Raw genomic sequence first — 144,179 nt, forward strand, 5'->3', positions numbered from 1 at the left:
GGGACCCCCCCATCACCCATGACCATACCCGCAGGCAGCCCACACCACAAGGGATCTCCCCATCACCCGTGACCATACCCCGCAGGCAGCCCACCCGTGTCCATACTCCGCAGGCAGCCCACACCACAAGGGACTCCCATCACCCGTGACCATCCCCGCAGGCAGCCCACACCACAAGGGATCCCCCATCACCCGTGACCATACCCCACAGGCAGACCACCAGTGACCATACCCACAGACAGCCCACACCACAAGATTCCCCCCCTCACCCATGCCCATACCCCGCAGGCAGCCCACACCACAAGGGCCCCCCTCATCTGTGACCATACCCGCAGGCAGCCCACACCACAAGGGATGCCCCCATCACCCGTGACCATACCTGCAGGCAGCCCACACCAGAAGGGACCCCCAACACCCGTGACCATACCCCATAAGTAGCCCATACAACAAGGGACCCCCCCATCACCGGTGACCATCCCCGCAGGCAGCCCACACCACAAGGTCCCCCCTCACCCGTGACCATACCTGCAGGCAGCCCACACCACAAGGGACCCCCCTCACCTGTGACATACCTGCAGGCAGCCCACACCACAAGGGCCCCCCTCACCCGCAGCCATACCACGCAGGAAGCCCACACCACAAGGGCCCCCCATGATTATACCTGCAGGCAGCCCACACCACAAGGGACCCCCCTCACCCATGACCATACCAGCAGGCAGCCATCACCATAAGGGATCCCCATCACCTGTGACCATACCTGCAGGCAGCCCACACCACAAGGGACCCCCCAACACCCGTGACCATACCCCGCAGGCAGACCACACCACAAGGGAACCCCCCCTCGACCCTGACCATACCCTGCAGGCAGCGCACACCACAAGGGACACCCCCATCACCTGTGACCATACCTGCAGGCAGCCCACACTGCAAGGGACCCCCACAACACCTGTGACCATACCACGCAGGCAGCCACACCACAAGAGAACCCCCCCTCGCCCGTGACCATACCCCGCAGGCAGCGCACACCACAAGGGCCCCCCATCACCGGTGACCATACCCTGCAGGCAGCCCACACCACAAGGGTCCCCCCATCACTCGTGACCATACCCCGCAAGGAGCCCACACCACAAGGGCTACCCCATTACTCATGACCATACCCCGCAAACAGCCCACACCACAAGTGTCACCCCATCACCCCTGACCATACCGCGCAGGCAGCCCACCCATGACCATACCCCACAGGCAGCCCACACCACAAGGGTCCCTCCATCACTCGTGACCATACCCCGCAGGCAGCCCACACCACAAGGGATCCCCCCTCACCTGTGACCATCCCCACAGGCAGCCCACACCACAAGGGTTCCCACATCACCTGTGACCATACCCCGCAGGCAACCCACAGCACAAGGTATCCCCCTATCACCCGTGACCATCCTCGCAGCCAGCCCACACCACAAGGGTTCCCCCCATCACCCATGACTACAGGCAGCCCACCTGTGACGATACCCCGCAGTCAGCCCACACAACAAGGGTCCCCCCAACACCCGTGACCATACCCCACAGGCAGCCCACACCACATGGAACCCCTCAACACTTGTGACCATACCCCAATGGCAGCCCTCTCTACAAGGGTCCCCCTCAACCATGACCATACCCACAGACAGCCCACACCACAAGGGACCACCCTATCACCCGTGACCATACCCTGCAGGCAGGCCCCGAGTCATGTCCCCCCAGTCCCTCCAGTGACGGCAACCTGCAGGCAGGCCCCCGACTCATGTCTCCCCACACCCACCAGTGACGGCAACCTGCAGGCAGGTCCGACTCATGTCCCCCCGCCCCCCACATTTGTACACCATGCAAATATGTAGCATATGTCAACCAAAATCCCCCCACAGGCTGCACCCGCATGGTGCACCTCAACAGTCATCCATTGTCCCTGCTCACCATCACACGGGCCATGGCATGGGAATCACAAACTGACACATGCATGCATGTTTGCACACACATGCACAACATTGGGCAACACCAGGGATATGTAATACAGACAAGGAACAACGGAAACAAATGTGAAAAAAAACATTGCTCCATGTTGAAAAAAATAATATGATGAAAAACAACAAGGTCCAAACTATGTACAAAGTTCACGGGTCCATGATCCCCAAAAAGTAGCACAACATCCTAAAACTACTATAATAACTAACTATATACAAGATGCAGAGCAAAGTCCAGGAACTCCAAATAATAAAAAAATCTAATAAAACCTACTCCTAAATAACTATTTACAAAGGCAGCGGGTTAGTCCTACGACTCACCATTTTCCCCCAGAGTTCGGCTAGGGCATCATTGAACTCTGCATCTATTTCCCTGAGGCGGGCCTCTGCTCTCCCCTCGAGGGCCTGCAGGGACTCCAACGTGCTCCTCTCAAACTCCCTGGTAGCCTCCTTGAGGAACTCTGCCTGCCTCTACGCCGACACAGAGTGTTCTCCGCCCAGGCGATGGCATGTCGTGCCCCCTGTGCCCACTGCCGCTCTGCCCCGATTTGCTGGTCCTTTCGCTGCAAAACGGAACACATCCTCGCGTTGACGTCCACGTTTACCTCCTGCCCGAAAGCCTATACCTGCCCCTATGATGTTGAGGGCCCTGAGTCCTGTCGCCTCCCACGACAAGCCTGCTGCCACCGAATAGCCCGGTGCCTGCACTTCCGGGACAGCCTCCGGGATGATGACACCCCCCCCCGGGCTATCGTGCACGTGCCCTGCTGCTTGGTCCCTGCAGTTCCACCATTGCCATTGATCCAGTTGCTGCGGTGACCACCTCTGATGATCCTCCTTCGACTCCCGACTGTGGCAGGGATGTGGTCTCCACCAGACTGGCCGCTGTTCTTGGGAAAGGTCCACAGGGGGCCCTGGTGGTATCTGGGCCGGAAGACGGCAGGGAGGACGACTGGCGCACAGTGGTGGAAGAGGAGGGGGTCACAGCAGTGGCCAGCACATGTAGCACATTCGTGACCATGAACTGTGCTAGCCAGTTCATGAGGCAACAGACCTCATCGTGATGATGTGCAAGCCCCCGATTGGAAGCCTGCACATCATCACGGATACTGCCTGTATGCCTCGCAATACAGCTAGCACAGGTTCAACCCTGTCATGAATGGACTCATTCACAGGTAGTGGAAGATTCATATCCGTGGATACATCCGCCACCTGCAGACGGTCCGGCCTGAGGCATGCCCGCAGGTGCACCCTGGTGCAGTCTCAGTTCCAACGACAGGAGCAGTCACAGGCCCCTCCATTGTGACCTGCACTGCCTCTGGCCCCTGACCCTGGACTCTACCAGGAATACCTACCTTATCATCCCCACCGGTCCCCATGTGCTTGGCTGATGTGGCCTCCTCCTCCTCCTCCAGCACCACCAACCTGGATGACTCCCCACTGTCTTCCACATCGGATTGCCCCTGTGTGGTATCACCTGTCCCTCCTGCTGCTGAGGAGCCCACAAACAACTGCACCCTTTTGGGCATCCCATCAGCAGCTGTGGCCATTGTTGCGAACGTGGCACCAGCCTCCTCACTCCCAGACAGAAGATGATTGTCTGTGGGAGGATGACTGGGCCCTGCGTCTACGCCTGGTGGAGGCATCCCTGCTGCGCTGCTCCACAGTGCCTTCTCCGCACTCTTGTCCCATTGTCGCTGTGGATAGGGAAACATAGAACACAAACATCAGGCCACTGAACATATGTGTGTTGTCACAATACAAATGTACATCAGTGGCACTGTCAAAGGTCACAACCATCATCACCCTCCACTACACACAGGGAAGTGGCATTCACACACATTCAAGAACATGTCTGTCATACACAACACACATTCACATCCTTGGAAAAGGCACTGACACAAGATCACAATATTGTATTCAGCTCACACACATCATGGGACATACACATGTCATTCAGACACATCACCTGACAGTCATGAGGCAGGCCATGGAGACAACATGTCACAGTGCAGTCGAGGACAAATTGGCAGTGTCAGGCATTCACGAATCAATCCCTCAAGTAACAACCCAGAGTCTTGTGCAGTCGCACACTCACTACTCAGACACATGCACATGAACACCATGCATGTCCATGATGGTGACATAATCACCCATGTGTCACACCTCTTGCATGGCCCAGTCCAGACACAGGTATGCATACATGTGCACCTTGTTACATGCCGGTGCGCATCATGCATTGCAACACAGACCTTAGAGATGTGGAACACGCTTGAATGGACTCACATGCAGCACTGTCAGGGACATGCACACACACATCTGTACAGGAGGCATGTCAAACATAAGGCCAAGGTGCACACTCCAGACACACGTCAACATGCACATGCACTATAGTGGACAAGAACACATGAACACTTACCAGTCGACTCCAGACGGAGCACCAAATCCAAGACCTGGGCGTACAGCGCTGGGTCGATGCTCTCCAGTACCCGCATCCCATTGGTGCTCAACCAGCCCCGGCGCCTCGCTCGATCATCAATGGCCTTGAGGAGGCGCCGGGCCTAGGTGAGGGTCCTGGACCTGACGTCTTCCCAGCGCTTCTGGACATGTTGGTAGTCGCAGGGTGCCACCCCCTCCGCGTTGATGGCACCCACGATGTCCGCCCAGATCTTCCTCCATCCTTCGTTGTCGATTTGCGATGGTCATAATGCCCCAGGACTCGCTCCACCAGGATGCCAACTTCTCCTGCAGAGAAGCTGACAGCCATCTGCCTCTCTGCCGGGGGATTGCCACTTGCCTCAGATGGTGATGGGTCCGACATGGCAGGCAGGTGTGGGTGGGCAGGTGGTCCTGGGCTGTGGAGCGATGGAATGGTAGTCAGGAGTCTTCAGGATCAGCAGAAGTGGTCACAGCAATATGATCACTAGCAATGGCTTCAGAGCAGGCACCAAAATGCAGGGCACGTGGGCAGCAGGCACCCAGAGTGGGCTGGCAGCAGCAAATGGCTCTAGGAGGGAGCTCGGGGCAGTTGGAGGCAGGTAAAGGTCCTTGTAGGCAGGAGCGTGGGTCTTTTGTGTGCTTTAGCATGGCCAGCCAGAAACAGAGAGACCCCGCACGTGCAGAAACTGCACAATTGCGTGTAATCTGTTGGGTGTCCTGACCCACGTTTGAGCTATCATGCTGCAACATTTGGTGCTGTGGGCTTAGAAAATCCAAGATGGCCAAAAAGCCCACATGTGCGCCAGAATCCAGGAGGACCACGCAGTTTGTGCGCACACCAAAATGGTTACCTAACTTGCCACCCACCAGTGTAAAGAAAGATCTTTGTTAAAAAAAAATCCACTGTTACTGATGTCAAAAAGTTGCTGAAATCGTGGCTCATCGGACCACTTTAAAGATTTAACCCTTTTGTGGGGTTCCACATAACCATTTTACTGTAAGGAGCCCCATCAAAACAATGTTAAGCAAGGATTATTTACTACCATGCAAGAACCATTCCTGTTTGGAATGCATTAATCCAAGAAAGATCCCAAAAATGGATGCAGTACCAACAAAATCCCCAAGGCGGCGCTAGCGGTCTAAATTCTGACAGGAGAACTAAGTGCAATTGCTGACAAAGGAATTTGACTCAGCTGACTTCAAAGGCTGCATTTTAATCAAAAATTAGCCACCTGCTGTTCCCAGAGGCCAGAAGCCTGGGAAACCCTCTCACCTCAAGAGATTCACACCACAGCCCAGGATATCACATGGTCATAATAACCAAATGCAAAGTGACCCCCTGGTCTGCTGACCTAAGCCTCCCAGAGACCACACAATAGGCTCTTGCACTTGAATAGAATATGTTGATTTTGACTGTTTCCTGTCAACAAAGGCCTGCCTGCCATCAGAGGCATGGTTTCTGACCCACCCAAGTCTTGGAGGCGGACTCCAACATTCTGAGAACTGAATTGAAAGCAAAAAAAATACGGTTTATAAAAATACTGATAACTCTTTGTAATCAAATGACAGGAATGTATAACTTTGAGGGCCTTAATTTAAAAAATGTACCTTCAATTCAAGCCCAAACTCCAATTTGTGTGATGTTCTGGGGCAAAACCCCGCTATTTATTGACACCACATACTCTGTGTTTAAGCTAGAGATCTGGGGATTTACTGGAGTAGGTATGGACAGCCTGCGTATATGTGTATAACTTTTAATGAAGAACAAAGGTTGCATAACCCACTAAAATCGAAAATAAGTTGCCATTTTTGAATGCAAGCCCTCAAGAAGAGCAGATTTGGGACAGAGACTACCTCATGTGATAGGTAATATGTACATGCAATGACAAACCACTATGTATTTGAGAAATGTGTATTTTGATCAAATATAGATTTGTGTGCAATTTGACAGGGGAGTGTCCTTTCTGCAGGCCATATAATGACATCGCTCTGACACTCCACTTCTTTCCCCCAATCAAGAGGGAAAGGAAAGCTTGACCAATGATAATTTGAGAGAGGGGCTGGCTTAGTGATGCTGCGCACACACCCATTTTCAAAACATATAAAAAGAGACTGCTGGGACAGGTAGAGACATTCAATTCCATTTGCTGCGGAGCATGCTGACCGACGACTTCACATCCATCCAAGCTAAACAGAGACTACAGAACTTTGAACCAAGAAGGCCCACTGCAAGCAAAAGTATTTGTCAGCAGGCCAAAAAATCATTTGCAGACTATTCACAGCCGGGCCCAGCTGTTGATTCTGGGCTGAAACCCTGCGCCAGAAAGATCCAGAAGCAGTGCTGTACCCAGAGAAAGCAGAGCAGTATCCAGAACCAGAGGCCAGAGATCCAGAGTGACCCAGACCGCTGTGAGCAGAACCAGAGAGCTGACCCAGACCACTGTGAAGTGCCGAGACCAGAACCGGAGTCCAGTCCAAAACCTGACCAGATCCGTGGCGAGGCCTATTTCAAAAATATATTGTGAGTACCTAGCAGAACTGTGCAGAACCAATCTCTTAGATAAAATAATCTAATCCAAACTATTTTAATCTAACCAGAACTGCCTCTTAACTGTCACCTGTCATTTGTAAAGCTGCACCACTGTCATTTGTCAATTCTGCACCTGCAAAGCTGTCACCTGTCATTTTGAGTTTACTTTAAATCCGAAAAACTACCTTTATTTAATCGTCCGTATCTCTGGAACCGTTTGGGCTAGGTTTAACTTTCCTCTGAAAGCTTAGAATCTCAGCTTTTCAACAAGCTTAGAACCGACTTGCTACTCCTTATACTTTTGCCGTAATCACGATTCACGCATTCGTGAATTTTGCCGCGATTTGCGATTTGGCCCGATTTCTTTACTTGTAAAAAGATAGCTGCTTTTGCCTGAACTGCTAAAATTTGTTTGCATCTTAAGAACCATCCCTGAATCATTGCTAAAGTGAGCCTGAACTCATCCCAAGTAGCTACCACTCCTCCTGAACCTCCTAAAGGGAATTAAAACCATTTTCAGCATATTTCTCACTTCATTGCCATCACCTTTTAAAAGCATTTTGGGCCTGTGTTTCAAACTTCTATCTGTGGTCTAAGCTTGCTGGGGTGAACTGAATTATATTTGATTGCATTCCTAAGAACTGTGTGTGTTACTTCCATTTCCTTCCATTTCTTACATTGCATAGGGGACGGGGGTGAATTGTCCAAGAAAGTGATTACATTGTCTTTTGCTGAAATCCTATCAAGTTATTTTCTGTACTGCATTTTCATTCCACATTGCATCTATTTGAAACCATAAAAGTATTGTTGCTATCTTATCCATCCTATACCCACTCATCATTGATTATAAAGAAGTGTGCTAGTGCCAGACTATCCATTATTGATTACTGCTCAGATTAAGTGTGATATTCAATTATTAATTCATTATAAAAGTGTGATATATATATATATACTGTTTAATTCTTTTTTTTCAAATAAACCTTTTAAACTTGCAAAACAGAACTACTTCTTGGCTCAGTGGGGTCAGGGGGATTCTAAGAGAGGGGTGTTATACAGGGGTAGTCATCCAGAACTCATGAACTGGACAGAAAGATATATTAATAAGGGTTTACATTCAGTATCCCAGACTAGGCATTGACTTAGCTGTAGTGTTGAATTGAATCCTCTTACAAATCAGAGGAAAGGCCCTAAGCACGTAAGTTACGTGACGCGTGCGGGACGTTGGTCAGTGCCATTCAGTATGGGTTAAATGTCCGCATAGGACAACAGTGCACTGTACATGCTTTTCGTGGGGACCGACGCGTGAGATTCTTCTTTTTGTGGGATCACACATGATTTGTTCACTACTGTGGCAGTGTGTACTTCTTGTTTTGGCGGGGGAGTCATCTACACGTGTATGTTTTTCTTCATTTTTCCAGGCAGTCGGTGAGTCGCACACACATTTTTCCCACTGTGGTTGCCCCTGTGTGTCACGTACCCCATTTTCGAGGTCATAGTACCCTACTTGTTCCACACAAATGCATTTTTCATGTTTCTGGGTGCCACAGTGTACTGCGGGACGTTAATTCCTCACACGTGGACTACCGAGGGGTTGCGTACATGCATTTCTTTTGGGGTGCCTGAGTGTTGCTTGACCCGTTATTTTTCCCCAGGGGTCGCATACAGCCTTACAGGAACACACCGTCCCCATCTGGTCGAATTTTCATCAGAGTGCTTTTGAAAACCGAATAGCCGGAGTGAAGGAAACCAGCTCATGGACTTTAAGGCACTCACACCTTACAACGACGTATTGCTAAGCTTATGGCCTCATCCCTGGGCAATGCAGGAACCTCCCGATGTCCTCCTTCTTGTCCCCATGACTGAACCTCAGGAACAGCAAGATCTGCTCGAACTACCAGGAACAACTGCCTCAGCTACAGCTCTTCTTCAACACAAAGGTATTGTGCAAACGCGGTCTGAAATTTTTTTCGCCCATTACGACAGTTCGTGGAAACTTTCTCAACTTCGAAGGTTTGTCCTCCTCTAAACATTTGTCAAACATTTTGCCTAGCCAAATTCTTCTAAACTCTGTGGCAAAGACTTAACCGTTTACTACCAGAACTGTGCTATCCAATACAAAGACTCTGAACCATTGACTTTGGCCCAGGCCTATGAGATGAATTGCTGGTTGTAGTTTACTGAAACCCTTTGCCCTGCCTATGCAAGTATTTGTGCTGTCTTTTCTTAAAACCTTGTCTTTTTACTCCTTTTGAAAGTATCTGAAGTGGCATTTTGCTCCCACTTCAGGGCAGCCAAACGTGTTCATTTACTTACCGGTTGTGTCTTTGTGGTTTATTAGTGTGTGATTTTGAGCTGCTCTAGCTAGTGTAATGTTTTCAAACTGACTGTGCAAATAAATGTATATTCTTTTACCAAGAAACCTTGAGTAAGTGTTTGTTTGAATCACTGTAATTGTTGGTCCTTTGTGTAACTTGTTCTACTGCTCATTTTACTTTTGAGATAAGTCTGGCTACTCATCCATCACTACCACTTTACTGTGTAGTACAAGCTTGTACCAAAGGTTAAATTGTAATTACACTTCTAGTCTTAATTGTGTGTAGTGTTCCCAAAGGGTACTGCACATGATTCTGCCTAACACCATACCCCTCAGGTAGCCCACACCACAAGGGCCCCCCATCACCCGTGACCATACCCCGCAGGCAGCCCACACCACAAGGGAAACCCCCTCGCCCATGACCATACGCCACAGGCAGCGCACACCACAAAAGACACCCCATCACGCGTGACCATACCCGCAGGCAACCCACACCACAAGGGACCCCCCCAACACCCTTGACCATACCCCGCACGCAGCCCACACCACAAGGGCCCCCCATCACCCGTGACCATACCCCGCAGGCAGCCCACAACACAAGGGCACCCCATCACCCGAGACCATACCCCGCAGGGAGCCCATACCACCAGGGCCACCCCATTACTTGTGATCATACCCCGTAACTAGCCCACACCACAAGGGACACCCCATCACCCCTGACCATACCCCGCAGGCAGCCCACCCATGACCATACACCACAGGCAGCCCACACCACAAGGGTCCCCATCACTCGTGACCATACCCCGCAGGGAGCCCACCCGTGGCCATACCCCGCAGGCAGCCCACACCACAAGGGTCCCCCATCACCCGTGACCATACCCCACAGGCAGCCCACACAACAAGGGATCCCCCCTCACCCGTGACCATCTGCACAGACAGCCCACAACACAAGGGTCCACACATCGCCTGTGACCATACCCCGCAGACAGCCCACACCACAAGGTATCCCCCATCACCCGTGACCATCCTCGCAGACAGCCCACACCACAAGGGTTCCCCCCATCACCCATGACTATATTCCACAGGCAGCCTACCTGTGACCATACCCCGCAGCCAGCCCACACAACAAGGGTCCCCCCAACACCCGTGACCATACCCCGCAGGCAGCCCACACCACATGGAACCCCCCAACACCTGTGACCATACCCCGCAGGCAGCCCTCTCTACAAGGGTCCCCCTCAACCGTGACCATACCCACAGGCAGCCCACACCAAAAGGGACCCTCCTATCACCCATGACCATACCCCGCAGGCAGGCCCAGACTCATGTCCCCCCAGCCCTACCAGTGACGGCAACCAGCAGGCAGGCCCCGATGCATGTCCCCCCACCCCCATCAGTGACGGCAACCTGCAGACAGGCCCCGAGTCATGTCCCCCCAGTCCCACCAGTGACGGCAACCTGCAGGCAGGCCCCCGACTCATGTCTCCGCAAACCCACCAGTGACGGCAACCTGCAGTCAGGTCCGACTCATGTCCCCCACCCCCCACATTTGTACACCATGCAAATATGTAGCATATGTCAACCAAAATCCCACCACAGGCTGCACCCGCATGGTGCCCCTCAACAGTCATCCATTGTCCCTGCTCACCATCACACGGGCCATGGCATGGGAATCACAAACTGACACATGCATGCATGTTTGCACACACATGCACAACATTGGGCAACACCAGGGACATGTAATACAGACAAGGAACAACGGAAACAAATGTGAAAAAAATATTGCCCCATGGTGAAAAAAATAATATGATGAAAAACAACAAGGTCCAAACTATGTACAAAGTTCACAGGTCCATGATCCCCAAAAAGTAGCACAACATCCTAAAACTACTATAATAACTAACTATATACAAGATGCAGAGCAAAGTCCAGGAACTCCAAGTAATAAAAAAACTAATAAAACCTACTCCTAAATAACTATTTACAAAGGCAGCGGGCTAGTCCTACGACTCACCATTTTCCCCCAGACATCGGCCAGGGCATCATTGAACTCTGCGTATATTTCCTTGAGGCGGGCCTCTGCTCTCCCCTCTAGGGCCTGCAGGGACTCCAACGTCCTCCTCTCAAACTCCCTGGGAGCCTCCTTGAGGAACTCTGCCTGCCTCTACGCCCGACACAGAGTGTTCTCCGCCCTGGCGACGGTGAGTCCTGCCCCCTGTGCCCACTGCCACACTGCCCAGATTTTCTGGTCCTTTCACGGCAACACTGAACACATCCTCGCGTTGAGGTCCAAGTTTACCTCCTGCCCGATAGCCAATACCTGCCCCTATGATGTTGAGGGCCCGAGTCCTTTTGCCTCCTACGACGAGCCTGCTGCCGCCGAATAGCCCGGGCCCTGCGCTTCCGGGACAGCCTCTGGGATGATGACTACCCCCAGGGCTGTCGTGCACATGCCCTGCTGCTTAGTGCCTGCACTTCCACCATTGCCATTCATCCAGTTGCTGCGTGGACCACCTCTGATGATCCTCCTTCGACTCCCGACTGTGGCAGGGATGTGGTCTCCACCAGACTGGTCACTGTGGTTGGGAAAGGTCCACAGGGGGCCCTGGTGGTATCTGGGCCGGAAGACGGCAGGGAGGATGACTGGCGCACAGTGGTGGAAGATGAGGGGGTCACAGCAGTGGCCAGCACATGTAGCACATTCGTGACCATGAACTGTGCTAGCGAGTTGATGAGGCGACAGACCTCATTGTGATGATGTGCAAGCCCCCGATTGGAAGCCTGCACATCATCACGGATACTGCCTGTACGCCTCGCAATACCAGCGAGCACAGGTTCAACCCTGTCACGAATGGCCTCATCCACAGGTAGTGGAAGATCCATATCCGTGGATACATCCGCCACCTGCAGACGGGTCCGGCCTGAGGCATGCCCGCAGGTGCACTCTGCTGCAGTCTCAGTTCCAGGGACAGGAGCAGTCACAGGCTCCTCCACGGCGACCTGCACTGGCCCCAGCCCCCCTGAACTGCACCGGGAACACCTACCTCATCATCCCCACCAGTCCCCATGTGCTGGGCTGATGTGTCCTCCTCCTCCAGCACCACCAACCTGGATGACTCCCCACTGTCCTCCACACCGGATTGCCCCTGTCCCTCCCACTGCCGAGGAGCCCACAACCAACTTCACCCTTTTCTTCCTCCCCTCAGCAGCTGCGGCCGTTGTAGCGGACACGGCACCATTCTCCTCACTCCCAGAAGATGATGGTCTGTGGGAGGATGACTGGGCCCTGCGTCTACACCTGGTGGAGGCATCCCTGCTGCGCTGCTCCACAGCACCTTATCCACCCTCTTGTCCCATCGTCGCTGTGGATAGGGAAACATAGAACACAAACATCAGGCCACTGAACACATGGGTGTTGTCAAAATGTACATGTACATCAGTGGCACTGTCAAAGGTCACAACCATCATCACCCTCCACTACACACAGGGAAGTGGCATTCACACACATTCAAGAACATGTCTGTCATACACAACACACATTCACACCCTTGGACAAGGCACTGACACAAGATCACAATAGTGTATTCAGCTCACACACATCATGGGACATACACATCTCATTCAGACACATCACCTGACAGTCATGAGGCAGGCCATGGAGACAACATGTCACAGTGCAGTCAAGGACAAATTGTCAGAGTCAGGCATTCACAAATCAAGACCTCAAGTAACATACATCCCAGAGTCTTGGGCAGTCACACACTCACTACTCAGACACACGCACATGTACACCATGCATGTCCATGATGATGACATAAGCACCCATGTGTCAAACCTCTTGCATGGCTCAGTCCAGACACAGGTATGCATACATGCTGGTGCGTATCATACATTGTAACACAGACCCTATTGATGTGGGACACGCTTGAATGGACTCACGTGCAGCTCTGTCAGGGACATGCACACACACATCTGTACAGGAGGCATGCCAAACATAAGGCCAAGGTGCACACTCCAGCCACACGTCCACATGCATATGCACTATAGAGGACAAGAACACATGAACACTTACCAGTTGACTCCAGACGGAGCACCAAATCCAAGACCTGGGTGTACAACCCTGGGTCGATGCGCTCCAGTACCCGCATCCCATTGGTGCTCAACCAGCCCCGGCGCCTTGATCGATCATCAACGGCCTTGAGGAAGCGCCAGGCCTTATTGAGTGACCTGGACCTGACGTCTTCCCAGCGCTTCTGGACATGTTGGTAGTCGCAGGGTGCCACCCCTTCTGCGTTGATGGCATCCATGATGTCCGCCTAGATCTACCTCCGTCCTTCCTTGTCGATTCGCAATGGTCTGGAGAAGAGGGCAGCATAATGCCCCAGGACTTACTCCACCAGTATGCCAACTTCTCCTGCAGAGAAGCTGACAGCCATCTGCCTCTCTGCCGGGGGGTTGCCACTTGCCTCAGATGGTGATGGGTCCGACATGGCAATCCCCGAGGCAGGTGTGGGTGGGCAGGTGGTCCTGGGGCTGGGCTGTGGAGCGATGGAATGGCAGTCAGGAGTCTTCAGGATCAGCAGAGGTGGTCACAGCAATATGATCACTACCAATGGCTTCAGAGCAGGCACCAAAATGCAGGGCACATGGGCAGCAGGCACCCAGAGTGGGCTGGCAGCAGCAGATGGCTCTAGGAGGCAGCTCGGGGCAGTTGGAGGCAGGTAAATGGCCTTGTGGGCAGGAGCGTGGGTCTTCCGTGTGCTTTAGCATGGCCAGCCGGGAACAGAGTGACTCCGCACGTTCGGAAAATGCGCGTTTGCGTGTAATCAGAGGAAAGGCCCTAAGCACGTAAATTACCTGAAGCGTGCGGGACATTAGCCGTTCAGTATGGGTTAAAGGTCGCGTAGGACAACAGTGCACTGTACATGCTTTTCTTGGGGACCGACGCGTGAGATTCTTCTTTTTGTGGGATCACACGCGATTTGTTCACTACTGTGGCAGTGCGTACTTCTTGTTTTGGCGGGGGAGTCGTCTACACGTATATGTTTTTCTTCATTTTTCCAGGCAGTCGGTGATTCGCACATGCATTTTTCCCACTGTGGTTGTCCCTGTGTGTCGCATACCCCATTTTCGAGGTCATAGTAGCCTTCGTGTTCCACCCATATGCATTTTTTGTGTTTCTGGGTGCCACAGCGTACTGTGAGATGTTAATTCCTTGCACGTGGACTACCGAGGGGTCGCGTACATGTATTTGCCTGAGTGTTGCGTGACCTGTTATTTACATACAGCCTTGCATGAACACAGGGGTACGTTTTTCATCACGTATAAGGCTGGACATGACACTGCTTCATTTTGGGGAATGCTGAACAAAACCAATAGAGTGGGCAGACTGGGATCCTGTGCAGGGGTAGCACTAATGTACCCTGGATTCATGTGCCCGCTAATGTGCATATGCCTTGTTGGTGTGACAAAGACGCTGGGTGTCTCAGGGGTTTTGCTGGCATGTTCACCCTCTGGTTTGCTCAGTGGCATCAGCATGCTAGTGGATTACCATCCTGAATAGGATATGTTTTTGTGGGCCACTTGAGCAGTCCGATGAGGAATGGCTGTGCCCGAGGATACATGTTCATGCAATGGCATGGTTGGACCTTGGCATGGATAAATGATATCTTGGGCTGCCATTTGTGCTGTGCTCTTTAGCAGTTGCATTGCCATTGTGCCACTTACCAGGGGTTTAGGCGTTTCTGCCTCCAGTGTTTTCAAATTGGGATTCATGGTGCAGGAAGCATATGGGATACACATGGCCACTGTAAGGTGATAAAGGTCTGTGCAAGTGGGAGCAGCCACTACTGCTCCCTACCGAACTGCCAGATCTTGCCTGTACATCTACCTAGCCTGTCTGCCAAAAATGCTCTGTCTCCTCACAACATTTAGTCGTTCACCCCCACACCCCTCTGTGGTTAGTCATACCTGGTGTGTTTGTGCTAAGAATCGCTCTGTTCCCCCAAGTAACTACTGTTCTTGATTTGTTTCTTCTCCCCCCAGGCTCCTACTCTATTGTTGGTTTACTGTGCTGCTCTGTCTGCTCTTTCTGTTTCTTCCCTCTAGGTTCCCTTTAGTTTCCCTTTAGGTTTCCTCTAGGTTGCCTCTACATTGAGTTTACTGTTGGTACTGCTGTATTACATGGTCTGTTACTGTTGTGTGCTCTGTGCCCCCCCCCACCCTTGTGTCATTCTCGGTTGCCCCGCTGTTGTCTTGTTAGCCTTCATGGTGTGCCACCTGCTAGCTTGCTTCTTGTTGTGTTCCCTTGTGTGACTCCCCCCTCAAACTCCTCTGGGTGCCTGTTCCTGCATTCCTCCCCCTCTCTCTTGTTTGTACTTTCCTCCTCACACCCTCTATGGTGCTCTCAATCTCTCCCATCTACTCCAACTGCTACTATATCTCCTATCCTATCCCTCTCACTAAATCTGAAAGGAAAATGTTTAAGAGGCATATCCTGGTCTCCCACCCAGGCCTCCCTATCGCTGACACCTACACCAGCGTTTCCTCCAGACAGACTCTCACCAACATCCTCTTTGTCGTTCCCTCTCCCAACCTATGGACCCCACATATGTTCTCGGCTCTCTCTCCTATCTCTTCCTCGCCCATTAATGGTGGCACTCAGTGGGAGGTCCTCTTGGCCTCATTCCACTCCTCTGATACCATCATTAATGTCTATCTGAATGGCACCGTTTTGGTCCAGGGCCTTCAGCCCAGTCTCCTCCTTTTCTATAGGCGTCTCCTGCACCTTATCAACTTCCTTTCTTATCCTGCTACGCCTACTAACACCTCTCTGGCTTCTCTGCCCCTCTCCCTTCCGCTGCCTCTCTGGCACCCTCCTCCTCCTCTTTGGCTACTATGCCACCTTCCTCTACTGCTGCTGCCCACTCTCGGGCCCATCTGTCATGATCTCTGCTTCCAAAAGGTCAGGGTTTTCCCAACTCCCTTGGAAGCAGATCCATAACCCAGGTTCCGAGTGCCAACCAGTCCCAATTGGGACCTTTTGGACCCAGTCCTGGCGCCAGTGGCACCAGGCTCATAAATATGCCCAGTCCCAGCGCTGGAAGCGCCGGGCTCATAATGCTTGGGTGGACTTACCTGCAGCAGACCATGCTGCTTACTTGCCTGCCAGTTGAGCCTCTGATCCTCTTCTGTTTGGAACTACTTTTCCTGTTGGGTGGGGCAGGAGCCACTCCCTAGATTCAGAACACTGGAACTCTTCTGGAAAGCAGGAACTCTTTTCTTACCTAGGCGTGGCTGTGGAAGGAGACACCTAAGCACTACAGGAGGCTATTTAAACCACACCCGATGGATGAATCTTGCTTTGCGTTATTCTGCATCCTCTGCAGCAGAACGTTCATCGTGTCTTCTGCATCTGATCCTGGGCCTAAGGAAAAAGGCTTACCATCCTGAATCCAGTCTTCAGCAACACCTATAAAGACAAGAAAGAACAGGTTAGCATTACGGTCTTCAGTGACAGCTCTTCACTTACCTGGTCCATCGGCTGTCACCAACGCCTCGCGCTGCATTCCGGCATCTGAAAGACAAAGGCTTACCTACTCTTCGTGCGCTCCGTAGGTCTTCACACTGCATTCCGGCATCTGAAAGACAAAAGCTTACCAACTCTTCGCACGCTCCGGAGGCCTTCGGCGCTGCATCCCGCATCTGAAAGACAAAACAAGGTGCGTTTAAAGACATTGGGGAACTTTAATACTCACGTGCCATTACTCCTTTCCACATCTAACCCAGTGGGTATTCCGGCACCCTGCAGCCGCTCCGAACTTGTACCTGCAAAATAAAAAGACAGTTTGAGCGCATCGTGAAGCAGGCAACAATCGCTTACTTACGTGCTTCCAGGCGGTTCTATTCATCACACGGGCTCCATCTTCAACTCACTTCAGCCCGTCATCGGCCATCACCGGAACCCTGCAAAACAAGAAACATCATTACTAAAGACTTTAAAGACATTAGAATTACTCGAAACTTACCGTTCGTGCAGTAAACGACGGACAGCAGTCCTCTGAAGTCAAGAGGCCTGCTCCCCTTATCCAGTGAAGAAACTGGTTACAGCACCCTGCCCCGAGGCAGATGGAGAGCACGGCGTTCACTTACCTAAGGTGAGAGCGTTAACCTTTGGTGTTCTACAGGAGAAGAGAAAGGGAAGAAGAGAGAGACATTCAATAACCCAGTTCCTTAATCCCATATTTTCTATCTGCAGACATCTTACCCTTCGAGTCAGTCATACAGTGCCCAGAGGTCCAGCCCAAAGAAGCCAGCCGTGTGTTACACATCACCTTTGAAGATACGGTATACGCCCAGTCAAGACCGGCGCCTCTACGGGAATCAGGTGAGCGTTACAGAACGCAAAGCCTACCACAAAACTCCCGTCCAGGCGCTATGGAAACCTCGGATACCGACCAGCTAGCCCAGTTACTTGGGGAACTAAGGGCAGAAGTGCATGCAGCCCGTCAGGAAACGAACGCTCTAAGAAGGGAACTGATTATTTCCAAGGAGCGAACAGATGATCTCGCTAGACAATTGCTACAGTCACAAGCCGGACAGACCCCGTTACCCGCATCTGGGGGAAATCTTCCTTCTACATCCTCTATGAATCCAGTGCAGATCAACCTACCTGGGAATGTACCTCTGGCTCCGCCCGAACGATTTTCTGGTGACCCAAAGAGGTTTGCAGTATTTATCAATCAGTGCCGGTTGCATTTCTTATGCCGGCCAGCAGCCTTTCCAACTGATCAAGCTAAAGTAGCTTTCGTGCTTTCGTACCTTAGTGGCAATGCGGCAGACTGGTCGATCCCTCTAGTAAATCAAGATGATCCGGTCCTCCATGATTTTCAAGCTTTTCAGCTCAGTATGAAAAAACTGTTCGCAAGACATTCACAGGGGCAGGCCTTGGACAATGAGCTTCTTTCGTTGCGACAAGGTAATCAAGATCTTTTGGCTTATATTGCGTCTTTCAACAGACTGATAGTGGAAACTCAATGGCCTGAGGACAAAAGGATTACGCTGTTTTATAGAGGTCTACGTGGAGAGCTCAAAGATGTGTTAGCCCAAGTAGTGAATCCCCCACAAGATTGTTCGGACTATATAGACTTAGTCGTTCAAATAGATCACAGACTGCAGAACAGGAAGGCCGATCGTTCCAAGTTTGATGCTCGAGTATTTTCCAAACCGCCAACTCCTTCCAAAGGAGTAGACTCCGGGGAACCCATGCAAATAGGGGGTCTGAAAGGTCCTCTAACACAAAAGGAGCGGGAAAGGAGAAAACAGTTGCAATTATGCCTCTATTGCGGAAACTCAGGGCACTTTCTGCGAGACTGTCCGGTGAAACCTGCCAAGAAGGCAGTAGGAGCTGCAGTTACCAAAGTTACAAACTCTGAGCAGGGAAACGACCTCGCCCGACAAGAATAGAGGTCCTCTTGCCGAGCGTGAAAACCAGTTCCGTGACCTCGCATTTCGTGATACCTATGGTCCTCATTAGCCCTGATAATCCGGATCGATTACATGCAATTGAAGCTTACGTCGACAGCGGTGCCATCGGCAATTATGTGGATCATGAAATGGTTTTGAGGATGAATCTAACTCTTTGTCCCAAGGCTGTAAAGGACGTCATTACTACGGTGGATGGTACGGAGATAGCCTCCGGCCCAGTAACGCATACCACTCAAGAGGTGACGCTAGTAAGTCAAGATGGACACCATGAGAAGATCGTGTTCGATGTGATCAAGGCCCCTCAGTTTCAGATTATTCTAGGAATACCTTGGTTAGAGAAACACAATCCTCTGATCGATTGGCGAGCAAGAACGGTCCAGTTTCCAAAATGTGTCTCTACTTGTCACCCTCCACCTGGTGTTGCACTGGCAGCAATTTCTTCAGAGACTCCCCAGTTACCTCCCGAATACCTAGAATACCAAGATGTTTTCCGGAAGGATCAGGCTAACTCTCTACCTCCTCATAGGTCTTATGACTGCCAGATAGACCTGATACCTGGATCTACTCCTCCTTGTAGTAGAATTTATGCCCTCACCGAGCCTGAGAACCTTCACCTTCGACATTACCTGGATCAATACCTGGCAAATGGGTTTATTCGTCCTTCCAAGTCCCCTGCTTCTTCAGCTTTGTTCTTCGTTCCAAAAAAGGAAGGAGACCTTAGAACTTGTATAGATTATCGCTCCCTGAACCAGATCACCGTTAAGAATAGATATCCGTTACCTTTGATCCCTGAACTCCTGGACCAAGTCAGAAAAGCATGCATATATACAAAGCTGGATCTTAGAGGAGCTTACCACTTGGTACGAGTAAAAGAGGGCGATGAATGGAAGACGGCCTTCCGCACCAAGTATGGGCTATTTGAATATCAGGTCATGCCCTTCGGACTTTGCAATGCCCCGGCCGCCTTTCAATATTTTATGAACGATGTCCTCAGAGAGCTCATAGATGTGTGTGTTGTTGTTTACACTGACAACATCCTCGTTTATTCTTCATCGGAATCTGAACATCGGAAACACGTGAAAATGGTCCTCGAAAGATTGCGTCAACACAAACTTTTCGCTAAGTTGGAAAAATGTGTTTTCAACGTGACTGAAGTTGAATTCTTGGGATTCATATTATCACCTGGCGGAGTGCGTATGGATTCAAAGAAGGTCGATGCAGTTCTCAAATGGCCATCACCATCCTCCGTAAAAGGTGTGCAAAGCATGTTAGGCTTCGCTAACTTTTACCGCAGGTTTATCCCCGAATTCTCTCGAATAGTCCAGCCCATCACTGCCTTGTTAAAGAAAAACAAACGTTTTGAATGGTCTACCGAGGCGGAACAAGCTTTCCAGGATTTGAAAACTAAATTTATCTCTGCACCAATCTTAAAACACCCTCGCCCCGAACTCCCCTACATCGTGGAAACTGATGCTTCAAGCCTTGCCATGGGGGCAGTTCTATCACAAAAGGACCCGGTAACCAATCAGTTGCATCCCGTGGCATTTTGGTCCCGCAAATTCTCGCCTCCTGAAATCAATTACACGATTACTGACAAGGAACTTCTGGCTATCAAGTCTGCCTTTAAGGCTTGGCGGCATTATCTGCTGGGGGCCCGACACACCGTTACTGTGATTACGGATCACCGAAACCTGCAATATTTGAAAACCGCAAAAGCCCAATCCTCTAGACAACTCCGTTGGGCATTATTCTTTGCCGAGTTTGACTTCATAATTACCTATCGACCTGGTACAAAGAACGGTAAAGCTGATGCCCTTTCTCGGAGTGGAAGAACACTTGATCAACCCTAAACCTGTACCAATCATTCCCGAACAAAGAATTCTGGGTGTAATCGCCACAGAATCCATAGAGGAAGTTAAGGATAAAGCCAGGCAACTTGTAACTCCAGCAGACATACAGAATTGGCATCTGCAGGGAAAGGACTTTGCAGTAAAGGACAACTTATTGTATTTCCAAGAACGATTATACCTACCCAGCACAGATTTACAGAAAAAAGTAATCTCTTGTTATCACGATTCTTTAATGGAAGGACATCCCGGTATGGCCAAGACCTCAGAAAAGATCAAGCGCTACTTCTGGTGGCCGTCTTGGAAAAAAGATATCAGAGACTTTATAATGTCCTGTGGAGTATGCGCCCAAAACAAGAGTCAAAAGGAAAGACCAGCAGGCCTCTTACGCCCTATTGACATCCCACCTCGCCCTTGGCATACGCTTTCTATGGACTTCATCACCGATCTACCTCCATGCTCCGGATACAATACGATTCTAGTAATCGTGGACTTATTCTCCAAGATGGCGCATTTCATTCCGCTCAAAGGCTTGCCAACAGCAGCAACTCTGGCCCGAGAATTTCTCGAAAACATCGTCCGACTGCACGGTTTTCCTTCGGTTCTAATTTCGGATCGAGGTAGTCAATTTATTTCTCATTTTTGGCGAAGTTGCTGTCGGTCGGCTCAAATTGATGTGAGACTATCGACCAGTCACCACCCTCAGACCGACGGACAAACCGAGAGGACCAATCAAACTCTGGAACAGTATTTACGCTGCATGCTGCAACAAACTGAAAAAACTTGGAAAGACATCCTTTGGATAGCCGAATATGCCTACAATAACTCTGTCCATTCGGGAACTGGGAAAACCCCGTTTTTTCTTTTGTACGGCAGTCACCCTCGAACCTCGGAGTTGGATCCCCTCCAAGATCTTGAAACACCAGCAGTAGACTACCTGCATTCTACAATCACCCAAGCCTTTAAGGAAGCTGTTTCTCACCTTCAAAGGGCTAAAGAACAATACAAGAAAGGAGCAGATCAACATCGGAAGGAAGCCCCTCAATATCAAGTAGGGGATCAAGTCTGGTTATCCACCAAATATCTACCTCTAAAAGGGCCACGCACATTCAACCCAAGATACCTTGGTCCCTATTCCATCACTACCATAGTAAACCCAGTAGCGGTCAAGTTGGACTTGCCCCCGCACATGAAGATACATCCGGTCTTCCACGTCTCTCTATTAAAACCCGTGCAACCTCAAACCCGACTAACTAAATCTCCAAAACCTATCCTAGTTGATGGAGAACTCGAGTTTGAAGTCAAAAGCATTCTGGACTCCAAGATCTCCAAATCTAAACTATTTTACCTAATTGACTGGAAAGGCTACGGCCCCCAAGAGAGATCCTGGGAACCTGCTGAATATGTCCACGCTCCTCGCCTAATCAAAAGATTTCACCGAACATTTCCTGACAAGCCAAAACCCCCGGAGAAGCCCGGTTTGGGAGGGGACTTGGGGGGGGGTACTGTCATGATCTCTGCTTCCAAAAGGTCAGGGTTTTCCCAACTCCCTTGGAAGCAGATCCATAACCCAGGTTCCGAGTGCCAACCAGTCCCAATTGGGACCTTTTGGACCCAGTCCTGGCGCCAGTGGCACCAGGCTCATAAATATGCCCAGTCCCAGCGCTGGAAGCGCCGGGCTCATAATGCTTGGGTGGACTTACCTGCAGCAGACCATGCTGCTTACTTGCCTGCCAGTTGAGCCTCTGATCCTCTTCTGTTTGGAACTACTTTTCCTGTTGGGTGTGGCAGGAGCCACTCCCTAGATTCAGAACACTGGAAATCTTCTGGAAAGCAGGAACTCTTTTCTTACCTAGGCGTGGCTGTGGAAGGAGACAACTAAGCACTACAGGAGGCTATTTAAACCACACCCGATGGATGAATCTTGCTTTGCGTTATTCTGCATCCTCTGCAGCAGAACGCTCATCGTGTCTTCTGCATCTGATCCTGGGCCTAAGGAAAAAGGCTTACCATCCTGAATCCAGTCGTCAGCAACACCTATAAAGACAAGAAAGAACAGGTTAGCATTACGGTCTTCAGTGACAGCTCTTCACTTACCTGGTCCATCGGCTGTCACCGACGCCTCGCGCTGCATTCCGGCATCTGAAAGACAAAGGCTTACCTACTCTTCGTGCGCTCCGGAGGTCTTCACACTGCATTCCGGCATCTGAAAGACAAAAGCTTACCAACTCTTCGCACGCTCCGGAGGCCTTCGGCGCTGCATCCCGCATCTGAAAGACAAAACAAGGTGCGTTTAAAGACATTGGGGAACTTTAATACTCACGTGCCATTACTCCTTTCCACATCTAACCCAGTGGGTATTCCGGCACCCTGCAGCCGCTCCGAACTTGTACCTGCAAAATAAAAAGACAGTTAGAGCGCATCGTGAAGCAGGCAACAAGCGCTTACTTACGTGCTTCCAGGCGCTTCTATTCATCACACGGGCTCCATCTTCAACTCACTTCAGCCCGTCATCCGCCATCGCCGGAACCCTGCAAAACAAGAAACATCATTACTAAAGACTTTAAAGACATTAGAATTACTCGAAACTTACCGTTCGTGCAGTAAACGACGGACAGCAGTCCTCTGAAGTCAAGAGGCCTGCTCCCCTTATCCAGTGAAGAAACTGGTTACAGCACCCTGCCCCGAGGCAGATGGAGAGCACGGCGTTCACTTACCTAAGGTGAGAGCGTTAACCTTTGGGGTTCTACAGGAGAAGAGAAAGGGAAGAAGAGAGAGACATTCAATAACCCAGTTCCTTAATCCCATATTTTCTATCTGCAGACATCTTACCCTTCGAGTCAGTCATACAGTGCCCAGAGGTCCAGCCCAAAGAAGCCAGCCGTGTGTTACACATCACCTTTGAATATACGGTATACGCCCAGTCAAGACCGGCGCCTCTACGGGAATCAGGTGAGCGTTACACCATCCACCACCTCCGCTGGCTTTATATCATGCTTGTACCCCACCCCAGAAGTCTTTTAAATGTGGCAATCTGCTCCATGTCGCTACTCTAACTCTTGCTCTGCTGTCAAACACTCCTCTGACATCTGCCACCTCCTCAAAGAACTTGACCTGGATGTCCTCGCTCTCACTGAGACATGGTTCATGGCCAGCTCTGTCACACGTTTTGACATTTTCCTCCCTGACGGCGACAAGAACCTCTCTGGGCCCAGAACCAACTGACCCAGAGGTAGAGTAGCTTTGATCTTTCCGGAGTCGGTCCCTGCTTCTATCATTCCTACTCAGGCCTACTCCTCCTTTGAATGCCTGGTCTGCAGGCTTTCTATCTCCTCTGGCCTCTCTCTGACTGTGACCACCATCTACAGGCCTCCTTGTCAGGTTGCCCTCTTTCTCTCATAATGGGCAGATCTCTTCCCTTCTCTCTTTACCTCTACCTCTCAACTTCTCCTCCTCAAAGACCTCAACATCCACCTGGATGCTTCTAATCCCTCCTCTGTGCTCTTCCACAACCTTTGCAACACTATCTCTCCATTATTCCCTCTGGTCCGACACATTCTACCGGACACACCTTGGATGTTATCATCTCCTCAGACATCTCTCTCTCTATAACCCTCTCTTCACTCCTCTCTTGAACTGACCACCTTCTGCTTGCCTCTCAGATGTAACTCTCTGTCCGTCAGGCAAAGCCCACCCAGCACTGCCACCTACCTTCTCGGTCATTTGGCCCATGAAGCATGTGTCAGTGGTTGCCTTTCCCTCTACTTTCTCTGCTCCTCCTACTCCTACGGCAGACTCTCAATCTGACACCACCCTCGCTAACCTGCATTTCTCTTTCTCCAACATTCTGGACAACCTTGCCCCATCATGAGAATATGTCTGAAGTCTGCCTCCAAGTGCAACTCTTGGTATGACTCTGACCTCGCCACCTTGAAACGCAAGTGCAGGGTGACAGAGAAAGTGGAGGGCTTCAGGCACATTCTCTGACAAACTGTCCTGCTGCCTGCTCCAAAGACAATACAGACTCTCTGTTCTGTCCAAGGTGAGAGTCCACATCCAAGCCTACATCTCTCATCCCTGCAGCCTCTAACAACACAGCCAAAGTCTTTAAAATCTGCAAAGAGCTGGCCAATCCTTCTGCAGTCTCCACCTATCCTTAATGTGCCTAAGCACTCTGTACGGCTCTGGCTTCTCACTTTACCACTAAAACTCAGTACATCCTGTCCTTGCTCTCCTCTTCCTCTCTCTCCACCTCGCTCGGCCCCCCTCTGGCCACCGCCTCCTCCTTTCTCCTCTTTCTCTGTGACAACATCTGATAGTGTTTCTAGACTAGTCCGATCTATGAAAGTGTCACCCAAACAGGCGCTTCCCTGCTTCTCCAGAACCATTAAGGACCACATTGACACCCTCGCTCCAGCTGTGGACGATTTCTGCAATCACTCTTTCACCACTGGATCTTTCCCATATCCCCACAAGCACTCCCTTGTGCTCCCCCTTCTTAGAAAGCCTTCTGCCAATCCTACCTTTCCGGCAGAATATCACCCGATCTCTATCACTCCTTTCCTGGGCAAACTTCTGGAAAAGCTGGCCACCGCCCAGCTTGCTCTGCACACTGAATCTGTTGGTTGTTTCCATGACCATCACTCTGGCTTCAGAACAGCCAGAGGCACGGAAACTGCTCTCCTGAACACCTGTGAAGATCTGTTCTCTAATCCTGACTCCAGTCTTCCTTGTTTCCTCATCCTCTTTGATCTTTTCTCTGCTTTTGACATGGTCAATCATGCCATCCTGATCAATCGACACTGTGAGAACCTTTGCATCATCAGGCCCTGGAGTTGTTGACCTCCTTCCTCCTGGACCGACCCTCCAAAGTCCAACTTGGGCTCTTTCTCTTCACTGCCTCTCTCCACATGTGGTGTTCCTCAGGGCTCTATCCTCTCACCCTGGTTTTCCCATGTCTACTTGGCTCCTTTGGCCGACCTGATCTCCACCTTCTCCTCTAACTTTCAGTGTTATGTAGATGTCACTCAGCTTTCGTCCAGGCTCATTCCTGACTGCCTATCCATGATTCAGGGTTGGTGCACCTCCAACGATCTCTGCCTTAATGCCAGTAAGACGGAGATCCTTCTCATTGGGACACCTGCTCCTGCTTTCCCTATTTCACTCGGTCCGCCCTCCTTGCACCGTCTTCCCTCGCCTTCCTGCGAGGCAAAAACCTTGGTGTCGTCTTCGACTCCACTCTCTCCTTCCCGCCTCATATCACAGACATTACCAACAAGGGCCACTACCAATTGCACCTCCTCAGAGGTATTCTTCCTTTTCTCACTTTCCCCCCAGAAGCTCACTGTCTCCAGAGCCCTGGTTCTCTCTAGGCTAGACTACTGCAACAGCCTCTTTCTCAGTCTGTCTTCCTCTGCTCTCCGCCCTCTGCAACTAATCCAGAACATGACTGTGAGAGTTATTCTTGACCTCAAGCCCTAAAATCTCTCCACTGGCTCTGGGTGGCTGCAAGGATCAAGTTTAAGACCCTCTGCATCGTCCACAAGTCTTTCTGGGGGTTGGGCCCATACTACATCCAACTCACTCCTACAAAATACCTTCCTTCTCAACCCCTTCGCTCAGCTATCTAAAGTCTCTGAGGGTCAGACGCTTCTCCAGGCAGAGAGTGGGGGATAGATCTCTCTCCTCTGCAGGTGCCTCCCTCTGGAATGGTGTCCCTGGCCCTCTCAAACCTGAGCCAGACCACCTGAAGTTCCGGAAGCATCTCAAGACCTTCTATTTCTCCTCTGCTTTCTCTCTCTCCCTCCCCTGCTGACTTACTGGTCTGCTGCCCCGACTGGTTGCATAGAACCCTCAGAGTCTAACTGGGTACCAGGCTCCTCCATAATCAGTCTCCCCTGCACTGCCTCCGGGCCTACCGTGCACTTAGGGGCTGTATCTGTAACCTCTACAGCCCCCTGCCTCCTTGCACTTATCCAGAGCCGCGCTGCCCTAGCTGCACTTACTCAAAGTAATGATGCCCTGATTGCACTTCCTCCTCCCTCTCCCTTCCCCCTGCACTTTGTGCTGACGCACTTGCATGATCTGTATGACACAAGGCCTATTAAGATTGTTAGTCTTGTCCTCCCTCTGTCTCCCTCCCTTGTCTTGTCGCCCCAAGAAACACTTGTGCAGAGGTGCGTTATAAATGACTAGCATATCATATTATCAGATTCATTTAGATGTGGGCCTCCTGCCTGGGTGTCAGATACATTTTTACCCCAGCAATACTCCCATGAAATTCTCACTGTGGTCTCTGCTTGGGCATTGTTGCTATCTGACTCTACGGTCTGGCACAATGCCCTTGGCTAGAGAGGCAGGTTGTGCAATCACATTACAGAGATGACATTCCCCTCATGTTATATGCACCAGGCTCAGGTGGGCTGACTGCTCTGACCTCTGCTACTCCAGTATCCTCCAGGACTGTCACACAGAGGATACTGCCTACTGTATCCTCCAAGGGGTTCCATGTAATAATGTTGCTACAAAAATCTCGCCATGCAAAAATATCGCCGAAAAATGGCCATTTTTTGTGGCGACATTATTGCATGGAACATGCAGGGGACACCCCCGCAACCCCCAAACTTTTTTTTTTCTTTTTTCTTTTTCTTTTTAATTTTTTTCCCCTGTCCCCATATATATGGTCACCCAAATAATATCGCCACAACATTTTCCCGGCGATATTATTTACGGCGACCCTATATATGGTGATATTATTACCTGATACCCTCCAAGGGAATGAGAATGAGTGCCTCAACTGTCGCACTTCTCCCATAGAAGCCGTCTCCCGCCAGTGGTCGGGCTGAAAACTCTGCACCCTGACCTTCAGGTCATTCAACCTCTCACGGCAGTCTTAATTGTCCAGAGGGACATTGCTCACAACTGGTATTAGGTCAAAAGACCTTTTTTTAAAAATCAGGAAAGATCGGTCTTTCTAAATCAAACATGTGCACGTGCAGGGGCTGACCAGCTCTGTGAGCCCCAGCGGAGTCATTGCAGGAGTGAGAAGTGAGTTTTGGTATGTATGTGTGTGTGTGTGCATGTATGTGTCTGTGAGAATCAGCGGGAGAGGGTGGGGGTAGGAAAAGAGGGGGCAGTATGTCATATTTCCGTTTTTCAAAGCCAACTCAAAAACAGCCAGAATAAATCAATCTTTTTTGACCAATCAGTAAACAAAAGGTTTAATAAGCAGGCATGTACCTTGATTACCTATCAATTGCACTGAAAACCCCAGAACCACTTTGTAAATTCTTCTGCGGGTGGCCTAATATCCTGGAGGAAGGGCAAGGGCGGGTGGGACTTCAGGCGGGGGGGCTGCAAAGAGAGAATGGGCTGCGCAGTGCCCCCACCGATATATGCCTCCCGGAACCCTGCCGGATATGGCTGGGCCCGGGGACGCCCCTTCCACCCAACGATGAGGCAGGGTGGGAGTGGCCCAGAGGGGGTGGCCAGAAGGGCGGTCCACTATGCAGGCTGTCCCTCTAACACCCCCTGCAGGGGCTGGACATCCCCTTAGTGGGGCCATCCCCCATTGGCCACCCCCTTTCTGGGGGCATTAGACATCATGCAATAGATACACATACCAAAGAATAATAAGGACAACTGGTGTATATTACATGTGTTAGAGTCATTCAGCATTACGGGGGGCAGTCCCAGCCCAAAGTAAATTCACATCCTTAGACTTCTAAGGTGGCCCCTTAGGCGGGCAATGTCATTGTCATAAGTTCCCGGGGACACTTGCCACTTCCGGTTTGCAGGGTAGCGGACATACGCCTCTGATTGTGTTTGGGCTTTAAAAAGCGGAAATATGACCTAGAACCCTCACCACTATCACCTTTGTCCTGAACATCTGTCCAGATGGTGTTCTTCCTCTGCCCTTTTTTCTCTAGGCTGTGCTCCAAGCGGCTCTTCAGCCTGGCTGGCCCCCTCATCAGTAAGCACCTGGAGTTCTCCACTGCTGAATTTATGTTTGCTAATCCGCATTTCAGGCAGCTTCCCTTTAACTTTTGCCGCTGCATTGGTAGGCAGTGCTTGTGGGCTCAGGACAATAGGAAATGGGTGATATTGGATGGATTGCGTTTTCAAAGGTGGTCATTGCTGGGCTTCCCGTTTATGTAATGATGCTATTTCCATGTGGTACTAATTCGACCAGTTTTCTTTGGAATTACCGATTAGTAATGCTAATTCTGCTATTAAAGAGGAGGAATTACAGATCGGTAATAGTTTTTTGCCGCTACCACTGAAGATTGAATCAAACATCCATGAACTCACAATATGGTGCTAATTCCGCCAGACGGTATAGCGGAAACGGTAATTCCGTCCATTGAAATTAGCGTCATTTTTATCGCAAACCACGTAGTGACGCCCTCTGTGTGCTATAGGAAAGTAACCACACCAGGCTGAATGTTTCATAGTAGTGTAACTGCACAGCTTTGATGTGCCATAGAGATTTCACCCCATGTGGAGGGGGGGGCTGTTGGAATTACACGTCTGCCTGCTTTCTGCCTCACTCTAAATAAGGGCCTTCATTTTATGATGTTACTATATTCAATAACTTTGATTTATGCTTCGACATAAAATAAAAAGCTTTCCATGAACAATTAAAATAACCTGAACACAGCACACTTCTCATAATGCAGTTAAGCGATTCAAATGAGAACTCCTCCTGGGTCTCCAGATGACAAATTAGTTAGCATACATATCTGAATCTAAATTAGATGAAATTGTCCTTTAGTAAACCACGCCAACTGCAGTGGTATAAAACATAGGCCAACACACACTCTTCTAATGGCTACCCACCTCTAATTGAAAAAGAAGAAATGTATCTATTACTAACTTAATCGGGAGAAAGAACAAACATGTTCTGATTAACGTTTTTTTTCTAATTTAAACTAACCTACTCGAAAAACAATATTTGGGTTTTTGCATATATTGTAATGTTGTACATTTATATACCCTCCTATTACACTTAGCAATAAAAACGTCCTCGGTATTTTAGTGCTATATTAGAGGAAGTGTATTGAAATTGCTTGCTACATTTTTTTTACATGTTGTCTGCTATGATGGCCACAAGATGGTGGTGTCGTCTCAGGAATAACACACCTCTTCCCGGGATGTTTTCCTTTCGGGGATTTCGTGTGCTGTGACGTTAGTGTAGGTACATTCTGCAAGGACCAAACATATAACGGTTGCATATTTTAGAAAATTCAAACAAAACATGGGGTTGAAGCGCATGAGGAATTTCCTCGCGGGCGTGTATCTAATCCGAAATTAGCATATTGTCTTATTTTATTTGTTGTAAACCTGTGTTGCTATTAGCCATAGAACAAATAACCTTATGGTAAAACCCCCCCACCAAGAACAATTATCAGCAAAACTTAGCATTATTTTAAATACGATGTCAGTCACCTAGAGACCCACTTTAAAAGGCTTTACACATAAAGCAACATGGAGGAAGCAGGGCCATATTCACCGCTTTAAGTGGGGTAAGACATTGGGGGTGGGGGGCTCTTTGGGGGCGTGGCTTCCATCATGGCCATGGGCTGGAAATTACCATAGTAAAAAGAAAGAAATATATAAATGTATGCAAGCATTTATATATTTGTATGCATACCTTACTATGGTTTGTGTACTTTTCAAGCCATCTTTTATAAACACAGAAGTAAACATATGTCTATGTTTATAAAAGATGGCCTGAAAAGTACACAATTCAAGCCATCTTTTATAAAGCTTTGCAGACGGACAAAGCCTGAGGCATCTTTTCCGACAAAGTTTTATAAAAGATGGCTTGAATTGTGTACTTTTCAGGCCATCTTTATAAACATAGAAATATGTAACGATGGCTTTAAAAGTACATGAGCCCCTAGGTTCGCCGAGGGTCAAAGACCCCTAGTTGATCTGGGGAGGGGGTGGGAAAACAAAGGCACCATAACTTCCTCTTGTGACCCAGAGGGGTCATGAGAGGAAATTGCAGTGACTGAGGTGCCAGCCAGCCACAGAGTTTCTGAATTTGAGCTACGTTCTGGCTGGCACATCTGTCAGGTTGTATGACTGGAAAAGGGCGGGCACATCTCCCGTCGTGGGTTCAGCCGTGGTAGGATAATGTGTCCCACCTTGGCATGGCAGGCCCCTGGCTCAGCCCCACTTGTTGGAGCCTGGATACTGCCGAGGCCCTGGGCCACTTAAAGCAATTCCACGTTTAGCAGTCATCCAGAAGACGGAGCAAGAACAGCTGAGAAGGCAGAACCTGGCCAGCAGAATGTAGATGCAATATGCCATGAAAGTGACTGTACTGGTGAAAAGTGACTTTGCATTGCCAACCAACACCCTTTATTACAGAACAGTGCAAAGTGTATGTTTGCAGTGCACTGCAAAAATATACTTTTCACTGTTCTGTAAATCAATTTGCACTGAAAAAGTACTCTTTGCACCTGCACCGCGCTAAATGGGCCCAATTCATGGTGCAAAGAATACTTTTGCAGTGCAAAGTGTTCTGTAAATCAGGGTGTTGGTTGGCAGTGCAAAGTCACTTGGCTCCAGTACAAGGTTACTTTTGCACCGCACTAAAAATTCTGTAAATTAGGCCCCACGCAGTTGACATCATAATGGCAGGCATTAAAAAGCACCAGGAACCAAACCTGAAGACCAGGACTGTCTGCCATACCTCCTCTGCTGAGCTTGCTTTTCAGCACTTCCGTGAAACCAAATAATTATTCAGTCAGTCACATTGGCCCATGGCTTCACAGAACCAACATTTCCACACATATTCACAGAGGTTAAGAAAGTCATTCTGGGGCGTGTGGATGAACACAGCATCGTCAACGCTGTCTGTGCAGCGAAATCCAAATGATACTGTAGCAACATGGCTTAGCAGAGACTAGGAGGCGGCACTGGGGAGACCCTCAGAGGCGGAGACAGGGTGGGGCCTGAGCGGGCAAGGCCCACCCAAAATCTGTAAATGCGCAATCAGGAGCGCTGTGTGGGCATTTCCAGATGATAATGTCACTGCAGTGGGTCCAATTACATTAGCTTCAGGCCCCACTTGTTAGGCAATCCCAGCTACGCATCTGGTGACACCGAGGGCTGGGGCGCCCCACCCGCTCAGTGATGGCAGCCCTGGAGAAGATATACGTTAGGGGGTGGGGTGGTCCTGCAAGTGCTCCACCCTACCTACCCCTGACCTCTTGTGTAAGACTGAGTCTGACCATTGGGAATGGAACTCTCCTTGGCTACTTGAGAAGCATCAGCATAGAGAGTCATGCCTGGACCCGCCGCTGGGGGGTTCTGTGAGCGGCATAGCATAGTTAGGGAAACATGGTTTGCAGAAATAAGGAAGTCTGTCAACGCTGCTCAGAATTTTGAAAGCTCGGACCCCGCTCCTGGACGTCCACTAGCTTCACTGTAACACTAACAAAGAGACGTATAAAAACGAACCGTAGAAGAGCGGTCAGCTGCCTACCTGAAAAGTTGCAGGAGCGGTAGCCTCGGGCCAAGTTAGTCAAAGGTGGCAGACATATATTTTGTAACCTGGGCCTGCAGGGCCGTGGCGCGGTCCCCTAGCTAACACAGAAAAGGGATCTTTAGTGTGCATGCAATGCCAAATTACAGATTACGATGAAACCACTCCGACAGCTGCGCACACACAGACACTTGCATTACCCGGCCCCACGCCCACTATGCTATAAAAGCCGAGGGAAGAAGGGGCTGCATATGGGCATTAGGTGTAGTGCATATTAAAGCATGTCGGGCAATGAGGAAGGGAAGGTATGGAGCAAGAGGGGCGAGAAGGTGGGGGAGAGGCAGTCGGCAGAGTAGAGCGAGCAGAGTGGAGGAGGAAGAGAGTGAGCAGAGAAGAGGAGCAGTAGAGGAGCTGAACATGGGAAGGGGTGGGGGAGAAGAGAAGGAGAAGAGAGGTAGAGGAGTGGAAGACAGAGTAAAAGGGAGAAGATGGAGAAAGCAATGGCACACCTAGACATTTTTCCCTGGGATGGCCACACTGGTAATCGTTGGATTGTGCACCAAAACAAACACAAATAACTGAATGGGCCGGTGGGGGAGGGGGAGGAGCGTGTTTATGAGGGTGACCGGGTCCCCCTTGGCTATCCCTTGGTGCCGCCCTGGGAGAGAGAGGGAAAAGTTGAGAAAAAGAACAGAGAAGGGTGGAGAGGAATGAGAAAGAAGAGGAGAAATAGCAAAGGGTACCAGGTGGGGGTACTTGGTAGTACAGCCCACGTGGACCAATGCTGTATCCTGACATGCTCAGCAAGAGCGAAGCAAGATCCAGTGGAAGGCAAGAAGGAAGCATGTTACATTACAAATCCAAGAGACTGTGAGTGACTGTTTCCCCTCCAAGGAGGTGGAACTGTTCCCATTGAGAGAGCAAAGGACTGGGGTCCATGGACTTAACAAAAAAAAGCCTTCCTGATTTGTGAGACCCCAACACCTATCCCTGGGTTCCAGTCAAAACTTAATCATGTTTTGTTGGTACCAAAAGTAAACTGACACCTGATGGTGATGTATGGGGTCAGGAGTGGGATGTCAGACTCTGGCTAATGGAAGTCTAACACAAGCCTCCACTCTTTGCATATAGAAACATATGCACAGTGTGGATCAAAACACCTCTTGATCATGTTTCTCGCCCCAGTGGGAAAGAAGGGTGCAGTTCAAACAATACAAGTTCCCATCTCGGAGCCTATTCGAATCAGAACAGATTATGTAACACCTCCCTGACCAATGGTCATACTGGCCACCGGGAAGGAATGTTTTTTCCTCTCTCAGTTAATAACTATGAAGAGTTTTCCCCCGGAAGACCAAGAAATCATCTGCCAAGGAAGGTCAGAAATCCACATTCTCTTTGTGATGGCAGGCACCTTAGGGTAATCAAGCCCAAATTCTCAGAAAAGTGAACTGTCGATCTTTTTGCCAAGCCAATGGAAACAACATCTCGACATTTACGAGGTACAACCTTTTGAAAACCCAACCCCACCCTACACCAGCCACCATATTCCTGGGCATGCCCAAAGTGGGCCAAGCCTCCTAAATTACCACTCAGAGGCTTGCTGGAGATGCAAGCATGGAAAAGGGACATTTGAGCATATGATCCGGGAGTGTTATGCGCTACTGCACTTTTGGAGGAAGGTTTCGATGAAAATGAATGAGGTTCTCATGCTTGATGTGGAATATGACTATCTAGGTATGATTAGTGGCTGATATCACATACCCTCAAAGATGCTGGTTCTTCAGAGCAGCTAACGCAACAAAGAAAGTTATTCTAAGGCAATGGAAAGATGTGGAGAGGCCCAAATTCATTGAATGGATTTCAGTGCTAAGACTGGTGGCCAGAATGGAGAGAATTATCCTTTTCAGAGATAAGAAAATTAACTTATTTGGTCAAATCTGTGGAAGATTCCTGAAATTGACAATATGTGAGTTTCTGTGTAACTTTGATATCTGCTGTGCCCCTACGTGATGAATCCTATGGTGTTTTGATGTTAGTTTACTCATATTTGACTGTTAATTATTTTTTGTTTGGTTTTTACTTTTTATTATGTTTAAAATATAATAAAAATGTGAATACAAAAAAAAGATACCAAGATTTCTCTTGAAAACTTACCAAAAGGGCTGGTGGACCATACGTTTAAAAGTCATCAAGAAATAACGATGGCCATAGAGCAAACCCACAGGCACCCCACCCTCTGCCAGCAGGCCTGCAGAAGAACCAGTAAGGGGAACATCCAGATGTCCTTTTCACCTACTTTGAGCATGTCAACAAATAACTGCAGTACGGAAGAAAGAACATTGGGGTTGCTTCATTGCTCCTCTTCTGATTGGTGATCTGCAAATGGCCTACTACGTCTTAACCATTGGGAAACCTGCTTTCAGTCAGCGACCTTAAAATTGAGATCCTTGCAAGGCTAAGCCATAAGCCTGAATATCATTGACTATTGGACCTGTGCCTACACCCATGGAAACTCCACCGTATTTATCCTACAGGATACAGAGCGCCGTCAATAAGTGGGCTGAGGGCATCACATTTGAGGATCTCAAGGATGCCCTCACCCTAACAACTTGCCTCCAACTCGCATTACAGTAGCTGCATCAATCTATTTTGTAACAGGGACACCTGCAAAAATAAAAGTCATGCCTTTGACACTCTCCCTAAGGGGACCAACATGGGGCACAGGAAGGAGAGCAGGACATCCCTGCACAGACCATAACTCAGTGTAGCGGGTAGTTCCTGCAGTTCGCGTTTAATCCTTCGCATGTAGCCAGAAAGAGAGTTCCATGGTCTAAACTATGCTAACACTGATGCTGCCATATTACACAAGCACACGTATAGCTCGTAGTTCCCACGGTTGCATTTAATCTCTCATGTGGAGCCAGAGGGTGAATCCCATGAACCAAAACCTGCTGATGCTGTTCAAGCTATATTATATTCGGGGTTGACGGGCAAGTGTGAGCACAGCTGCAGTGCTGCATTACTTTTGTCCTGGGAGGATAGCTCAGCGGCAGCGTGCGCGTCTTGGAAGCAAGACGACACGAAGCAACAACAGGTTCGATCCCCGGGTCCGCGCTTAGAAACCTCTGGGTGTTTAAGCGCGTTATAAATACGTAACTAAGACAAAAAAAATACACAACTAAGAAAAACAAACAATTCCCGTAACAGCGCCTCGATGCCTTCGGGCTGTGTGAGCGCTTTATAAATGTAAAATAAAATAATAAAAAAAAAAAAGTGCAGCTGGCAGGTCCTCTGAGCGCCATGTCTCCGAGCCCTGCACCCCTGTTGCACGGCACTTCTATTGTGTTTTCTGCATCTAAGAGAGAGGAGGTGGGCATTACCATTCCTGGGGTATAGGAATGATTAGGACAGGCTTGGACTAAGGAGCAAGTGCCCAGGGAACGCAGGAGCGCTGACATTTGCATCATCCATACTATTGTGCTAACTACATGTGGATGTCTAGTTTTGGACTGTATTAAAGAATTTGTCTGATTTACTGATCCATATGATTTTAAAAACTGGGCTGACAGTAGGAGCTATAGACAATACCCTTTAGAGCATAGGCAACAATTTAAAAACAATAATGCTTACATTTGGGCAACTACTCTGTACCTGATGTTAAAATTCGTTTTTAGTTGTAAAAGTAATCATGCCCAAACAACTCCACTTGATTATGAAGTTGGCGAATTTTCTGAATGTATACTAGTGTCAAATGGGGGAGAGGAACCATGGTGGCCCCTTGAGCAGTCGAGCATCTCTTGACCAAAGTATAGGAAGTTCGGAAGGTGTTTTCATTTTTTACTGTTTTAAATTGTTCTCAGGAACTGCAGCTTGCTATATTCAGATTATTTATTGCATATTGACTGGTTACTTGCACTCCATTTATGTTACTTTTTTCATTTAACTTAATCAAGCATGAGTAAACAAAAAGGCAGCAAATGCATTGAATGTTTCTAAAGGATCTAAGGAGCCAAAAGTAATTTCTAGCAAAAAAAAGACTCTGTTACTCAGTAGAAAAGTATCCCAAGGAGGTGTCAGGTGATTTAGAAGAATGAATTTCGCGAGCAGAACAGGCCATTCAATGAACGTTGTACTGTACGCATGATTCAGGGATGCCTAAGGGAACAAAAGAAAAAAGACAGAGGGTCTCATTACGAGAGTCCGCTTTGCTGGAATGCAGTGATTCCGTGTCGACGGTGACTCTGCTTCCGCGACCGCAAGGTTGCGGAAAGAAGGGCAGATTACGGCACGTCGGTCGCGTGCAACACACCGAGGCGGAAACGGAGTCACCACTGTCACGTAAACACCTACGCGCATGGACTTAGCGCCACAGAAAACGGCGCTAGACCCGTGTCCGCCCCCACCGACACGGAAACACCAGAAGCGGAAATACCATGACTGCGGGGAAAAAAACGGAAACAGAGAGGCGGCCATTATATAAAGCACAATCCACTGCCATCCTCAGACACCACAGGTCAGATCACCTCCCTGAGACTGACAACTCATCCAACAGCATCATGGCATCCAGAATACCAGCACGCAGACAGAGTAAGCAGCGCTTCAGTGAGGCTGAGCTCACAGTACTGGTGGAGCACATTATTGAGCATGCTGAAATGCTCTTTAGCGCAGATCAGCGGTGCGCTACTCAGCATCGCCGCAAGGAGGTGTGGGCGGAGGCAGCACGCAAGTGCACAGCGGTTGGTGTGACCACACGCTCTGTGAAGGAGTGCCACAAGAGGTTGGATGATCTCAGACTCCGGGTGCGCAACCTCATCACAGCACACCGCCAGCACAGCACTGGCACTGGTGGAGGCCCTGCATCCGCTCTGAAGCTGCACTCATGGGAGGAGCGCTGCAGCAGTGTCATGCACCTCGAAGGCATCCACGGCATAGGAGAGGCAGAGGTAGGAGTGAGCCCACCTGCAGATGCTGGTAAGTGCACAGAGTACAAAGCCATAAGTGTGAATGGGAGTGACCCAATGGACCCACTCCCAATGCCCCCCCCAACTGGGTAGGAGTGACCCAATGGACCCACTCCCAATGCCCCCCCCCCAACAGGGCAGGAGTGACCCAATGGACCCACTCCCAATACCCCCGCCACCCAACAGGGCAGAAGTGACCCAATGGACCCACCCCAATGCCCCCCCAACAGGGCAGGAGTGACCCAATGGACCCACTGACTGGCCAGACGATGACTATCACATCCCCAAAGCACGATCCCTCGAAATTCACACAGTGCGTGCCTGACTTGAAGCAGAGACACACTCCTGTGTGCATCAATAGTGTTGAATTGCAAGTGGACATGGATTGTGATGTTTGATGCATGTAATGGACACATCACTTAACACCACACAACTAACCCCACACAACTAACCGCATGCCCTCTGTATCCCCACAGTCGTGACAAGAGACAGCGACGGCGCACAAGAGGCTACGCAGCGGCCACCTGCAGGCGCACAACGCAGCACTCATGTCCAGGAGGATGATGCAAGCTGCTCTGGCACACAGGCACTGGCAGCACCAGGCACACCGGCAACATCAGGCACACTGACTGCAGCAGGCACACCGGCAACATCAGGCACACCGGCTGCAGCAGGCACACCGGCAACATCAGGCACACCGGCTGCAGCAGGCACACCAGCAGACACCACCATCCCTGTGAAGGCACCCACCCTGGCCCCGGATGATGATTCGCAGCCCATCTGCACAGCATGGCACACACAAGCACAATTGTACCCGTCTTCACTGGGTTGTAGAGCAGTGATCCTCCAGATCTGCTCAAGCAGCGGAACCTGGCCTTCAGTAGGCCAAAAGTCCTCTCAATCATGCCACGTGTGCGGACGTGTATCCTGTTGTACGCCTCCTCATGCCTGTTCCTTGGCCTCCGTATAGGTGTCATCAGCCATGGCATGAGTGCATATCCAGCATCACCTACATGGGATGGAAATGTGTGGGACATGTCAGTGTTTGTGGTTCATCTCTTGATCTGATGCAATGCAATATTGTGTCATCATACATTCATCCATATGGGCCTAGCGGTGGTCGTAAGGGTGGGTGATTGCCATCCATGGGTAATTGTTGTAGATGGTGGCATTTGGACATTGCACTATTACTTGCTGTGCATATGAAGTGGACCTTATACACGATAGTGGTTGGTAAGTAAGGCACTGTGCAATGACAAGCACACATGGGGGAGTCAATCCATGTCCTGTGATGATTTGGCTGTTGCAGGATGTCTCATGTGTAGCCGTCATGTGCATTGGGTGGGAAGTGGTCCTAAGTGTGGGTGGCTGGATTGAGTGGATCAACTTGTATGGCCTGTTGGTAGCATTGGTCGTATGTCTCCTTAGGCAGGGTGTGTACTGTGGCAACCTGTCATGTGTAGATATGTGATGTGTGGGGGGTTATGCTGACCGTCCATTACATGGGCCAGGGGGTGATGCATGTGCAGTTGTAGCAGCCCACTTACACAGGTCATTGGCCTGGGCACTCAACACAGGGCCTATGCATTGGCAGTTGTACTCACCCAATAGCCATGTGCTTTGTCCAGCGTAGCGTTCCATGTAGCGTGGCAATGTGGAATTCCACCGGACCATTGAGTCGATGTGTTGACCCCGAAAAACGTGCGCAGCAATGTGTAATCAGCAGTCCGGCATCACATACCAACTGTACATTCAGTGAGTGGTACTGTTTCCTATTGCGGTACACCATCTCCATTGCACGTGGTACTGTCAGCTCTATGTGGGTGCAGTCTAATGCACCTATGCAATTTGGCATGGCTGCAATGGCATGGAATACCAACTTGGTTGCAATGACCTCTGCAGGTGTACAGGGTAGGGCGATGTGTTCCGACACATGGCGCAGCAGAGCGTCCAGTACCTGTCCCAATATTTTTGAAAAGCAGGGTTGTGAGAGCCCGTGCAGCTCACCAACTGTGTGCTGATATGTTCTGGTGCCTAGGAAAGGCAGTATTGACACCACTTTCCGGAGGGGGGGATTGCGGTCGAGATGGCAATGTGGCTGCTGATGTCGTCCTTAATCATGGCGGTGATGTACATGATTGTTGAACGGTCCAGCCGGTATAATGTGTGGGTCTGTTCTGGGGTCAGGTTCCAGGGTAGGCCCTGATGCGGGGTATTGCAGGCTGCCTGCGGGGTCGGGCCGGCTGCACAATTGGGTTTGGCATGGGTGCAGGGCTTGCTAACTGACGCCTGCGCCTCCTCCACCTCCGCCTCATCCTCCTCTGCACCATTGCTGCCACCATGTGCACTGCTGCCTGTAGGTTCAATAGTCCCAGTCCCAATGCTGCTGCTGATGCCTGCATTGTTGTGTTTGGAGTTGGCCTGGGTGTGGCCCTTTTGTAGCCTCCCAGTGACCTGCTGGGTCCGGCTGGCCTCATTTGGGGCACCTGTGGCCTGATTCGCCACACCTGGTACTGTTTAATGTCATGTTCGTGGTGGCGCCGATACCGCCTCCGTGCCCACGGATTTTCTGCCATTTTTGTGGCAGTGTTTCCATGTCCGTGGACTCGTGATGCCCATCGTGTTTCGTGTTGGCGGTAACTGGGTGGTTTCACAGCTGTCGCATTCTACCGGTCCCTTAACTCCACGGCGGCGGTTTGTGGTGGTGGTTTTTCCGGGTCCTTGGGTCGTGATTGCACTGTCACGGAAACAACGCTGGTATGGTTTTACCGGTGGCATTAAGTCTGGGTTGTAATGAGGCCTAGAATGTGTTCTGGCAGTCTGCTTCAGAAGATAATCAACTTGTGATAGGCACAGGGATCTGTAGGGGGACTGCAATTGACCCTGTAACAGATGAGGCCCCTCATTTGACAACTACTGAGTTGAAGGGTCTATGGATCCTAGGCCTCAGGAAAGAGAGTAAGATGCCCTTGTGAAACATCTGTGATCAACATTGTGCCTGTCACTTTACCTTTAAAAAGTGAAGCTTATACCCAGTCTGTAGATGGTGATTGTAAATTTGCAAACAGAATGTCAGGAATGTTGGGGGATGTTCAACGATATTGGCAGCTAGGCCATGGAATCGGGGGGCTGGTGGTAGGCCCCTCAATCACCTTAACCCAAGTGCGCCCACCACCTGAGGAATGAGTGCACGTTATGTTTGTAAAGCAAGTTTGTTGTACAATTATCCGGGAAGCAGTTAGATGGTGCTGTAGAACCAAACAAACTCAAGTCTCAAAAATCCATATCAGTTGACATCATATATACATTTTTGCAACAGTTACAACACTCCCAGATACTTTATCACAATCCACCCCCCACCTGTGATTGGCCAAAAACCTCTTTAAAGAAATCCCATCTTTCTCCAATCCCTATACTACCATTGGTAGCATTTAACCTAACTACACTCTTTAGCTCATGTGTAGAACACACCTCCTTCTAGGATTTGTCCATGGTAGGTCATGACCTCTTCATTCAGTTAAACATTTGTATGCAAACATAATTCATTACTAGTCAAAACTGGCCTAAACCCATTTAAGTATAACCTTTAATTGCCCCTGGTTCACATAAATATTTCAAGAAATATGAAGAAGACTGGGAAAATAAGTTCTCCTTGAAAGAGTGATCATTATCTCATTTCTCAAGTCACTGGTTCCATTGAAACATGCTAGTTTAAATAACTGGCATTTCCCTCATGCACAGCACATCTGAAAATACAATTGAAATGCCTGGGTTCCAATTACTTTAGCCTTGGGCGTTGATTCGCCCCATGTTTTACTTCTGGCCACAAAAAATAGTGAAATCCTCTTGTCAAGCTCCCATGCATTCAGGAGATTACATGTGCCATCTGCAATACTTATCAGACCACAAACCCCATGGCCGTCTCCTACAGTTGAGCTGGCTGCGAAGGTTGAAGTTACCTATTTACCCATCCTCAGCCTATGAAATCCCACAGAATCAGTTTCTCAAAAGTAAAAGTTCACTTTGCAAAACAGCCTTGACTGCATGTTTTTAAACCATTTGGTAAAAGCCCACTACATTTAGATTCACAAATTCCCTATGTGGTAGTATCAGTGTGCTTCCATGTTTAATGACTGTCATATTTTCTTCACAGCGGGTTCTTTATGACCAGCCCTCTTCATTGCATGCAGAATGAAATCCTTTCCCGTCTCTCAGTTTCCATGTACTTCAGAGCACCCTGTGCTTCAATTGTGTTAGTTTAATTTGGTGGTTTTAACATTTTATCTTCCTTCATGGGTGTAAGCTAATATGTATCAGGTCTAAACAAAAAAGTAACACTACAGTAACATATCCCATCCATAATTAACTACACTGGATACATGTGAGGTTGCAACATCGCGCTTACTTCACTGCACCCCCAGTTATAAATATGGCGTGTGCAACATGAACCCCCCCTTGCTGGTGAGGGCCTTGCCTAACCACCACAATATTCCACCCTTTAGTTAATACTTTAACTAGCATTCCATACTCCTCTTCTTGGAACCACCCTACAACCATACCTTATACTGGTCCTAATATGCGCATACTCCTCTGCCAAGCAATCCCAACTCGTCCCCCCACCATGTCTGGAATCTACCTGCTGCTCCACACAATCATGCCAATTTGGTGGAGGACACAAGACAACTTCAGTTTGTGTACCCATATGGGATGAAGTGGTAGTGGCCTTAGCCTTGGACAGGGTCACAGTGATCACAGCAGCAGCTGTCGGTACCTGGGCAGGGCAACATCATAAGAGCAATTTACAGGAGCAGAAAAGAATAAGGAATAAGACATAAATAGGCAACAGGATCTTCACAGCAAGGTTCAACCAAGAAGATACCCAAGAAAATGAAGAGTCGAGCCATGAATCATTGGTGATTCCCGGCTCATTCTCCATGATCGCTTTTAGTTTATGCAAGACTGCAATGGATTTTGTCAGGGTTCTGTTCTCTGTGTCATTGTGAGGCATAAATGTGCAGCAGGTACTCCCAATTTTCCGACATACTCCGCCCTCCATTGTTGTCAGGAGGTTGAGCATGTACCGGTTCTGCAAAGTCATTAGCCTCAGTGCTCGGAAATCTTCACTAATGGCACTAAATGCTGACTCGGATGTGTTGATGAATAGCGAAAGTTCGTACCTCGTCACCTGGACCCATTTGTCATTTGCTGCTGCTTAGATGGCAGGTACCAAAAGGGATGCAATGAAACTCTCGGTGTGGCTGAACAGTCAAAATTGATCGGGAATGTCCATTAAAGCTCTGGATGATGCTGCTGAGAAGTAATTAGATTGTCTACGATGTTGCAATTGTTCCTGATTTTCATTGAACAAAGTCATTGGTTTGTCCATATAATATGATGAAAGGGATGCAATGGGCAGAGGGAAAAAAGGGGGCACGGCTATAACTTCGGGCATTGGATGGGCCAAAACTAGATGTTCCTCAGGGATGACGAGAACTGGCACGTCAAAGGTAGAGAACTGCACACACCTTGCCAGTATGGAAGCAACTGCCTGTCTGCATGTGGTCCACAGGTCCAGAATTATCTAGAAGGGCAGCCATACCTCCAGCAAGATCAGCAAAGGGAAGCGCGTAGCTGCAGTTCCCATTTGTATCAACGGGCACCATGCCATCACCTTTGAAACACTGAGAAAAATGGGAAGGTTTCTGTATCTTAACAGGTTTTTCTAGCTCTTTGGGCCATGTCAGATGTTGCAAGTAACTTCTCCATACATTCCAGCATTCTTGGTTTATTCATGCCTTCCAGCTCTGCAGCTCTTCACCCCTGTTCATCAATTTTTAGAAAAAAATAGCCCCTTACGGAGTCAATTGGGCTCTTTGGACACATCATATGTTTTTCTGTTCTTTAGGATCGGCAACTGAACATTCATCATCGATTGGTATGATTGATGCCGTAATTGACTACCCTTTAAACTTCCCTCGGACCCTGCACAAGGCGAGGTGCACTAGACATAGAGCATCTGCTACCTCTACCTCACTTGGGATAAGCTTCCTAGGGATGCCAGAAGCATGGGGGATGAGAGAGCAGATGTAGCAATATCTTACAGATCTTTCTCTTCCCACCTTCCTCATGTGGCTATACCATATGTTGTCTGCTGCAAAACCACAAGCATTTGTTGTAGGATCTAGTGCATTATCCCAAAAATCACTAGTAACATTTATTTTTTCTTTTGACATTATCTCTTCAAATTCCACAAAACTAGACAAATGTAAACTTTCTGTATTTACACTGGTTGCCATCTTCAGACATGATGACACAAGGACCATAAAAACCATACAAACATTCATTTTCACACAATGTATAAATGTAGTCATTTCTTTCCGAAACAAAAAGATTAAAATGTAGGGCCTTTGTTCACCCCTCCCTCACCTTTGCACTGGAATGAACTGTGAGTCCTTAGGGCATACCTAACTTTATGCCTGCTCCTATGATGGTGGAGGTTTGCTGGTATTTCTCCGGGTATCACTGATATGAATCCAATTCTTGTTGCCCTCCACCTTCACAGCAGTCGGAGTTCAGTAAAAAACTCAGCGAGGCCCATGGAAACGCTATTCATTCCAGCGACGCACAAAGGTGCAGGCGAAGATTCGATCTCGCAGGAGTAGCTGTCTCTTGCATTGGTTGGCGGTAGCCTTGCCATTTTCTCCTGTTATCTGTTGTTGAGATGACACAACCTGTGAAGATATTATTTTAACACTTTTTGTTAAAGTGCTAAGATACTCCCTAAACTTCTGTCCTAGGACCACTTTGATCTTGTGTGTGTCTGATGCTGTGCATGCAGGTAAGAGAGGTATGTGTAACCTACACCCCTTCACGATTTCCTGAGGACTTACGTGTTGGTTTTTTCCTGGCTGGTTTCTCAACAAAACAAGACAATTGTTGGTGCCAGGATTTTTTCAATTCATTGCATAATTTGGCTAAACGGGTGTGAAGGACCCCATTGAGCATCTCCACGATGCCGTTGGCCTGAGGGTGTTAAACCCAGCACCATCTGTGCTTGATCCCTAAAACCAAAGTCATTTCTGTGTACAAGGCATTAAAGAAGTGAGTTCCATTGTCAGATTTTAGGACCTCACAAGTTCCCCACAGCAGAAACACCTCTCACCAGAAATCCTGCTGCGAATTTAGCATCAGGATGTATGCAGGGACCAACCTCAAGCCACCAGGGGAATGGACAAGCCACCACAATTAAATATCTGAAGTTACTGCACCTCGTAATCATGTCCACAAAGTCAATGTGGAGCTTGTTGAATGGGCCAGATGGCCTACGCAAGACCCCGCTTACCAACCTCATGGTATTTTCAGGATTTAATTGTTTGCACACTACACAATTCCCTACGAATCTACTTATCTGTTGTTCTAGTTTAGGGATGAACCATTCCTCCTGGACCTCTGCTCCGATTTGTCAAAAAGAAATTCATGATGAGTAGTGTAGTTGCTCTAGAGTCTAAAGAAGCTGCTATGTGGGCATTGCTACATTCCCTATCACCTTCTGCCTCCAAAGCAAATTCGAGGGTGAGAGGAGACATCCTCTCTTTTTCCGAGCTCCGTTCTTCTCCAGGGGCTCTCTCTTGCATTTCTATGATTTGAAGCACAAGGGCTGCAGTGTATGGGGCTGGCAACTGTACCTGTTGGGACACGATTTAAATTTTTTGGAAATCTGTAAAGGGTAAATAGGCTGCTTCCTTTGCCGCATTGTATGTGGCATTGATATTGATATTTTATTTCTATCGCGCTCGTACACAAGTGTTTCAGAGCATGACAAGGCAAGGGAGGGGAACAGGGGAGAACAAAACAACAATCTTACTAGGCCCAGTGACACTGAGAATGTGCAAGTGCATGGAATTATTCCCAAGAGCTATTGAATTAGTATGGTTGGTATGTGCAGTGCATTTAAGCAAGCATATCTCTGAGGACAAAGTTAATTCTTCAATTAGTAGGACCCGTCATAACTTGTAAACCCTCTTCTCTACCATCTTGATAACAAAGAATGTACAGTGGAGGTGACATACGTGGAGTCAGAATAAATAGTGGCTGCCTTCCCCTTACTCATTTCTACCAGCAGTTTAGATACTTCCCTTATATAGTCTTGTCTATTCATTAGAACCAATTTTCCTTTCTTTATCAGCCATTTATGTGATAACTTCCTCGTTTTTAGAGAGCTCTTTAATTGCATTCCATTCTTTTTTTGTTAAATTGAAATTGGTTCTTTTGTGCCGATTCTCTAAGTAGTTCTTCCTTAAATCCATTTTCACAGCTTTTTGAAACAGGTCAATCACATTTTCTGAGTTGAAATTTGGTGTAAATTTTGACGTTGGTTTTAATCGTGTTTCTTCTGATAGAAAGATGTCTATTTCTTGTTCCTCTATGTATTTTTGTAGTGTATACTCTTCATCTCCGGCTAGATCTAGTAAATCTACTGTCTGCTCTATGAGTTCTTCTGAGAGTACTGATGGTGTAGTTGTCATTTCTAATTGTGTTCTTTGTTTTGGATGCTCCTCAAAATATTTCTTCAGTTTCAACTTCCTACAAAATCTATACAGGTCTAATTGCATCTGAAAATAGTCTATTTTGTTGGACGGGCTAAAGGAAAGGCCCTTGTTCAACGCTGAGTTTAAATCAACATCTATCTTGTAGTTTGAAAGGTTAAAAACTAAGTCTATCTTTGATTCCCTCTCAGCTTCAATCTTGTTTGCATTCCTAGTTGATTTCTTTGTACATTTTTGTCCTCCTCTTTTTCTTCTCTTCCGCTTGATACTATTGTCAAAGTATTACGCTGGGACCTTAAATTGGTGTTTGTATTCATGACATTTTTTCCTTTGACTTTTTTTGTGTAGACAAAGCTCTTCCAAAAAAGGACACTCTTGGTCAATATCTATATTTTCATTCTCTGTTTCATTTCTAGACTCTGCTCTATGTTCAATATCACTGGCCGAGTCTAAGTCTGATGATAACGACGAACTGTGTGGGCTCACATTTTTTGTATCTTCCTGTTTTTGTCCTATTTTTGTTTTTGGTATTGATTTTTGATCATATTTCCTCTGGAAGGTGTAGATTTCTTTTTGCAAATAATCATTTTCATCTCGTATAAATTTCTTTTATTTTTTCAATTTTAACTCTTCCTCAAATTTTTGAAGATACTCGTCCATTATTTGATAGTTCTTGTCGGTAACTTCCGGCAAATTTAATTTCTCTATTTTCTGTTTTATTTCTTCTATGTCTTTCGTAATTTTCTCATGAGTACGTGCTGCTTGATTTATTATCCGAAGCATCATTTCCCTTGAGGTATTTTTAAGGAGATTTTCCCAGTCATTTAATGCTTGTTTATCGTCTTCCTCAAAGGAGGGGAAGATACATATTCATAGACCTCTGGGTATTCTACCCACTTCCATATACATGTTTAACGTTTTTATTTCCCACCATTTAGATAGTTCAGTTTTACTTGCTCTCTCTAACTGTTCAAATAAATATCTTAAGGAGGTATTTGGAGGAGGACCTGTGTCCTGTGATTGTCTATGACGAAGGAATAATTCCTCAGCTACTGCTTCCCGTTTCTCATATGCTACATTCATTTTCCTTCTTGCTTTGATTATGTATATTTCAAATGCTTCTTGAATTCAGCCAGAGATGTCCTTGGAAAACACTTTAAACACACTTTTGGCAACCTTTACAGGACTTGATTCCCGGCAAATTACTGCTTGTTTGCTTATTTTTAGTATTGGGATCTATCAGCTGTGGTATTGCATCTTAACCGAGGCTGTGGGACCCGTCATACCTTGTAAACCCTCTTCTCTGTCATCTTGATAACCAAGAATGTACAGTAGAGGTGACATACGTGGAGTCAGAATAAATAGTGGCTGCCTTCCCCTTACTCATTTCTACCACCTGTATATGTGCCACTAGTTCTGCCACTTGTGTGGAGTAATGAGAAGGCAACCATCTCTTTATTTTACCAATTATTTCCCATCCACAAGGCCCATGACAGCTGCCCCCATATGCCTCTCACCTATCTCCTGGGTGATGTTTGAAGACTCATAAAAAAAGTACCTCACCCACTCCAGCACATCCTCTTTCATATTCATCCTCTCTTCCTCTTCTCCCTCATACGTGGCACAATCATGAACAGTATGCTCAGACTGCACTGACTCGGCTACAAATGTCACAGGATTGACTAGGTGACATATTGAAAGATGTATTGATGCATTTGATAAAATGAGCTCATACCCTGAAACTCTTTGGATTGTCAAAGTCGATTTGGGCTTTTCCAAAATCGTGAAAACTACATGCTCTACATGCAATGTCACCGGGCAACCCATAGTAATGGTGGAACACTTTTGAATCGCAAAAGCTACGACCACTAAAGCTTGCTCGGAAGGGAACTGTGACTGCATCACTATGTCTAGGAGCCCGCTGTAGTACGCTAAATGTTAGTGGCCTAACAATGTCTTGCTGAGTCAGGATTGCTGTCATCACCTGCCCATTTCAATGTGAGAACAAATAAAATGGCTTCTTGTAATTCAGGGTCTCCAAGACCGGAGCATTGATGATCGCAGACTTAAGTTCGTGAAAGCAAGTGCCTATTTACTGAGATCACTCTTTCGGACCTTTCACCATCTGCACTTCTTTGAGCCCGTGCAGTAAGGGCCTTACATAACTAAAGTAATCAAAAATCCATGCTCTACAATGTTTACAGAGCCCCAAAAACTCCTGCATCTGTTTCACTGTGACTGGCTGAGGCATACTCTGAACTGCAGTGGCTCTCTCTGGCATTACCTTCCTCCCTGCAGGTGATATTACTTGCCCCAAATATACTACCTCTATCTGGCAGTACTGCAATTTTTCTTTGTCCACTTTGTATCACTTCTCCGTGAGCAGGATGAGGAGCATATTAGAGTCTCCTCTGCACTGCTCCTCTGTAGTGCTCCAAACCAACAGATCATCCACGTATCGAATTGCTATACTGCACACATATAAATTCCCCAAATCCATTTAGACCATCCTGTTAAAGACACTGAGAGATTCACAGTACCCCTGGCACAACCTTGTGTTCTCGAATCTCTGACCACGATACGTAAACACTGTGAGGCACTGAGAATCAGGGTGTAAGGAAACAGAGAAAAATGCATTTTTTAAATCAATCACCGTGAAGTGGGTTGACCCAGTAGGGATGTTACAGAAAATGGTGGCAGGATTCGGTACCACTGGAAATTCCACCTCAACAATATTATTGAGGGGGTGCAAATCCTGGACAATCCTAAACTCGAACCCTTACCTTTCTTCACAGGGTAGATTGCCGTATTGCATGTGGACACAGGTGGTTGTATTATGCACTGCTTCAACAATGCCATAATGGTCGCATAATTCCCTTCGTCCTCCTCCCTAGACAAGGGGTGCTTCTTTTTTTTAACTCTTTATTTAACATTTTCGAAAAGCAATAACAAATAAGCAAGCAATACATAAGTAATGTATGTACAGAAAAATAAAACCATCATTCTAAGCAATTAACAATGAAATCAGAAACAATAGTACATATGAGATGAACAATGAATCTAAATCACTATTAACTAATGATGGTTAAATAATAAACAGTACAATAAACTAGTGAAACACAAAACATAAGACATGACAAGACTCACACTGACAATACAAAACTCCACCCCATCAGACAACATCAAACAAAGTCACAAACACTCTGTCTAAATAGTAATCATAAAATTAATTAAACGGTCCCCACTGTTCATAATAAACCTCCTCCAAATGTTGCTTGCCAAACTTAACCTTCTCAAAATTTGAGAGAACTTGCACATTAACAAGCCAATCTGCCACACATGACTTTTTCCTGCTTTTCCAGACTCTTACAGGGTAATTCATAGAATTTCGCAGAAAAGTGTCGCAAGCGGCTGGCGCAGAGTGTCCGCGTGCGATTGACTGCGCCAGGCACGTGCGCTAAAACCGATTTCCGCGCACAGCGTATTCATGGATTTTAGGCTCCCAAACCAGCCGTGGCGCAGAGTATCGCAGCGACCCTGCAGCAGCGCCAGTAACGCCCCCAAGAACGCCCTCGCGCAAGGAAAAGCCATCAAAATCGCTAAATCATCGCAAAGGGCTGCGCTAACCCTGGACCAGTTTACAGGGCTGCCAAACAAGGAACGCAAAGCGGGTAACGTGCATATCAGGGGTACGCGTGAAGTTATACACGCGATTAGCCAGGGTACGTGTATTACAGGGGTACGCGGGAAGTTTAACACGCGATTGGCCAGGGTACGTGTATTACAGGGGTATGCGGGAAGTTTAACATGCGATTAGCCAGGGTACGTGTATTACAGGGGTACGCGGGAAGTTTAACACGCGATTAGCCAGGGTACGTGTATTACAGGGGTACGCGGGAAGTTTAACACGCGATTGGCCAGGGTACGTGTATTATAGGGGTATGCGGGAAGTTTAACATGCGATTAGCCAGGGTACGTGTATTACAGGGGTACGCGGGAAGTTTAACACGCGATTAGCCAGGGTACGTGTATTACAGGGGTACGCGGGAAGTTTAACACGCGATTGGCCAGGGTACGTGTATTACAGGGGTATGCGGGAAGTTTTACATGCGATTAGCCAGGGTACGTGTATTACAGGGGTACGCGGGAAGTTGAACACGAGATTGCCCAGGGTACGTGTATTACAGGGGTAGGCGGGAAGTTTCACACGCGATTAGCCAGGGCACGTGTATCACAGGGGTACGCGGGAATTATCACATGCGATTTGGCTGTGTACGTGTATTACAGGGGTACACGGGAAGTTTTACACGCGATTCGGCTGGGTACGTGTATTACAGGGATGCGATTTGGCCAGGTACGTGTATTACAGGGGTGCGCAGGAATTATCACACGCGATTTGGCTGGGTACGTGTATTACAGGGGTGCGTGGGAATCATCACACGCGATTTGGCTGGGTACGTGTATTACAGGGGTGCGTGGGAAGTCACACGCGATTAGGCTGGGTGGGTCCTCACAGGTGTTCCCTGTACACCCTCCACGGCCCCTGCGGGCAGCCTACAAAACAGGGGACTACCCTGCACACCTGCTCATGTCCCCCTGCACCCCCACCCCCCAGCAGTGCAGGGGCAGCCTCCACCAGGCCCCCACCCATGCCTCCCACCACCCCCAACCCCCAGCAGTGCAGGGGCAGCCTCCACCAGGCCCCCACCCATGTCTCCCACCACCCCCACCCCCCCGCCACCAGGGGCACCCTCCACCAGGCCCCCACCCATGTCTCCCACCACCCCCACCCCCCCCCGCCACCAGGGGCAGCCTCCACCAGGCCCCCACTCATGTCTCCCACCACCCCCAGCCCCCACCATCCAGGGGCACCCTCCACCAGGCCCCCACTCATGTCTCCCACCACCTCCACCCTCCCGCCACCAGGGGCAGCCTCCACCAGGCCCCCACCCATGCCTCCCACCACCCCCACCCCCCCGCCACCAGGGGCAGCCTCCACCAGGCCCCCACTCATGTCTCCCACCACCCCCACCCTCCCGCCACCAGGGGCAGCCTCCACCAGGCCCCCACCCATGTCTCCCACCACCCCCACACCCCCGCCACCAGGGGCAGCCTCCACCAGGCCCCCACCCATGCCTCCCACCACCCCCAACCCCCAGCAGTGCAGGGGCAGACTCCACCAGGCCCCCACCCATGCCTCCCACCACCCCCCAGCAGTGCAGGGGCAGCCTCCACCAGGCCCCCACCCATGCCTCCCACCACCCCCACCCCCCAGCAGTGCAGGGGCAGCCTCCACCAGGCCCCCACCCATGTCTCCCACCACCCCCACCCTCCCGCCACCAGGGGCAGCCTCCACCAGGCCCCCACTCATGTCTCCCACCACCCCCACCCTCCCGCCACCAGGGGCAGCCTCCACCAGGCCCCCACCCATGTCTCCCACCACCCCCACCCCCCCGCCACCAGGGGCAGCCTCCACCAGGCCCCCACCCATGCCTCCCACCACCCCCAACCCCCAGCAGTGCAGGGGCAGCCTCCACCAGGCCCCCACCCATGTCTCCCACCACCCCCACCCTCCCGCCACCAGGGGCAGCCTCCACCAGGCCCCCACCCATGCCTCCCACCACCCCCAACCCCCAGCAGTGCAGGGGCAGCCTCCACCAGGCCCCCACCCATGCCTCCCACCACCCCCAACCCCCAGCAGTGCAGGGGCAGCCTCCACCAGGCCCCCACCCATGTCTCCCACCACCCCCACCCTCCCGCCACCAGGGGCAGCCTCCACCAGGCCCCCACCCATGCCTCCCACCACCCCCAACCCCCAGCAGTGCAGGGGCAGCCTCCACCAGGCCCCCACCCATGTCTCCCACCACCCCCACCCCCCCGCCACCAGGGGCACCCTCCACCAGGCCCCCACCCATGTCTCCCACCACCCCCCCCGCCACCAGGGGCAGCCTCCAACAGGCCCCCACCCATGTCTCCCACCACCCCCACCAGTGCAGGGGCACCCTCCACCAGGCCCCCACCCATGTCTCCCAACACCCCCACCCACCAGCACTGTGGGGCACGTGGCCAGCAGGCAGTCAGGCAGCAGCAGGTGGGAGCGTGCTCAGGGCTCTGGGGGGCAGTAATTTGGCCTCCTGGCCAGGAGCGTGGTCTCTCGTGTGTGAACGCGTGGACAGCCTGATAGGGAGTGAAATCCCACACGTCAGCAAAGGCCCTTAGCGCGTAAACCCGTCAACAGCATATGCGCGCCTATAGTCACCTGCACGTGCAGGAAATTGTTGCGTGACACGTCCCAGTGTCAAAGCGTGTGATTGGTGAAAATGGATCTACACGCAGAAGTGACAAAGCGTGTGATTGGTGAAAATGGATCTACACGCAGAAGTGACAAAGCGTGTGATTGGTGAAAATGGATCTACACGCAGAAGTGACAAAGCATGTGATTGGTGAAAATGGATCTACACGCAGGAGTGACAAAGCGTGTGATTGGTGAACGTACACGCCGCGTAAGTGACGCTGTACGTGTGGGCCAGTATATAAGGTACATGTAGAACACCATTTCCTTGTACGTGCTTTTCGTGGAGAGCGAGTGGGTGAATTCTGTACTTCTTGTCGTTTCACACGCGATTTACTTCACGGCGTTTCCAGTTCGTATTCCCTGTTACCTCTGACAGCTTTTTCTCTTTTTTCTCTTTTACTGGTTTACCTGGGCCTGTTCCCTCAAATAGTGTCCCCTTCTACTGTTGTCCTGTCTTCTCAGACAGCGTACACATCTTCTTTTGGCGGGGGTTTAGCCAGCCAAACGCGCTCATTTTTCACGCTCTTTTACCTGGCAGACGGTGAGTCACGCACGTATCCAACTTCTGTGCTTGCCCCGTGTGTAGCCTACCCCTTCAGAGGTCATTCTAGGCTGCGTGTGACACGCATACGTTCATTCTTGTGTTACTGGGTGCCACAGCGTAGTGCAGGTTTTTCTTTCTGCACACGTGGTCTAGGAGGGGTTGCGTGCACGTCATCTCCCTTTTTTGGGCCTCCTGTGCGTTGCGTGACCCGTCATCTTTCCCCATGGGTTACAATCAGCCGTGCTAGAGCACTAGGGTACAATTACCATCTGGTACCCAACCCCTTTGACCCCCAATTGCCCAGGACAATTGTCTACAGCCACTCCCATACGCACATTAATATCAGTGCCATGGCTGGGAGGCGAGGATTCCGTAAGGGTGGCAAAGGTGGAAGAGCCACAAGTGGTGGCCGTGGTGGATCCGGTAGGGGACGTGGTCGTAACTTGCAGGGTGAGCCTGTCCCCCCATGTGTGGAGGACCAGTCAAGGGCACCCATCATCACCCCCCTTCCCCCCCTGCCCCCCTCCCGTTGAGGCTGAAGTGGCTGACACCATCCATGCTCAGCCCTTGTTGGACCAGCCCATTGTGGCACCAGACCTGGCTGACTCCATGGCTGACTTCCAGGTCAGCAGGGCTACGACACGTGCGCTGGTGCACGTTGATGCCATCATGCCACGTGGATCTGGGGCAGCAAGGTCATCTGCTGCACCAAGGAGGCAGGGCGGAGAGGCTGCAGGGGCAGCTGCGGCTCCATCCACCCCAGCCCTCACACACCCAGCCAGGACAGTGTCGGTCCTAGTCCATGCTGCTGACATTCCCCCTGACACCATCACACTAGAGCCAATGCCTGCACCAACTCCCATGCTGAGTGTGCAATCCCACACTCCTGATACAGAGTCCACCAGGGCTCCTGCCCCTAGTGTCCAGAGCGGCGCAGGACACTCAGGATCACCACCACCTTGCAAGCGGAAGAGGAAGAGTGCTCGTCCGGCACAAGCTGATGCCCCAGACACGGCTACACAGTCCGGCCCGTCCAGGAAGCCCAGCTTCACGGATGACGAACTGAATGCACTTGTCGAGTATGTGTCCGGACATGACAACGAGATGGTCATTGTTGCAGGATCCAAGACCACACCTGCACATCGCCAGGCACACTGGCAGACCGTTGCGGACATCGTAAGTGCCCTTGGAATCGTGAGGCGCACAGCCAATGATTGCTATAAGCGCTGGAATGACCTAAAGCGCAGGGCAAAGAGTAAGCTGGCCTCAAGTCATGCCGCAACTCTAGTGACTGGAGGTGGGTCTCCAGTAGTAGACATGGAACTCACTCCACATGAGTCAGTCGCTGGGACCTACGTCACGGAGGAACAGATCCAAGGCGTGGGAGATCTGGCTGATTACGAGGCATTGTCCGGTGAGTGCACATGCATGTGTGTGTCATCCATGTGCATGGTGTGTGTGTGAGGGCTTCTGTTCGGGTGCCAGGTGAGAGTGTGTGCGCCTGAGTCGTATGGGTCAGCCATGTGCTTCATGCAATCCTTCCTGCGCAGCTGCATTTGGCCATAGCAGTATCCCTTCTGCCAACAGTAGACATCTAGCACAACTGCACGCCAGTTGCCCTTGAAGTGTCACCTTGACACAACATATTAGCTTCTTTTTCACTGTTCATTCAGTCAGTTTGTTTGCATTCCACCACTTTCACTAGGCATGTCGCTGTCCACTAGTCACATGTCTGACATGGGTATGGTAAAGTGGAGTGACTTTGTTACCTGGATATCATTTGTACACACATGTCCCTGTGCAATTTGACCATTTCAGACTGGCAGCTCCAGGTGAAAAATCTGACCTGTTAGAATTAGAAAAGCTATTACATGCGGGAACTGGACTGAATGAATAGGTGCTGCCCTCCTCTCCATCTTCACTCAATAGCAATGGTACATGCCATCTGTGTGATGGCATGTGTGTTTCACCTGCCAATCACAGGCCAATGTGTGATGCCACTGCCAGGCAGCATGCAGAAAATGTGTTCATCTTCCATCTTGGTGTCATCAGTGTGTGCCATTTGCCTGCACTTCATACGCAGTGAGGGTGCATGCATGGGAGGGTTTTAGTCATGTGGGACATGTGTCAATCAAGTACTGGTTCTCTTGCTTCTCAGCCCTCAATGTGTGCCATGGTGCTAATGCCTGTTTCCATTTCTTTGTTTACATGTCTTTGCAGGGGAAGACGCACCTGATACTGCTGGGGTTGTGGAGATGGCGCAGACCCAGGAGGTGTCCCAGGGCCGACCAACCACCAGTGAGGGACGTGGTGTGGTGGTGGGGGAGAACCCACAAGTGCTGCAGGTCGTGCTCTCAAGGGGTGTCTCTGGCTGCACCTCCCCCGAGCTGTACTCAGGTGTTGATTCGGATGAGACCTACGTGCCGTCGCAGGTGAGTGTTCCAGGGAGGGATTCTGTTCTGTCTCACCCACCTGCACCAGGGCAGTACCCTCCATGGGGATGTCAGTGTTGGCAGCTACGCCTTTGGTGGTTACGGATGCAGGGTCACACTCCGCGACATCTGATCCTGTTCCTGGGCCAGCAGATCAGAGGGGGAATTCAGTCCTGCAGCCTCAGGCAGTGCCGGCACAGCAAGGCGCAGTTCGCCTTGCCCCAGACAGGTGTGGTGCCCGCCGACGTGGTGGCCGTACGCCACCCGGCAATACCGCATGGGAGCAATCCATTTACGGTATGGCTACCCAACAGGCTGCATCATCCGAGATGATGGCTCAGGCCATGGATAGGGTGGCCACTTCCATTGTCCCCCCAGAAAGGCTGATGGAGCGACTAGAGCAGGCAACCGACTCCATCTGCCAGTCACACAGGGAGGACATGTTGGGGTCCAACAGGGACAGGCGGGCGGCACTGGCGACTCTGCAGGAGGCCATCTCCATTGAGTCCCAGGGCCACAGGGAAGCCCTGAGGCAGGAGCTCCTACACCTCAGGACGACTCTTGTTGAGCTTGAGGCTTCAACACACCAAAGGACAGAACAGCAGCTGGAGCGTCTCACCCGTACGCTCTCAGCTGAGATGCAGGCAACGAGGGCGGAGGTCCGGGCATCCCGTGAGTTGTTGCATGGGGACCTCCGCACACTCATCCTCCAGAACCAGACCTACCACACCCGCATGCTTGCAGCCATGGAGGAGCAGACTAGGGCCTTGCGTGGGCTGCCTCCCATAGTGCAACCACCTCCGGATGCAGCTGCACAGGGTGATAATAGCGACAGCAGTGATACTCCCACAATAGGGTAGCCGTGTGGGCCATGAGCCCATGGAGGTGTTTTATCTTCCCAGGATCCACGCAGGTGGGTTCTGGTGTGCATCCTGTCCTCGGACCTCCTGGGTGGCCTCCCCAACCCCCCTGGGCCCATCAATGGCCATTTTTGATTGTTTCTTATTTTTATTTTTATTTTGATTTCTTTTATTCCCAATTTTTTTGGGACGATCTGTTGGCTTCGATCTGTTGGCTTCGATCTGTTGGCTTCGATCTGTTGGCTTCCGTGGTTCCTGTGGGCATACGCTGCATTGTGGCTGGGCACATGCAGGCTTGTAATGTATTTGGTTCAGATGCTTGGGTTTGAGTCACACACACCCCTCCTGCTTCCCGTTTCCATGGGCTTGCAAAGGGTGTGCCCAAGTGACAGTGAATTACACAGTGACGTTGGACTCCCATGAGCTGTGTGGCCAGTCTGTAGTCAATACTGTGTATACATTCATAGTGCATATTGCTGTTGTGTTGTACACTGCATGTTGCATTGATGTGTAACTCTTCTTCTGTGTCTACCTCCCAATTTGCAGGTCCCTTCCTCAAGTCCACACAAGGACCTCTAGTCTGGAGATGGGGACCATGTTGGCAGCAGTGCACCTACAACTCTACATGGCGCCAACACTGCACAGTTGGTAGTGGTGGGAGTGCAGGCATTTCCAGGTGGTGAGACTACTAATATGTAACATTTGTGATGTCATGTTCATGGTACTACATGCTCAAGTATGTTGTTGGTCCGGCATTGCTGTGAGCATTTCAGGTGTTGCAGGTTTCTAATAGTGCCACTGTACACAGTGAGAGTGATGTCATGTTGTGGGGATTACTTTGTTTACCTGCAATTAGCATGACATGGCACGGTGTGTCGTGTGGCAGTGCTGGGGTTGGGTTGGCTGACATGGCACTGTCCTCTTGTTGCATTTTGCAAGTGGGTATTCATTTTAGCTGCTTCAATGTGTAACTTCACAAAACTGCATTGGTGGTGTCTGTGTGGGTAGGGATGCACACATTGTGACACTTCCAGGTGAACAATCTCAGGCTGACATGGTATTCCCGGTTCATTCTCCAGACATTCAGGATCAGTGTCAGGTTGAGTCATCATTGATTGTCAGATGGAATGTGCCAGGGCAGTGTGCACTCCACAGGGGTGTGATTTCTATGTGAAGTAATTAGCCACTAGCTGTGTACGGGCTGCCTCCCCCCGTGCCCTTTCCCCTCCCATGCGCAGCGGCTGTGCATGTGGTTGGGGATGTGGGGCCACCACCATGTCCACGGCCAGGCCCCGGCGTGTTGCAACGTTGTGCAGGACACATGCTGCCACTATGATCCTGCACACTACTGGGGGAGCGTATAACAGCTGCCCGCCAGAACGGTCAAGGGAGCGAAAGCGTGACTTTAGCACTCCGAATGTGCGCTCCACTATGCCCCTGGTTGTAATGTGGGCTGTGTTATATCTTACCTGGGGTGGCGTGGTGGGGTTCCGAATTGGCGTCATCATGTGGGGGCTGAGAGGGTAGGCACTGTCCCCTGTGGAGGTGGGGATTGGTATCATTGGTGAGGTTGTGACCTTGCTCAGTATCCAACATGCATGCATGTGCAGTGGCATACATACTCACCAAGCAGCCATGTATCGCCATGCCGCCCAGCTTCTAGGTCCCGGCTTAGGGTGGACATTCGGTAAATGAAGCTGTCGTGGGTGGAGCCGGGATAGTTGGCATATACTGAGGTGATGATTCCCTTGGCATTACATGCTACCTGCACGTTGATGGAATGCCAGTGCTTGTGGTTCCTATAGATGTGCTCAGATGCCCTGGGGGGACGTAGAGCCACATGGGTGCAGTCGATGGCACCTAGCACTTTGGGGAATCGTGCCACTGCGTAAAAATCCAGGGCGGCAGCATGCCTTTCTGCAGGTGTTCTGGGCAGGTATATGTGCCTGCGGACTGATGGGCGTGCAGTCATGATGTTCAAGACCTGGTGTAGGCAGCGTGACTGGGTGGCCTGTGACACCCCACCCACTATGGCACTTGTCCGCTGAAATGATCCAGTGGCTAAGAAGTGCAGTACATTGAGGACCTTCTCCAGGGGGCTGAGTGCTTGGGAGCACAGGGTGGGTGATGTGAGGTCATCCTCCCACTCAGTCACCAGGTCCAGTATGATGTGTGGTGGAAACCTGTACCTCCCATACACCTGGTCATCAGGCATCCCGAAAAGGCTGGTTCTGGGTGTGAATATTCTGGCCCTGACTATCCTCCTCCTCCTCCTTTGGTAGCCCACTGCCACTGCTGCTAGGAACGGTATGTTCATCCTGGCGTCTGAGCTTGTTATTGTTAAAGTCCGCAATTTTATGCTTTGCGTGTGTTCTAGGCGAGCGTGTGACCCGCGCACCCCTGGAATCCAGTTCCCAGTCCAATAGCGTGTGGAAATTCACACGCACCACGGGATACAGCGTGTGACCCGCGCACCCCTGGAATCCAGTTCCCAGTCCAATAGCGTGTGGAAATTCACACCACCACGGGATACAGCGTGTGACCCGCGCACCCCTGGAATCCAGTTCCCAGTCCAATAGCGTGTGGAAATTCACACGCACCACGGGATACAGCGTGTGACCCGCGCACCCCTGGAATCCAGTTCCCAGTCCAATAGCGTGTGGAAATTCACACGCACCACGGGATACAGCGTGTGACCCGCGCACCCCTGGAATCCAGTTCCCAGTCCAATAGCGTGTGGTAATTCACACGCACCACGGGATACAGCGTGTGACCCGCGCACCCCTGGAATCCAGTTCCCAGTCCAATAGCGTGTGGAAATTCACACGCACCACGGAATACAGGTTCGCTGACGTACTTGCGTGTGTAAGTGGCCGTGCACCCATTAAATACACGTACATAGGCCAATCGCGTGTACGCGCACTTTTGTCTAATTACACGCGATGACACTCTGACGTGCAGTATCTCCACGTGTGCCCCGTCATCACGTGCTGAGTGGGGAACACCCGTGCGGGTCACGTCACAGACGCGCTTACGCGCTGAGGGACTCTGGTCCAATAGAATCGCGTATGCGTGCTGACGCGCTTACGCGCTAAGGGCCTTTCCTCGGATTTCACGCTGACGTGCAGGATATTCACGTGCCAAATCACTCCGTATCAAGCTGGCCACGCGAAAACACACGGAAGCCCACGCTCCTGCCCAGAAGGCCGAGTTACTGCCCCCCAGTGCCCCGAGCAGCCTCCCACGTGCCATCTGCTGCTGCCTGCCTGCCTGCCTGCCTGCTGCCACCGTGCCCTGCCATTTGGTGCCTGCACATCAGCCATCTGCAGGGGTCCAGTTGCTGTGTCCACCCCTGCTGGAACTGAAGACTCCCGACTGGGATTACATCGCTCCACAGCCCAGCCCCAGGACCCAGTTGCCCACCCACACCTGCCTCTGGGGTTGCCATGTCGGGCACTTCCACATCTGGCACCAGTGGCAACCCCAGGCCAGAGGGGCAGAGGGGCACCAGCTTCACTGTCACCGAAGTTGGTGTCCTGGTGGAGCATGTCCTGGGGCAGTATGATGCCCTCTTTGGATCGTCCCGCGCCAGCAAGGAAGGACGGCAGAGGATCTGGGCCGACTGTGTGGTTGCCATCAACGCGGAGGGGGTGGCAACCCGCGACGTCCTGAAGATCAAGAAGCGCTGGGAGGACTTGAGGTCCAGGACCCTTGTGAAGGCCCGGCGCCTCGTGGAGGGGGGCCGGGGCCGCATGAGTTCCATCCAGATGAGGGTCCTGGAACGCGTACGCCCAGCGCTCCACGCCCAGATCCTTGAGAGGGAGGCCCGTCTGGAGTTGAGCGGTAAGTGTCCATGCATTACTGTGTGAGACAGGGCATGTTGCGGTGTGCTGGTTCTATGATACTTGCCTGTATGTGTGCCATAGGCCATGTATGCATGTATGTGTGCAGGGACATCATGGTAATGCATGTGCGACCAGTGATGTGTGATGCACATGGTTGTTGCATGTGTTGAAATGCCGCATGGGGAGCCCTATTCAGATTTTGAACATGAGAGCATGCCAGTCTCTGTACCTGGACATGGGTGGGGGTGAGGGATGGGTGCTGATGCCAGGTACATATATGGTAGCCATGTCTGTGTGCCTGAACTGCGTGTCTGTGACTTGTGCATGCCATGGATGCATGACACATGTGTGTGACAATGCAGAGATTCAGTAAAGCAGCCAAATTACCCTTGTATCCGCTGTGTTTGGTGTGTTTGGGGCCAGATGGATGTGACTGAGGTGAAGTGTGTGCATGTGATGGGCATGAGCCATGATGCATGTGAGTTACATATCATTGAATGTTTCAAGAGTCCATTGGACATGCATGGAAATGTCCATGGCATGCACCATGCCTGTTACTGTGTGTGTTTTGCCTGGACTGACCCATGTGTTGTGGAGGGACATGATGGAAGTGTACTTTGACAGTGGTGCTCATCTGCTATTGCTTCCTGTCTAGGGGACCATTGTACAGTGCCCTGATGCTTGTGTTCTTTGTCTCCCTCTACGCAGCGGCTAGTGAAGAAGAGGGCGGAGACGGCGCTGTGGAGCAAGGCGGCGGGGATGCCCCCACGGCTGCAGCGGAAGGGGTGGGTGAGCCCCCACAGGGGCCTGCTACGGTGGGAGACGGTGAGGAGCCATCCAGGTTGGTGGTTTGCACAGAGGAGGAGGAGGCCGCCACTGGGGCACACATGGGGCCTGGTGGGGGCATCCCTGCTGGTGCAAGTGGTGCAGTCCAGGGCCAGGGGCAGGAGGCAGCACAGGTCACCGTGGAGGGGCCTGTGCATGTCGCTGTCCCTGACCCTGTGAGTGCACCACCATGCACCAGCAGGGATGCCCCGTCCCAGGCCTGTCCGCAGGTAGAGGGGATGTCCATGTCACCTGACTCCCCTCCACCTGCGGACGTGGGAACCCCTGGCCATGCGGAGAAGGTCCTGATTGGGGTCGCGATGCGCACGGCTGTGATTCGTGATGCCGTGCGTGCTTCCCGGGAGGAGCACGCACGTCATCACGAAGTGCACCGTGCCGACGTGGCCCAATTGGGATCGGCCATGTTCGGGGGTTTCCTGCATGTGTTGGCCAATGTGGCGGCCCTCTCCTCCTCTGTGCAGGCTATCCACCAGTCGTTCTCCTTGCCGTCTTCCAGCCCAGATGCCACCAGGGCCCCCTGTGGACCTGCCCCGACCAATGCAGCCAGCTCGGTGGGGATCCCATCCCTGCCACAGTCGGGAGTCAGAGATCCAGCAGGGGTGGACACCAGAGCAACTGGACCCCAGCAGATGGAGGATGTGACGGCATCATCGGGCAGGGCACGTGCACGACGGCGTCGGTGGTTTCCATCAGCCTGGATGCCGTCGTGCTGGCACAGGCAGTTGCGTCGGAGGCAGCAGCAGGCTCAACGTGGGAGGCATCATGGCTCGGGGCCATCAACATCAGGGGTGCAGGCATCGGCCGGAGGGCAGGAGAACCCTGGAATGGGAGTGGCTTCCGTGTGGGAGAGGTTGTGCCAGCGGATAGGTGCGGAGCGGCAGCGGGCAGAGGAGGAACGGCTCACGATGGTCAGGGCGGAGGACTCCATGCGGAGGGCGCTGAGGCGGGCTGAGTGCCTCGAGGGTCTTCGCAGGGAGTTTGAGCTTGACACTGCGTTATCCCTGCGGGACCTCGGGGCCAGGGAACATGCCCGCCTCCAAGCCATTGACCAGGAGTTCGATGATGCCCTGGCCCATGACAACAACCAGTGAGCCGTCCGAATAGCCCGCTGCCTTTGTATATAGTTGTATAGTTAGGGTTAGGTTTCCTTTATTTTTTTGATTTTTTTTTGGTTGCGATTGGACAATGCACCACTTTTTTGTATATAGTTCACTTTTTAGTTAGTAGTCAGTTAGGTTTAATTTGGTAGGGCTCATGGACCCAGGATGATCTTCTTCATTGGCTTATTTTAATTTTTCAGATTATTTTCTTGGACATTCATCTTGTTTTGTTTGATTTGCTTTGTGTTTTTTCTTATTTCATTTCCATTCTACTTGCTGTTAAATACATATTATTTTTTTAATCTTCAATGTGTCGTATCATCTCATTGCTTTCAGGCATGTCATGTTGGGTGTTTTGTCATTCACTTGCAGCCATTGTGTGTGACAGACATGTGTTAAATTGCATTATTTAAATTGGGGGTGTAACATGTAATTGCCTTTGATATGTGGGTGGGTGTGATAGTTGGTTGGGCCTTTTGGCAGGGGAGGATGGGCATTACGGACATGATTGGGGAATGTTGGGACCCAGGTGCAGGGGGGCATGGATTGGACATGGGTGGGGGCCTGCTGGCAGGTGCCCCACAGTGCTGGGGGGGTGGGGGTGGTGGTAGACATGAGTGGGGGCCTGGTGGAGGATGACCCTGCACTGCTGGGGTGTGGGGGTGGTGGGTGACATGAGTGGGGGCCTGGTGGAGGGTGCCCCTGGTGGCTGGGGGGTGGGGGTGGTGGTAGACATGAGTGGGGGCCTGGTGGAGGGTGACCCTGCACTGCTGGGGTGTGGGGGTGGTGGGTGACATGAGTGGGGGCCTGGTGGAGGGTGACCCTGCACTGCTGGGGTGTGGGGGTGGTGGGTGACATGAGTGGGGGCCTGGTGGAGGGTGCCCCTGGTGGCTGGGGTTTGGGGGTGGTGGTAGACATGAGTGGGGGCCTGGTGGAGGGTGCCCCTGGTGGCTGGGGGGTGGGGGTGGTGGGAGACATGAGTGGGGGCCTGGTGGAGGCTGACCCTGGTGGCTGGGGGGTGGGGGTGGTGGGTGACATGAGTGGGGGCCTGGTGGAGGGTGCCCCTGGTGGCTGGGGGGTGGGGGTGGTGGGAGACATGAGTGGGGGCCTGGTGGAGGCTGACCCTGGTGGCTGGGGGGTGGGGGTGGTGGGAGACATGAGTTGGACATGGGTGGGGGCCTGCTGGCAGGTGCCCCACAGTGCTGGGGGGTGGGGGTGGTGGGGGACATGAGTTGGACATGGGTGGGGGCCTGCTGGCAGGTGCCCCACAGTGCTGGGGGGTGGGGGTGCAAGGGGACATGAGTTGGTGTTCATTAGTTCAAGGAGACATGTGCCTTTGCTGGGGGGCATGCCCATGGTGGGTGGGCTGCCTGCGGGACATGACCAGGGATGCAGGGTAGTCCCCTGTGGTGTGGGCTGCCTGCAGGGGCCGTGGAGGGTGTACAGGGTACACCTGGGAGGACCCACACTGTCAAATCACATGTGGAACTTCCCGCGCACCCCTGATATACACGCGCCCAGGCTATTCGCGTGTGGAACTTCCCGCGCACCCCTGAAATACACGCGCCCAGGCTATTCGCGTGTGGAACTTCCCGCGCACCCCTGAAATACACGCGCCCAGGCTATTCGCGTGTGGAACTTCCCGCGCACCCCTGAAATACACGCGCCCAGGCTGTTCGCGTGTGGAACTTCCCGCGCACCCCTGAAATACACGCGCCCAGGCTGTTCGCGTGTGGAACTTCCCGCGCACCCCTGAAATACACGCGCCCAGGCTGTTCGCGTGTGGAACTTCCCGCGCACCCCTGAAATACACGCGCCCAGGCTGTTCGCGTGTGGAACTTCCCGCGCACCCCTGAAATACACGCGCCCAGGCTGTTCGCGTGTGGAACTTCCCGCGCACCCCTGAAATACACGCGCCCAGGCTGTTCGCGTGTGGAACTTCCCGCGCACCCCTGAAATACACGCGCCCAGGCTGTTCGCGTGTGGAACTTCCCGCGCACCCCTGAAATACACGCGCCCAGGCTGTTCGCGTGTGGAACTTCCCGCGCACCCCTGAAATACACGCGCCCAGGCTATTCGCGTGTGGAACTTCCCGCGCACCCCTGAAATACACGCGCCCAGGCTATTCGCGTGTGGAACTTCCCGCGCACCCATGAAATACACGCGCCCAGGCTATTCGCGTGTGGAACTTCCCGCGCACCCCTGAAATACACGCGCACAGGCTATTCGCGTGTGGAACTTCCCGCGCACCCCTGTAATACACGCGCCCAGGCTATTCGCGTGTGCAACTTCACGCGCACCCCTGGAATACACGCGCCCCCAGGCTATTCGCGTGTGGAACTTCCCGCGCACCCCTGGATCTTCGCGCGCACCCCTGTAATACACGTAGCCCGCTCCCCCAGGCCCGATCGCGTGAGGAACTTCACGCGAACCCCTGTAATACACGTAGCCCGCTCCCCCATCACGCGAACCCCTGTAATACACGTAGCCCGCTCCCCCAGGCCCGATCGCTTGAGGAACTTCACGCAAACCCCTGATATACACGTAGCCCGCTCCCCCAGGCCCGATCGTGTGTGAAACTTCACGCGAACCCTGTGATGCACGTACCCTGCTGAAATCGCGTGTTAGACTTCCCGCGCACCCCGGTATACACGCACACGTATTTTTTGTCAGCGGGTGTCCGTGTTTGTGGGTACCCCTTTGCACGTCATTTTTCCTGGAGGGCCACAGTATGGGACATTCATCATGGCAGTATATAGGTGCGATTTGTTGGCGCACCTTTTGGCGCACATTTCTTACAGCCGCAGAGACGCTACCGCCTGCTTTCTTGTGGCGGTCGTGTTTGTGCCTGTGCGCTGGTTTGAGCGTGCGCTTTTTTCCCCTATTCTATTCCATGAATACGTGTTGTAGGCGAGCGTGTGGGCGTTCCGCGCACTTGTGCCCTGTACTTCCCCCGTGACGCTCACGTTTTGGCAAGTTGTTCCCCATTCCGAGTGTTACGCCCGTGTTCCGCCTACTTTTGTTGCGTGCGCCGCGCTATGTGCGAATTTCGCTGTGGCCTGTGCGATTTTCGCTGTGACCTGGCGCACGCTGTTAGATGGCCTGTGCGCCAACGTGCGCCGCGCACTTTTTTATCGCACATCCGCTGGTTTTCTCGCGCACGGCCTTCCATGAATCGACGTGCGCTGCTTTTCGTGCGATTTTCGCAATTGCACTGCGATTTTCGCTATTCCACTGCGAATCGCACGTTTTTGGCCACTTGCGCCGCGCTAATTATTCCATGAATCGGCCTCTTAGTATTTGCCTTGTTGCGACCAAGCGGACTTTGTTAATCGAACCTAATGCTGTAAATCTACAAAATGGACATGGGGTACTTCTTAACAGCTGTAATATCGCACCAGGTTTCAATTTTTTCCTCACCGCTCCAACACTTTTTAGCAGCCCCACATCAAGAGGATTGCTGGTCCAAATCCTTCTTCCAATAAAGCAATATATTTCTAATGATGAGCATGGTCTGTGGTACTTCCCTTTGCTCTGTTGCTATCTGGCAAGGCACCCCAATTTCAACGACCATTTCTCCTGTGTCTTCGATGCTTCGAAAAATTGCTTGTCGTACACGTCCCTTAGCGATAAGGTCAGATTGATGCACAGAACTGTGAACCCTTCTCTGCCTTCCTCATCTGTGCCTAAGAGAACATCCTATTCTTCTTGATCTCTACTGCCTCTAAAAGAATCGTAACAATGGTGCATGGTGTTACTTCCTGTGGCACATCAGGCCAAAATAAAAACTCCTTCGGTACCCGCCATGTCTGATTTCTGATCCCTGGAACCCAATTTAACAAAACCATCACCCCATGAAGAAACAATACTGAATGTACAGGAACCCCCTAGTCATGCTGTTGCAACAAAAGACATGAAAGCACATTGGTTCTCTTACTGGATACAACCCTGGAGTTGAGCACACTATACTTTCCTCTGTGAAGGCAATCGACATCTGTAGCTTGCTAAGGAGGTCTCTTCGCAAAAGATTTGCTGCGGTATCTGTACAATACAATAAAGGGACAGATACATTTTGAGTACATACCTTAATACAAAAATCTTCCATATAAGGAACCGGCAGTATAGCCCCAGAGAATCCCTTTGTGTCCATCGTTTTAGCTGACAAGGGGAATTTACCTTAATGCAAGATGTTGTTGCCCCTGTGTCGACAATGAATGACGATGTCGATCACCTACCTGCATACCTATTCGAGTTCCTCTTAAACATTGGTGGTAACATACAGGACTGACCACCTTAGAGACCCCTGTGGGCAATCCTACTCCTGGTACATATTAGCGCTGGGGAGTGGAAAAGGACTCTCTCCAAAAACACTTGCTCCTGTATAATGAGTAACCGTTTCTTGGGGTAAAGGATTCTTGTCCCATGTCTGCACTGATGCGTGTGCTGGCATGGTGGGCGGGTAAAAAAATCACCACATTCATAATCCACACTACTCCAAATCTTCTGAATTAACTGGATGTGTTCAGCAGGATCATCATCCAATGTCATAGTTTTAGCTACAATAAAATGTATATCATGTGTTTCGGGATACATAATCCACAAGGCCCCCATACTGTGCCCTAGAATTATTAAAAGCCGCTCCATTGTAAGCATTTGTAACCGACTGAACTCCCGGATACTCCGATCTCCTCCAAAGCTCGTCTGACTGCTCCACCATTAGGGCCCTGAATAAGCTCTTCATGTCCCCTATCGCCAACATGACACCAGCAGAATGTTTCTCTAATGCATAAATGCACTTCTCTGCCCCTGCTAGCACCCCCACTCTACCCTTTCTCAGGGTATTATTAGATTCTGAAGGATCTATACTAATTATTTGGCAATGCACGGGATGTGAAAACACTCTTTGGATTTATTAACGCCCCACAGTTCTTTATTAACCTGGTTTTATGATCTTGTCAAAGGTTTGGTCAGTTGATGTCACACCTGGAGGGGTATCTGCAACCCCTCCCTAACCACGGAAGCTGAAAGGAGTATGACTTTTCTACCTTGGTTGGCATGGGTCCCTGATGTTTGTAATACTGGTCACCACGAGGCAGCCTATGGGGGGAAGAGGGTTAGGGAGAGGGTGTGGATAGGTAGGGGGAAAGAAGATCATTGGAAAGAGGGTTAGGGAAACATGCGTGGATAGGTAGGGGGTTATCGAGGGGAAAAGTCATGCAAACTTTCATACATCAATACTGGGTGGCCCAGCACTCCCTTGATTAGTGCCTGAGCATTTCCTATGAAATCTTACTATTACCAATACCTACAAACCTGCCTTTAACCTACTAGATGAGGATTTAATCATACTAGCCCTTCTTCTCCAGAACCTAATGAACTAGATTGCCACTGTATCTCAGTGAATACATACATAAATAAAAACATGATGGCATGAATGTTTTCACTGATTCTAACAGTGAACACATAAAATGAGGAACAATGATGACAACAAATATTGATTGCTATGCACAATATGGGAGTGGTAATGACCACTTTTGATTGCTCACAGCTGAGTTGCCTCACTTGGTCTCTCCATAGAAAGAGCTGCTGCCATGTTACGTCACAGAGTATTAACTTAATCACAGAGTTGCGTGCAAAGCTTATTACTTCATGTACAAATGCTGCCCTGCTACTTCACTGAGTGTAACCTTAATCACATAGATTAATGTGATTCTTGTTATTTCATGTGCATGCTCCTTTACAAAGCAGTACTTATCTTAAGCTCTGGGATGTGCGGTTCGGGGTGCCGAGGGCCACCCAGTGTCCCGATGTGGTGGGGCAAATCAGTCACGCTAGCCTTAGTCCATTTCCTCAATAAGTCTCGGAGGTTTCATGCGACATCTCTCAGGCCTCTGAGGGAAGCGAGTCACTGGCGTGGACGAGGCCTTTCTCATGGTGCCATCATCCTTTTCTGACTGCTCCCCATCTCCAAGGTAGGGTTCATATGACTGTCTTTCCTCAGGACTTAACCTTTTTGAAGTGGGACGAGTTTCTTGTCACCGACAACCATCTATCCCCACTGGCTATGTTCATGGTGCCTTTCTTGAGGGTCACTATCAGGGGTTTGTGAGCAAAAGTGGCATCTTCCTTTCAACCCTTTGGTTGACTTATCAGTACTTGGTCTTCTAGGTCAATGGTGCTGTCCTGAGCCTGCCTCTGGGTATCGGCTCAATCCTTTATCTTGCTCTTCTCTTCCTGGTCGTTGTCTCTCGCTTGCTGTTCTAGCGGGGTCAGCTTGACCTGGGTTGGTCCTTCTGGTAGCCTCGTTTTGATGTGGCGCTGAAACATTTAATCTGCGGGGCAGACTCCTGTGGTGCTGTGAGGGGTGTGGCTGTATTCCTGCAACAGCTGGTAAAGAACTTGCTCAAAGGGTTTGTTGAGGATGTAGGCTATCTGCAGTGTCCTCTTGATGTTTGCCATAAACCACTCAATGATGCTGTTGGCTTGGGGCCATCGCGGGGTGACTTTCCTGTGCTGGAACACCATGTACCTCGCAAAGTTTTCGAAATCCTGGCTAGTGAATGGCGGGCCATTGTTCAATTTTTATAACTCTTGGGGTTTGGTATGTGGACAGTATATGGTCCAGTACTGGGACCACGTACATGGCCGACATGCTCTTGACCAGCTGGGCTTCCGGAAACCGAGAGTGCTCATCTAGCAGCACAAGGACATATGTGCCATTGCGAAGAGGACCGAAGAAGTCCACCGTCAGCTCGTCCCAGATGGTTTCGAGGAGTGGGGACATTCGGAGTGGATTGGGGTGTGGAGGCGGAGCCACTTGCACACAGGCATTAGCATCCACCTACCATTTCCTCTACCATGGTGTCCAGTTTGTCGAAGAAGCCGCTTTGTTGACACCACCCCCCAGTGACCTTCGTGTGCAAGCCTGATTATCTGCTCACGAGTGCCTCTGGAATTACCACTTTGCTACCTTTGAGGAGTATGTGGTCATCAACGATGGCTAACTCATCCTTTAACTGGTCCAAGCACCCAATATCATCTCGTATGGCTTCGTTCTCATTTCTGGCTCGATGGTTGCACTGTGATGTTCTTTCTGATTTGATGCAATGGGCCACAATGCTGAGAGCATTGTCCTGCTCGGACGCTGCTGCGAGATCTGCCCAGTCCACTGGGAGCGGCTGGAGGTGGTGCACCACGTGGTTGATATATGGGTCGGGTGGTGGGATATATAATCCGGTGGATTGTCCTCCTTGCCTGGGTGATGCAGTATGTCAAATTAGTATTCCTGCAGGCGCAGAACCCATCTGGCGATCCTGGGGGGCATTCTGGCCTTTGGGTCCCCCTAGATTGTTAGGAGGGCCTGATGGTCCGTTTGGAGGATAACCCCCCAACAAATAACCCAAAAAAACTTGATGAGTTTTTGCGGCAAAACAATCTGCGGCAGAAAATGCAGCGAAATAAAAACAGGCGATGGAATGACATGGAACTGCCCACACCACCACCAGACTCCTTTTCTGCCTGAGAGTAGGCTTGTTCGGTGGCCATGAGGCTCCTGCTGGCATACACTATAATGAAGATGTTGGAGTGGTCAGCAGGGTCCCTCTGCATCAGGATTGTTCCCAGTCCCACAGGGCTGGCATTCATGATTACTTCAGTCTTCCTTTGTGTGTCAAAGTATGCCATGTCCTCCGCCCATGCGGTGTTATTGCAAATCATTTTGAATGCGCTCTGGCAGTCCCTTGACCATTCAAACGGCTGATCTTTGCAGGTGAGTAGTCGAGGTGGGTTGCTTACTGTGGTGTAGTCCTTGAGAAATCAGGAGCAATAGCTCGCCGGGCCCGGGAAGGACCATAGCTCAGATGTGTTCTGAGGGGGTTGTGCCATGTTAAGGACTGCCACTTTGTCTTGATCAGGTCACATTCCTTTTTCCGAAAAGATGTGCCTGATAAATCGAAGTGACCCTTTTCCAAATTCACACTTTGCTTTGTTGAGGGTGAGGCCAGCGGCCTCGAGTGCAGAATACACCCTGTGCAGGGCTACATCATGTCCCTCTCTAGATTTTCCGAAGACCAACACATCGTCTGAATAGTTAAGGCAGTTGAGTACGTGGCGTATGACTTTGTGGATCTCCTCCAAAAATATTTTGGCAGCCGCCGATATGCCAAAATGGAGTCTTTTGTATTGAAACAGCCCTAGGTGTGTCACGAACCTGGTGAGGTATCGAGATTTGGGTGCTATCTTGATCTGGTGGTACCCTTTTGTGAAGTCCAGTTTGGAGAATACCTTCACCCCGTGGAGTAGATGGATCATGTCAGTCATCCTTGGCACTTGGTGAAGTTCGCGCCCAATCGCTTCATTGGCTCTCCTCATGCCCACGCATAGTCGTATGGATCCATCCGGCAACTCCTTGGGCACCGCGACTATGGGTGAAACCCACGGGTTGGGGCAGGTGATCGGCTCGATTACCTGGTGTTGCAGGAGTTTGTCTAGCTCCTCTTCCACTTGCCTCTGTATATTCATGGGTATGCCCTGGCAGTGTTGGGCCACAGGACGGACCTCAGGATTAATATGTAGTTGTATCTTCCTGTGTTTCAGTTTTCCCAACCCTTTGAAAAACTTTGGGAATGCCGCTTCCAGGTCTTCTGAGATGGCGAAGTACTTGTGGGGCCAGTAGCTGGTATAAGATGTGTAACAGTCCCATGTCGACCGTCGTCCTGAAGCTGACTATGCAACCATTGTTGACTTCCGTCTTTAGGACTTGTAGCTGGATCTCAACTGCATGGGTTTTGTGAGTGCACCAGGCTGTTATACGGGTATATGCCAACCGTTGACTTTTTCAGTTTTGGGGATTGGAAAGGGTGTTGTATACCTCTTCACTGATGATATTAACTATCGCCCTGTGTCGATGAGGAACTCTAGCGGGTTGTCGTTGACCTGTAGTGTGAGTATGGGGCTATGTTGTGTGGCGATACGTTTGTTGAGCGCCCACACATTTCCCTTCTTTTGTTGATTTTCCCCTGATGATGGGGATTCACTGCTCGACGGCGATCTCATCTCTACGTACGTGACAAATCTTCTCCTGCCACTGCGCCTGGCGCCATCAGGGGCCCAACTGTCATCTGGGCTGTACATGCTACGATGTTCTCGTTCTTCCCTCTTCTGACTCCTGGGCTAACCTTCCTGCCTGTTGCCTGGCGGGCTTCCCGGGGTGCTTCTCCATCATTCTTGAAACCTCTGCCTGCTAGGCGTGTTGACTGGTGCGTTCTTGCAGACAGTCTAGAAATGGTCGTCTCCACCGCATGTGCACATTGCTGCCCCAAGGCGGGACATTCGCCCATGGGTGGGTACTCGTGTCCACACCAGAAACACGTGGTGTCTGACCTTCTGCCTGGTTGGTTTGGCGCCGTAGACAGTTTGTTGATGACATCTGTTTCAGTGGGTTTATGCTGTATGGTGATTTTCCCCAAGCTGTCGAGCTGGGACTCATCCGCTGCTTCCATCTGAGCCAGAGCTAAAATCTGCTCTATTGACCGCTGTTTCTGCAGTAGTTTCTTTCCTGAATGCTTGGGACTCACAGCCTGCGATGACTTGAGACCTCAGGGCCTCTTCATTCGAATACCTGTGGAATTCGCAGTATTTGAGTTACATACAGAGCCTCATGACATAGTTATCGAGAGACTCCCCTTTATCCTGATGTGTTGTATGAAAGATGTGCCTCTCAGTCTATACTGGTGAGGGGTGCAAAATATTCTGATAATTTCTCATGCAGGTTGTGATGTGACACAGTGTCCAGGCCGAGCAGCTCCCCCGCGATGTCTTGTACGGCGGGTCCAATTGCCATGGACAAGTTGTTCTTCAGGTGAGCGTCTTTCGTGAGTACTTTAGCCCCCACATAGAACTTGAAGTCCCTCAGCTAGATTGCCCATCGGGACCCTAGATTACTGATATCTCGCAAGTCGAAGGGGTGGGGCCGCTGTACCACCTGTGAGGCACCTCCGGATCAGTTTTCCAGTCCTGTAGCGTCTCCCAGCGTGCCATCAGCCAACGTGGAGGAGGCCAACTGATATGACATGTTGAGTGACTGTGGTGGCCCTGCATGGGCATGTACTATCGTGTGTAGCTCCTCCCACCTACAGTCGCTGGGTGGTTGTCTAGGAACCAGTGTTCTTCGGGCTGCACTGGTCCAGCCCTTGCCCTTGGGTCCTGTGGCTTGGTTTCCGTAGGTTCCTCTGCCAGCACCCGTGTAGTGGGTGAAGCCTGCTGGGTCCTCGTGGCCTGTAATACGTGGCGAGGAGGGAGGGTGCTTCCCTTGCACGGGTGCAGCCTGTCCCCCATTGACTCTGGGCCTTATCACCTTCTCACTGTTGTCCCTCACCTGGGAACCTTCAGTGACCACATGGGGTGCTGTAGGGAGGGCTGGTGCTTCTATTGCACTGTTGCAGCCTGTCCCCCTTTGACTCTGAGCCTTAACACCTTCTCACTGTTGTCCCTCAACTGGGGACCTTCAATACGACAGGGGGTGCTGTAGGGCCCGTGTGCCTGCAGTCCACATGTGCTGGTGGATGCGGGCGCCTTTTTGCAGGGGGTGCCGGTGGGCCATGTGGGCTGGTGGCTGGGGCATGTGGGGAGGGAAAAGGGGACTTCTCTGCCTCCTCGTATCGCCTGCTGCCATGGCTGCAGCTCCATGGCTTGCGGAGGCGCGGGCCTAAAGTGGGGAGGCACGCTGACGCGAGTTACCAATGCCCGACGGCATCCTCCCAGCCCGCGCCTCTCTGTTCTGCGCTCCAGGGCCACTTGTGCTTGACGTGCCTCATCGCCAATGTGCGGTTTGAGGCACTGGGGGCCACCCGGTGTCCCAAGGGTCTGCCCAGTTTCACTGTGGGCCAGAATAAGGCACAGGACACAGAGCTGTGTAACACACGTCTCCTTTGTTCAACTTACAACTGGAACTGCCCTTCCCTCACCTCCCGCGACCCTAACCCCAATGTCACTTCCACTCAGCACGGCCCAAACACGGGCCGTCCCCCACAATGATGTGGTGGGGCAAATCAGTTGCACTAGCAACATGACAGAGGAGCCTCCCAAGGCTTGCCCCAGTGTACTGAAGTAGGCAAAACTCCTCAGTCAGCACCTGTTGCTCATAACGCACTGGATGTCCTGCGCATACTCGCAGTCACTTCATTTCCCGATACTCAGGTTGATGTCGGCTTCCCGAGCCTTGCTTCAAGTAGGGAGTAACACCAGCCTCACTTGCCTGCCTCACTTGCTTGCCAACTTCACGCCGACATACTTGTTCAGTGTCCTGCCCGTGCCCCCAGAGTAACAACAATCAGCAAGGAGCACGGGCAGGTGCAGAGCTTATTAGGACCCGGCAGCACATGCTTAATGCACAGTGCCTCCAGGAATTATGGGGATTGTAATCCAAGTATAGTTTTTGGGCCAAGGCACCCACAATGCCAGGGTTCGTTTTTGACCATTCCTGGTGACTTCACCCACAGGGGTTAGGTGGCCCCACAAATTTATCTTACATGCTCGAAGATTATATCTGATTACGATTACGACATTCTATCTGTGACCCTTCCACTCTAGTACCTCGTCCTGGGAGCCAACTATGACACAAACTGTGCATTATGTAAAAATAATAATTATAGCTTACTACATGTTATTCTCTTTTTCCCAGCATACATTAAAATAAGCAAGACTAGACTGTGAACAATTCTGTGTGAATCAGGTATTATACAACAGAGGCCTGCTCTAGTTCATTTATTCGTGGCAGGATCTCCTCAGGTTGCTTCTGCACTTTCAATTTGCATCAGAAGAGCATTGAAAATTAGATATCAGAACATTAGAAGTTTAATTGTGTGTGTCTTATATGTTCTTCTTGGTAGGGGTGATTATGGTTACTTAGTTTATCATATGTTTTAATGGATGTAGGCATTTACATATTTGAATACATTTTGGTTTCTGTTCAAATAAGGGGGCACACTTGTATGTTTACTTTGTTCAATGACTATGAATTATTGTGTTGTGAGTGAATGATTTGTTCTATGGACAGTTTCTGACAAATTTGAACAATAGTTAGATTACTTTTTAGCTAATTGAGAAACATCGTCATAGTGCTGAAGAACCAAAGAGCTACCCTCTGAAGAGAGCCTCTCGCACACCTTCATTTCAGACGTAAAGGAGCTGCATTGCATAGATAATGTTTTTTTTGTAGAATGAAACAAGTCCACAACGGCTGCTCATGAGGAAACCAAAGGAGCCCGCTCATTCCCACAAATGGGTGCCCAGGAGGGCCAGTGTAGCGCTAACAATGAAGACTTACAATGTCAAACAATGGAAGGGGCTGGAGCCTACCCAAACAGTGGAAGACACGGGTCAGGTCATTCCAAGATGGTGGGTGTAAAGACTGGAGGGGGGTCTGTACTTTTGCTCTCTATATGGTAGAGGAGAGGCAAAGAGGACTCCAGCCAAGATTCTCTATTACGGTAGCAATGGACGAGCAATCAAGGCCTAGCTTCTCAGGAGGTGATGCAGGCTGGTTTTTAAGTACAGTGTCGTCCCCAAGCCCCCACAAAGGAATGTCCACACACTGTATTAGTTAAAGCACAGTCTTTATATAATTAGGTTCAAGCTTATATACAATCACAATAACTCACTTTGTGCTTAGTTAATCTATAATGGCAAATATATACAGTTCTAAGTGGTACCACAATTATTATCAGATCTCATTAAAGTGCATCAACTATACTGGTCAAAGGTCACACAGATCACTCAATAAAGGAAACCAACAATAGAACTAGGAGGAAAGCAGTTGGTTAGAACAATTGGCAGAATACTAGCCCCTACCAACTACGCACAATTCTGTGTGGAGATCTCCCCACCTGGACCACCTGTAAATAAATATATATCGTACAATCCCAGATCATATATTGTTCACAAGAGTCTTATTTCCTTCTAAAATGTTTCCACCACCCCAATGTACCTGGAATAGTAGAGTTTGTCATTGAGTCGTCGACGGATCCTTCTTGAGTGGCTCCCTTTAAGGCAGGTGCCACAGATCGTCGAGATCCCACAAGGAAAATGGTTAAACGACGACGGTGAGTTGGCAGCTCCATTCTGAGCGGTTTTCGTCCACGACGAAGCATTGGCGTCCTGCAAGGAAGCGTGCGGGGCATCTCGATAGTTCAGGACCGCAAAGAGATTGTGAAGAACTGTGGCCCAGATAGGGCGTCGAGTCGTCAGCGTCTCTGTGGTCCCTAGGTGGCGGGAAACCCACCGGTGGATGCTCCTCGGCACGTCGGGTGCCTCGACTATCTCCAGCAGCACAAATCGGTTGACGGTGCAGACGAGAGCGTCCTTGAATCAAATGTTACTCAGGCAAAAGAAGCACGGTGGTTCCGGTCTGCGACGGCAGTCAGCGACGGTGATGGACGACAGAGTTTATCGCCTAAAATCACGTACTAAATTAATCCACTATAATCTCACCGCCACACCCACAGCACCCAACCCACCTAAATTCAATGACCTTTGGCAAAACAAAAAGCACAAGCCACTGACCATTGGGTCTACTAAATCTCAGATTAATGCCATTTACCCCCTAACGTCGAAGACTGTAATTGCAATGAAACCCAAAACATCCACGAATGTTAAATGTGCCCTCATTAACGCCCGATCTCTTGGAGCACATGCCATTGAAATACATGAGCTTATTATAGAATAAAACCTTCATTTACTAGTAATCACAGAATCCTGGCTTCACAAAGCTTCGGGACCTCTACTATCCCTGGCCATTCCACCCGATTACATTATCCTCAGAGCTGATAGAACTCACACCATAGGTGGCAGTGTAGCCATTATAGCCAAAATTAATCTGCAACTCAGATCAAGCTCTATCAAAGTCCTCTCAGGGTATGAATTGCTACTAGCTAAATTTGCAATGAATGAAAAAACTACAATTAACTTTGTGGTGATTTATAGAACTCCCAGCTCAAATAGTCATCCCGAAATAGACATCCGACTTCTTCTTGCACCCTTCATCAAACCCAACATGAAATGCACCATCCTAGGAGATTTGAACTTAGGTTTAAATGATGAACAAGACCTCAAAGCCATAGCTCTACACGCAGCACTCAAAGACCTGAATTTCACCCAATTGGTGAATGCTCCCACTCATATTAAGGGCAGACCCTTGACTGGATCCTCTCACTTAATACCCGACTAATTATTGATACCATTACACCACTTAATTGGTCAGACCACTACTGTATTAACTTCACCCTCATGCATGACGAACCCTGTCCTCCTAAGGCAACAGCTATGGATGCTTTCAAAGCTAGAAACCCCAGAATGCTCACCATAGAGAACTTTGTCTCTACCCTTAACAAAACCATAGCATCTAACTTAGTCACCAGTAACGACCTGAGCACCATTACTGACTACTGCCACAGATGCCTCACCCTCACTATCGATGAAGTAGCACCCATCACAACGAAAACACGACGTGCTAATAAAAAGTCCCATTTCTGGTTTGATGATGAACTAGCCACCCTAAGAAGAACCAAACAGGCTCTTGAACATGCTGACAACAAATACCCCACACGCGACTCTTCCAAAGCTTTCATGGACGCTAGCAAAAGCTATAAAACAGCCATCATCTCTCATAAAGCCAACTCCTACAACACACGCATCAGCAATGCTGCATCAGACTCCAAAGAATTGTTTTCAGTCCTTAGAGAATTAGAAAATCCTATCCCAACAGTGGTTCACACCAACTCCAGCAAAAAGTGGTGCACCACTATTCAAGATGCACTCGCCTCCAAAATTGTCGTGCTACAAAATAAAATAAGTAGCAAAAAACTTTTATAAGCAGACAAAAATGTTCTAGCCACTTTCAATGATAATGCCAATCCACTATTCCATTTCGCACCAATCTCTCAAGAACTAGTGTTTGACACCATTACCAAGCTAAAAGCATCCAATTGTAAAGGGGATAATGTCCCAGCTAAATTAGTCAAAGCATGCGCCTCCTCCCTCACCCCCAACATAACCAATTTTGTCAATTCCTCTTCAGTACCAATACAGTTCCAACCAGCATCAAAGAAGCTTGGGTCACCCCACTTCTAAAAAAACATCTCTAGACCCCACAGTTCCCACTAATTATCGCCCAATAACAACGGTCCCATTTCTACTCAAACTTATAGATAAAATAGCGTACACGCAAATATAAAACCATCTGGAACAGAACCATCTTCTCGGAATCAGACAATCAGGTTTCAGGCCCAACCATAGTACGGAAACGGCCTTCCTGGATCTTAAGATCCAAATGGACACTATCAGCGATTCTGGGAAACTTTGCATCCTCCTGCTGTTACACCTGTCCGCCGCATTTGACCTTGTGGACCATGACAAACTGTGCACCTCACTAGCCAAGGATTTCCATTTCTCTATCGATGCCACCATGTGAGTGAAATCCTTTCTTGCCGAACGCACCTCTAGAGTTGCCATAGGCAAAGTAGCTGCCGATCCCATCCCAGCCCCCATTGGAGTACCACAAGGATCATGTCTTTCTCCCACCCTTTATAATGCCTATACCAAACTCCTCTTCTCTGCATTAGACGATATGGGTGTCATCTATACTAACTTCGCGGATGACACCCAGATCCTCATACCCATCTCAGGAAACTATGACCAAGACACCGCGACCATCAATAAAATGTACTCCATTATTCAAAACTGTATGGCGCTAAATAGTCTTTGACCTAATGATGAAAAGACTGAAGTTCTCATTGTGGGCTCCCCTTCCAAAATAGCTGCCCTCAACCCAGACTATTCTTCGATCAAAGTAGATGGCACTCTAATCCCAGTACTCAAGAAAGTAAAAACATTAGGTGTTTACCTAGACGCCAACCTCACCATGTCTAAACATATCAGTACGCTCTCCTCCACTTCAGCGTACACATCCAAACTCATAGCATTAAGTAGACAATTTCTGACTCCGGTCAACTGCCTCACCCTGGCCAGGGCGTTGGTGCTATCCAAGTTGGATTACTGCAATGTGTTATTGCTAGGGACCTCTAACACCAATCTCAGCAAACTGCAATTGATTCAAAACAAAGCCTCAAGGGCAGCTTTTGGGATAAAAAAAAGTTTGAGCACATTACCAAGATAAGGAAGGGCGCCTACTGGTTACCAATCAAAGCTAGAATAATTTTTAAAACTCTCTCCATCGCTCACAAAGGCTTCGCCAAAAAAGCCCCGATCTACCTCAACAATGCCCTTCAGAAAAAAGAATCGACTAGAATTCTAAGGTCTAACGATAATTTACTTTTAGTGACTACCAGGTGTAAAAATACCAGAGCGATGGGTAGCAGCTTCTAGGTCCTAGCACCCAAACACTGGAACTCCCTCCCCATCATAATTAAAAAAGAGACATCGTTACCCGGCTTCAAAAAACTGCTAAAACATGCTTATTCAACCAATATTAGCACGAAGCACACCTGTCCTCTCTGTAAATAATGTCAATAATTGTATTGTTTAATCTTCTGCTCGCTGTAATAATGTATTATGCACACTTTTCCATTGTATGACTAATTTCTAAGCTGTCTGTAACCACGTCGTGATACCCCAGGGTCTGGGCGTGTTACAAATGAAAAATAAATAAATAAACAGTGTCTGGGCGCTTCTCCTTGTGATTCCGCGGCGGTCCCCGTCTCCGGTCGGCAGCCTGTCATAGGTCTGTCTACCAGGGAGCGCTGGCAAAGATTAGCAGTGCACAATGGTCCCTCGTAGCTCGGGAAGAGAGCGCCTAACCAGGTCCTCTCTGGGTCAGTCCTTGCAGACATAGCAGCTTTCAGATTGGTGAAGTAGAGCAACAGCAAGACTTCTCTTCCAGCGGGGCTTCAACATTAAGCTTCAGTTTCAACTCCAGTTTCTCTTCAGCTTCTGAACACGAATTCTAGCAGTGAAAGGCCCCCAGATTTACCAGTTGATCTCCCATTCATTCTGCTGGTTCACACTCAGGCAACAAATCGGTCAGAAGGGCATTCATGCAGGCAGGCATCCAATCAGATGCATAGTGCATTCAGGCCATTCACGTCTCTCCAGACACTCACAACAAGTTATGTGTATTGGGACAAGTATCCACCCATTCAACACTCCACACTGATTCATACCAGTTTGGGGCAGGGCTGTCTCAGTCATTGTGTCAAACACCAGAAGCTAGACATCCACAACAAGAAGTGCATATTCGTCACACACTCCATTCACCCAGGTCCCACCCACAGGGTGTACCCACAACCTACAGTCACTGGGAAGGCTCCAGCCAGTCTGGCCTGGACTTCACAACAACACCATATATGGAACTTCCACCCAACAGCCAGTCAGGGAGAAGGGACAGAGTCAGGGCTTCCCAGGACTTTGGGAAAGCAAGGTAACCGGCAATAGAAAGCAAGAGGCCACAGGGGCCATCTTGTTTCCTATCAGGAATCAACTGATTCCAATGCAAGGGCCTGGGTATCCCAAAATGGAGGATACTCAGATCACCTGTCAAATTCAGCATGGAGCTGCCACCAGCCCATACCCTGCTCTGTGGGACACACACAGGTGCCCAAAAACATGCACTAGGGGCACAGGGTTGTACCCCCACCCATGGGCGCCATAAGGGTATCCCATGGGTCTGTACACCAAATCAAAAGAGAGCTGCACCACCAGGAGTCCCACATGAACTCCTGCGTGGAAAACACGACAGAACACATGATAAAAACCAGTAAAGATATGATATGATATGATATGATATGATATGATATGATATGGCATTTGTAACGCGCCTATACACAAGTGTTTCAAGGCGCGACGAGGCAGGGAGAGGGAGCAAGGGGAAGACAGACAACGATCCTACTAGGCCAGGTGTCATTTAGATCACGCAAGTGCAGGGGTAGGGGGAAGGGAAAAAGTGCAAGGGGAGGGGGGGAAGTGCAGTACAGGGTAAGTAGAATAAAAAATAAATAAATAGGGCCAGCTGGTGGCAAGTGCAAGGTAAGTGCAGATAAGTGCTGGGAAGGGGGGGCTGTAGGGATACAGAGACAGTCCCGCAGTGCAGGGGTTGCCAGGGAGGCAGTGCAAGTGGAGAGTGGCTGGGCCAAGGACCGAGGTCAGTGAGAGTGGCCCAGGTGTAGGTTCAGTGCAGTTTCAGTGAAGAATTTAGCAGGGGAGAGGGAGAGAAAAAGCAGAAGCAAAGAGGAAGGTTTTGAGGTGCTTCCGGAACCAGAGATGGTTCTCCTCAAGTTTCAGGGAGGCAGGAAGGCTGTTCCAGGGGGAGGCCCCTGCCGCAGAGAGAGATCTACCCCCAGCTCGTTGCTTCGAGAAGCGGCTGACCCTGAGGGAGTTGGAGACAGATGAGCGAAGGGCTCGGGAAGGAAGATATTTAGGAAGAGAGAGTTGAAGGTATTTAGGCCCCAGGCCCCAGAAGGCCTTGTGGACAATGCAGAGGGTTTTGAACTTAATGCTCGCAGCCACTGGGAGCCAGTGTAGAGATTTCAGTCCTGGAGAGATACGGTCCCTGGGCTTGAGGCCAAGGACAAGTCTCGCAATCCTGTTCTGGATGAGTTGCAGAGGGCGGAGAGTGGAGGCAGGCAGATTAAGATAGAGGCTGTTACAGTAGTCCAGCTTCGAGAGAACCAGGGCTCGGGAGACAGTGAGCTTCTGGGGGAAGGAGAGGAAGGGAAGAATACCTCTGAGGAGGTGCAGCTGGTAGTGTGGCTTCTTAGAGACGTCAGATATATGAGGAGAGAAGGAGAGTGTGGAGTCGAAGATGACCCCAAGGATTTTTGCCTTGCAGGTAGGAGCAGGAAGCGGGCCAAGAGAGGCTGGCCAGAGAGCTGCAGGGAAGGAGGGAGTGGGTGTGCCGATGAGTAGAATCTCAGTCTTACTGGCATTAAGGCAGAGGTCATTGGCGGCGCACCATTCCTGGATAGCAGACAGACAGTCAGAGATGAGGGAAGGAGAGGAGGAGGCCGAGGGTAGCCTGAAAATGAGCTGGGTATCGTCTGCATAGCACTGAAAGTTGGAGCAGAGAGCGGCGATGCGGTGGGCAAGGAGTGCCAGATACTGGTTGAACAGCCAAGGAGGGAGATTAGATCCCTGGGGGACACCACAGGTAGAGATAAAGATGTCAGAGAGGAAGGACCCCAGTTGGACCTGGGAGGGTCGATTGGAAAGGAAAGAGGTCAGCCATGCCAGAGCCTGACCAGTGATACCCAGGTTATCACGGAGACAGTTGAGCAGGATGGCATGGTTGACAGTGTCAAAGGCAGAAGAGAGATCGAGCAGAATGAGAACACACGGAGTGTTGGAGTCGAGGTTCGAGAGCAGGTCCTCACGGATGTTCAGGAGATGTGTTTCCGTGCTTCTGGCAGCTCTGAAGCCAGATTGATGGTCATGAAGACTACCAACAGATTCAGCATGGAGGTTACACTGGGAGATGGCCAGTTTATCCAGGAGCTTGCCCAGGAAGGGAGTGATGGAGATTGGGTGATAGTTAGCCGGGCAGGAGGGGTCGGAAAAGGGTTTCTTAAGAAGAGGGTGCACAAGTGAGTGCTTAAGGGGGGATGGGAAGACTCCAGAGGCGAAGGAGTGGTTGCAAAAGTCAGCCAGTGCAGGAGCCAGGGAGTCAATGTGGTCCTTGATAGTTTTAGAGGAACAGGGGTGAACCTGTTTAGACAAGACTTTCATAGATCGGACTTGTCTGGAAACCTCGTCAGCAGAAAAAAGGGGAAAGGCAGAGAAGGAGGGAGGAGGGGTGGCTGCAGAAGAGCCAGAGGAAGAGCCAGGAAGAGAGGGAGGGAGGTGATAGGAGGAGATTGAGGGCAGGATGTCCTGAGTTTTAGAGATGAAGTGAGAGGCCAGTGCAGTGCAGAGGGCCTGGGAGGGGACAGGAGAGGTAGAGACTGCAGCAGGGTTGGCAAGCTCCTTGCAGATTTTAAAGAGTTCGGCCGAGTTGTTAGATGCCGCAGAGATGCAGGCTTGGATAAGGGCTCTCTTCTTGGTGAGAACGGAGAGACGGTATTGCCTTTGGAGCAGGCGGCAGGCCAGTTTGTCAGAGGATGAACATGAAGCACGCCATTTCCTCTCTGCCACCCTGCACTTGCGTTTTAGGGTGACGAGATCCGAGTCATACCAGGAGTTACATTTGGCTTTGGGCTTCAGGCGGATTCTCATGACAGGGGCAAGGATATCAAGAGTATCAGACATAGCAGAGTGGAGCGTGGAGAGGGCTGTGTCAGGGTGGGAGTCAGCCGAAGGGGGAGGGGAGAGCGAGAAGGTGGCAGCGAAAGCCTCAACTGACACGCGCTTCATGGGTCGGATGACCGAGAAGGTGGGTGGCAGTGATGAGGTTGGCTTCACCTGTGGGGTAGGGAGGGTGAGGTGGGAGGAAAGGAGAAAGTGATCACTCCAGGAGAGAGGAGTGGAGAGAGGGACGGAGAGGGGAAGGTCAGAAGAGATCAGAGCATCAAGAGTGTGCCCTGCAGAATGGGTAGGCCCAGACGGGAGAATAGAGAGTGAGAGAGAGTCGCAGAGGTCACGAAAGAGTCCAGAGGGGGACTGGAGGCATCCAGGTGGATGTTGAAGTCACCAAGAAAGAGGAGTTGAGTGATTGAGGCCAGGAGTGAGGAGGAGAGGTCAGACCACTCAGAGAGGAAGGAGGAAATTTGACCAGGTGGCCGATAGATAGTAGCCACTGTAAGGGAATGGCTAGGAGAGAGAGAGAGTCAGCAGACAAGACACTCAAAAGAGGAGTAGGTCTGCGTAGGAGTGACAGTGGCAGGAATCCACTCAGGGAAGATAAGGGCCACACCCCCCCTGCACGGTTGGGCCTGGGCACGGAGAGGATCTTGTAACCGTCAGGTAGGAGTGTGTCAAAGATGGTGACAGAGCTGGCCGTGAACCATGTCTCAGTGAGACCGAGGACGTCCAGGTCCAGTTCCTCAAGAAGGCGACAGATATCAGAGGAATGTTTGATGGCAGAGCGAGAGTTAAGAGTGGCAATGTGGAGAAGGTTGCCATCCTTGAAGGACTTCCGGGGAGGGGTACAGATCAGAGGTACGCCCTGCGGAGGTGTAGAAGAAGGAGGTGAAGAAGGAGCACGAGAGGGGGCAGGGAGTGAGGGTAGAGGCAAGGTAGCCGAGGACAAAGGAGGGGGGACAGCAGGAGATGAAAGGAAGTTGATGAGGCGAGGGAAGCGTCTATCAAAGAGGTGAAGGTTGGCCTGAGGGCCTTGGACCAAGTCGGTCCCATTAGCGTAGACATTAATGATGGCCTTAGAGGAGCGGAAGGGGGCCAAGAGGACATCCCACCGGGTGCCACCATTAATGGGAGAAGAGGAGAAAGGAGAGAGCACAGAGACCATATGAAGGGTCCATAGGTCAGGTGAAGGCACGAAAAAGCGGATGTCAGTGAGAGTTTCCTTGGAGCAGGCACTAGTGTAGGTGTCAGCGATAGGGAGGCCAGGGTTGGATACCAGGATGTCCTTTTTAAACTTTTTCCTACCAGATTTAGTGAGGAGAGCAGGATAGTCAATAGAGAAGCCGTTAGAGAAGATAGGCGAGATAGAGAGCACCATGGAGTAGGAGGGAGTGGGGGGGAAGACAAACGAGACGAGAGCACGCAGACAGGAAGTGAGCGGCAAGGCCAAGTTTACAACATTTCAGAAAACAACAGTAATGCGTATTAGGTACCCAGTGGAGAGGCCACCTAAGTTTGAGAAACCAGCGAGGGGAGAAAAAAACCCTAGTTTACCACATTTCGAAAAACAACAGTAATGCGTATTAGGTACCCAGTAGAGAGGCCACCTAAGTTTGAGAAACCTGCGAGGGGAGAAAAAACCCTAGTTTACCACAACTGTGGAACACAGTGAGGTGAAGACACCATGCGCATGAGGTGAACAGGTGTAGGTGGGGTGTGCCGGGAGAAGGTGAAGAAGCAAGGTGAAAACTGGCGCATGGCATCCCCTGCGGACACCTGCAGACACAGAGGGAGCCGCAACCAAGGAGCTGCCCTTTGCCTAAGGGGCCCTTAGCCGAGGGGGCTGCCGGGCAGGGGGGCTGCCCAGGGGGAATCAGTTATAAGGCAGAAGAAGGGGAGGAGGGGGTGTGGGCGAGCAGGGAGGCGGGAAGGGAGAGGAGGACCAGGAAGTGGCTGAAAGGGGAGGGGGGAGCAGGCACAACAGCGCGCTCGGAGCGCCGCAGTAAAATTAAAAGAAAAGGCAGATACACTCACTGGAGGCCCCAGAGGACCTGGTAGGGCTTGCCTTGGCCTGCAGTCACCGGCGACTGCTCTCACCCGCTCACGCTGCACAAGAGGCGAGCGGGGGGAGCAGCCGTCGAGTAGTCCAGGAGAGACCAGCCCAGCGACTATCAGAGAGGGGGGTGGGCGGGCAGGGATGCGGGAAGGGAGAGGAGGACCAGGAAGTGGCTGAAGGGGGAGTGGGGAGCAGGCACAACAACGCGCTCGAAGCGCCGCAGTAAAATTAAAAGAAAAGGCAGATACACTCACTGGAGGCCCCAGAGGACCTGGTAGGGCTTGCCTTGGCCTGCAGTCACCGGCAACTGCTCTCACCCGCTCACGCTGCACAAGAGGCGAGCGGGGGGAGCAGCCGTTGAGAAGTCCAGGAGAGACCAGCCCAGTGACCAATCAGAGAAGGGGGTGGGCTGGCAGGGAGGCGGGAAGGGAGAGGAGGACCAGGAAGTGGCTGAAGAGTGAGGGGGGAGCAGGCACAACAACGCGCTCGAAGCGCCACAGTAAAATTAAAAGAAAAGGCAGATACACTCACTGGAGGCCCCAGAGGGCCTGGTAGGGCTTGCCTTGGACTGCAGTCACCGGCGACTGCTCTCACCCGCTCACGCTGCACAAGAGGCAAGCGGGGGAGCAGCTGTCGAGTAGTCCAGGAGAGACCAGCCCAGCGACCAATCAGAGAGGGGGGTGGGCGGGCAGGGAGGTGGGAAGGAAGAGGAGGACCAGGAAGTGGCTGAAGGGGGTGGGGGAGCAGGCACAACAACGCGCTCGAAGCGCCGCAGTAAAATTAAAAGAAAAGGTAGATACACTCACTGGAGGCCCCAGAGGACCTGGTAGGGCTTGCCTTGGCCTGCAGTCACCGGCGACTGCTCTCACCCGCTCACGCTGCACAAGAGGACAAGGATACGGAGGCCGTGTCCCTCCGATGCATTTCCAGCATCACAGTCACCCCCCCTAGACTGAGGTTAGGGTGCCTAATCTCCCATGAGATAGACACCCTCATCCAGCCGGTCAACAAACCTTCTGGAAAGGCCATCTGCATTATCGTGACTCTAGCCGGTCAAGTGGCACAGCGAGTAGAGCGCCCGCTTTGACACCCGTGCAGAGCCTGTTAACGCAGGTTCGAATCCCTGCGGGGCCAAACTCAGCCTTTCATCCTTCCGAGGTCGATAAATGAGCACCACACACCGTGGGTAATAATAAGCAGCGCTCAGATACCTGAGGGTTTGTAGCGCTATATAAAAGCCTAATTATTATTATTATTATTATTTTTCCCTGGTCTATGCTCTATGGTGAAGTCTAGCCCTTGCAGGCTAATGGACCACCTGAGCAGTTTCGGGTGTTCACCCTTCATCTACATAAGCCACTTCAGGAGCTTATGATCTGTTTGGACCTTAAAGGTGGACCCTGTAAGGTAGGGCCTAAAATGCCTAAGGCTCCAAACAATGCTGAAACATTCCTTTTCAACAGTAGCCCACCTACGTTCTCTACCCTTGAGTTGTCTACTGATGAATATGATAGGGTGTACCCTCCCTTTTTCATCTAACCTGGACAAGACAGCTCCAATTCTGGTGTCACAGGCATCCGTCTGGACGATAAAGGGTCGGCTGTAGTCAGGCGCACACAACACAGGTCCCCTACACAGACTTTCTTTCAAGCCATCAAAGGCCCTCTGACAGTCTTCAGTCCAATTAACCTTCCTAGGTTGTTTGGGTGATGTCAGAGCTGTCAGAGGGGCAGCTATGGTTCCATAGTTTGCCATGAAATTGGATTTGACCCCCTCCTATCTCATGACCAAGATACATGACTTTCCCCTGAGCTATCTGGCACTTGGTTGCCTTGATAGTGAGGTTAGCCCTTTTCAAGGCCTGCAACACCTTATCCAGATGTGTCAAATGCTGTTCCCAGGTGGAACTGTAGATGGCAATGTCGTCTAAGTAGGCCACACAAAAGGCCTCCAGCCCACTGAGCGCATGATTGACCAATCTCTGGAAGGTGGCAGGGGCATTCTTCAACCCAAAAGGCATGAACCTAAACTGGTAGAGTCCCTCAGGTGTTGAGAACGCCGTCTTTTCCTTGGCATGGTCCGTCAGAGCTATTTGCCAATATTCTGAGGTAAGGTCAAAGGTGCTCACAAATTTGGCAGCACCTATGGTGTCCATGAGCTCATCAGCCCTGGGAAATGGGTGCACATCAGTTTTGGTGACGGCATTGACTCCTCGGTAGTCCACACAGAACCTCCAACCCTTGGTACCTGCCTGGGAACTTGACTTGGGGACAAGGACCACTGGACTGGACCAGGGACTGGTTGAGGGTTCAATAACACCCAGATCCAACATCTTGGTGACCTCACCCTGGATGTGGTTCTTAACGGTATCTGACATACGGTAGCACCTGCTTTTGACAGGCACACTGTTACCAGTGTCAATTTCATGCCTACACCAAGGTGTAAGGCCTGGTGTCAGTGAGAACAGAGAGGCATACTGCCGGAGCAAAGCCCTGCAGGCCTTCTGCTGCTCTGTCGACAGATCGGGAGAGAGATGTACTCCCTCCACTGAGCCATCCTGAGGATTGCTATGCAGCAAATCAGGAAGGGGCTCACTCTCATCCTCCTCTTGCTCTGAAGCTAGTAAGAGACACGAGACTTCTGCTCGCCTGTGGAAAGGCTTGAGCCTGTTAACATGGAATACCTGGGGGGCTACCCCAGGGACTACCATGTCCACCAGATAATTGACTTCACCCATCTTGGAGATGATCCTGAAGGGTCCAGTCCACTTGTCTGCCAAAGCTCTAGGCTTGGTAGGCTCCATCAAAAGGATTTCCTGTCCCGGAGAGCAATCCACATTTGCGAGGCTTTAAGGTCATGCCAGTATTTATTCAGTTCCTGGCTGGCCTTGAGATTTGCTGTCGCCTGACCCATCATCTGTGTCATCCTCCATCTGAGGCCTAACACATAGTCCCCCACTTTCTTGGCGGGGCTGGATGGGTGGCCTCCCAACCTTCTCTGATCAAGGCAAGGAGCCCCCTCACGGGATGTCCAAAGAGTAACTGAAAGGGGCTGAAACCAACACCCTCTTGAGGTACCTCTCTGTAACCGAACAGCAGGCATGGCTGGAGGAGATCCCATTTCCTCCTTAGGGGCCCTTCCAAAGCACCTAGCATGCTCTTGAGAGTTTTATTAAATCTCTCAACCAGACCATTGGTTTGGGGATGGTAAGAGGTGGAGAACTTGTAGGTTACCCCGCACTCTTTCCACATGGTTTTCATGTACCTAGACATGAAGTTGGATCCTCTGTCAGAGACAACCTCCTTGGGGAATCCAACACAGGCGAAAATGTCCAGGAGAGCCCTGGCAACCACCTTGGCAGTAATAGTCCGAAGGGGTATAGCCTCAGGGTACCTGGTGGCATGATCAACCAAGACCAGGATGAACTGATGTCCACCTGAAGTGGGAGGGTCAAGGGGACCGACAATGTCGATGCCCACCCTCTCAAACGGTGTGCCAACCACTGGCAATGGCTGCAGTGGGGCAATGACACTGCCTCCAGTCTTGCCAGACAACTGACAAGTTGGGCAGGTCCTGCAGTGAGACTCCACTTCTACTACCATCCGAGGGCAGTATAAATTGGCAGAGAGCCTCTGCTTAGTCTTCTTGGTACCAAGATGACCAGCTAAGGGCACCTCATGTGCCAACTGCAGTAGGAAGGACCTGTAAACCTGCGGTACCACCAAACTCTTGAGGGCACCAGGTTCAGGTTTAGTGGGCTCACTAACAAGGAGATCACCCTCCCAATAGATCCGGAATGTCCTAGGCACTTCTCCTTGTGCCTGGGACAGGGCCTGTTTTCTCAGACCCGAGAGAGAGTGGCACTCTCTCTGTCCCTTACAGAAGTCCACCCAGGAGGGTCCCCCTTCAGCCAGCAGGCATTGAAAATCAGGGTGGTCATATGGGTTGAGAACCTCTCCCACAGGAGAATCTTCTGTCTCTTCTCCCTCGGGAGTTGAGTTTGGGTTTTCCACTGGACCCAGCCCATCTGGAGCATGGATCCCGATGGGTGCTGTAGGAACAGCAGGAAGAGAAGGAGCCCCCTTCACAGAGGTGGCCTTCTTGTTCTTCCGTCTTCTTGCCTTAGGCCTCGCCTTTGGCTCGGGTACCTGACTCATAGCCAGACCCTGTGTCACCTGTGACCTAGTGACTGCAGCAGCAGTCATGAGTAGACCATCCGAAATCAACCCCAACTCTACTAGATCATTACCTAACAGAATGTTAGCAGGGACATTTTTCTGAACCAGGACAGGAAGCTTTGCTGTCTTGTCTCCAATCATGAGTGTGACTAAGGCTACAGGCGATAATTTGGGAGGCCCACCAGCTAACCTGGTGGTTCTCAGAGGAGCACCTACATAGTCCTCTGGCTTCAGCAGGGACCTGTCCACCACTGTCATGCTTGCCCCAATATCTCTCAAGCCAGTAGAAGGCTGGCCATTCAATCATTCATTCACTTCTCAAAAACCTAAGGGTGTTCTGTCGGATAGTCACCAGTACCTCTGCGTACTGGTCCCTGGCCCCAAGGGACACTAAAGAAATCCCTACAGGAGCACCAAATGTGATCCCTGTAGAGGAGGGGAGGGCAGTGGCCTCCACCTCAGACATGTGATAAGGGTAGCTCAGGCTGACAGCCTGCACTCCAAGTCCCTTACCTTTACACTTGGAGTCACTCTTCTTGTGATCCAGAGCCCCACATTCCCAACAAGTGCCAGGAATGCGGGGTACAGTACTGGAACCACTGGGAGCCTGCTTTGCAGCAGGTGGACCACTACCTTTATTACCACCCACAGATGACTTATCCCCACTAGATGTTTGGGTCTTAGGAGAGAAAGGTTTTGGTTTACCCGACTGTGATTGCTTCTGGGACTCTTCAGCTTTCTGAGAGGTCCCCTTTTCTCTGTCCTTGTCCTTCCCACTGTCTTTCCCACTGGAGTCCTTAAGGGATACCGGTCGGAGACCCACTTGTCAGCCAGCCTGGCCAACGTAAAGGGATCCAAAATGTTCTGGTCAGCTACATACTGATGCAGCTCTGGTGAACAGGCTTCAGAAAAATGCTCAAAAACAACAGGTGGGACAATTCAACAAACATTTTCACTTTGTAACCATCAATCCACCCCATCATGTTCATGTGCACAGCACTCACCCAGTCAACCCAAGACACATTCTCTCTCTTCTTAAAATCCCTGAACCTTTTAAGGTATTGGGTAGGTGTCTTGCTAAACTTGGCAATCAAAGCAGACTTCATGCACTCATAATGACCCCTTTCTTCCACACTCAGTTTCAGAATACAGTCATATCCAGTCTGAGGCACTCTGCTTAACAAACACTTAGCCCAATCTCGCTTATCAACATCATGAATTGCATAAGCCATCTCAAATGCTTCAATCCACTGGAGGATATCGGAACCCTCCACAAACACACCAACCAAATCTTTCATAAACTTGGTGACTGGGGACCTGCCACTCTCAACTGGTTTAGCTGAAGTCTCCACTCTAGCTTTCTCTGGCTGGATTCTTTGGTGCTCAATGTCCCTTTCTTTGAGTATCACTTGCTGTGCCAACTCCTCTTTCTTCAACTCAGTTTCTGTTGCCAACTTTTTGTATTGAAAGGCTAACTGTTACCGTTGTAGCTCCAATTTTAAAAGTTCAATCTTCAGGGCTTCCGCCGGAAGAGCAGTGCTGGGGTTTGGAACAGAGGCAGCAGGAATGGTGGAATTCCCAGAATCAGATTCAGCAACAACCCCAAGGGCAGAGTCCTCATTGGTTGCATCCCCCCCTTCAAGAGTTTCACCATCCGTCTTGAAGTCCACCAGGGCTGCTATCGGCTCAGCCCTATACTTATCCATGAAGTCTAACTCCCTGGCTTCACAAGCACTCTGGAGAGCCTCTAAGCTCATCCTAGTCATTTTACCATTTGCAATAGACTCCATTGCTTGTAATGCAGTTATCTTGTACACAACTAAACCTCAATTTAACAAAGTGTAGATATTGTGTAAGTGGCACGGTTATACACTGATTCTTAAAACCATAAGCATCCCACTGCTGCCACCAGTGTAAAGACTGGAGGGGGGGTCTGTACTTCTGCTCTCTATATGGTAGAGGAGAGGCACAGAGGACCCCATCCAAGATTCTCTATTACAGTAGCAATGGACGAGCAATCAAGGCCTAGCTTCTCAGGAGGTGATGCAGGTTGTTTCTCAAGTACAGTGTCGTCCCCAAGCCCCCACAAAGGAATGCCCACACACTGTATTAGTCAAAACACAGTCTTAATTAAGTTCAACGTTATATACAATCACAATAACTCAGTTTGTGCTTAGTTACTCTATAATGGCAAATATATACAGTTCTAAGTGGTACCACATTTATTATCAGATCTCATTAAAGTGCATCAACTATACTCTGGTCAAATGTCACACAGATCACTCAATAAAGGAAACCAACAATAAAACTAGAAGGAAAGCAGTTGGTTAGAACAATTGGTTCAATTTGCACAATACTGGCCCCTACCAACTAGGCACAATTCTGTGTGGAGATCCTGTAAATAAAGATAGATTGTACAAGTACAGTCCATATATTGTTCACAAGAGTCTTATTTTCTTGTATAATGTTTCTACCACCCTAATGTACCTGTAATAGCAGAGTTCATCGTCGGGTCGTCGACGGATCCTTCTTGAGCGGCTCCCTTTAAGGCAGGAGCCACGGATCGTCGAGATCCCACGAGGAAAAGGGTTGAACGATGATGGTGAGGTGGCAGCTTCATTCCGAGCGGTGCTCGTCGACGATGGAGCGTTGGCGTCCTGCAAGGAAGAGGCGTGCGGGGCACCTCGATGACGATAGTTCAGGACCACAAAGAGATTGTGAAGAACTGTGGCCCAGTAAGGGTGTCAAGTCGTCGGCATCTCTGTGGTCTTTAGGTGGCGGGTAACCCACTGGTGGATGCTCCTTGGCGCATCGGTGGCCTTGACTTTTCCGGCGGGACAAAATGGTCAACGGTGCAGGCGAGAGCGTCCATGGATCGAATGTTAATTAGGCAAAGGGAGCACTGCCGCTCAGTCGGCGACGGCGGTCAGCGACGGTGATGGACAACAGTGTCGGGCGCTTCTCCTTGTGATTCCGCGGCAGTCCCCTTCTCCGGTCGGCAGCCTGTCGTAGGTCTGTCTACCAGGGAACGCTGGCAAAGATTAGCAGTGCACAATGGTCCCTCATAGCTCGGGAAGAGGGCGCCTAACCAGGTCCTCTCTGGGTCAGTCCATGGAGACGCAGCAGCTTTCAGATTGGTGAAGCCTGGTCATTTCACCCAAGTCCCACCCACAGGGTGTACCCACAACCTACAGTCACTGGGAAGGCTCCAGCCAGTCTGGCCTGGACTTCACAACAACACCATATATGGAACTTCCACCCAACAGCCAGTCAGGGGGAAGGGACAGAGTCAGGGTTTCCCAGGACTTTGGGGAAAACAAGTTAACAGGCGATAGAAAGCAAGAGGCCACAGGGGCCATCATGTTTCCTATCAGGAATCAACTGATTACAATGCAAGGGCCTGGGTACCCCAAAATGGAGTATACTCAGAGCACCTGTCAAGTTCAGCATGGAGCTGCCACCAGCCCATACCCTGCTCTGTGGGCCACACACAGGTGCCCAAAAGCATACACTATGGGCACAGGGCTGTACCCCCACCCATGGGTGCCATAAGGGTATCCCATGGGTCTGTACACCAAACCAAAAGAGAGCTGCACCGCCAAGAGTCCCACATGAACTCCTGCACAGAAAACACAACAGAACACATGATAAAAACCAGTAAAGGGCAAGGATACAGAGGCCCTGTCCCTCTGATGCATTTCCAGCATCACAGTGGGCACATATGTTATAACAGGGATGTCATTTAGGGTTTGCCAGGGGTCGTACCTGCGACACCTGAGGTCTCCCTTGCTATCCCTGTGGTCTCCCTTGCTACCCCTAAAAATACATATGTATTTTTTTTTATTTGAGGCTCCTGGGCTGTGGCTAGAAGCATGTGCCTCTTTGTTTCTGGAGTGGCTGGTTTTCTGATAGCTATAGCCGGTAAAATAGCTCAGTGGGTTGAACGCTCGCTGCTGCAATGTGTGTGTGTGAACTGCAGTTTGCAGGTTCGACTCCCAGCAAGGTCAACTAAGCCATTCATCCTGCTGAGGTCCATAAATGAGTACCAACATAGTTTGGGTGACATTGTATGTATATTTGTTATTTATGAAGCGCTTAAGCGTAAGTGCTATACCCTAACACATCATTTTCGTTTTGCCTTGGACGTCTGCTTGCATTCACAGTAATTTGGTAATATGGTCCTATACGCACTGATATTAACGATACATATGGTGATCCATTCTTGTATGAAATGTGTATCACTTTACAGTAATATCGTAACCATATTTTTCGTAGTGTACTTAGAAACAATGTTATGTGATGCCACTTCCTGTTTTGTCAAGGCGTGAATGGTTGTGTTCCATTGCTTTCCGTGATGCCACTTTGGGGTGAGGTCACTTACAGTGATGTCATCAGAGGTCAAGGGTCATGTGATGTCACTTCCGACCCCTGGATCAGACAAAGGTCACAAAAGAAGAGCCATTGAAAGAAATCGAAACACGTCTCAGGGCCATGTCTTTATTCTCAATGCGGGTGGCAGGCTCCGCAGGTAAGACTGGGCGTGAGGACAATGCAGTGCTGCCAGGGCATTCTTTTGTATCTGGAAAAGAAAGTGATCACTGCAAAAAGAATATTAAGGTATTTGCGTGAATTGTTTTTATCAGTATGCTTCACTGTTGGTACCACCGTCCCCAAACACATAAGGAAGTGTGAGATCAACTACTTTGTATGCCAAAGATCACATATTTGCATGCATGTTTGAAAGGCTCTCCAGTTGCTTTCAGCTCTAGCTTAGGGCTGTATCGTTTATGCAACGGCAGCCTATGTTTTGCTGAAGCATTTCAATATGAAATTTACTAAGATCTTCACTGTCACATTTAAAAATATCCTAGCCTTTATATTAAACATAAATAGCTTGTATTGGAGGAACATGTTTCACTGAATGAGAAACTAAAAGCTGAGTGAGAGCATGTATTTGTTTTGCAGTGCTAAATATTTGCTACTGCTTATGTGCTAACCAGCTCATCCATTCCTGTTTTTTCTTTGCAATCTTGTAGCTCAGGATTTATAATGAGAAAAAGGACATTACCAAAATGTAAAAAACAATACATAATGATGTTCTCCCTAATGACACGGGATTGCCAGGCTTCATACTGCTAATGGATTGTACTGATAACAAACATTGGCAAAGCCAACAGTTCTGGCTTTTGTGTAGGGCTGGGTCTTCATTTGTTATGCACTGTCATAATGTTATTACCTGGATATAAGAAGGCAGCGGCTGGAAAATGGTGCTAGTACCTTGGAATATAATGGCAATGCAAGGCAAGTGCCTATACAAGAGCCATAGCAGTTGTGTTTTCCAACGTGTGTTGGAACAGGAACCAAGTACAACGAACAGATGCAAGGACACACATACTGCTTACAAATCAAGTTGCAGATGGTACACCTGGTTAAGCCAGTTTTTCTTTTTTTACATCAAGAGCTAGTATGTAGCTGTATGTTATGCCATGCCAGAGAAGATTAAGCATTTGCCGGATAGAGGATCACGTTGCCTTTCCGGAAGGCACTCAGGACCTGGCTCTTCCCTTCTGCATCATGACTGGCCGAATCCACCTCAGGTTTGAACTTTCACATCCGGACAGGTAGGTGGGCATTCTTCCAGTTTAAGGTCTTGTGGAAGACTGTTCCATAGCTGTGGCCCTAACACTACAAAAGATCTTCCCAGACCTCTCTTCAGCCTATATATAGGCACTATAAGCAGTCCTTTACCTTCTGATCTGAGCACTCTCTGTGGAATGTACCGCTCTAGAGGGTTTTTTAGATAACTGGGAGCTTTTCCAAAGAGGCATTGACCAAGTATCAACGTCTTAAACGTAATTCTCTCCTCAACTCTGAGACAATGTAACGATTGTCTAGCTGAGGTGATGTGTTCACTTCTTCTTAGCTTTTTCACTATCCTAACGGCATCATTTTCTAGGACTTGGCATCTCCCTAAATCTTTAGCCATTTCTCCAATGAGGAGTGCATTGCCATAATCCATTCTTGACAGCACGATGGCCCTGCCTATTGTGGCAATATTGCCTTCATCCAGGAAAGGGCTAATTGCCTTCATTAGTCGGAAGTAGTAAACTGAGTTTTTAAGCAGGTAGTTAACCTGTGCTTCCGCATTTAAAGAGGAGTTAACCATCATTCCCAAGGTTTTAACTTGGTTTGAAACCTGAATTATGGCTTATACCAGCTTAATGGCTGAATTATGTCTTATACCATCATGATACCAATTTCTATTTCTATTTCATTTAAATCGCGCCGGTAACTCGCAAGTCTTGGGGCGCAGAAGAGCATCCGTAGGAACGAGACTACGTCAGGTAACACCTCCCCTAATACATGTGAGATCAAGAACGAGTACAGGTAAATATAGCAGTGTGCATACAAAAGCCTCAGATGTGATGCCAGTGAATGGAGAACTCTCTAAATCAGCCATGAGGAGGAACATCTTGCAAAGAATCACACAGATCACTAGTCATGATAACCATTTCTATGTCACAATACATGCGGAGTACACATTTACTAAAGTCCTATTTTACCATGAGCAGACTATCCCCAGGCATAGTGCGAATTCCCTCTGGCAAATGTTAAGTGCTTCTTAATTATCCCAACGGCTATTGCACAGTGTCCCAAGGTCACAATTAATTTGTACTGAACAACAATTCAAACAGTCAGAGGGGTCAGGCACTATGTAACCCAGACAAAGTGGAGTGTCTTATTTGTCGAAAATAATACCGTTTTGCAACATTTCTAAATTGTTTACAAGCACTTTGGATTTCTTCACAAAAAGACTCATTACAATGAAATTCAAAAGGAAACAAGGGCGCATGTACAATTAATGTGCTAAAGTCTGTGCCACAATTGTCTCACCCTTTTCTCAAAAGAATTATTTCTTGGCAATTAATAATGTGGCTCACTCTAACTCGAAGTGCTCCCGAAATGAATCAAACTAAGATGGCACGTATTAAATGAATCAAACTAAGATGGCACGTATAGAACATGATCGGTCCAAGGATCAGACAATGTTGATCAAGTGCGGAAGCCAAGATTAGAAAACATATCTTTTTGCTTCAAAGATAGACTGAATTTAAAGGAATGATTGAGGATAAATAAGAAGGACAGATAGTAAATTTGGTGGATACGTAGCAAGAAAAGACGATAAATAGGATAGATGGGTACATTGGAAGGAAGGATGAATAAATGAATGGATACAATGGATGGATGGATGGGTGGGTGAGTGGATAGATTATGGTACTGAAAATTCCATCCAGCACTTCTGAAATGAGGCTCTGACTACTTTCGATTTTTCCTAATTTGGTTGACCACATTTTTCCCCCATAAAAACGAATTGAAATCCTCATCAGGGGCACACATAATAACCCTCAGTCTCTAGATACCCCTCGAAGTCAGGGGGTCCCAAGGCTCTCTGGTTAACTGTATGAGTCTCTGTATGTATCTGGCTTTGTGAGTCACAATGGTTGGTGGCAACATTTGCTTGATTCTAGTACAATCTGCTGTTCTCCAAGGATGTTCATACCAGAACCTCCTGTGGAAATACGGCGGTTATGTTGATAGTCAAATATTATTCCTACAAGAGTAACTAAGATACACATGGCCATGTAAGGTCATGGCCAGTGGCAGCTTCAGAATGTGAGGGCTACGGTTGTCTGAAACTGTTACAACCTGCTTGTGAAGGGTTTTCATATTAAAGATGTGAATCCACACCTCAGAGGATTCCGGGGAAGAAGCCTTAAAACGTTGAATGTGGCAGTCTCTGCAGTGATTAGATGGACACAAAAAGATGTACTGACTGCAACCCTGTCATTTCCGGCTGAATAACCCACTCAGCCTCCAATTTCCTATCAACTTGAAGGTCTGTAGCCTCACTTTGCCTAGCCAGGGGACAAGTTCCGAAGCACAGGGAAAGGTGGCAAATCAAAGCGGAATTGTGAGAAAACTCGGATGGTCCCTCCACTCTTTCAGGAACTGTTCTGACGACAAAGCTCTGCATGTCATATGTGTTAAGACGGATTTCTGAACTCTGTCCTGGCGGCGCATAAGTTCAGAAGGCCAACCTAATTACTTGGAACAGGGTAACCTCTGGACAAGCCAGACCAATCAGGGTAGCGATCGCGGCAGTCAAGACTAGGTCTCAAGAGGGGTGAGGGTGACTGAAAGCCCGCAATGAGCACACAAAGCAAGGACACTTACAAACTACTCCAAACAGGTGTTATATTAAAAATATATACACATTTATTCCAAGGCCTTTAAAACAATGACCGTAGCGAGAAATCACAATACAACTCTAGTAAACCAACACATACCAAACCAATACAATATATATACAAATACAAACAAGTCTAAAGCGTTAGATGCACGAAATGTGTAGTCCACCTAGAAGGGAAGGAAAACAGGCAGTGCGAAATAATGATTAGACCCAGTCCGCCTTCAGAGGCACCTAACTAAAAGGAAGTCCAAGCCTTACGAAGAGTGGAGCCTTGTGCTCAAAAGTACCTGCACACGCTGGTGCCAACGGGCAAAAAGGGAAGTCTCTTCGAGGGAATCAGGCAGTTCAGTTTAGTGCACAAATGAAGAAGAACAGAGTTCCGCGACTCAAGCGCAGCCTCCACTGTGGGCAGAAGCAGAGCGCGAGTACGGAAAGCGTGCTGTTTTGACACAGCGGGGAAAAGCTATGGGCTCCTACAGGAGGCTGACCAGTTCCTAGCTATGCTACTCACCGGTCCCCGATGCAAGCAGACCCAGGCTTCTCCGCGTCAGTTTCAGTCGCTGGCAGGTTCAGGAGAGCAGGGGACGTCTCGTCGTCGTGTAGATTCTGCAGCAGCAGAGTTGAGTTAAAGATGTCCCAAACGAAGTGAACCCGCACAGTTTGTTACCACAGCAGGGCAACAGAGCAGCCGTGTGTATCTCAGCCAAATGTACACTACTCACTTCAGACCTGGAAACGCCAAGTGTACGAATCGTGTGAGAGTGACAAGGACTAGAAATACAACACAACCTGGCGGCGGTTACAGAGCAAGACTCCTGTGTAGGCTGGTCAGTCTGCTGGATGGCCCAGAGACACTTCCGAAGGCTTACGTGCAGGAGATGGTGAAGATGCCGAGAATAGCTGTTCCCGCTATTCCAAGGGTCGAAGTACCAGTACAGGCCTTCTGGTTCGATCAGAGGTAAAAAGGGTTTCACAAGGCGACAGCAGTGCAGAGGAGCAGTCCTTCAGCGGGTCACCAGCGATTCCTCGGTTCAGCCTCGTGGTTGCAGGATACTTGGCTCCTGTATTCCTTCGTTCGTGAGAACTCAGGAGATCGACCTGGTAGTGGCGTTTCCAGCCCCCTCTTATCCACGGTTCCCTTTGCGCCAAAACGGAGGGGACCCAATGGGAGATCCGCTCATCAACACTCACACCATACGTGGACCTATCACGGACCACGATGGTCCCAGGCATTCACACCACCCTAGACTCTCTGGCACCCAGGATGTGTATTGGGACCAGACATCCCAGCCCACATCCTGGAGGCACACACAAGGCCTGTAGAAGCCTGCGAAAGCATCTGTGTTTCATGCCCAAATAAGGAAGGCCCTGGGTCGGCTCGACCTGGGGAAGGTGAAGGGAGCAAGACGGTCAGCGGACAGGACAAAGGAGCCTCGTGGTCTGGCTATTTTGGGAGCCAGGCCACCATTTTGGGCTAAGCACGAGAAACGCGCTTAAAACGCCAAAAGGAGCTCAAAACACAAGAAACGATCGCTGCCACCATTCCAGTCCGTGATTCACTTGCACCGATCAGTTACAATCCAAAAAGAGTATCTAGGGCCTGTAGAAGGCTAGAGACCCAAGGGAGCAGTAACTTAGCTTAAAGTGCCCTCTTGTGTCATGTTGCACGAAAGCCGCAACATGATAAAGAAACTACGGAAAACAGCGTTTCCCGGTACTAACTGTCTTAAGGGCATGTCAGTTTCCCCGTAAGAATGGAGCGAAAGCCCAGAGGAGTGCGGCAGGAGGCTGCACTTCTCTGGCAAAGTCTAGATCATGGTGAAAAACAACAGCAAAAAGTTTAGGGGTTGCCACATGGAAGGAAAATTACCCACAATTACGAAATCTTTCCTAACACTATGCAGACACTGACAACAACAATCTCCATGGTTCCCTCTCTGCCCTGTCCATCTCTTTTTCAAGCTTGGCAGAGCGAGACTTAAGCAAGTATATTTTGATCTACAAAAGCCACAGTGTTGAAAAGATTCCCAGATCATACAAACAGCTGGAAGTTGAGAGACACAAGTTGAAAGGTGACCTCACTGAGAAGATGAGGACAGAGCTCATCAGTTGTAGCTCAAGAAAATCAAGCACCAGCACCAAATCCTCCACACACTGGGACACAGGACTTCCATCAAAGTCCTTACTGGAATGGCAATGTTCATCTTTTATGATGGGACTTTGGTAGCCTCAGAAACAGCCCAGTAATGGTCAATGACCCCATCCATCCACTGCCTCCTTCCTGCAAGCACTTGCTTTTGTAGTTCGTTTTGCACTGATTTTGCAGTTCTGTCACATGGTCGTAGGAGTTATTTTGCCTTTTGTGTCTGCTCCAAACATAATGAAGTGTTTTGAAAGGTCCTCACCAAATTGTTTGACTGTCTCTGTCTGCACCAAAGTCAGGAGCACAACCGTGATCTCTAAGGTAGATTGCCTGGGACGATCTTGTAGAGCACACGCCAGTGAACTCATGAATTGGTTTCTGGCATGCAATTCTAACAAGGCTACAAATCTGAGCAACAGATTCCAATTCCCCAGCCCAGTCTAGGTGGTTGCTTTCCTGCTGCTGCTGCGGACCTTACCTGCAATCAAGACAAGAGTCCGTCTCTCGTGTGAGTCTCACTCGAGATATTAGTTTTTGTCATATTAACAATTTCCTTTGTCGCTTCCTTTGCCATCCATCTGCTGTGGATGACATACTCTACTGAGAATGCAGATGCATTACACAAACAACACTTTCGGGGCACCGACGTCCTACTTACAATCCTGAGAAGAACTCCTAATAAAGGGTGCCACCATACGTTATCTATCATAAACAGCCCAGTCTGAGTTTAAGCAGCACCTGGTTCTCCCAGCCCGCACTGGGTGCAAAGGATATCATGCCTGAAGAATGATGCGTTTCGGGTTATCTCGCCCTGATCCCCTATTGCAGTGACCATAGGTCCCTTCACGTCGGTCACTATCATCGGTTCCGGGTGGTGTCTCGAGTCCGTTTTCCGGCGTATGGCTTGCCGGACCAGCACTGTTTCTCCGATCGGGAATATCGGTTCTTTCGCTTTCCGTTTCCTGTCAGCCCATTCTTTGGCTTTTTGTCTTTTCTCTGCCTCTCGCCGTCTTATCTCGTCATCCTCGGCTGGTGTGTAGTCTTTGAGTTGGGGAAGTCGGGATCGCGGCTTGTACTTGATCATGAGTTCCGCCGGGGTGCGGCCAGTGGCCTCATGCGGTGTGTGCCGGTAACTCCGTAACATCTGTGAGATGGCTTGCGGCATCGAGGCTTGATCTGTCGCCGCTTTTTGGCGTGTGCGTTTGATATTTGCCATAAAGCGTTCCACCATTCCGTTAGTCTGGGGCCAGAGCGGGGTGATCTTCTGGTGGTGGAACCCAAGGTGTGCTGCGAACTTTTTAAACTCTAAACCTTGGAACAGAGACCCGTTGTCTGTTTTTACTGTGTTGGGAATGCCCCACTCGCTGAATAGCTCATCTATTATGCCCACTACATGATGAAAAGCTGTGGATTGCACATGTTTCACGAGTGGGAAGCGTGAGTACTCGTCTATGGCCACTAGGAGGTATCCTCCTTCTTCCAGTGGACCATAGAAGTTGAGTGCTACTCTTTGCCACGGTCCGTCTGGGAGCGGGACTATTTGCAGAGGGCAGGGTGGTGATCCGGCTGCGTTTATCTGGCATGAGCGCAATGCTTTAGGGTGTCCTCCACGATGGTGTCCATGTGGGGGACCCACACTGCTGCCAGGCTTTCCCGTTCCGCTTGCGAGTATGATTGTTCGGTTGCATTCAACGCCCGACTGGCGTACGCGACAATGTGGGACTTGGTGCTGTCCCGTGGGTCCGTTTGAGCCAGTATGGCCCCAAGCCCCACCGGGCTGGCGTCCACGGTGATTTCAGTGTGGCAGTTCGGATCGAAGTACGCTAGTCGTCTATTCGTGGCTAGTTCCCGTTTGATAGAGGAGAACGCCTGCCGGCACTGGTCTGTCCATGTGAAGGGTTGATCTTTCTTCAGTAGCTGTCTGAGTGGGCTCGTGAGCGAGGCGTATTGCGGTAGGTAGCGTGCGCAGTACCCTGCCATGCCCAGGAATGAGCGGAGTTCCGATGTGTCCTTCGGGTCAGGTAGGTTTGTGATGGCGCGGATTTTGTCAGGGTCTGCTGTGAGGCCTCGGCTCAAGAAGATGTGTCCAAAGAAACATAGGGTGTGGGTGTTAATCTCACACTTATGACTGTTCAGCGTGAGCCCCGACTCATGGAGGATGTTGCAGACTTGATGTAGCGCTGCGTCGTGTTGTTCCTGGGTGACTCCGAATATGAGGATGTCGTCGCTGTAATTGAACGCGTTGGTGACTGGGCTGATTAGTCTGTGGATCGTTTCTTGAAATATCTCCGCAGCAGACGAGATGCCGAAATTCAGCTGTTTGTAGCGAAACAGACCTTCGTGGGTCGTGAAGGTCGTGATGGGTCTGGAGTCAGGGTCGATGACCAGCTGGTGGTACCCCTGGTTGAGGTCCAACTTTGAGAATTTCGTAGCCTGGTTGAGCCTAATTAGCATGTCTTCGATGTTCGGGCCTGGGTGCCTCTCCCGTTGGATTGCCGTGTTGGGGATCCTCATGTCTACACAGAGGCGGAGGCGTCCATCCGCTTTGGGGACTACGACCAGTGGGGATACCCACGGTGTGGGCCCTGTGGCTCTCTCAATAATGTCATTGTCCAGGAGTGTTTGTAGTTCGTGAGTGACTTTCGCTTGCAGGTGAAATCCTATGCGCCTAGGGTGTTGTGGCACTGGTCGTACCGACAGGTCAATGTGCAACTTGATGACCTGGTTTTTCAGCATGCCCACTCCTTCAAATAGGGTTGGATATTTGGTCTTCAGTGTGGCGATGGTTAGTGGTTCTTGGTTAATGGTTTGTATGATCTGGGAATCGGGTGGGATCCCCTGGATCGTTTCCGACTCGTTATAGTTGATGTCGATGAGGTGTAGGGCGACGGCCGTTTTGTGACTTAGTAGACATCTACCTTTTGCCGGGCTGTAAATGACGTGAATCACCGTTCGTGCTCTATTTCCTCGATGGATCAGGTCACATGCGAACTGACCTTTCAAGAGTAGTGGTTGGGTGGCGCCCCACTGGAATATGTTGGCATATGAGGGTTGCAACGGGAACATGTCCATCAGGTGGGTGTATGTTAGGTGGCTCATGACGTTGACGGTGGCGCCAGTGTCTATTAGGAATGAGGTGTCGGCTCCTCCCAGACGGACTGTCACTCTGGGTGCTGTGCTGTCATCCGAGGCTTCGGAGATGAGCCGGACATATTCTCTGCTGTACCAGTCGTATTCTGCGTATTGTTCCTGTTCTGGTGGTTGGTTCCCAAGGTGTGGGTTTTCATACTGGTCTCTCGTGCTGGTCTCTCTTTCATATGGGTCTCTTGTGCTGTTCTCTCCGTACAGTACTTCCTCGGGGTATGCCTGCATTTGATATAGTTGTTCCTGGCTGGGGTAGTTGTCGTCGGTGGCCGCTACTTGTAGGTTCTCCACTGCTCTGATAAACCCTGAGTTGGTCGTGGGCCTGGGGTTGTTGTTCCTGGTGCTTTCTCGTTCTGGGTGAGGCCGAGAGTTGAAGGGTCTTGGGGGCTCAAACCGTCTCGTTTGTGCTTGTTGACTCGGGGGCCGGTATGCGGGTAAGAGTGGTGTTTTCTCCCGGCACATGCTCTGGAAATGGTTCTCCTGACCACACCTCATGCACATTTGCCCTATTGCAGGGCACTGACCTTTGTGCTGGAATTCAAATCCGCAGCGGTAGCATTGTCTTTCTGTGGTTGTACGTCTCACCATGCTCCACTGGTCTTGCTTATGCGCTGCACCAGGTTGGCGGCCTTGTAGGCTGGATGTAATGGTTGCTACCGTCTCATTCTTCTTTGGGTTCTCCATGTGTGCAGCCTGGGCGTCGACCCTCTCATATACCCTGGCTAGGTCTGCTATCTCCTTCAGGGGCAGCGGCTTCTTTAGCAGGTGTTTGTGAAATATCGAGGACAGGCAGCCTCAATGACCCTCAGGCGAATAGCTTCTTCATCGTTAAAGTTTGCAAAATCACAGTAGGCAATTTTCCGCTGGAGGCGCAGTATGAATTGACCAATTGTTTCCTGCGGCATTTGGGTGCACTGATTAAAGATATATCGTTCATAGTCCCTGTTGGGAACTATTATCAGGCAGCCATTGATGGCCTCGATGATCTTCGGGTACGTTGTCCTTTCGGCCATCGGGATGGTTTTGATAATGCTCTTTATATCCTTCCCCACCAGGTTTATAAAGATGTCCAGTTTGTTTGGTGCATCCTGGTTTCCGACCGCTCTCATGAATTCTTCAAACTCTTCCATCCATTCTTGCCACCTCTGGCCCTGGTTCTCCTGGGGCTCCAGCGGGAAACGGTTTGGACGGCGTAGAAATGACACGGGGTTCGTGGGGGTGATACCTGGAACAGCAGGTGCTGCGTTGTCTGCCGCAGCGGCTCCTTGTTGGGACATGGTGCGATGGTCGTGTGTTGAGGTGGTGTGATATCTTCACCTTTATTTCCCATGTGCAGCCGTGCACGGTGGCCGGGGTGTGAGTCTGCTGTGGGAGGCGTGCTTGTTGCCCCCCTTTGCTTTTTTTTTTTTTTTGGTCCTCGCTTTCTAGTGGGCGGGACGGTGTTTGTGGGTGTTATTAATTTTTTTTTTTTTTTTCTTCACGTGGCCCTTATGCGATACAGTCGCCGATGGACCTGTGCTTGTGTGTCTTTAGGGGTGGGTGCACACGCGCCCCCCTCTGTGCGGTCCTGTTTATTGGGGAGGTTGGGCCTCCTTCCCGCGTACCGTCTGTCGGGCGTGGTGCTTCCTGGGGGCCCTCCTCACGTGAGCTGGTCTGATGCTGGATCTTCACTGGATATTCCGCCTTCCGTGCGCAGCGGTGTCCTCAGGGCCTCCTTCCCCTTTCCGGATGTCGGGCGGCGCTCTCTCTGCTCCCGGTGGGACGCTGCTGCTCGCCGCGCTGGAACACTCCGTATCTGTCGGTCGTGCTGCTCCTGGACGCCGGCCCTCCTCACCGACGCAAGCAGCCGTCCGCTTCCTTCCTTCGTTGCCCGCCGAAGGCAACGCTGCTTGTCTACCTCTCCGCAGCCCTTTCTTAGGTCGCGAGGCCTCCTCCACCTTTCGTGTTGTCGCCGAAGCGGCGTCGCAATCCTCCTCCTCGGCAGCTCCGCGGCTTCTGTGGCTTGCGTGAGCACTCTCCGCTCGTCGCCAGTTGTTATAACCCTTGTTATAGCCCTTATTAAGGGGCCCGGATGACAAGAAGGACATGGAGCCACAGAACACGTCTTACTCCCTTTATTCCTCTCACAACTCTCCCGTCCCTGTCCCTCCCCTTCCCCTCTCCCGTCCCGCCCCCCTCCCTTTTACTTTCACTTTATCTTAAAGGGCCCTTGCCCTCTCCCTCGTAACAACATCTACCACAACAGATGGATGCTAATTTCTGTCACGTGAGAACGTACCGCCTATGTGGTTTTGTTATTTTGAAAGCACTTTGTAAGTACCTGCTGCTGTTCTAGTGTCAGAGAGTAAGGATGCAGAAAGTAAGGGGCCCGGAGTTTCTGCAGTCTGTGCAACCTCTCAGGGGTACAGTGCTAAAAAAAACGTGGGGGGACTCATTAACATACCAATTGAATGTGTGGTCACCAGAAATCAGCATATCAAGGTGCCCTCTGAAAAAAAGTGGGGGACTCTGTCCACTGGGGTGTACCCTCGACTTGAAACCTGCTTCTACACTTCTCCCTTCTCTGGCTCGACTTCTGGCAGGTTAGCCTCTAAATCCATTTATGATGGACCTTTATCCCTTATTCAGCATCAGCAGTGCTCTTCAAAAGACGAGGCCGCCATCTTGTTGGTACCTGGTATTTTGATTGTTGTCTGTTTTTCAGAACAGATGTCTTCTATACCTCACACCTTCGTTTCTCCTCCTGTTGTTTGTACTTATCAGCCATTTTATCTCTCTTTTTGGAGGTTGCCCATTCGGACTTGAGGGGGAAAAGGTCAGTTATTGCCTACCCTTCCCCTTGGCGACAGACTGTTTCCAATGGCTTGGTGACCTGCAGATTTTGTTTTTAATTCCATATTTGCTCTTCTTTGCTCTGGCTGCCATGTCCGGAGATGTTTCACGAGCTGCCTGAGCTCTGGGTGGTCCTATTTGGTGAAGACTGGAAAGGGACGTAAAAAAAAACATACCAGGTGTGTGGGAGTAAGTCAAGGAAGGCGTCTCTCTTTAGGGTGTAGGGTCACATAAGTGACTAAAACGAGTTAGCCGGGTGATAATGGAGGGCACCATTAAATGAGCCATTAAACCTGATCATTCATAGTTCCAACGGTTACCAAGTTAACGGCAGGCACCGTCCCCTGGCCATTGGATTTTAACATGAAAACAAGTTACTCTTCTGTTTTATATATTTAATTATGCATGCGGAAAGCTATTAGCAAATATCGACTTGTTGGTCAAGTTAACATTAAGGCTTTTAGAAGTAGGAAATAAATATTGATTAAGACAAAGTCAATAGACAAGTCAAAGACAGTAAACCCTGAGCTTTAAAAAAAAAAATACGGTTGTATAATCGGTGCTGCATGCTTTCTGACACTGCCTTTTAAAGTGTTACTCGTGACCAACTGCCAGTCGCGGCGCAGGGCCTTTCAGGTTCCTCCAAACGGGAAGTGTATCGGGATGCCACAGTGTTATTGATTTCATTCGGCTTGTGAAATTAAACTTCCCCAGTTATTATTACTGGCCTCTGTCAAGACTATTGGAAGCCAGGAAAGGCAGCATTGGCATTTGGGTTTGCCCACCTATGAATGTGTTTCAAAGCAGAGCGGCACACGGCAACAGGGAGACTCGTTAATTAAGAGTTGCGGGCAAGTGAGGAGTTAGGGCATGTGTCATCTTCCGGCCATCATAACGTGGGACTATATGTATTCAATCCAATCACATCTTCTCATGCAAATACAATGTTCAGTGTGTGAGAGGTATTCAGCAACGTTGGCAAAAGAAAGTAACGGTGCTTCAATATCGTTCTCACTTGAACCCATGGGTGTAATGTTAGGGGGGTGGGAGGGACTAGGGTGTTTGTTCCCCCTTCCAACTTTCCTGGCACACCATTTTGTCCCCCTCATTTGGCAGGTGCCCTTTCCTTTAAATGCCATACCCCCACCCCCAATATTTTCAACAAAGTTACTCCACTGCTTAAACCTGTTGTTTTCATTAAAATCATCAAGATCTGCTCTCACATTGTTAACGCAGACAAAAAGATGGCAATTGTTTGGAAGGGTACACAATCTTCCTGCTCCCCCAGGCGCTTCAGAATAAGGCAAAAACCGTCACTGGTAATGTAAGAGACCATGGGGAAGGGAAGGTGCCCTTAAAGGCTTCTACACGACTACATTATTGCATGCTTTGCAGGTGCAGTGCACATGCAGCAATAGCAGCCATCTTAGATAGTAGCAGCCATAGTGGAACACAAAGCTTAAATGTACCACAACAGTCAGCATCCCAGGTCTAGACCATGAACAGGAGCGAAGGGATAGGTTGCATCCCGGGCACTGATGAGAAAGGCCTGAGCCACACCGATCCATAAACCCTTCATTGTCCTAAAATGTTTCCCACCTTTGCACCCTGGGAAGAATCTGCCATGCAAGGCCATGGGAGGAGGGCTGAGTGTCTTCGTACAATACAATCCCACGAGAAGAAGGACACAGGCCTCCAACCCCCACCAGTCCTACTCCTAAGTTATAGCACCCACATGCCCTGGCTTTAGGACCCCTGAATTGCAATGTACCAGATAACCCCCAGACCACTGACCATAAACCTGATAGACCCCTGATCGATCAAAAAGATCAGAAAGCAGGCCCTTCCTGCATTCACTTCTAGGTCACGTGATTTGTGCTGTGAGGTGCAGGGAGAGATGTAATTGTAGCCCAAAACGAGGGTGGGTGACCTTGGAGAAGCGCTGGCCTGTTTCGAGCAAGTGAAGTGTGTGAGTTAGTATGACCTTGGCTTTCCCCCTAGGCTCCTGCCTGTTCATTCCAGGTGCACTGTTACATAAATATAGATATGTTTTTTAGTTTGTAATATAATTGCTACTTGGCCATCTGCTGACCGATGATGACTGCAACATCGCCCCAAGTGGAAGAAGATGAACAGACGGGTCTGGAACCAATGGCTTGGCATCCCCTTTGGAGCCGGTGACCTATGTGTAGAATCTCATCAACCAGCAGCACGGGTTTCTACTGTATATAATGATGTCACTGGTGACGCTGTAGACCTTCTTAATGTGTTGCTCATGAAGATTTTGCCAGAAGGTTCCACGATAGCAGAGTTCTTTGTTGATGCTTTTTTTCCTTTTGTATGGAAATAAATGTGTTATCCTTGCAAGAGGTGTATTGGGCTTTATTCCCTAGTGGGTTGTATTTTTCTGGTGTGTCTAGGGGCTTTCCTACATTTGGTGACCCTGAAGTGATCATAGCGACCCCCACAATGACAGCGGCTTCCAGGCCGCTTCTCTGAGGGGGATGCACCCATTTGCAGCGACCAGTCCCAAGCGTGCAACCCTCAGAGGCATGAAGGAGCCATTTTTACAGAATTCCTGTTTGCTCTTTGGAGCAGGGCGTAGCTCCAAAGGTTGTTATTGGGACACTGTGACGGAAGAGCTTGTGGGCTTTTATGGGGCTTTAGTGCAGGTTGCTATTGGGACACTGTGACAGAAGAGCTTGTGGGCTTTTATGGGGCTTTAATGCACCCCCTGCACAAGCGACAAACGTGGCACTTCTTCTTGCGTGATCGACTGAAAATTCTTCTTTTTCTTTTTCAATTACTTTAACTTTGTGAAACGCTTCCTGCAGCGTTCTATTGCTGCTGTGCGTCTTTACTTCTGCACTCTTCTTAGCATTGGGCCATCGTTCCAACAGGGCCACCCCAGGACATGCATTCACATGAGGGCCTACCCAGTTGTGGGAAGGCTCACTATGATTGGGGCCCTGTTACATCCAAGGCCCAATCAGGCAAGCCAGCAGGCATTAGCCGGCCCACCCCTCAGGGCCCACTGCTAAGGCCCTGTCTGAGCCTGTCTGGGTTTGGATGGGCCCCCACCTTCTCGACACCCCATAAACAATGCTGCAGCCTCCTCAGCACGCCTTGCTCCTGAGCTCAGACCATGGCCCCCTTTTCTGCAAAAACGTGTGTGATGGATGAATTTATGAATGCCTCCTCCAGCTATCTCCTTGAACTGTAACTGTGCCATTCCTATTATGCCTCTTCTTGGACCTTCTCTTTACGGCACTGGACCTTGTGTTCCACATGTGGTAAATCACATCTCACGTTGTGTTTTATTTACCTCATTACCTCTCGCATCCCTGTGCACACTGCATTGTATTTCTGTTGTAAAAATTTAATTTAGGTGGGTGTGCTTTCACATCTTTCACATCACATCTTGCATCCACTGTGTGCTGCACTGCATTGTGTTCTTTTTAAAACTCGACTCTAGGTGCTGGGATATCGTGAGTAAAAAGGTTATACAGAAATGGCGCCGTGACACAGCCCTGCTTGACTCCCCTGTTCTGTGCAATTAGGTCGGTCATTGTGCCTTGGGAATCCAATTTAAGTCTGGCAGTGGTGTTATGGTGTAGAAGCCTCAAGTAGTGGTGGAGTTCCTCAGGGCAACTCAGTAGTTTCAATTTCCGCCATAGTAGAGAGTGGGGCACTAGATCAAAGGTGGCGGAAGTCAATAAACAGGGCATAAAGTGGTGGATTGCCTTTCCTCATGGCCCTGGTACGTAGGAGATCTAGAATTAACAGATTTTGGGTGGTTGGGAAGCCTTTTCTAAAGCCACATTCGAACTGATTGAGTATACCTGCTTTAGCGGCCCACTGCTCTAGCTTCTCCAATAGAAGAGACGCAAACAGTTTGCCAGTGCAGTCGAGCATGGAGAGTACTCTGTAATTTCCAGGATCCATCCTATGTCCCCTCTTGAATATCGGAATTAGAAAGGAGGTTTGCCAGGAGACTGGAATTACGCCTGTTGTCATTATTTTGTCAAACTGAATTTTCAATCGCTGTGCCCAGAATTCTGGATTGCTTCTGAGAACCACATTTGCCAGGCCGTTAGGGCCGGGTGCTCTGGAGGATTTCAGGCGTTTGATCTTAATAATTAATTGGTAAATTGTGACAGTAAACGGGAGTTTCTGGGGAACAATGAAAATGGAGCACTGCTCCTACTCTCCTGCTGGGATGTTGCGGGTCAGGAGAAAGGCTGTCCGCTGTTGGGCGCTGATAGGATTAATCATGGGTGTTGCCCCATCGCCCCTGGCTTCTCCCATCAAGCTCCAGATGATTCGGGTGTTTTTTCGAGAACATCACTTTGACCATTTTCTTCCAACGGCCAATTTTCTCATCTCCTTTTTTAGACTTAATCCAAGTGTTGTGTTTATTCTTCAGTAAACTGCATGTCAAGTTATATAAGGGCAGGGATGAGCAGGTAGATTTGGCATTATGAATCGCAGCTCTTAGTTCTCCTTTAGCATCTCTTATAAATATGTCAAAAGGTTTGCTCTGTCTGTCAACCATGGCTATCATGTTGGTAGAAGAGGTGGAGTGAAAGGAAGCAAAAGAGGCAATCCCATTAACAGACAGTGAGATAAAATGATGGGTGACATATGATAGATCTAATTGAGCTGCATGGGCCACGTTGTGGATATTCTTTGCATGCCAGTGAATACGAGTCCCTGCCTGATTGACTTTCATGTCTCCCATGGGTCTGACAAAGGCGGCCTTGACGTCAGCAGTTATTGATAATACGAGAGAGCTATGATCGCTCCACGTATTTGGGTTTATTTTCAGGTCTTTAATTCACGAGGCTATGTCCAGGCTAACTAGCACGTAATCAATTGTGCTATTTGCCCGACCGTTACCCCAGGTGTGCTTCCCAGGATAGTCGCTGAGTGATCTGCCATTGATTATTTCCATGTCCCAATTATAAAACAAGTTTGACCAACCTACACCTTCGGAATCGGGAATGGGATAGAAAATCTCGCTTACCGATTTTAGTCGGGGATTAATGGCGATTCCCGCCAGATATTTCATATGGCAGTTGAAGTCGCCAGTGATAATGACAGATTTGTTCCCAGCTGTCATTGACCAATGGATAAGAAGGTCATGAAGGGCCTCCTGATTGGCCTCGGTAGACTGAGCACCGGAAGGATTGTATATGATGATGAGAAGTATTTTATCAATAGAGTCATCAAAGGATCCAACAAGTTTGATGGCAATGATGTTGTCCTCTTGTTTTGTTTTCATTTGACTGGAATTAATGGACAGTCTGACTCCCATTATTAGCCAGCCGAACGGTCGTCCCCTTAAATCCTTCTTGGCTGGGGACTGATATATCTGATACCCGTTAAGTATGGTAGGAGAAATTAGCCAAGGTTCTTGAAGACATATACAAGAGTGCCTGGTGGCAGGATACCAGAAGATGGTAATCAGAACAACCGGAAGGGTGCAGAAAGTATCAGGAGAAAGCGAAGGCAAGAGAGAGGAACCAGATAGCAAAGGTAAGAGCAACAGGCCAAGGAAAGGAATAGCAGAACAAGAAAGGAGAGGGACAAAGCAAAGCGGAGAAACGAAGGAAACAGCCGGAGCTGAAAGGGTTATAACTAGAAAGTAGAGCGGAGAACAACAGGTGAGAAGTGAAGCAGGAAAGTAGGGGGAAGGACCGGAAGAAAGCCGGTCGGCGAAATATCAGCAAAATGCAAGAAAATGCACAGCGAGAGTACCCAGGGCAAAAAGCGAAGAGTTGCAACGCGCTGGAGCAAAACAATGGGCGTGGTTAAATACGGAACCAAAAAACAGAGGACAGAAAGACTAGAGCAGAAAAAACAGGAAGCGCTTGAGAAAGGTGGAACATTCTAATGGGCTCCATAGACGCCAGGGAAACCTGCGCGAGTGGCGCATGACAGTGTGCCGCCAAATTTTTACTGCGGGAGGTTTTCCCTCAGTGGGGTGTGTGCGATGTATTACGGTCAGATAACAGCACACATTTCTTTAAAAACCTTTTCAAAGAGAATTACTGTAACGCTCACCTGGCTCCCACGGAGGCGCTGGTCTAGTCTGGGTTGCTGTGGCCTCTTCAAGCGTGATGCGCAGAACTCGGACCACCGATTGAACAGGACCCCCAAATCTTGCTTGTCTGGCCCGTAGGAATATCCTTCTGCAGATGAGAAAGGGGATTAACTGTCTGCAGAATAGTGTGCTTGCTCCCCTCTTTCCCCCTTCGTTCTTCTCTGACTTCCTCCAAAACCCCCGGTTTAAGCTCACCTTATGGTTTGGAAGGATGAACTCTCCATCCTGCTTCTGGTGCAGGGGCGCGCGTTCGTCCAGTTACTTCACTGGTTTTCAGAATGGCGCTGGCAAAATCCACTTGACTTTTCTGACCGATACGCCGTAAGTATGAAGATTCAAAAGTTCAAGTGTGAGCCTCTTTTTATGTTGTCTTCCTAACCTGTGATCTGTCCTTTATTTCAGGTGCAGAATGAAGGCGATGCGTTGAGGGGTTAAATTGCCGATGGTAAAATCAGGTGAGTTAGTGATGAGGGCGACCCCTCTAAATGTCTTTATAATTCCCCAGTAATGTCTTTTGTCCTTTCCCCATAGGGGCCGGGGTGCGGTACCTGCCAACGAAGCGGTGCCGACCCGAAATGTGGAATGGTTCACCAAGAAAAGCCGGTAAGTATTATTGCTGAAAATTCGGCTTTCCTCCTGTGTTCCCTCTGCTCACCTTTTGTCTCTTCTTCTCTCCCCTAGGTGCAGAAATGTGGCGACCGGTGCTGACAGCCGCGATGGAGCCGGGAGATGTCTGGAGGACAGGTGAGTGAAGCGCGGCGCTGCAGCGAGCAACGCAATGCTTTTAAATGGAAGTCTTTCTTCAAGAATGCTGGCGTGAAGATTCCGAATGCAGGTAAGAAGTTTGAATAAGTTCTTGGTTTTCACCTTTCTCTTCTCTTCTTTCCTTACAGGTGTTCCAGGTTTGAGGCGGGCGTGGCTGGAGTCCAGGTGCAGGAGCAGACACGGTGAGCGTTCAACTGCTGGGATGCAGAACAACGTGAAGCATGTGTGGCTGTCCGGGCGTGGCTTAAATAGCCTTGGAAGAAGTCCTAGGTAAGTATTCTTCCACAGCCCCACCCAAGTAACAAAATAGTCCCTTCAGTAAAATAGTCCATCCTAAGCCTCATTTGGCTTGGGTCTTCATGCAGCATGGTCTGCATCAGGTGAGTATGCAGCATGGTCTGCATCAGGTAAGTGCACCAAACACTTTCCTTTATGAGCCTGGCGCCTATGGCGCCAGGACTGATGTCCAACATGAGCCTGGTGCCAAAGGCGCCAGGACAGAGTCCAAAGAGCCCCTATAAGGGGCCGCTGGGCTTTTACCCGGGGGCATTATGCCTGCTCCCGGGGGTGCTGGGCCTGGCCTGGTGCTCCGGGGTAGGCATCATGACAGCTACGACATTACTGGGCATCAGGCATTGGTTGTGCACCATTTACTACCACAGGCCAACAGATTTGTAGAGTGCATAAATGGCCTGCTAAAAAGCAATCTGTCGAAACTGTGCACTGCATTAAAAAAGAACTGGGTGCACTGTTTACAATTTGTATTATTCAGTTTGCGCACACAGCCCTGTAAAGACCACCACTTATCGCCCTTCTAAGTGGTCACAGGGTGCCACATGCACACACCCCTCTCTCTTGTCAGGCGAGCGTCAGGCACTCAGAAAGCAGCATCCATCTTGGGGGAGGAATTTAGTAGCTACTTGCCTCCCTAACAACTGCAATAAAATATGGCTCCCAACAGATTGCGCCTCCCCAGATAGACGAAGGAACTGGTGCTGTGCAACATCACCCCTTCTGCATCTCTTCCCTGGTGATTGGATCTATGTTAGGAATTTCTTTCGCCGGTGGACCCAACCCAGATATAACGGTCCATTTTGGGTCGTTTATGCCACTCCCCTCACTGTTAAGCTGAAGGAGCTACGCTACTGGCTGTACCTCTCTAATGTCTGCAAGGCACCCCTGCCCCAGCCTGCACTGAAGTTTTGAACTGCCCCATGCACACAACATGAAAACGCCACCCTCAATTACAGTCCAAACACACCTCCTAAAAGACTAAAGAAGCAGTACCCAATACTCCCACACAATACTGCTATGCATTACATTTGCACAGAAATTATCTCTTTTCTCTCTCTTTCTATAACTACCTTTCTTTCTCTCTCGCTCTCCCTTCTCCTCTCATCTGCCTCTTATAATTAAAGTTCATTTTTTAGGTGGTTCTCACAATGGATCCAGTTAGCTCCAACAGTTCCATTTATATTAGGAAACGTAATGTGTATAATACTATGTCAAGGTTTTCCTGATCATATTTATGTGCAATGCATTACATTGCTGGACTGTTTGCAATATTTATGTTTGGTTTAGGAATATATTTGCTTTTTACTTTTATGTGGGCAGGGCATATAAAATAGGGGGATATACAAACAAAAGCTAACATTAATTGGTCTATTCAGGATGTAAATGTGAGCAAAATTGCAAACATGCATATGCTCCCATTCCTTTATACACACTACACTGTGGCCATAGATACCCATGTTAATGATCAAATAAGAAGTGACAAGATTGTTCGTAACACCAATGACTCTATTATTTCTTCTATGATATTTTCTGATCACACCAGGTCGTTTCAAAATATACACAACATACGTTAAGTGCATAGCAAAAGGCAATTTAGGAAATATAGATATAATAAATACAATGAACTTGGTCTAGGTACAATAGAAGATGTGCATCATCCAGAATTCTCAAATAGTTGGTACGCAGACATGAGTTTAGTGGGAAAGAGGAGGTTGAATGGACGTTGTTATGTCTGTTAGTTGATATCACTCACGTTGGGAGCACCCAAGGTATTAATATCACAAGAACTACACATTTTAGAGGCTCAATGCCTAGTTCATCTGGCACTGTGTACACTGTGAGGCACATTCCAGGTGAAAAGTGCGTGATTAGAGACTATGGATCCTGACCAGCTGCAATGCACTCAAAATCGTAAAAGCATCCAGTGTTTGCAGAGGCCATACTTGAACTTAAGAGGAGTCAAATACGTAGACAGCAGGTGGTAAGAAACACCAATGAGTTGTGCAGCAGGAGGTCTACTGGGAGTCAAAGTGTTGGCCCAAGTTAACAAAGCATGTGCACAATTCTGGAACTAACATATCCCAAAACTAACATGGATAGAGGCAATGGAAAAACCAATAACAGTGCAACAGCAGGAAAATTATGAGCTATGCTTTTACGATGAAGGAACTGCTTTTGTGGGGCCAACCTGCAGTATAATAAGACATTGTTCATTCCAGAACTCAAAAAAGGCACCGCTGCAGTGATGACTACTACTGGGTGTGTGGACACCAGGAATTCTTGCATGTCCCGCTATCATGGAGGGTCTACTGCTCACTGGCCACGTTGCACTCAGCAATTCTTTTGATCCCTGAAGAGCACCTTGCAGTGGGATCGAAAACTTTGCCTGCCTCAAGCCCAGCTCCAGCCACAATGAGGCCCACCAGAAACCTGTTACAACGCCCCATCTTCCCTGTCTTGCTTGAGAAAGAAAAGAACAGCAAGTTGCGCAGTAAAAGAAGAACAAATTATCTATCTCAAGACTCCTCTGAATTGCTCAAAGAAATACCCAATGAATATAGACTGTTTAGTAAAGAAGAAACGTTCTTTGCAGCTCTACTCCTACCTGGAGTCCAAACAGCCATGAATGCCAAGTGGCTCCAGATTGTGGGATGTGTAAGGGAGGCATGGTATCAGAAGTATGACACTGACACAAAAGTTACGAGTTTCAAAACCATTATTAGATTCTTGGGGTTTGAGGTTTGGAAAAACTCCTACATTGCCCTCTAGCTATGATGGAAGTAGTCTCTACCAATGTTCCCTCTAAATAATTTTCTCTATGTGCGGAACTGGTTTGCTGTTGTGCGCACATTATTTTCCATGTGCACAACTGACCAATGAGTTAAGCCACTTTGTGACCATGCATATTTAGGGAACTACCATCACAGAAGAGTGTTTGGAAAGGAATGTCCTCTTCCCAGCCACTGCAATTCTTGACAAATCTTACAACACTTTTTCCAACCACATAGGCTAAAATAAAATGTCATATGTCATTAAACAGAGAACTCACCAACCAGTCCAAGACTTCAACATCTGCCACAGTACCTTGCAAACATTTTATGCCACTGGAAAATCACTAATATGTACTAAAAAACACAAATATCTCTTGTCATAAACTGATGCAGCTTTAAAGAAACTCACACAGAATACATCTGCCAATGGATTAATGGCAATTAAAAGCAATGTGTCATAAAACATGCTGATAGGAGTTCCAGGGCCTTGAGAACATGCTTCTAATAATTTGCATCAGATGACCTGCACCTCAGAATATGATTATCAATAATTCCTGTGTAGAGGAGGTCCCAAATATGGCCTGCACTCCAGCCACTCATGTCAAAATACCAGAAGCATACTCGCCAAGATATGTGACATATAAGGAGCAAATGAATCAACAGAGAGCCACAATGGGGCTCTGTCCAGTACCCATCAGAGGGACATGTATACCTATTGAAGCACCAATAACCAGACAACCGTGGGCTGCAAGGTATCCACTGAGACAACCATACCAGCAGATGAGACGATACCTAGACTATTTACAGACTGTCCCCAAAGAAGCCAACAGAACCTTAATGGAAGGAAATTGGTTACGATATAAGAACCTAGACGTGACGTACAGACTACCATAAAACAACAAGCCAAAGAAAGTACACAAGGATATAACTGTTCTCATATCAACATCTCCCGCTCACTCCCCATCACTCTAAGTAAACATTGCTGGTTTCGCACCCCCCAGCCAGGCGTTCTCCTCAGGCCTAATGCAGCCAACTCGATCTGGATAAAGCCAGCCAGAGCGAACACATACTCCTGATCTCTCAACCACCACACCTACCGCTAAGAAGCAGCTACCACTTGAATTCCGCACCAGCTGCACACATACCTGGTGCACACATGCACTTTTTGGACACTCTCTACTCTCTCTACTGACCCGAACTTCGGTGCCCAAGGGCGTTCAACCTACCAGCGCCTTCAGACCATACCAATGGTATATAAGGCGCTATATAAATGCAAAATAACATAACATAACATGAACTGTAAAAGAATAATGATGTGACAAATGTATAAGAAGATACCACGTTGCAGCACAAAGAACGTACCCAGGATTGAATCGTGCAACTGACTGAATGCATGTAAATAGGCTTGGAACGCAAGAAGCTAGGTAAGCGACACTGCTTGCAATGCTTAGTAGAAGAATAGAGCGGCATGCGCCAATTATATCTCTACCTCAAAGAAGCACGCTATATGAGTACGACTCCATTTTGTAAAGCAGAACTAAGCCCAGGCTGCACGGGGCCACCAAGGCCGAGATTCATATTCCAGCTAAAGCCAGAAGGGAAGAGCGGAATCGAAACTCAGCAAGAAGTAGCTCATGCTTGGGAATTCAAGGTCAACTCCAGGAAGGGAGGAGAGCGGCTACTCTGAAGACTCAAAACGTCAGAGCATGACTGCCAGCCAGTGAAGGTCGAGATAAGAGGCCCAGGCAGGTGGCTGGGCTGAACAAAGAATCAAATATACGAAAAGAAGGAAAAAGAAGCAGATTCACGGTGAACAGACACGTGACCAGCCAAGGGCAAAGAGGTACCAACGTCTGATGTCACCCAGAACCCGAGGATGCCATACATTTTCCTGTTAAGAACTACAGTTTCGAGGCCATCCTCAGCCAACTAATTGACAGATAGCCCTAAAGGTACTGATTGATGGAAGGGAGGCAGGGTGAATCTTGGGGCACTCCGCATCTGGGTGTCTATTCTGCATGCTGCTAATTAAAGTGGAGATTTATGTCTAGGGGTGTAACCCACCCAATCACAATGTACCAAATAATCTAGGGTCCTATAGCTTGTAGAACCAATAAGATGTCATAGTTGTAGTGACGTTTATCACGAGTGATGTAGTGGGATGGGCATAAACGCCCACTCGATAAGAATTATCCAATCCGCATGCTCTGTTGCCATATACAGATATAGCACCTATACTTAAGTTACCTTTCCGACCAATAGAAATTGCATGACAAACTTATGAGTTTTGCGCGTCAAATGATGACGAATTCTGCCCATAAAAGGTGCTGACTGAATGAAGAAGTTGGGAGTTGAAGCGAGACAGGCGATCACACCATTGATGATTACCATTTGTTTCCCCGTTTTTTGTACTTGTCATTAAACGGACTTCCCTTTGCCAAACCTTTTAGTTGTCCTTATTAAAGTGTGTCGGAGTAAACTTAATCCTGCACCCTAACCTCCTCAAGGTGCAGCTATCTTGTCTTACAGGTACTAGAGGGTGTGTTCTGACCTACGGGCCCGTCAGAGGATGCTCTGCCCTCCTGTATACTTGGTAGCGTTAGGATGGTTCGACCATCAACTATTGATTGATTAATAATAAGACACCCATAGACCGACAGCACAAAGTAACTCTAGGCTTTCAGCAATATCACGAGTCCTTCGCCATTCGGCTGAGTAGACTGAGAAGCTTCCCGTGGACAATGATAGAAGTAAATCCATCAAATCTGCAGTAGGTCTGAAGGAACCTGCCTTTCCAAGCATAACCCTTCTCATTCCCACGGGCAGCGGATTGGACGAAAAGACCGCAAGAGGCGGTAATGACGGAGGGGCTGGTGATCCCGAAGTTCCAGAGAGGAAAAGATGCGAGCGGTGAGTGAAACAATAAACTCATTACTTTGGCAAAAGTCTTGTAGGCATTAGAACACGTAAGGGAAAGGTAACGGAGGGTGGTGGAGAAAAATTTAAATAGTTAGATGTAGAGAAGACTGTATATATAAGGGGTTAATGACTCGAGTATGATAAAGAAAAAGTAAGGTTACCGGGAGGACACCCGAGAGAAAAAGTAAGGTTACCGGGAGGACACCCGAGAGAAAAAGTAAGGTTACCGGGAGGACACCTGAGAGAAAAAGTAAGGTTACCGGGAGGACACCCGAGAGAAAAAGTAAGGTTACCGGGAGGGCACCCGAGAGAAAACAGTAAGGATTCGCTTTGTTCCTGTGCTTTAATACAGCGGTCAGAAGAAACGTGAGCTCAGAGCCCACATAATAAGGGACTATTAGGCTACAGTGACAATTTAAGACGGCACAAATGGAGTTTGTTTAAACCCCATGTCGGAGTATTGATTAGAAGGCAGGTATATGTGTGTCCAGCTGGTGTCCGTCTAGTCTGTCAAATGTCTCTCATATGTGTCCTGTTATATGTCAAACGTAAAGAACTGTATCATTGATTGTTTGAGGTGAAGTTTGGGCTTTACGCGATTCCGTATCTAAGAGGGAATCGCCAATGAATTGATGTACTTGTATAAATTGATGATATAAGAATTTTGGTGGGAAAAGTCTGGATCGGAGCTTGCGTATTGGTGCTCGCTCACACTATTGGAAGGATAAAAAACTGCATAAGTATTGTTGATAACGAAATTGAGAATCGAGGAGGTTATCCCACTTGCACATCTGTGTAAGCAGTTACCCAAGCATGCACCTAAGCTTAAAAAGTACAGTACTGAGTGGGTTAATGGTACTGCCGCCCACAAGATGTTTATGCTGTGGCCACAAAATGGGTCCTTATCTAAAGCCGTCTTACAACACATGACGACTTACCTACATAAAAGTTGCTGTCTGAATGAAGAAGTTGGGAGTTGAAGCGAGACAGGAGATCGCACCATTGATGATTACCATTTGTTTTCCTGTTTTTTGTATTTGTCATTAAACAGACTTCCCTTTGCCAAACCTTTGAGTTGTCCTTATTGAAGTGTGTTGGAGTAAATTAATCCTGCACCCTAACCTCCTCAAGGTGCAGCTATCTTGTCTTACACATACTAGAGGGTTCGTTCTGACCTATGGGCCCGTCAGAGGATGCTCTGCCCTCCTGTATACTTGGTAGCGTGAGGATGGTTCGACCATCAACTATTGATTGATTAATAATAAGACACCCATAGACCGACGGCACAAAGTAACTTTAGTCCTTTGGCAATATCACGAGTCCTTCGCCATTCGGCTGAGTAGACTGAGAAGCTTCCCGTGGACAATGATAGAAGTAAATCCATCAAATCTGCAGTAAGTCTGAAGGAACTTGCCTTTCCAAGCATAACCCTTCTCATTCCCACAGGCAGCGGATTGGACGAAAAGACAGCAGGAGGCGGTAACGACGGAGTGGCTGATGATCCCGAAGTTCCAGAGAGGAAAAGATGCGAGCTGTGAGTGAAACAATAAACTCATTACTTTGGCAAAAGTCTTGTGGGCATTAGAACAAGTAAGGGAAAGGTAACGGAGGGTGCTGGAGAAAAATAAAAATAGTTAGATGTAGAGAAGACTGTATATATAAGGGGTTAATGACTCGAGTATGATAGAGAAAAAGTAAGCTTACCAGGAGGACACTCGAGAGAAAAAGTAAGGTTACCGGGAGGACACCCAAGAGAAAAAGTAAGGTTACCGGGAGGACACCCGAGAGAAAAAGTAAGGTTACCGCGAGGGCACCCGAGAGAAAACAGTAAGGAATTGCTTTGTTCCTGTGCTTTAATACAGCGGTCAGAAGAAACGTGAACTCAGAGCCCACATAATAGGGGACGATTAGGCTACGGTGACGATTAAAGACGGCACAAATGGAGTTTGTTTAAACCCCATGTCGGGGTATTGATTAGAAGGCAGGTATATGTGTGCCCAGCTGGTGTCAGTCTAATCTGTCGAATGTCTGTCATATGTGTCCTGTTATATGTCAAACGTAAAGAACTGTATCATTGATTCCAGAGAGAATTGTTATAGTTTCCACTCATTCGGCGCGTGTGCAATTCCTTATGCTGGGATTTACCCCATTGCATTTTGCTGTGCTTGAAAAATGTATTTCCACAAATGCATGATGTGATTTGCATTTTTTCCAATTTTTTCCAATCTTTTATTGTTTCGAATTCATCAATTGATGATATAACAGGTGGTGCCGACACGTGTTTCGACCTAACAGGTCTTTTTCTAGGCTGGTAGGTAATATAAAGGGATTGTCTTGGTTGCTACTTGTTGCAGGCAGGTCAGGCAGTTGAACCCGGAGGCAGAAAGACAAACTATGAGAGGTATTGACCTCTTCTAAACCAGGCACTGGGCGGACTGAGCCCTTGCTATTACAACTACCCATTAACTACCTGACCTGCCTCAGGGAGGATTTCAGCATAATCAGGGAGGTTTTCAGAATAATCAAGGTGGCTTTCAGAACGCGCAGATGGGCAGTCCAGCTACTCCAGATGGACAGATGCCCCGACCACCGCCAGTGTGCTGGCTGTGTGGAATGACAGGACATGTGGCGTGCATGTGCACAAGCCAAGGCATGTGGCAGAATGGCCAAGGGATGGGAGCAGGCATGGTAAATCAGCCTGCCGTCCCACAACAAGACAAGGTGCACAGAATCACGCAGTACAGCAGCAGGCGCCAGGCTTGCAGCAAGGCACGCCGCAAGGGGTTCAACCGTCGAATATGGGGAATTTGCCACAGGGGCAATCCCAACAGGCACCGCCGCAAATGTCGCAGGGCACTAACTCCAGAGGGGGAGTCAACCCTGGAAATGGGGGAAATCCACAAGTATATAACGGACCAAACCTATATATACAATAGGACAGCTCACGGGAAACTCTGATGTGCTCTATCCTATCAGTGACACCAGACCCTAACAGGGAACCTAGGGTAAATGTCGTCATAGGGGGAAAGAATATTCCTTCTTAGTTGACACGGGCACACCACGCTTGTGCATACGAGAAGGCATGTTTTCCTTGTCCGGCCAGGCCATCAACACTCAGGGTTTTACAGGAGCTCACAGTAGAGTTCCCTATACGGACAATCTCCCAGTCTCAGTGGTGGAATGTGAGATGAATGTGCCCTTGTTATATTCACGCCAGACCCCAGTAAACATTTTGGGTCGAGATTTAATGACAAAGTTGAATATGACTATATCATTCACAGAGGAGAGCATAGTTTGGTCCACTCCAGGAATGCATTATTCTAACGTATGCGAAATGGTCAGAGCGTACTTCGGACGTATAGCCATGAGAGCTATACCATTAGAACTGGAAGTCTTCGCATATGGCGTGCGTGTGCTTAGGGCAGGACTGCCAGGCCTCGCAGATAGAACTATGAGAACCCCTGATGACTTTCTATTCAGACCAAGGATACCTATGCATGAAGAAGAGGGACAAGTATTTCCCTTATCGATACATATTGCAGCAGTACGAGGGAAGGTAGTAATGGTCGAAGGGTACAATGATGAAGGCAGACAATGGTGTGCAATCATCGCCATTGAAGAAGGGTACCGAGTGACTGCCGTCACCGATGATGATCTGTTCAAAGAACACCCTGACTCAGAAGAGACAAGGGTGGAAGTAAGTCTCATATTTTGGGTCAAAATGATCAAACGAGAAGTGCCACAGAGAATGATGTTGGTGCTGATCCACCCAGCATACTTTGATGACGACATGGCCCAGGTGCCTGTCTCAGTATGGACGACAGGACCCTATGAGGTAGGATTCCTGAAAGGAGCAGGAGAAGTGAAAATTACATTGAAACCAGGAGCAATTTTACCAAGGGCACGACAATATCCCATGTCCAGAGAAGCGGATGAAGGGATTGCGAAGACAATTTCTTCCATGATGGAGCAGGGCATCCTTGTGACGTCGGAATCACCATGCAATACAGTGATTTACCCCGTCAAGAAATCAAAGGGAGGGTTGTGGCATTTAATCCAAGATTTAAGAGCATTAAACGATATTGTTGAAGCCGAGTTCCCTATAATCACTAATCCATCTACGATCTTGTGTAACATACCGATTGAGGCGAAATACTTCATAGTGATTGATTTGAAAGATGCTTTTTTCTCAATCCCACTGCACCGTGACTCACAAGATCTGACGTCCTTCACGTTCAGACAAAAGCGTCTGAAAAGGACGAGGTTGCCGCAGGGGTACTGTGAGTCCCCATCCATTTTCAACCAAGTATTGCAAATGGACCTATGCAACATTACAGTAGACAGTGCTGTTTTGCAGTATGTGGATGACATTCTGATCTGCAGCACCACTGAAGAACAATGCAGGCGCGATTCTATCCAGCTTCTGACTATATTGGCTGAAAAAGGATATAAGGTTGACAAAGAAAAGTTACAATATTGTCAACAAGAAGTGCTGTACATAGGCCAGCTAATCTCGCATGATCACCCCATAAAGGGCTAAGCCTCTCACGATAAAACAAATGCAGAGCTTCCTGGGCCTGTGTAACTATGTTAGGGCATGGGTCTTCGATTACAGTTCGTATACCAAGCCCTTGCTCCAGGCCCTGAAGAAGGCCCGAGTGACAAAAGAACAAATTGAATGGACTGAAGCGATGGAAGAGGGGTTCACAGAACTAAAGAGAGCAATTTGCACAGCTCCAGTTCTCAGGATTCCTAATTATGCAGAGGAATTCTACCTGTTCTCGCACACGAATGGCAATGTTATGACGGCAGTACTCGCTCAAAAAACCTTTTTGGGGTACAAGCCCCTGGCGTATTACAGTGGGAATCTGGACCCAGTAATAAGAGGCCAGTTCCCATGCGAACAAAACTTAGCTGCCACAGCGTTCGCCATAGAGAAGGCAACAACCATTGTAATGGGATGCTCCATGACATTGTATGTTGAACACTCATTATTTGCCACAAGGTACATTGACATCTCAAAGGGCCTCGGCCTATGAGGTGATCATATCAAATCCATCGATCAAAATAGTGCGATGTAAAACAGTGAATCCAGCCACGTTCATAGCTGAACCAGTCACTGAAGGTGAGCCGACACATGACTGCGCGAACTACGAAGAATTCTATGATGAAATCCCCAGGGTAAAAGAAAATGCCCTGGTGGGAGGAGGGATTGTTTTCTTTGACGGTTCTTCGAGAATCGACCAAGAAGACGGAGGATATACGGGCGTTGCCGTAATAAAACACATAGCGAACAAAGATTTCCAAGTACTCGTTAGTGCACGAATACCATCTCATTATTCAGCACAGGCTGCAGAATTATTGGCGTTGATGCTCGCCATTGAGAATCATGCAGACCAGGAAGTAACGGTGTACAGTGACTCCGCCTATGTAACGTCCACAGTGCACTCAGGACTAGCACGCTGGAAGAGGAGGGGCTACTTCTGAGCAGAAGGCACGCCAGTGCAGCACGCAGCTTTATTGGACAGGGTAATCAAGGCACTACAGCTCCCAGTGGGCATAGCGTTGTGAAATGCGCCGCTCATACTCATGGGACAGTTTTCGTGTCACGTGGAAATCACGCAGCAGACACGGAAGCCAAGCGTATGGCATCCAAAAATGAGACATCATGGAAGTAGAATTGGCAAGCACCCATGAGCATATGATGATAACTCGAGCCACTCCAGAGGCTTATAGCAATATGGGGCAAACTCAATTGATGGAGCTTCAAGGGGAGGCACCACAGGACGACAAGAACCTGTGGAAACGTCAAAGGTGTTCTTTAAACCCCTCGCACGGATTGTGGAGACAAGACAGCACTGGTAAACCAGTAATGCCTATAGCCCTACTAAAGATATCACTAGAACAATTACACTACCCGTTCCATATGACAAAAGAAAATCTAGCCGCAACGCTTGCAGAAGACTGGTTCATACCGCATTTAGCAGAGCAGGTTGCATTTTTTTGTAGTGAACTGCATAATTTGCCAGCAGTTCACAGCTGGGCACACATTAAAAGTAGTGAGAGGAGTCATCCCCCGGCCAAATGGCCCATTTCAGCACTTGCACGTCGATTATGTCGACATGATTCAAGTGTGTAACGGGTACAGTGTCACGCCCTCTCACGCAACCCATCTCTTACTTCCCCCCTCACACCTGTCTCCTTCATCAGGCGCTTCTCGCCGTCGTATTTCCCATTCACACCAGCGGGGGAAACACGGCAGGCGGAATACCATGTTGGGCGGACCTGCCTCTTTTCGCCCTTTTCCGCGTTGGCGGTTTCCATGGCGCCTCCAGCACAGCCGGCAACGCCAGGATACCAGGACGTACCGACAGCCCCAATCGCTGGCCACGTTGCGCTCCACGCGACGTGCGCGAGCAGTCACGTGATGCGTCACGTGATACCGCTCACCTCTTCAAAAGAAGCCTGCAAACAAGACTCTTTGCTTCACAGCTACTTCTACGGAGGACTGCCAGGCGTTACCCTTGCTTCTTGTTTTCTCTCCTTGCTTCGACCTCGGAACGCTTCTTGGAACTGCTCTTGGATTACCCTTGGACTCTGGCGCGCTATCGGATTTCCCGGACATCTGACACCTATTTGTACTCTGGACTTGCTATTGGATTGCCCCCTCTGTTTTTGCAACCCTCGGATTGCTTCACGCTTTTCCACGGATTCAGTCTTGTTCCACCAGGTGCTTTAAGGAGTGTCAACTACACCATTCCAGCCTGCTGTGGGTTCCCCTGCATAGGTTCCTTACCTACATTTCACCCCTTTTAGGTAAGCTGGTGTCACTGCATCTTGTTTACTCCTTCTGTCCATTGCCATTTGCCTTTTGAGTGTTTCCTTGATTATAACCCTTTGCCTTACAGTACTCAGGGGTCCTTCCGGCGTTCCCGATACCAGGCTGACGACAACACTCCCACCTGTGGCCTCAAAGATTGCTTGAGCAGTAATTACTCTCTGCTCGAGCGGTACTTTGGGACGGAGGCATTACATAACTGCACGACCATCAAGTCGGACCCATCAAGTTAGAACATACAGGTTCTTAATTGTAGTGGTGTGTCCATTCCCTAGATGGATAGAAGCAGGTCCCTGTACACACCCAGACTCAACCTGTGCTGCCAAATTCCTGGTAAGGGAAGTATTCTCTAGATCGGGGGTGTGTGAGGTGATGAGATCAGATAATGGGGCTCATTTTGTAAATACAGTTTTTGAACAGATTAGCTTGTTGCTTAGTATAAAGCACAAGTTCTCTTTGGCGTATCATCCAGAGGGAAATGGCATATGCGAGAGGCTCAACGGCTTGCTAAAGGAGAGGATAGCCAAGTTGAAGCTTACGCTAAAGAAAGGATGGCTGCACTGTCTACCACTGGCATTGTATGCACTTCAGAACCACCAGGCTCCGATCATCATCTCACGCCACACAAGATAGTCACGGGAAGGAGAATGAGGACCCCCCTTACCTCTCGAGATAGAGCTAGATGTGATGCCCAGTCTACCCGAGAGGTCCTGGGAACCGAATTGGTGGAGTATCTGAACTACATGACATCAAGCCTCACTGTCATTTCAGACCAACTGCAGCAATGACGAAAAGGGTGTAGCACAACACCAGACCCAGAGGGAGATGCTGAAACAGACACAACTCAAGGACTACGTACGCCAATCATCTTCCCTGGTGATACAGTGCTTGTGAGAAATCACACAAAGAAAAGATGGGACATGGGACGAGCCAAGATTCAACGGCCCGTTCATCGTGGAGGACTGCACTCCCTCAGCTGTGAAACTGCAAGGCATGAGAGCTTGGATCTTCCTAAATGACATTAAACCATATATCGGTGAGATCCCCTTAGTTGCGTCCCACCGCGAAGAACCTACAAACAACGGGGAAGAACCTCAGCACGTGCAGACGAGAGCTATGACGAGGAAGAAGGACGCATGAGCAGGAAAATCAAGATAAAGAACCCTGATGCAAGTTGTGGCATAAAACTGGACAGTTTCTCCAAGCAGAGGGGGATAAGGACATAACGGACACTGTGCATTCTAATTGCAGGGTAAAGAAGAGAATCGCACATCTAAGCCACATCACACTGATGATACGAACTTTTGAATCAAGCCATATCCAAGCACTTTCAACGAACGAGACTTTGATGAACTAAGAGCAAAAGTTAAGAACATCACACAGTCACCTGAATCATCAAACACCCAGACTTTGCTTTGCAGAACGTCTGACATCCCCCAACAGAAATATCACAAGGGATGTGCTGTCCTGTTTTCAGTTAGTGCTAGAGACACATCCAACGCTTGTAGGGAGAGTTACCAGTATCACAGACTTTGTCCAAGATCCAGCCAACAAGAAAATAATCTGGCAACTACTGACTGTCATCACGGAAGACTTCATTGTACTGCCCGAGTACGGTGATAAGGACACTGATGCTTCCACCATAAGTGATCATTGATGAGCTGACATACACGCTTTTCTTTCGCATCATAGAGGAATGCCCAGGACTCGTAGGGAGAACCACGGATACCCTAACATTCATGAGAGATCCAAGAAACAATGAATACCTGAGCCAAGTGTGGATCAAGCTAAATTACTTGGGTGCAATCCACGCAGCAGGAAAGTGCATAGACTGTTCTTGTCGAAAGAAAGGCCTGTGATCCAGAACCCAGCAAAGCGTGACAAATGTCCCTGTCACCCGAGGACAGTCGCCTGGCGCACAATGACCTGTTCCATCTAGTCACTGACTATCCAGAAATGGTGCGAAGGCCTGCAGATGTTGACGTCATCACCTTCCTTAGAGACCCAGCTAATGTCATACATCTGGGCACACTCCTCCACGGAATCATGCTGCAGGTGGAGCTATCCAATGTTCAGCGAGAATACCTGAGAAGATTCCAGTGAAACCGTCCGCCGTGGGACAGATCCAGGAAAAGAGGCACGGTTCTTCATCTTACCGCCATGGGACAGATCGAGAAGAGCAAGGAAGGGAACTTCACCACTTGTTTTGTTTTTATTTTTATTTTTTATTTTATTTTTATTTTTTTCATTTATTTGACTCCCATTTTTTATTTGATTTGAACGATACCATTTTGTCCATTTTTCTATTGTTTCCAATTTTTTCTATCTTTGTCGCATTTAATCAAGATTCCAGCATGTCTTTCGGACTAAGGCAAATTCGGGGGGTGGACTGGGAATTGACCTATTTTGAATATGCTCAATAACTGTGACTCACCAAAGAGGCTAGTCTAATCTTTTTCCATAGTCTAGCAAGGGAACTATATCCCGCAACCAGAGACAATCGACACCCTTGAGAGGGGGGACTATTACGAAGCACAAGACACTTTACGTCCAAGACCTCCTGAAAGACCATAATGGAGTAAATAAAAAGAAGAGATCTTTATAGAACCTTAACCATTGATATGATTGAAATGGGGCCCAGAACAGTAACCTAGTCCTCCCCCAAGCGGAGGGGCGCCCCCACTTCCCTGGAAGAAAATGCTGCAAACTGTTTTATCGAACGATAATGTGCATATGTATAGTGATTATTATTGTTTTTCTGTCATTAACAATCAGAACTGCATTCTTTATTGGTGCACGAAGCACTCCAATTTCAGTGCACTCACCAGATAATGTACGTACGAATCCCACGAAAGCACCCAGACCCTATATAGTCATTCCGATTCCTAGGAAAACTGATGATAAAGTAAACAAACTAAATTTAAATGTAATTAGCAGTGATTCATACACATTTAAAGAAACAAATGAAGAGAAATGATGGAGACAGGGTCAGCACGGAATGAATGAAAACATAGCAATGACCACTACATGCACACACACACTGAATGCACACGGGCAAGGGCAATTGTCAATGGCTACAGAACCTCGAATGATGGCGACAGAAAATAAGAGACTGCCTACCGAACAACGAGTTCCAGAAAATAGTGGAAGCATCCAACAGGAAGCAAGCGAAAGGGCGAAAGGCCAACTGAAAAGGATATAACCAAAGCACTCAAGAAGACAGAGACTGCTACAAAGGAATTTGCTGCAAAGACACAAATGCTGATAGACCATTTGTTCCCGTTTATAGCCAGAGCAAAGGAAGTGCATAAGGAGCTGAAAAATAGGACCACAGTGATCATCGCATCAAGCACATCAGTTCCTACGAGCACCAGACCCACGATGAGGCCACATGTTGGACAGACGATACACAGATGATGGTTAAAGGAGCCCTACAGGAGAATGCAAGAGGAGCAGAGACACACAAAACCTTCTCCTACCACAGCGATACAGGTAATGAAGCCTGCTCCTCCACCAAGCATACCTGAGATTCCTCCAGCAAGAAAAAGTCACATAGATGCATTTAGAGACGTAGTTATAGCTAACTACAAAAAGACATTAAGAATCAAGAGAAATCCACATGAAGACAACAATGAACTAAACGATTACCTAGACAGCACAGCAAATCTAGGAAAAAACATTTGGTACCAACACATGAAAGAGTTGGAAAGAAGAAAAGCTGAAGGAGAATGCTACGTCTGCGCACTCCTACCGTACAGCATGGGAAAGTCCAAGATCTTCGTAGCTGTAGAGATTGATGTCCCGACAGCACACTGTTTATCACACGTAGCAATGTGCAACACAAGAGGACAATTCATGGGAAGAGATGCCTCACTGATATGGGCAACAGAGACAGCATACCCTGATGAAGACGACTATATCCAAGACATCAAGACAAGAAACCGAGCTCACACCAGGAATCACGTGATAAGGTATGCAAAGCCAGAAGCACAAGGAACAGGAACAAGATGGGAGATAAACCCAAGACTGAACGTCCAAGGGAAAACCCCAAAAGAAGCGTAAATATGGAGAAATAGAGGCCAGGTGCAGATTTGGGGAACAGTGCTTTCCCCAGACGGATGGGAAGCAGGAGTAGTGATATGCCAAGCATGGATGGTCCTTGGAGCCTGCAAGGAAGCAATAGAAAACTCTCAAAAACTGTGCAAACCCCTATGGCCAAAATTGGTGAAGTTACTAACATGGGTCGAAGATAGAGGGGGACCCTTGCAGATCGTGCCACTGGAAAGCCGGAAATTATGCTTTGAGAACAATGGCACAAGGAAGATGGGAGAGAATCCAAACTGCGGACGAATCTTTGAAGCCCCAGGAATGACGCAACGGACCGCAGTAATCATGCACCATTACTGGGCGTGTGGATCCAAGGCATACATAAGACTACCGAAAAATTGGGGAGGCATATGCACACTAGTGAACGTCCACGTTCCTGCACTGATGATCCCGATGAAGAGAGAGAATTACTTTTCTGCCAAATCAGAAGAACCATTCTATGCAATCCCATACGAGCACAGGCTGTTTAGCCTCACCTCAACAGTATTCACAACACTGCTCTTGCCCCACGTCCAAGTTGGAGTACATTCGAAATGGTTGCAGATAACCAGATGGGAGTTATTGTAGACCATCAACACTACCATAAAAGGATTCAATGCAATCAAAGAAGAACTGAGAGCAATCCGATTGATGACCCCCAGAATAGATATGTACTTGACATGATTACAGCAATGGTAGAAGGTGTTTGCACAAAAATCGGAATATCATGTTGCACGTTTATACCATCACATGATGAAGAAACTGGAACCTTAACAGAAGCCATAAGTATGCTGGCAGATCTTCAGAATCAGATGATCAAGGAAACTAACGAAGTGGATGATGACAGCTGGTTTGGAACACTGTTTCTATGGGTCCCACAATGGATGGCAGGCATATTCAAAATTCTGGGAGCCCTGCTAGTAATGATACTACTAGGATTTTGTGTTATTAAGATAATCGTAACACAATGCCAGAAAACGGCAAAAAAAAGCCATTGGGATGAAAATTATGGTCGATGTCGAACCGGGATGGAAGCCCAGAGACCTAACAGATGAAGAAATAACAAACTTCGTGAAGGCCAGCGAATTTGCGCCAGAAGGAACAAAGTTTGCAAACCCCAGAAAGCGAAGAAGGTATGAAGGGGAATGGATTTACTGCAGCCCAAATGGGCAATGCCAGCTAATGACCTGGAACAAAGACGAACACGTAAAAACAACAGGAAGTTTGAAAGAAGTGATAAAAATATGGAATCCAAAGATGCACAAGTTCACACCATCATGTACAAACGCAGATGACGAAGAAGTGGATGTGGAAGGACAAAGCAAGAATAATTTAAAGGAAGAAGAAGAAGTGGTCGATAAACCGACCAGAGGGGGGGTGTGTAAAGGAGGTCCCAAATATGGCCTGCACTCCAGCCACTCATGTCGAAATACCAGAAGCATACTCGCCAAGATATGTGACATATAAGGAGCAAATGAATCAACAGAGAGCCACGGTGGGGCTCTGTCCAGTACCCATCAGAGGGACATGAATACCTATTGAAGCACCAATAACCAGACAACCGTGGGCTGCAAGGTATCCACTGAGACAACCATACCAGCAGCTGACACGATACGAAGACTACTTCCAGACTGTCCCGGAAGAGGCCCACCGAACCTTAATGGAAGGCAAATGGTGACGATATAACAGCCTAGACGTGACGTATAGTCAACCATAAAATGACAAGCAAAAGAAAGTACACAAGGACGAACTATTAAAAATAATGATGTGACAAACGTATAAGAAGATACCACCTTGCAGCACAAAGAACGTACCCAGGATCGAATCGTGCAACTGACTGAATGCATGTAAATAGGCTTGCAACGCAAGAAGCTAGGTAAACAACACTGCTTGTAATGCTTAGTAGAAGAATAGAGCGGCACGCGCCAATTATATCTCTACCTGAAAGAAGCACGCTATATGAGTACAACTCCATTTTGTAAAGCAGAACTAAGCCCAGGCTGCAAGGGGGGGCACCAAGGCTGAGATTCATATTCCAGCTAAAGTCAGAAGGGACGAGCGGAATCAAAACTCAGCAAGAACTAGCTCATGCTTGGGAATTCGAGGTCAACTCCAGGAAGGGAGGAGAGCGGCTACTATGAAGACTCAAAACATCAGCGCATGACTGCCAACCAGTGAAGGTCGAGATAAGATGCCCAGGCAGGTGGCTGGGCTGAACAAAGAATCAAATATATGAAAAGAAGGAAAAAGAAGCAGATTCACAGTGAACAGACACATGACCAGCCAAGGGCAAAGAGGTACCAACGTCTGATGTCGCCCAGAACCCGAGGATGCTATAACTTTTCCTGATAAGAACTACAGTTTCGAGGCCATCCTCAGCCAACTAATTGACGCATAGCCCTAAAGGTACTGATTGATGTAAGGGAGGCAGGTTGAATCTTGGGGCACTCCGCATCTGGGTGTCTATTCTGCATGCTGCTAATTAAAGTGGAGATTTATGTCTAGGGGTGTAACCCACCCAATCACAATGTACCAAATAATCTAGGGTCCTATAGCTTGTAGAACCAATAAGACGTTGTAGTTGTAGTGACGTCTATCACGAGTAATGTAGTGGGTTGGGCGTAAACGCCCACTCGATAAGAATTATCCAATCCGCATGCTCTGTTACCATATACAGATATCGCACCTATACCTAAGTTACCTTTCCGACCAATAGAAATTGCATGACAAACTTATGAGTTTTGCACGTCAAATGATGGCGAATTTTGCCCATAAAAGTTGCTGTCTGAATGAAGAAGTTGGGAGTTGAAGCGAGACAGGCGATCGCACCATTGATGATTACCATTTGTTTCCCTGTTTTTTGTACTTGTCATTAAACGGACTTCCCTTTGCCAAACCTTCGAGTTGTACTTATTGAAGTGTGTCGGAGTAAATTAATCCTGCACCCTAACCTCCTCAAGGTGCAGCTATCTTGTCTTACAGGTACTAGAGGGTGAGTTCTGACCTATGGGCCCGTCAGAGGATGCTCTGCCCTCCTGTACACCTGTGCCTCTGCTTACTATCCACATAACGTTGTCCTGAGGGTAGTGATAAAACCAGCCTTACAGCTAAGAGACATATACACCATTCATTTTTACTCCCTAAAAAATGAAAATGTGTGAAACAAAAATGAGAAACAATGAAAATGTTGCTTCAACCCACAAAGCTCCACTGATATTTTTTCGAATTAGTGACCAGTAGAGCTGTGGCATAGGAAGGAACTCTAATAATATTAATTCCTGATCTCAACAGGAATTGTAAGGGGAAGAACATCTTTTAATAAGCAGAAGGTATCCATATTGGCAAAACTAATTACTTTTTTCCTCCCTGAAAAATCATTTGACTCCAAGTAGGGAAGAGAATCTGATCAGAGTCCTGCTTGTACCCCTGACATATGGAGTGAAATGACAGGGCACATAATAAAGTGTTTAGTTTTGCCCACCCTTCCGCATCAAAGCCTAGATACAATTAAATTAAATAAAAGCCTTACTGAGGTTTATTATGGAGCCCTGCTAAAGAACATCACATATGTATGCCTTTTAAGTTAATGGCATCAATTCATCAGAGGTACAACTAATTGAGAGCCTTGTCTGTAAATATGGATCTCTCTTCTATAATTCTTTGGTATTAGTTAAATAAGATGCAGGTAGATGCTAGAGGCAATACACACAGAACACATGGTTATATTGAAAAGCCCTCAGCAGCTGAGCATAGAAAGAAAAAGAAGGTGCTGTTGTCTAGACGGGTACTAGAATTCCCTATCCTTTAGCAAACAAGCAACACGTTTTCCTTCAGTGTACTGCTGAAACGCCTGACTTGGTTTTTGAAATGTGCTGCTTTGTTCATCACCCATAAGGAGTGAACCTGTGCTCTTCCACCCGTACCCTTCCCCGGCCCCTGTGCTAGCCTCCAATACTAGTTGATAGAGCACTGTAAAAAGTGAGGGATTGTAGCAGTAAACACACACTGGGATATTTGCAGACCCACAATAATTTGCAAGCAAGGCATATTTAATGCCTCAACATATTATGTGCATTTTAAGAATGTCATGACTCTGCAAGTACGCAATTCTTTTGCAGTGAATGCACGATTGTTTGCAACATACCCCACCCTTATATCATTGTTTAGGATTACACTTGGAAACAAGGCAGATTGTGTGAAAAGCATTCTCCTGTCCGAATATCTAGTGTCTTGATACCATGGACGAGTAATCCCAGGCATAGTCCACATCCATTATCCCTTGTAGGCAAAGTAAATGATATTGCAATGTTGCTCTCCACTTATAGGGCAATGTTAGTAATGCCACAGTAGGAGACACTGAGCATCACATTTGTCTTCTCAGAATCCGTAAAGGGCAGACTAATATTTGAGTTTTATAATGCGTTAAGTTGCAAGCAGGCCGCTTCAAAGCACTTGCGTGACATGTGTAAAAAAAGAGGTCAGTATCCGATATTTGAGCTGGTAGTTCGATTGTATTGTGTGGGTGATGCTTTTGGTAAGGCACAATGAGTAATAGGAATTCTGGCACGTGAACATTATTCATATTATTTACATCACAACAAGCGTAAAACAAGTGGCTGTAGGTACACTTCTGCTAACCTTTCGCAGAGCCAAGAGAGGAAGAGTCAAGGTTGTCCGGTACTATCTTAATGTGTTCTGGGGCAGAAGTTAGAGTCATAAGGTAAAAGTGTGGTAGAATCAAGCTTAGGAGTCATGTGTGGGGAGGGAACATTATTTGGTTAATGTGTGCAGGCATATCTTGGTTAGATTCTTCTACTCATGGAGCCAGTTTTTTATATTAGTTTTTAACCTCTTATGTGTGCTTTTTGCTGTTAGGGATTTTATGTGTTTACGGTCACCCTTGCATAGTAATGTAATGCAAATGAGAAGAATAACAAGACCAGTTGCTTATTTTAAGAGAACATTTCAAGTAATTGCTGTGGCTTGTGCATTATTACATTTTTTTGAATAGGTGAGAATTGCCTGTGTGAACTGCTAAAAATCTTCTGAGCGGCACACAGAAGGAAGCTGGGCAAGCGCACATGCACACAGATTAGAGGGACCACTGGTCTCTACCATCAAATAATAAAGAAAACACAGTCCTAGTAAATCTAGGGCAAATCAAAATGGCCTATACTAACAAAACCTAATGCCTGCCCTATCTCTTATACAAACAGTGTTTAAAGAGGAATGTGTATGCAAAGGAAAGTCAGTGTTATAACATAAAGGATCAAGGTGGCTGAGTCACCTCTCCTTCCCACGTGGGTCAGCAAGGAGTAAGGCGGCCCCCGTAAACAGGATGACACACTCTGGCTCAGGTTATCAAAAAAAAGTCAGTTCAAAACTTGGGTCGAGGCCCGCTTGGCCTTCCATGTTAAAGTCACTTTTTCCAGCTTTCCAAGTGTTCTTTCACAGTTCATCACAAAGTTCACATAGGTCGCCCTCTGTTGGGCTCGGACCTCTCAAGGCATCAATAGTTAAAGTAGGCCTCCCTCTCTAGGGCTCGGACCTTTCAGCCAAAAGATGCCCGAATCACTGTAGATCTCCCTAAGCCGGGCTCAGACCTCCTAATCACAGCACGTGCAGAGGTTCCCTCCCCCAAGCTTCATTCACCTTCTTTAGGGGTTCCCTTCCCCTAACTTATTTCATGTTTCCTGTCTCCCTCAGTCGGGCTCTGACCTTCCACTGATGTTGAAGACTTTTGATTGTGCAAGGCTTTTACCATAGACCTACGTAGGACCACTTCGATTTTCACTTCAGCTCTCCCTTCATGTTATTTGCCCCATTGTCTCTTGGTATTGGTAGTTCCATACCACAATCGGAAAAGTTCAAAGAAATCTTCCTCTTAAAGCAATCACCTTTTAATTTCCCATTTCGTCAGGGTTAATCTTGACCATTGTGCATTTCAAAGTTCGTTCACTTTGCCACTTTATAACAAGACATCAAACATTTTTGGTGACTTTCTAGTGGGCTATTCCCTTTCGCCGGACCACTCCGCTACTCTGTATCACTGGCTTTACAGTTATCGGTAACTTAAACGTTCATTAAAAGTTTGCTTTATTTCGCATCTCATCAGCATCCTTCAAACACAATGCAGGCTTCTTCTTGTCTGGGATTTGGCTTTCTCTGCATTCTCTTCATGGCTTCCCGGAGGCAACAGCCTCCTGCAGGGAACTTCAGGGTTTCCCTACCCTTTGCTCTGGCCCCTCGATCGGTCGTCTTGCTCCACTAGGTTCGCCTTCGCCCCAGAAGATCTGCTCCTTCTCGTGTCTCACCTTGCTCTGACTGTGTTTCTATGTTCCGCCCTTTATCCATATAGGAGGAGCTACTGAGTATTAAATGTATGTGATTAAGGTCAAGTGCCTGACTTTGCCTGACCTGATTAATGGGACATGTACAATGAGATATGTAAGTGTTAGCCTCTTTACTCTCAGTCACCCTCTTTCTCGGTCCAGTGTTTGTGTAGAAAGGGGGAGGAGTTGGGATGCCAGAGAATCCTACAAAATAGGATGGGGTATGTGCATGGGAAAGGGTGGCTACTGCGGTTCACCATTTTCTGCCTTACCCCCACTCTACGAAGACCCCCCACCCAGGTGATCCTCCTGCACTGGTCTACCCCCAGGGTCTGGATCTAAAGGCGATGGCCGTGCCGTGGCCACCTGAGAGAGAGATCTTCGGGTACTAACAAGTGAGAGACCCTTTGGTTTCTCCCATACCTTTCCCCTATGCAATGCTGTTGCATCTATCTTGCAGGGAAACCGGGAAAGGAAATCAATGTTCCCCTGTTCTTTACCTTTTCGGTGTTCCACAGTGAAACAGTAGGGTTGCAGGTCTAAGAACCATTGCATGACTCGCGGGTTAGAGTTCTTTTGTTGACTTATCCATACCAAAGGTGAGTGGTCAGTGAAAGCTCTGCCTTTTCCTTTTCTGACTCATATACGGGAAATTGCCAGTACCCTTCAGTTAGATATAGGGTAGATAGAAAGGTGGCTGCTGCGAGTTTATCAATTAGGTAATTGATGCGAGGAATGGGATAGGCATCGAAGTCCGAAATAGCATTAACTTGACCAAAGTCTATGCACAATCTCCAGGAACCGTCAGGTTTAGTGACCAGCACGGTAAAAGAGGACCATGGGGTTGAAGTAGGCTCGGTAATATTGGCTTTTAGCATTTTTTTGACCTCCTCAATCACTATCTGTTTACGGGCTTCTGGGAATCTATAAGGTTCTAAATTAACCACTTTACTTTTGGGTGTTCTAATATAGTGGTATGTGCCTTTTACTCTTCCTGGTTTTTCTGAGAATACATCGGAAAACAAGTCCACTACATCTTTTAGATCTTCTTGTTGTTGGATAGATAACTCGAGAGGAATTAAGTCAAAGTTATCGATCTCTTCAGGAACCGAACAGGCTAGTACTTTGGCATGGGTGGCTGATGGGTTCTCCTCTACTCTTTCAAGAGATATATGTGATACAAATGGGCCTTCTGTTTTCTGTCCGGTTGGGCTACTGTATAAGTACAGGGTCCCGTTCGTTCTACTATCTCATAAGGTCTGTGCCACTTGGAGACAAGTTTGTTTTCTGAAGTGGGTAAGAGGACCAGTACTGATGAGAATGATCTTAAATTCACTTTATTGTCATAAGTGGATTTTTGTTGGCTCTGAGCCTTTTCTATATGAGTACAAACCAAGTCTCAAACCAATTTCATATGTTCTCGCATTTTGGTGGCGGTCTGCAAGTTGGGAATTGGGGCCTCCTCTCGTTCTTCTCAGGTGCCCCAGAGCATGTCCAGGACATCTCTGGGCTCTCTATCATAGAATAGTTCAAAAGGAGAGAAACCTGTGGAAGCTTGAGGGGTTTTCCTTACGGAAAATAGTGCCCACAGAATAATTTGGTCCCTGTCTTTCCCGTCCTTATCTACCAATTTTCTTAAAATTAGCTTCAGGGTTTTATTGAATCTGGGATGGTACACATAGGTTTGCAAGCTAGTAATGTGGTGTAAGGAGCAGCCCCCCCTCCCCACTGCAGGAGCAGTGGCCAAAACCTCTCAACCTCTCAGGGTCCATTCCCTGCTAAGGTAAGCCTGTGGGCTTTTACGAGCAACCATCTTCTGACAATGGGTCACACGTTAAGGGAAAATTGGTTTTGGATTATTGTCAAAAGAAAGGCATTGAATGGATTTTTCATGTCCCATACCACCCTGAGGCTTCTGGGTTGATTGAGAGAATGAATGAATTGTTGAAAGAACAATTGCGTAAAACAGGTGATGGTACCTTGAAGGGGTGGCGTGAGCGTGTGTTGGAGGCGGTCCAAATTCTTAACAATCACCACATTGCAAACAGCGAGACTCCTCTGATGCACATGTTAACGCCCACCCAGGAACAACCAAATAGAGCTATGGAACCTCTGTTGTATTGGGAAATGTCTTCTGGGGTTCTAACTTCTTATTGAGCCACTCTTGAGTCCGCTGGGTTGGATTTGCATGCAAAAGAAGAAATTCGATTGGAACCCACGGGCATTGTGGTGACTGATACAGGTATTGGAGTACAAATTCCTTCTGACCATATAGGATCATGTAGTCCTTATAATGAAACCTGGGAAAAGGAAATGGATTCATGTTCCCGCTGACAAATGTTATTTACATGAGTAATGAACTCAACTGATATTTTGTTTTGAATTCTGACCCTTTTTAGATCCTGAGTATGCTGATTGCATGTGCAGTGAGGTGTGGTGTGCATTCAGGACGGTCTGGGGACATGCCAGGAGAAGTGGCAATTGTCTCCAACGTACAGAAGGAACCGGAGACCTGGGTGATGACTGATGAGTTTGCTATGACCGCTGCGCCGAATGAGGCATCAATTGCGGCGGAACGTGCTGTTCTACGGAATCGATGTGGCCGTAAGCATAATGCCTTACCCCCTTGTGCAGTTTCTACGTCTTTTGTAAACATGGCTATTCGGCCATCGTCGAGCAACCTGAGAATATTTGGATCTTTTTGGCGCAACAAGTAGTGAACATCGCACATTTCTGCTTAACGGATGTTCACAACTCTGCGAATCTGATTTCTACATGTCTGGTAGCTGTACCAACACCTGCCCCTGTGCTGTGACATCTATTTGGGATGTTGCATGGGGATTCATTAGTGGATGAATCTGATGTACAAGGTTCTTTTTCCGTTTATGTGTATTGCAAGTTCTGTGCGGATACAGACTGCAAATGGGAGAACATGACACGCATTATTACTTACAATGTTGCTCCTGCTGATGTTTCTTATCAAATGACTTGTGATCCGAATCAAATTGGGAAATGTCGTCAACTAGATTTGGACAATGGTCGAGGTGGAACTGACTTAGAAAAACGTTGGTATGCTTGGCCAGAGAGTGTGTGAGTTGATGTATCGAATCATATGCTTTGTAATTACACTGTTTTAACCGCTAGCTACCTGAATCAAGTGAAAATTCCTACGGGTTGGTTATTCTCCTGCGGGAACTGCACCTATTCATATATTCCCGCTAATATTTTGGGTGGCCCTTGTGCTCTAACATGTCTTAGTCTCATGATATTTCCTTTGCAGCCTGCTATTCGACGGTTTACGCAGTCTAGTCATTATACCGCTTTGTCGCCTGATTGTGACTCCAATGTACATTTGTTATCTGAAACTGAAGTATTGGCTCTTGCTGTCTCTATAATAGGGATGTGTGGTTTTGCAGCTGGGGGATATAAAACCATGATTAAATGATGCTGTTTGGTAGTTAAAGGGCTTAATGAAACTTCTCAAACTTTAACTGACTTGTTATTAGATAGTAGGAATTTTCGAAAGGCCATTTTGCAGAACACAGCAGCTATTGATTATCTGTCCCTGAAGCATAATTTGGGGTGCAATGCTGTGGAAGGGATGTGTTGTTTTAACTTGGAGGACCATTCCTGGTCCATTGAAAAGCATATTGGTGGGTTGAGGGATCTGATTTCTCAAGTCACTGAGGACCAGTACGGGGGATGGTGGGATCAGTTGTGTGAAGGATTCCAATCAGGCGTCACACACCAGACCAGGACCTTCGCCCTCAGACTTAGATGTAGCATGCAATTAGAATGCTTTTTCTTTAATTTCAACAAATTCAAATTGAGCCGATAGCCGACCCGTCTCACACCCCCTTTTACAAATACCCGGGTCACAATGGACCATGAACCATGCCGGTGGGTGGTAACACAATATTTATTTATTTTAATTTCAAAGAAAATCGCACCATGTTTGTATAGGGCAGCAATCACCAATGGGGTGATATTTATTTATTTATTTATTTATTTATTTATTTATTTATTTATTTATTTGGATTTATAAAGCACCCAGCGGCCCGGAGGCATCGTGGCGCTGTTACAGAATATTCACTTAGTGCAGGTTATCACATTGGTTACAGAAGCAGAAATAGACATTAAATGACATTGTCGAGGGGTGTTCCGGGTTACAAAGGAACAGTGTTGGAGGCAGTGCAGAAGGAAATGATTTAGTTGAACAGCTTCGTTTTTAGAACTTTTCTGAATGTTGTAAGGGATTCTTCCTTTCTTAGACTGAGCGGACGTGAGTTCCAGGCTTTGGGGGCTAGTACTTCAAAACTAGATCCACTAGCTTTAGCTCTGTTGAATGCTGGGACTGAAAGTTGGCCACGTTTTGGTCTGTGGGCTGGTGATTGCTGTATTCTCTCTCCTAGGTATGCTGGGGCCCTCTGGGCAAGGCATCTGTGTGTGATTGTGAGGGCTTTGAATGTTATGCGCTCTTTGACTGGGAGCCAATGGGCATCTTTCCTTGCCTGGGAGATGTGCTCTCTCCTGGGGGTGTTGAGTGCAGCTCTAAGGGCACTGTTTTCTTCAATTTGCAATCTGTTGATGTTGTTAGCGGAAGTGCCTAGGAGTAGGATGTTAAAGAAGTGCAGCTTTGCACCAATTGTGGCTCTAGCAATGTTGAGGCAGTTCTTTGGTGATAGGTAGGGTTTCACGGCATTTATAATTTTTGATGTGAGTGCAGCTGCTGATGGGATGGCGCTGACTTGCCTATCCATTGATAAGGTGGAGTCCAGGTAGACACCAAGGACTCCACATCACTGCTGCTGATGTTTTAATGATGATGTCCTTGATGCTGAAGGAACTATATTTGTCATCTAGTCTATTAAAGGCTTCTTTGGGGCCTACTAGTAGTATTTCAGTCTTTTCCCCATTTAGGCATAGACCATTGGCCACCATCCAAGCCGAGATGCTTGAATATGTGTCTTGGAGGGTCTTGAGGTCTTGCTCATAGTTGCCTGTTAGGGGGAGGAGAATGTGTGTGTCATCGGCATAGTTCGTAAAAGGCTATGCCGAAGTCTTCTAGGTTTCTGAACAGGGGGAGGGTGAAAAGGTTATAGAGAGTGGGGGAGGTGCATGAGCCTTGTGGGACTCCACAACCGATGGGTGATGGCAGGGCAGATGCCTGGGCCGAGAAGACTCTCATAGCTCAACCGCCCAAGAAGGAAGTGATCAAGGCGGTGGCTTCTTGGGAGAATTGTGCTGTGCGGTGAGATATTTGCACAGGATCTTATGGTCAACCAAGTCAAAGGCCGCCGAGAGATCTAGGAGTAGGAAGAGTGAAGTCTTGCCTTTGTCCATGGCTTCAAGTAGTTTGTTCTTAAGGTCAAGTAGGGCTGATTCTGTGCCGTGGCGAGGGTGGAAGCCCGATTGCCTTTTTCCAACGATGTTGTGCGTTTCCAGGTAAGGCTGAAACTGTAGATATGCGGCCTTATCCAAGATCTTCAGCAAAAATGGCACGGTGGTGATTAGGCAGAAGTTGTTTGGGGAATCTGGGTCCAGGGTAGGTTTTTTTTAACAGCAGCCAAATCCACGCTTCCTTAAGGGTAATTGGGACAGTGCTGGTGGCGAAGGAGGCATTGATGAAAGTGGTGACAAAAGGAGCAAAGGCTGTAGCACAGTCTTTGATTAGGTTGGCTGGACAGATGTCTCCTTTACTAGTGATGGTTTGGTATGCTTAATGATTAGAAGGACTTCGGGATCTGTAACTTCCCTAAATGAGAAGGATTTGGGTGGGTTTATGCTGTGTGGAAAGTTAACATCTGGTAGGTTGATGGGGGGCTTAGGTGGAGGTGGTGGATTAGTTTTGGGCAGTTTGTCGAATTGGGTTTTGATTTTGTTCTGGAGTGTTTTGATTTTGTCTAACATGGCATGTTGGATGTTGTTACACCATGTCGCGTTTTTCTCGGTAGGTTGTGCGTAGGTGGGGGGATTGTCAGCTCATTGTAGATGGAGAATAGCTCTTTGGATTGTAAGTTTGCTTTCTCAATTCTGGTGTTATATGTGGTCGCTTTGGCTTTAGAGATGGCTTTTTTATATAGCTTAGCAGTGGTGCGGTAGGTGTCTCTTGTGGTAGTGGAGGGGTTTGTTTGCCAGGAAGTTAGATTACAATGAAAACCACTTAAATACCCTTGGGTAACCTTCTACAAGAACATGTCTAAAGCACAAATTAATAGGAGAACTTTTTGAATTAGGATATATAGCACCCAAGTTAAGGTTTCCCCCTGCAATGTTTCCTCAACCCACAATGACTCGAATTATGAGTGAATAGAAAGAAGCTGCAGGTATTCAGGGATATAACGCATCAAACAGAATCAAAATCTGACCTCCCCTCACAAAACAAGAGCAAAATGGCCTAAAATGACACTCGGATTTTAACAAATAATTAATTATATGTGTAATTCAATAATGATGTACATATGTTTTATCACGGTCTCAGGGCTAACATATCACTAGTAACTATATGGTAAGGTATCACAAAAGGCATACAGTTCACAAAGTAGGTTGAAATTGAAAACACAGTGCAGTCAAATCACACATGGAAAAGTTGATTTTTTTATTTGGTTTGTCATTTTAAATGTCAAAAACGTTGTTTTAGAAAATCGGGTGAAGTACTCTGAATTGGAATGCAGTTTTGGGGCTGGGGGATAGATTCACATCACAGGGACAATAAATAAGTGAAAGGAGGGCTATAGTTTTGGTAAAATAAAGCCGCTAAAGGGAGTAAATCAGTTTGGAAAGAAAAAGGACAAGTTTTACTTAAACTAGATTATTCAGACTAAATTGTTAAAGAAAGACACAGTACGATCCCGGGTTAATTTGCAACTTAACCCTTTCACCACGCGTTGAGATTGATGTGGGAATTCATTTAAATTATTCCAAATATTGCTAAGGAGTTACAAGATGAGGCGAATGAAAGAATCGCGCTAACACTAGAAGAACAAGGACAGGGTGAACAGAGAATTAGAACAGTTTAGACAAGATATCAGGGTATGGATGGGATTACTTAGAAAATAAGGTAAAGACAAAGGGGTCAAGATGGGGTATGCTATGTGTTAATATGGGAGGGGGAAATACTCACAATTAGCACTTGAGTTTGGAATTTAGGACAGCCAACAGGGTTCTGGACTCAAAAGGTTCTGCTCACTGGATAGTGGGCTCTCCTGGCAAAAGACAGCTGGGCAAAGCTCCTGTAACGGAACAGCAATGCCTCAGCTGGATGGAGCGGGTAAGCAGGGCAAGCAGGCGGCACTGGAGAATCCCAAAGCGGGCTCAGCCACCTTTCCCCTTTCTCCCTGAAGTTAGTGGGATTTTGTTATGGGGTTTTAGTGCTGAAGAGTAGTTCTGCCTGGATAGGAAGGCCTGTGTCAACTATCCCTTTTTCTGGCAGTGGGGTCTGGAATCTTGCAGAGTGAAGGTGGGATATCAGGATACGTATGCGCTGGAAAATTCAGAAGAGAGTTTCCTAGAGTTCTGTCATCCACCCTTATATATATATGTCATGGTGACATCATTGAATTATATGGTGGGGTTGGCTTAGCTGAGCATGCCTCTTAACCACTGGATTGGCCAGGGGTGATTGTTACCGCCTGGCTGTCAGCTGGTTGGACTTTTAGAGACATGACATCAGCTTTGTGATGTGGCTTTACAATGACTAAGATCATCCCACAGTTACTTTAGCTAAAATCTAGTTTTGACATAAATGGCACATTTTTACAGCATCTTAACAAATGACATAGGCAGATTACATATTTTATACAGAGTATGGCAGTCCCACCCTCATGTCTGTAGGACTTTGTTTCGCCCATCTAATAGTTTATCACACTTTTCAGTGATAAATATTCGAACTAAAATTCTATAACTTTATACATGGGTAGACATTATCACAAGGCATGTAAATATTGAATTTCACAGTGGCATCATGCAAACTTTCCTTAAACTGTCCAATTCTCTGCCATTTCTGTTCCCAATATGGCAGTGACGGCTACCACATCTTAAATTAAAACCCACAATATTACATTTAAACTGTTAACTTTTTATATTCCTGTGAAGTCCTGTTGCAAAGATAAAAGTCTTAAAAGTGTATTAATAAAATAGTCTTCAGAGCCAAAATGGTCAGCATTGTTCGCCATATAAGGGCATAGTTCCCAGGCTGCTCTTGAGTTGGCTTTGAAGCGCCCAGTAGAAGTCACGGGATGTGTGATTTCCTATTTCACATGTCCATGTCACAGAATCTCCATTGTAAGAGGCCTCAGCCCAGACAAAAGTCTGATGGCTAGGCTGTTTAGTGCTTTTGGGTCCATTCAAAGTTTTCCAAGGTAGCAATTAGAACTCATGTGTCCTAGAATCTATTATGGCTCCTTCTGTTGATAGCAACCCCCCAAGCAGAAACCTGTTTGGCTAGTTTTCAGAAGGCAGCCCATGTCTTTATTTCTTATTTTATTTTATTTTGTTTTAAATCAAAAGCAAGCCTGTTGAATAAAACATCCCATATAAGTTTCCCAGCAACAAAAAAAACTTTACATTGCTAGGCCAAAACAGGGCCATCTTTCAACATTAAACTTTTACAACAGGCATTTTTCCGTATTTCCAAATCGCATTTTAACACATGGTGAAGTCTGCAGGGCTGACCATTTCAAAAGGTTTATCTCTGAATTTCCCGCATTTTTTTTGCAGCCCTAGTCAGTTTCACTTATACAACAATCTGTTTAAGAAACAGGTCCATTGAAATTGACATAGGCCCAGAGAGCCAGAGTCTCTTTTGCAGCATTGATATTTGACATTTTGTAACTCAAAAGTCAAGCATTTTCCTGTGCGACTGAAAATAAAGCTTCTTTAGATTTCTCAGATTTGGCTGACACAGTCTGTCATACAGGGATAATGTTCTATATAACTGGAGCACAATGTGGATATGGGTGGGCATGGCAGGGCTTCATTGATGAAAGCAGTGCGATGTTGAACTGATCGAAATAGCATCAGGGCGCCATCATTATAAAGGCCAAATATTTCCTTTCTCAAGGGGAATGTGGATCAAGCAGCAAAGCAGTGCTGATTCTCAATTTTCACCTTGGTGCATGTAAGCAACACACTGGCAGGCTTTCTCAGTGTGCCCCCTGTTCCATCCTGCACAATAGGTGTTTGGCAAGGTGGTGCAGCCATCCTTTTGTCGCTGCAAAATGCAGTTTTGTTGCAATGGTGCTCCAAGGAGCCAGCGCAGCCATTTTGCAGGTTCTGCTGAAGTGCAGCTGGATGATGTGAGGAAGTACTGCTGAGTGGGTAAATATATCCCAAAAATCCCCCCCCAACTCTTCTGAGATTCCTTGTCAAGGGAGAGTAGGGCAAAGTGGGATTCGTCAGGACGGCAAAGTGGGGTTCATCAGTAGGGCAAAGTGGGGTTCATCAGGTGGAGTCCTTCTTCCCTCATGGAAAGGAATGCCACGGTCCTCCCGTTGTCTCTCGTTGGAGTGGGGAGCAACACCCACAGCTTCCCCTTAGTTCTTTCTTTGTGGTGTGGAGCAACACCCCCAGATTTGTCTTTGATCTTTTCTTTCCAGGTCGCCGGGAAGGTCCTCCTCCATCTATGAAGGGCACAACCAGTATGAATCTATTGAATAAATAAGAACCGGTTACTACATTTTCCCACTG

Source organism: Ambystoma mexicanum, chromosome 2q (genome assembly GCF_040938575.1).
Source record: "Ambystoma mexicanum isolate Mex_15411 chromosome 2q, UKY_AmexF1_1, whole genome shotgun sequence".
NCBI lineage: Eukaryota > Metazoa > Chordata > Amphibia > Caudata > Ambystomatidae > Ambystoma > Ambystoma mexicanum.